Source organism: Vigna angularis, chromosome 1 (assembly GCF_016808095.1).
Source record: "Vigna angularis cultivar LongXiaoDou No.4 chromosome 1, ASM1680809v1, whole genome shotgun sequence".
NCBI lineage: Eukaryota > Viridiplantae > Streptophyta > Magnoliopsida > Fabales > Fabaceae > Vigna > Vigna angularis.
The window spans coordinates 58,338,339-58,464,615 of NC_068970.1; the positions used below are offsets into that span (position 1 = coordinate 58,338,339).

Genomic DNA, 126,277 nt, shown 5'->3' on the forward strand with positions numbered 1-126,277 from the left:
TCAGCCCCTCAAACTTTCCGCTCCAAGGAAATTTCCAAGAGCAATGTTGTTGACGACATGGTCAACAGCAACGCCATCCTCTATGAACCTGGCGAACATCCTGACCATGTTGTTGTTATTAAGGTAACTTTTTGTTTCACATTTTAATATTGCTCACTCTAATTGGTTGTTTATCTGATTCTTTTGTTTACTGGTTATTGAATTTGCAGTACGTGCCTTACGTTGCGGATAGCAAGAGGGCGATGGATGAGTACACTTCAGAGATATTCATGGGTGGAAAGAACACAATAGTGTTACACAACACCTGTGAGGATTCACTGTTAGCTGCTCCTATTATCTTGGACCTGGTTCTTCTTGCTGAGCTTAGCACTCGAATCCAATTTAAAGCTGAAAATGAGGTATGCATATTATGTTTCTGAATCTTCCAATTTCCAACTTCTGTAATTTTCAGCTTTCCAAGACTAAATTATGGCGTTAACAGGGCAAGTTTCACTCATTCCACCCCGTTGCCACCATCCTCAGTTACTTGACCAAGGCCCCTCTTGTAAGTTTAAATTCTCTATCTATACATAATATGAAATTTTGGAAGGTTGCAAAACTAATTATTGTGGTGGCAACAACACAGGTTCCACCTGGTACCCCAGTGGTGAATGCATTATCAAAGCAGAGAGCTATGCTGGAAAATATCATGAGGGCTTGTGTTGGATTAGCTCCCGAGAACAACATGATCCTGGAGTACAAGTGAAGTAGGAATGAGAGAGCTACGATTTGGGGATAGTTTGGTTAAATGTGCCTATAACTGAACTTATATCCCATACCCTCTTTTTCTGATATCTATTGCAAAATGTGAATTTAAAGATCGTACATCTCTGTGTCTTTGTTCCTGTGTCTTTGTTCCTGCGACTCATTTGAGAGCAGGCTATCTATGCATGTAAAATAATACAAGTTATTCAAGTGTCTCGTGCTTAATTCACTTTTCTATTACCTTTTTCTATTATCTGTGTTTGGAAGCGTTGGCACAGAACCTCTCTTGGAACTGATAACTTAGTGTTAACTTCTAGGACTGGTTAGGACCACACATCACATGAACAAACATATTCTAAGAATCACTCACAGTTCTTCATAAAAGGTAATGGCAATTATTGAGTATATTTGGAATACAAACATTTAAACCAGAGATACTTGATCCATCTGCATCTGGACCTGATATTGAAAGTTGTGAATCAGTAACATGATTCTTATATTTGTATTACTGTTTCAAAGGAACTGAATGAATAATGAAATATACAACGAATAATGGTTAACATTATTGATTGTTGTTTAGAAGGAAACTAACTTCATAGTGTAGAATAATATAAATCAATGTTCCCCATTATTAAGGCAGAGGTTCTATCAGTGCAGTGTTACATTGTAATCATTTATTCAGGAAATAGACTTAGTTGCTTCAAATCATAATATTTAGTATTACTCTGCTAAATTTGCAAGATATAATAATTTGAGTGTAATGTTTGCAAAACCCATAATTAAAAAAAAAAAAGAGAGATAAGCAATAATGGATGGAGACATGAGACAGCATGGCATCATGATGGCGTAATGGGTGGTTTCAACATCATAAACGCGTGAAGAGAATGGAATGGATCCATTATTGTACGATCCAGTCTCTGCAATTGGACCACTTGGCCCAATCTATACTCATCACATGAACATCCCTTCAGTCACATGCCCATCAACACTGACATTCTCCACATTTTAATCACTATAATGTCTCTCACATAAGCCCACAACATCAATTTTTTTTTCCACTTCATCAAATCAGTTATTTTCTCATATATAATAATTTTAAACTAAATCATGGTGTATTCTTTATTTGCATTATTAATATACTCTAATAATTTGTTCTTAATATCTGATTTCACTGTATGAAATTAATTTCAGAAGAGATACAACAACATTTTAAATATTCTCAGATTTTTATTTGTTCATATTTTTTCCTTTTTTTTTTCCTATTTTCATCAAAGCACTCATTGATCATCACCTTTTAAAAAACTTTTTTCTCTGTTTCTTTAGTGGGATGAGTGTACTTTAAATTTTTCAATGTTGTTATTATGTGTGAAGGAACATTTTGTTCATCTCGCCATTATTTCTTCCTCCCAACAAGTAAAATATGGTAGAATTTATTTTTAATATTTCATTTATCGTATTTATTAATTTTTATGTGAATTTATATTGTCATGTGACGCATCCATAATTTATGCACGTGTCTTCTTCATCACATGCTGTTTTTTTTTTCTATTGGACCAAAAAATTTATTGTCAATCCATAATAATTCCACAGAATCTGTCTAGATTCTAGTAACAAAGCATCGGGGGCATGGTTGAAAGTCATATATGTGCTAATGAAATAGGTATCTTGTTGTGGCAAAAAAAAAAGTGAATTATTGTCGAAAGATGCATGAAGTATTGGCTCATTATTATGCTTTCCAAGCTCACAATAGTAGCAGTAAATTTATTTCAATTTCTAGGACCCCACTATATGCTTTTATCTTGAAAATCAGTAAATTATTTATTTCATCATTAAAAATGGCACTTAATTCTATAATTTTAATGAGATTTAAATACTGTCTTTAGAATTTAAATTCATCTTTCTCAGTTGTCTTCGTGAGATGTCCTCTCACATAAATTAAGTAGTTAATCAACCAATGATCTAATTTAGCTGGTTAAATCAATGGGATGAGTGTAAAGGTAAAATCTTTTAAAGAGTATTACATCAACAAAAAAGAAAGAAAAATACACATTCTAAAATTGATTTCAAAAGCCAAATGTTTTTTAAATTCAAAGTTTTTTCAGCGAAGATTAAAAAAAAAACACCACTGTGCATAGTACGTAATTGGCTTGCACAAATAACATGTTAAAAAAGATAAAGCAATTTGAAAACCCCATTCGTTTAGTAGTTCTTTATTCCGATCAAGATATATCATATTGATATGTACTCTTAGAGATAAAAAGGAGACTTTTTTTAAATACGTTCTCGTCTAAAAGTGTTACCATTAGAAAGACTAAAGATTATGATTTTTACACACATAATTCACTATCTCTGAAAAAAATTTCATGTTGTTTATTATTAGATAGATCATAATATTACAATTTGTACTATATTCTAAATATTTATGTCTTCAAATCTAATTATAGGTTTCGTGTGTTTTTAAACCTGTCAGTATAATTAGCAAGTGACACCTTACCACTAGTCTAATTATAATAGTTCTATTAGGCTTGAAATGCATGATTAATTACTAGTCTAAACCCTAGTTACAAGTAAACAATAGATATGATATTAATTGAACAATTACGTGGCACAAAGGACATAAGTTATATCTCCATCTCTTTTAACAAGTTCAACAAGTTTGGGATTTGATTTGGTGAAAATCTTATATGGGGGAGGTATTAGAAGATTAACAAAATGAATTAGTTATTTATTTTATTTATATATTAGTCATTTTTATTTAATGTGAAATTTTCAATTTATCTTAAATTTTTAACAATTTCATTTTTAGGTGAGTCTCTTTATATTAGAATATTTTTTTCTCAAATATGAGTATCTTCATAGTAATCAATTTTTAAATTTTAGAGTTTTTCACCTATTTTATATCATACTCATCTAAATCGTCTTAGGATGAATTATCAGTTATGATATCACTATAAGATCTTCTCAAGAAGAGATATTGAAAAAATTTGATACCAATATCACTCATGGATAACTGTTCAAGATTTAAATAATGTTTGGATTCAAAATATACATTGAAGACTTAAGAATTTAGTGGTTGAAGTATTGCAATTTGTATATTTTATTTAAGTTAGTAGATTAAAAGTCAATGGATTCAAAATATACATTGAAGACTTAAGAATTTAGTGGTTGAAGTATTGTAATTTGTATATTTTACTTAAGTTAGTAAATTAAAAGTCAATAGGCAGAACCTAAGCAATAAAGCACTTAGAAAAGGTTTTATTTTTTATAAAAGCTTTTGTGCTAATCGATTATCACTATTGATAATCGATTGTCTAATTAAAATCAAGTTTTTCAAAATAATCTACCTGATAATTGATTACACTTGAGATAATCAATTATTACAATGAGAAAATAATTTTTGAAATAGTTTCTAAAATAATCGTTTACCATTTATGATAATCGATTATTAGTGACAGTTACAAATAAATTCTTTAATTTTCTGACCTAATTTTAAAACAAAAGTCTATATATATTTTACCTAAACCTAACTTCAAAATAATTTTTCACTCAGAGGTTTAAGAGTTGTGTACTAAATAAATTCTTATTGTTTGTGAAAAGGGGCTTTGAAAAATCTAGTATGGATATAACGAGAACTTTCACTAAGTGCGTCTAAGTGATTGAGTGTTGTTATTGTTGCTAGAAAAGTTGTTCATCCTTTGTGTGTCAAAGGGGGTGTTGTTCATCTCTTGTGTCTTCAAAAAGTATTTTCTAACCTTAACTCAATTCTATGTTATTGTAAGTTTTGTTATTTCTTAATAATTAGTTAATCATTCTTTAGAAATATTAACAACTAAACGTTGAATCTTTTGATTCGAACTAATATAAAACTACTTATGTAATTATCCATTTTCCTACGCTCTTTACCTTATTGTCTTTAAAAACACAACTTGTATTAAGTAAATCAATTAATTTGTTTTTTGTTTTTTTATACATGAACATTTCGTTGTGTGATTATAATAGAATAAATTGTAAATAAATCTCATAAAAGATTGAGATATGACTTCATTTACTTATTTTCATAACTCTTGATTGAATATAATGTTTGAATTTTCATATTTAATTTTGTAATATCTCACATGATGATTCATTTTATTTATTCAAAAATAGTACTTCTTAGCTTGTGAAATGTGACATAATAGTAGTTAATTAGTACAAGGAAGTAGAGAGGGTTAAATTTTAATGTTTTTTATCTTGTGAGTTAGATTTCAAGTAACAATTATTTATATTTTTTTTATGAATACAAGATTTATTCTAATTCTTATCATTATCTTGAATTGTATATATTTTTTTTCATGGCTTCCATACGATTAAAATCATGTTTTATCGAATGATCTTTTCATCTAAAGGTTATTCCTTAAAAGCTTGAGTGGGAAGATGCACAACCCAAGCAAGTCAAGTTCAGGGTTTGTATTATATCCTCGACAATGCTTTTATGGAAATTTATTTTCAAGCCCAAGACATTTTCATAAGATTGCTATTACCATACTCATTCCTTATAAAACAGGATCAAGATCAATGTATAAAAATTCAAGATTTGAAGGAAGCAACATTATGCATACAATTAAGTACTAGGATGTGAGGTTTTGAAGTGACTAAGTATTTGACGAACTTCCTATATTGTTGTGTTTTTCTTTATTTTTGTAAATTACAGTTTCATTTGGATACCCAATACTCTTTTTTGAGCATAGGCCACACTAACTAAACTTAACATAATCGTTTTGTATCATCCACTTGATGCTCCAGGAGTTAGAGTCACACTTGTATGCCCAATAAGCACTTCCAAATTTGGCACCAGAGTATACCTCCAACTGGGCTTTCATAAATTTTTGCTGACTTTCCTTTGATGCTCCCTGAACTTTCCAATCACCACTCCACTCCCCTGCAGATTCCACCAACACGTTATCATATACTATATAGTTTTCTTAAGACACAAGGTTTTAAAAGAATCCAAGAATATGATAAAGCATTTATGTCACTTTCTTACCTACAAAAATGAGGGGTCCATCAGATGTGGTGAGAGAACTAAGATCCGAAGCTCTTTGTTTTCTGATATAATCGATGTTCTGCTGCACATTCATATTGGAGAACCTATCCGAAAAGAGATTGTAGTAGTGCACGTCAATGGCCACTTTACTGAAAGCCCCAGCAAAGGACAAAAGCACTTTTGATTCTCTATCCAGAGGGTTAGACATTATCACATAGGCACTCGACGTGTGTTTTCGAACCGTGTCATAACCTGCTTGATAATACCTTTTAAGGCTTTCCAAATTTACACCTTGAGGCTCATTCATCAGCTCAATTGCTACCAGACCTGATCTGTTTGCATATCTGAAACCCAATTAACACAAATAGTTTATATTACATTGTATGATGTATTTATAAATATAAGACTCAGGATGGTGACACATTTTAGAAAATTATCAAAAGGGACGTTAACTAAAGATTAAAAGTAAAACCTTTCGGCTAGGAAGTCTATGGCAGCCACAGTTTCAGATATGTATGAATCACCCCATTCTAGATATCCATCTCTAGAGGCACTGTGAGGTTTTCCGTTCTGTGAGCCTGGAGCAGCATGCAGGTCCACAATTACCTTAATTCCATACTTTCTGCAACGTCATTGAAAAGTGACATTTAATGAGACAAACTGGTTTTTCCAATTTTACATGGTAACGAAATTGACAGGACACTATCCCTTAAATGGTCTTACTCTGCCCATGTGAAGGCATTGTCCAGCTTTTCCAAGGATCCCCCTACAAACGGCTTTGGTGGTTTTGGGTCTTGAGCTATCCACCACCCCACGGGAATTCTGACACCATTTAAGCCATTTTCTGACATGAACTTGAAATCATCTTCGGTGATATACGTGTTCCAATGATCCTGCATGTGCATGCCCCACATAACAGCTTTATCATTGATAAATTAAAATTTGATCTAAAGTTCTCTTTAAAGCTGATGTTTACCTGCATGATTTTGGGAGCTTTGTCTGGACCATAACCATTTGTAATTTGGTATTCCCCTCTTATAATGCTTCCTGTCAAAACATTCATCTTGAATACCGAAGGGTCATTATCATCCCAACTGGATCCTTCGTAATCTGCAAGTACCACAGTCTCTGATATGGCCTGAAAAACAATATCAAGAGCATAGAAACATTACAAACCACAAAATCTATATTTAAGATTTAGTTAAACAGTAACACCAATAAGACCAAAGTACCTGTAAAAACAGACCGTTTGGTGATCTGATGCGAACCCTGTTTGGTTCATCATCATTCCTCACAATCTCAAACGTTTCCCTGTCGCTCGGTGAATCAGAATCAGCCACTAGACTGTTTCCTTCATCTTGATTTGTCAATCTCACAAATTGCTTACTGGAAACTCTAAAATTGAAGGCCGTTTCATTGATTCTCCACAACTGCGTTGTCGATTGTTACAAAAGAAAAAATGGCACTAATGAAATGCATAAGACTCTTGAAAGTGTATTTATATATATAAATATGTATGTATGAATAGAGGAACCAACCCTGAAGGTTTCCCAACCCGAAGCTCTGGTGCGGTTGGCAACAACAATACTTCCTCCCCCGTTTTCTGCACAGAGATATTTCTGTAACTTGGTGGACATTAACTGCACTTGAGTTCCATCCTGCACTTGACACAATTTTCTATGATAGAAACGATAAAAGAAAAAAGAGGGCATTGGCAAAAGATCAAAATTATGATAAACAGCAACATACCAAAAGATCTTTATTGGGTATTCCATCAAAGAGAGAAGGTTTCATCCACCCCTCAATAACGAGCCAATTTCCAAGATTCACAGCTTTGAGTGGCAAATTGAAATTTTCAGTTTGAGCAAGAGCATAGTAACACGAGAGGTAGAAAGCTAGCACAAGGTTCGCATACAATAATCGGTTGCTCATCTTACTACACTTTTTCTTGTGTGGAGTAGTGAGTACGCTAGAGGATAGTGTGTATAACATATATAGAGTTCAAACTCTACAAATATTTTCGCTTAAATTTTACTTAGATTATATATCATTTTCTGTCTCCATCTGAAGATTGGAACCCAAGTTTTAGATTTAGCAACCCTAAAAATTAGCAAAAAAAGCATATAGAAAAAAGTTCAATCATATGCCTTTAAATATCAATACGAGTAGTATGTTTCACGCAAATTTTTACATCAAATGCCTCGCCATTGGCATATACAAGTAGGTGGAGAATATCATCTCAATTTCATTTGTGCATTTACATCACCTTTTTATTATTTCTTTATTTAAAAAATGACACTTTAACAAAAAATGTTTTTTTATATTTATAATTTCCCTCTCAGTTATTATTTCTTCTTGTTGAAGCATCCTTTTTCTGTTGTTCACACAGCACTTTCGCATAAATAGTATCATTTTTAGTTTTTAAAATATAATGGTGTATGTTATTTATTTTCTTTATTATATTTATATTTGTCTCTATGAGAATATGAGTAAACTTGGAATCCATGAACACTGACACCAATGCTCTGTCCCTCCTCTTTGATCCAAAATATGAGCAGTTTTTCTTCCTTCCCGTGTTAAACCAAACATTCAAACAAAGGGACCTCTCTTTTTGCTACCATATATTAAAATTATTGAGAAATATTTGTAAAATTTTCTTACGTAACTTCTAAAAAAACTTAGTCAGAAGGTTTTTTTATGTGTTGTAGGAAACGTTTGATTCGTTCATTTCTTCTTTTTTTTCTTGTTAACTTTGGTTTGTACTTGTTATAAAAAATTATCCAAATTCCTACGCACAGAAGAAGCAGCCAAAAAGGTTTGTTGAAAAGTTGAATGACTGTTTATGATGATTGTTTGTTTGGCTTAGAACTTGCAATCCCTATAGAGTAGAGTAGAGGCATTGATTCTACAGACGATTTTCTTGGCTCTCAACATCTATACTTTATCTTTCTCACATTTCAAGTGGTGCTTGTTGGTTCAATCATACCAAAAATTATTGAAACATACACACACCCTCTATAAATTTATACTATTTTTTGGCCAATAAGTTCTTAGTCAACATGACACCTTGCTCATTCTCTTTAAGTAACTTCAATTAAAACCCTAGTAGTTTTTTAACAATTTAAAAATAATATTGATTTTAAACAAAATTTGTTGAATCATAGTAGAAGATGTATTATATATAAATTTATTTATTGCAATAGTGTAATTATTTAATTGTATATGAATCGGATTTTATTAGAAGAAAAATTGAGAAGATAGCAAGTTACACTTATTATAATTGAATAAAATACTAAGTAAATTTTAATTTTCTTCTAAATTTTGATATATTTAATTGATTTTTATAAAAAATAATTTTTTTATTGAATATTCAAAATATTTATATTTTTTAACTGAGTCTATGTTGTTTAATTGTTTTCAACTTAATTATTTTACTGTCATCTTACTTAGTTGTTTAAAAGTATTGAGAGATATGAGATTTTGTGGTTAAGATAAAATGATATTGTGATTAATGTAAAACGATAAGTATTTTTTTTTTCAATTGAAAACAAGTTGAATAATAAGATATTATGCTTGTCACTTACATCTATGGCACAAGACAATGCATAATCAAGTAAGTGATTATGTGGAAGTCATGAGATCTTCACATTGATTATATATAGGTAACCATAATACCTGTTTATATTTATAAAAAATAATCATACTTTTTATTATGGGGAGACAAGTACTTAAAATAATGATATAAGATAAAAGTTGTTTGACCCAGTTAATGAAAAAACTAATAAAAAAAAATTAATTAAAAACTACAATATTTTTTAGTATTCAATAAATAAAAAAATTAATAGAAATTTAATTAAAAGTACTCAAATTTACTAACTTATTTAAACTCGAAGTCTATATTTCTAATTTTAACATGCACTTTGATAGCGCCATATAAGTGTTGTTGGTTCAATCATATAAAAAATTAAAATTGAAAGAAACACACACCATCCAAAAATTCGTTCTATTTGTGGGCAATAAGTTGTTAGTTAACATGACACCTTGCTCATTCTCTTTAAGTAACTTGAATTACAACCTTACTATAATGAAGGGGCATTCTTTAATAATTTTAAATTAATATTGATTTTAAATACAAATTGTTGAGTCATAGTAGAAGTGTATTTACATTAGTGTAACTATTTAATTTGATGTGAACGACATTTTATTTGAAGAAAATTAGAGAACATAGCAATGCAATCATAGTGATCCGATGTATTTGGAAAAGTAAAAATTAGAGCTAAGTGGTTTTAATAATCAGTGACAGACAATATAGTTCCATTGATGGCATACATGTTATGTCTTATAAAAGCAAATATAAAAAGAGGTATTCATGTGAAATGGGCATAGAGTCAGAGTCATAAATTAGAAAGTTTTCCCTTTTGGTAAATTGCAGATGGAAGAGTAGCAGTTGAATATATTGCTTTGAAATGAATTAAAAGAAGAAATAGTTAGGCGCGGATAAGTACCACTCACTTACCAAAAAAGACTCATATAATTTTCAATCTCTTTCACCGACAACCTACGTCATACAAGGCTGTTAAAAGGTTACCAAAGAGTCAACAAGACCTGATGTACTATTTCAACAAATCAAACTTACTAATAATTTTGTGTCGATGACTTGTAAAAAATTTATTATTAAAAATTTTACATCGATTAAAAATAAAATTAATTAAAAATATATAAATAAATATAAATTTTTAATTTTATAAAATTAAATTAGATTTAAAATTTATTTTGTCTAAACCCTTCAATTCAAACCATCAACACTATTCAATACTCGTAATCAATCTCAACTTTTGACTACAAACTCTACACTGTGCCTTCTTAAACACAATTTCCAAAAGTAATTAATTGGTAGAGCTGTGCTTACATAATCTTACGAATATAAATGAATCCAGATATTTAAACTCTGTTTTCTAAATTTTTTTACTTTTAATATTTAATAAATCGAACAAATTTTAATCACTGCTTACGCATTTTCTTCTTCTTCCTTTTTTTTATTGTCCGATTTTTGCTTTACTAAATGCGAGTTGCTGTTTGGGCCTGCGCGTATTCAAACGCCCCCAAACAGTAGTACGTAGTCACGCATTTGATTTTGCAGTGAATGGGCCAACCAGAAAAAAGACCCAAAAATGAAAAACACAAGGCCGAGCATAGAGCATAACAAAACCAAGCCTAAGCCTAAATAACACAACAGAACACATGTTAGGTACTGCGTTTCAAAACCAATGACCTGCGTAAAGTATTACTAGCTTCTTAGTAATTGATGTCAAAATGTGTTTAAATATATGAACTATATATTTGAGTTCTTTATTTTTTATTAAAAAACAAATATATTAAATAAAGACAATTGGATTTCTTCAACCCATACATAAAATAATATATACAGACCAAAAAAAGGTTTGCATTCATCTCTATATATGATGCTCCAAAAATCATTGTCATTGACAATAATCCCATTAAAGACTAAAAATAACATATTATAGTTAATATTCTATAACAAAATCCCATAATAAAAAAATCACAATGTCATATAAAACAAAATGCATAGAGACACCTATTGATGACACTCACTTATTACACTTTTCAAACGCGCCTAAAAGAGCAAGGGAGTTTTAAATGTTAAGATTAGAGTCGTATTGAGTTTAGACACGTAGTTGGGTTAAGTTGACTTTTTTTAATATAGGTGAAAATAAACTTGGTTTATTTGATCTAAAAGGTTTGAAATAAGTTGAATTGAGTTTATTCATAACCAATTTTTATAACTTTTGGATTCCTTTCTTCAACTTAAATAATTTTTAGTGAAAATATATAAATAAGTTGAACTTTTTATTAAACGTGTTTTCATCTCTAATTTATAATTATACAAAACTAACTTAATTGATGTTGTAAGCATATTTGTATATTATATAATCTCCAACTTCATTTTTAATTGACGTGTGATATTCAATAAAACTCACTTTATTGTGATAAATAATCTAAAAAATAAACAATATTTTAATCAAAAGTTATGTTATAAGATTCATGTATGAATCTAGGCCTCACATGGTATAAAAGTAAGAAAGTTGGATCAAGATTCATAAACTCGTTATCTTATTTTGGATTGAAAATTGCATGAATATATCTTATATGGGCTGCACTCATGTTTTATTATTGTTGTATTTCCTTAATGGTCCTTCCTCAAAAAGAATCATAAGTAGTATTAGGAAGAATCATAAGTAGTATTAAAGTTGATAATTAATGTTAATGATCAATTTAAAACAATAGATGAGACAAGTATGTTCTGTTATATATAATGAACAACCGTACCAATAACTTAAGTTGTTTGTTATAAATTTAATTAGAAATCATGAAAATAAAACTATATTATATAATAAATAAATAGGAACCGTCTCTATGTTTAAATTGATTTTATAAAAATTGATTACGATTCCAACTCAACTCAATTTATTTATATCCTATGGATCAAATAAACCAAGTTTATTTGTCTACATCGAAAAAAAAAATCAACTTAACCCTTCTCAAATTTACGGTGAACTACAGTTCACTTATTTTAACTCTTTTGACATCTTTTGTGATGACGAGTTGATATCTTTTGTTATTATTACTAGTTTAACGAGATTTTATTTTAAATATATGAAAAAGGACAACGATCGAGAACTCAACTTGTCATGTTTTTATGAGCCTTTTACATGACGTAGAGCACTGTTTTGGCTAAATCATTTTATAAAGTGGCATTGTAAAACTGTTGTTTGTGAGAAAAATTCCAAACTTGGCTTGAAACAAAGCAATATTTCATCATGCAAAATTGATCTTCATCTACATGGCAACAAGTTACAGTCAGTTGTGACCGTTATAAGTGTAGAAGAAATTACCGTTGTCGAGTGAACATTATTTGTTTTTTCTGAGGTATATATATTTTTAAGTAAAATAGTAAATGTATTTATTGACGTTGTAGGGGAAAAAGTGAGCACTATGATTATGTGAGAATATAAAGAAGATTATAGATAATAAAGTATTTAGAAATTTGAAATTGATAGATTTAGAAATGCGCGTAGAAAAGAAAGAGAGGCGTAGTGGGGGGCAGGATCTATCTGGTAGACGAAGCAAAGAGGCAGAAAAGGGTGTTTATGTTCTGACGAGAACTGTTTCACGTGGTGTAGCGATGATGCATGCATGGATCCAATAGAATCCAGCACAGCCACAGCAACAGGCACAGGAGCTTCCAGGACCCAACATGCAATACATATCAAATATCTCTTTCTACCCGAACCAACCTTCTGAAACTCTCTGCACTGTCTTTCGCTTTTCCTCCTCCTCCTCCATTCATTAATGCACCCGCCTGCAACCAACCTCTCCACTATCATAATATTTTTTCTTTCTCCTTTTCACCTTTAACTAAATATTAACACAAACTTTCTCTCTGATCTTATTACAAATTAAAAAACATACCAAACATTCTTCTTTTTTCTTCCATCTGTAATCTTCTGTTGATCACAACTGTTTTTTCTCTATCGATGTCACGGGATGGAAGGACGATTTTGGCACTTGCTTCGTCGGCTTCACCTAAACTGTTTGCAACTGCGAAGCTGCAACTCATCTCCTGGAGCCATCCGTTACTCATAATGTGTTTTGTATATGTTAGTTGTGATCGTTGCAGGTCGATTCAATTAGGGTTTTTTCATTCTGTTGAATGAAATAATGATTTCCATTTTAAAATGTCATGTTTTAGGATTTTTTTATTTGTTTTTAAATATAGTGTGTTCATCAATGTTTCAATGGAAGATGAACTATAGGCATCTAGAATAAAGATAATTCCCTTTTTAAGCACTTAATGCTAAGTTTTTTTTACTTATTACTGAATTAAATAGCCATCAAGGTATTAAAGACTCCAAAAATTTGTAGAATACATGTAATTAGGGTTTGCGGATTTAAGATTTAAAAAAGAAAAGGATGTTTCCATTCGTAAGATTTATGTAAAAGAAAGTTTACAATAATTTAAATGATTCAGTTAATGACAATATTTAATTGGTTTTGAATTTATGATAATCTTGAATAAAATTTTAGGTTGAATTTATGAAAATTTTGAATAAATGTTTAGGGGAAGAGTGACAATGAAACGGAATGCCTGGTCCAAGACAATAAAGTCCTGGTTCTTTGCTTCCTTTAGAAAAGAAAGGAGAAGGAAAGAAAAACAGAAAAGTTTTGGATTTCTGGTTGGTAAGAAAAAACATATTAATTTGAAATGGGTAAAATATATACTTAAATGGTATTAATACCCGTAAATTTAGAGAGTTTAGATCGAAGAGAGGATGTTGTTTTACCTATCATTTTATAATAATTGTTTTTCTAATTTGAAAAGAACAAAAAATTTATGATGGGTGCCACCAAAATGTTTCTTTTCATTTTCATGTGAACCAAACAAAAGGAAGGAATATAATATTAAACTTATTTATCTTCTCGCATTTTAGTTTAGCTTCAACTAAACAAGGAATATGTTTCAAGAATAATAACAAATAAACCATATGAATATTTTTTTCCCATTATAAGTATTGACACATTTTAAATAAATAGTTATTTATTGCTTAATTCGAGTTGATAAAAGGACACTTTTTAAAGCCTATCATGATGCAATTATGAAACGGAAAGTGAAAAAAAAATTAAGCATATACCTATTCTAGTCATACACAATCCAGAGCATTTCATATTAAATTTGCATTTTACAATGACTAGTCATCTATAAAAACTTTGAAGTTCAACGAGTTCCGAAAGTTGACAAGTCAAAATCTATTGCTGTTATTTATGTTTAATCGGTCATTTTTTAAACATTCTTCGTAACAATTATAAGTAATACTCCAAATGTTCAAATTTAGTCTAATTATGCTTACCCTGAATGTTGTATAAGATTCTAAACTTTCCAAAATCATTGTTTAAACCAAAGTGTATAGGAAATAGCTTTGACAAATAAACATGTTTTAATGGATATTGGTGGATTTTGTTTTAGAAATTTTTGAATTGATTGTGTACGGATATATGTATAAGCATTATTCAATTTTTTTATTTAGATATGGAGATAAGATACTCTAATAGTAATCTTAATCAGTTTAAATTATTAAAATATTCAATTTATTAGGTAATATAAGGAATGTTAACCTTTCTTTATCTTTACCTACACATATTTTTTTTCTTTCTTTACTAATTATTTAATTTGTTTTATATTCATAAAGTTCATGTACATCTTTTAAGGTATTTTCTTTCTTGTTATAATAAAAATATTTGACTCTCAATTTCAAATATTTAATTGCACAAACCGTTAGGTAGTATAAATTTTTTTTTTTGTTTTATTAAAATAATTTTTATTATCTTTTAATCGTTCGACTAGTTGTGAATTTTTTTTTCTTTATATTTTCAGGGTACTTTAGATCTTATTGTGTCGTTAACTATACACTTGGTTTTCTTTGTGCAATTTCGTCAAATAACATATCAAATTATTACCAAATTTAATCATTTTAACTTCCTTTTACTATTTTTATTTGTTGTTTATCTTATGTTTTAGAATATTATTTTGATGATTTTTTATATAATTATTCTTATTTCTAACTCGTTATCATAAGTTAATTTTATCACTGCAAATATTGTATAAAACCATTTTATTTACTATAATACAATAACTTAATGTAGTTATCATGAATATTGTTTATCACTATCCAACATATTGAAATTAAAATAATTATGCTAACTTTCAATTACTATTATTAGTTCAATATTTTTTGTGTATGATTTCGTTCAAGGGTGTATTATAATATTTATTGGTGCATAAAAAAGATTTCATTAGAATATAGAGAAAAGAAGTAAAGATAAATTTAAAATATTTTAAAACTTGGATAGTTGTTTTATTTTATAATTTTTTTTAAATTTATCAACTTTATTTTATTTATGTTTATAAATTTAATAAATGTTTTGATTCTCATCAAATCTTATTTGATATTCTAATTTGAAATTTATACAATTATAATTTTTTTTATAAAATATTTGATATTAAAAAAACAATAATATGTTCATTTGATATTAAATATTTAATAATATCATATTTTATTTGTAAGTGGTTTTTTATATCTTTTTATAAAACTTAATTAATCAATATTGAAATAATAAGAAAGCGAATACGAATATACTTGTTACCGGGTGGAAACGAAGGTGTGATGAATATATTATACTCTTTATGTATAGATACGAAGATGGGGATGAATTCTTTTTCTTTGAAAATGAGTATGGTTAATGAAACTCATCCCTTGTCATCTTTGGTAAGAAAGATATTATCAAAAGGTGACACATGCTTAAAAAAAGCTATTAAAATAATAATATCATAAATCATTATTATAATAATGAGAAGAAGGATTAAATATATTTTTAGTTACTTTGACGCAAAATTTGAATTTATCATTATATAAAACTTTAATACAGGTTAGTTCTCAAAATTTTAAAAATAAACAAATGTCTTTTTAATCTAATTATATTGAAATTTTGTCAAACGCATTTTAATATAAAGTATTAGTTGTTTATACCATTTTGGTACATTAAAAAAAATTATATCTATTATTTTTAAAGTTTATAACTATAGTATATTAAAGTTTGGAACAATAATAAATTCTAACTTCATGATATATAAATACTTGAAACATATTTAATCTTGTAATTAAGCAAATTACGTATACCCATATTTTTCAGACTTCGTACAATATTTCTATAATTTCTATTTTTGCACTAGAACAGAATTCTTTGAAATACTATTTATTATTTTGTGATTTAAACTGTTTTTATCTCCCTAACTTGAGACAATTCTTATTGTCAGCTTTAAAAAACAATATAAATTATTTTTCTAAATCATTTTTAGAATTTAAAAAGTTTCAGAAATTAATTCTAAAAATAACGGTTTGAGCTTTTCTTTTATCAACTTTATTAATATTATTGTTTATGTGACACATAGAAGATATGTTGTCTATTTTTATGTTAGATTATTGAATTCGATATAAAAAAACATTTAATAGTAGACATGGTAGTGTTTTTACATAAACAGTTATTAAATCAATACTATTTACCAAAAAAATATTATTTCTATAGACAATAAAGCTGGTTAGGGAGTAAGAAAATGTCAATATATTCTGAACTTCTATCTGTCCAAAGGATCATGGATTTTATTAAGAGGGTGACAATGATGTTCTCAAATTCCATTTCACCTGCTAATCTCTTTATTTTTCTTCCAAAACCAAACAAAACATTACTTATTATAATAGTAATAATAAAAAAGATACGGTCTACTGCATAAAAAATTGGCTATATTAATGTAATTGACTCTAATGATTGTGATATAAATATGTATCACTTCAAAATCATTCCACGTATTCATCAATTCCATGATTCGTTTCTTGTTAATAATCATCAACCCAAAAATTCGAAAAGCATCCGTGCGAGACCAAAATTCTTCTTGCTTTCTCCCAAAAATTGCATGCAAAGCTGTGCAAAGCGCAGACTGCAGTAACTGCGTTTCTACGGCTGCAAGAGTTGAAAAAAAAAATGAAGAAAGGAGAGGTATGACAAATATAAGTTTGCTGTACTTATAAATATATATAAGTCTGAATCTAAAAGATTTTCCTTTGAAAGTACAGAGGCATGTAAAGTAGTTTTTTTGAAACCATGTTTTCATAAAGTGCGAACAGTTTAGAGAAGGGAACAACTGTGAGCGGTGAGTGTTTGATAAAATGCATGTGAGAGAAAATTTGTATATATATATATTTAATTGTGGTATTTTTCTTGTCTTGGCTGTGGTGTCCCCTCCCTACCAGTGGGGGAAGCAATGGAGAGTGGAAAGTGGAGGTAGATAAAAAGACGAGAGAAAGTGATAAAAGTAAAAATGCGTCAACGAAAGGATGTGTGAAGTGAAAATGGGAAAAAGTTGTCCTTACTAGGCAATGCCTGGCAAAGGTGACTGTTGTCTCAAATCAGGAACAGAGAGAGGGTAAAGTCAAAATTAAATTCATTTATTATAGGAAGTTGATTGAGACCATCACCTTGTCCTTCACCCTTTCCCTTCCCTTCTACCCTCTTTTGTTTTCTTTTCACCCACTCCTCCTTCTCCCTTTGTGTCTTTCTTTCTTTCCATTTAACGCTCCTTTTTTAAGGGAATCTTTCTCTGCATCCACATGTACCATCCTGATTTCACGCTTTTTTTAAGGTCTATGCACTATATAGACTGCCTCATCCCCAATGCTATGATATATGTAAACTAATATTAAATGCCATGCTGCTACCCAGCCATAACAATTCATCTTTTATTTTATCAACCAAAAACATAAAATGCTTAATTTCTACTTTGTAAATTCGACGTCGCATTATAATTGTCGCATTATTAAAAACTGGTACGAACTTTGCAAATGAGTTTTTCTTATCCATGCAATGCAACATTAATAACCCACTCCCACTCACTCTCTTTCGCTGGCCCTTTGTCGTTCAGTTTCATTCTGGTGCGAGCATAAAGAGTTTCTGGGGCCTGCTGGGTACCTTCATTCCTCCGCTAGCCACCCTTATCAAAAGCAACTTGGAGCATGGACGTTAATGTTAATGTTCGTTCACAAAGAGGTGGCAACAGAGAGACCAGCCCAGACCGTGCCAAAATATGCAGGTTGAAGCATAAAGTGAAACCATCCAGAAAAGTTCAAGTCGTGTACTACCTCTCCCGAAACGGCCTTTTGGAGCACCCCCATTTCATGGAGGTCACCCTTTTGCCTAATCAACCTCTCCGTTTAAAAGGTACACGCATGCATCAACACAAAAAAGGAAAACTTCCTGGTTAACTTTTTTTTTCTTATATGGCTACACTGTTCTTTATTTTCTTGCACTACCATAACTTGATTCGCTCGTTTGGTTGTTTACATTTGTTTCTATAAAGATGTCTTCGATCGGCTCATGGCTCTCCGTGGGAGTGGCATGCCTTTGCAATATTCATGGTCTAGTAAAAGGTATAGCCTTGCATTGAATCGATTTGATTCTCGTTCTACAAACACACGTTCCGATAAAAAGGTTACTTTTTAATTTGGCAAATTCAGAAACTACAAGAGCGGTTATGTGTGGTACGACTTGGCTCTGAAGGATATAATACATCCCGCAGAAGGAGGCGAATATGTGCTCAAAGGATCTGAGCTCGTCGAAGGATGCTCTGGTAATTAATAGTCTCTTTTTTTTCATTTAATTTGGCTGTGTTGAAGATTGATTATAACAGTTTTGACTGGATATTTATTGACGGTTCAGAGAGGTTCAATGTGAGCAACAAACAGGGAATCCATCAGCAGGGAGATGGAAACTACAGCTATAGTTACGATTCAAGGAGCAAGGCGTTGGGTGTGTGCAACAAGCCGCAGCAGAAGGAGCGTGAGGAGTACGAGGATTACGAGGAGGGAGAGAAAACAAGCTACACGAGTTCCACCACTACCCCACACTCGCGTTGCTCCAGAGGCGTGTCCACGGAGGAACTGGTTTACGAAGAGGAGAATAACAACGGGAACACAACGAAGGTGGGTGTTGGTGCGAAAACAAAGAACGACAATGATAAGAATTTGGCAGGCGGTGAGGGTGACGCGCGGAGTGAGAAGGTGAAGCGGAGGGAGGATGGGGATGGGTCTGTATCGAGCCGTTACTCCGTTCTGCTGCAACTGATAGCGTGTGGGAGCGCAGGGACGGAGTTGAAGGGGAAGCAGGGGCCGCGGCTGAGCGATGTGGGGACCAAAGAGAGGGAAAGGGAGAAGAAGAGTTTGTTTTGGGAAGAGGGTGATAGTGAGATAGTGAATTGCGTGTCGGAGAATCCGAGGATGTTGGGGAATTTGCAGGCAGATGAGAAGGAGTACTTCAGTGGAAGCTTGGTAGAGTCAATGAAAGCGAGCCGAGTAGCGTTCCAGGATGAGCCTGTGCTGAAGAAGTCCAATTCCTACAACGAAGAAAGGTTTGGTTTTTACTTTGCTTTAGTTTTGTTTAATTTTAATTAATGAACTTATTTAGTCATTGTTGTTGTTTGCAGGAGAAGTAGGCTTGGGATGGAAGAGGTGAAGGCGAAAGTGGTGGTGGAGGAGGAGGAGAAGAGGGTGGTGAAGGGTGGAGGAGTGAAAGAGAAATGCATCCCTCTGATGAAATCTCCGAAACAGAATAGTGGTAGGAAATGATGTGGTGACATGAATCTATATTGTTAAGTAGAGCATTTAATTAGGAATTAAGGGCTGATTGCCTGCATCATTAATTTGTTTTCACTTTTTAATTCCCTCTAATCACTGTTCTTCTGCTACCAACTGTTGCTGCATATTATTAGGCTCACACATAAAATAATAATGTCGTAGAAAGTAGAAACCATAAACACGTTGGTCTTTCACCTCGTATCACCCACACCATCACCCTGACATCAACTTTTATGCTTTCTTCGATAAGGAAAGGGAAAGAAATAGGATTTTTAAAATCCAGCTTTTATTATTTATATATAGATAGATATAATATTGGAGTGTGGATGAAACTCGACTTTCCATTATTAAACTCTTTTCCTTTATATTTTGTTGACGTCTTTGAAACTTGTAAGAGTGACGTTGCAGTGTAAAAGTGGTAATTGTGAATATGCTATACAGAAGTTTTTCCTTTTTTTTTCCTCAAGAAACCATTTGCCAAAAGATTATGAAACCAAACAATTTTCAAATTTAATTACAGAAACGTACTTTTTCTTAAAATTGTCAAAATTCAACTTTTACGCAAACGAATTCTGATTTTAAAAGAGTAAATTCTGTAAAAAAGAAACTATTTTTATTTATATAAAATTGATAGTTTATTTATGATTAAATTTCAATTAATTGGTTTTAAAAGTGTGATACTCTATGCTTTAATTCATTAGAAAATCATTAATGATTTATTAGTAAATTAGTACGTTGAATGTCGGTTTGTGTGTCTTTATTTTTCAGTTTTTCTTTTTTGTAAATTCAACAGTCTTAATTTTTAAATTATAATATATAGGAATGCAAAAATAGGAAACGTAACATGAAATGAAAATTGAAACACTGTGATGATTAATTTAATAACTTGTACTTTTTACATATTTTTTTTTGAAAAAAAACTTAATTTTAGTTTTATTAAAGTAATTGGTTAAAAGAATTTCTTAAATAAGCTTTTTTCTTGTGATGGGTAGAGTGTATTTTATTTTGTTGTACATTTGATTTTAAATTGAAGTATTCGTATCATTAAACTTAGATATATGAAAACTTGTTCTGCTTTGTAATCTTAATTAACTTACAAAGTCAAATTTTTGGAACTTTGCATTTGTTTATATTTTATTTAGTTTAATTGTGATTTTTTTATAAATTACACCTTTTTTAATTTAAATTTTTTTTATTGAAATTTATATTGTTTTGTTGGAAGTCTCACATTAATTAAAAATAAAATCAGTTTAAAATATATAAATTAATGTAAATTGTATCTTATAAACTAATTCTGTATAATTGAATTAAGTTTAAAGTTCAGATATGTATCACTATCAAAATCAAATAATAATGTGTGATTATTAGTTTAGATGCAAAATAAAAAAAGGTGTAGTTAATTTTAATCTACACGAGCATCTTCAAATTATTAAGGAGGATTTCAAACTGGCTTACAAGCTAAAAATATTAATTTATCTAGCTTAATAGTGGTAGATTGTCCTGACCCGGGTTGACACATATTTTTTTGTAATGTATAAGATGAAAAATAATTTTGTGTAGTTGTAATGAGTTTTAATGTAATTAATTTATTGGGAGAGGGTGTCTCATATCAAAAGTGAGTTTGTAGGATTGAAGAATAGTGTATGATGATTGTAGTGGTTCTAATTTGATGGTTTAAAAGTATCAAAGTGAGTTGGAAGTGTTGAAGACACCACCTATGTTTTCTTCTTTTCATAATTATGTTGTCATGTAATTAAGTACCTTATGACAAAACACAGCTGGAGAATGATAGATTAATTGTGTTATTGAATTTTTACATTTGTCTTTTGTATCTTCTAATGATGGTTCTTTTCAATGAAACATCATCTCTTGATTAAAAGAGTTGGTGATCTCCTTGTCATGGTGAATGATGACATATACAGAAGAAGTTATAATTTTGGTACATTTAGAAGATATAAGGTAAAAGTAATTTCAAAAGACTTTAATGTGTAAGGAAAATAGAGTATACTTGTAGCAATTAATAGTTGACAGGGATTTTAAAGTTTGATCCAATTTTTTATGGAGTTAAAAATATGCGAGGTGGGTACATAAATGTTAAATAATAAAATAATAATTGAAATAAGTGAAAAAGATATTTCTCAATATTAATATATAGAGTAATTTATATACATAAAAGAGAAGTTAAAATAATAAAAAAAAGAAAGTAACATGTTTTGGGTGTAGTGTTTCTTTCAAGTTGTCTTTTTTAATTTTTTTTTATTTAATTGATATGGTATTTTTGATGTTTAAGTTAATTCAATATCTAAATAATTTAATAATGAATGATGTGATAAATGTGCCTTAAATTTTTTAATAAATATATATTTGACTTGTATTTATAAGTTTATAAGTTTCTTTATAAACTTTTGATTATAATAGATCTAATTACGATCAAGTTTTTGTATTTACACGTTACCATACTCTTTTGCTATATTATTACCCAGTTAATTCTGTTTCTATAAAATTAATGGAATAAATTTAATTGATGTTCATTGAGTAAAATGTAAATGAAGTTAACACTATTTTAAAAGTGGAGGCCGAATAAATACGCTACACAGGGATCAATTAAATAATTAAACTTAAAAGAATAAACAATTAAACTTAAAAAAATAAATAAACTAAATATTATTTAAAAAATTTAGAAATAAATGGTAAAAGTAAGGAAGGGAATTCATTGTCCATTCTTAATCATGAAAAAAAAAAATTGTGAAAGAAAATTTAAATGCAAAATTAAATCCGGAATATCGAGTGTATGATTAATTGTCGTTCCTAACTGAAAGAGAAAAAAAGGACTAAAATTTAAAGAATTAAAAATATATTATTTAATTTTAAATATTACACTTTTGAAAATAATTAACTAAAATGTTATCATAAATGTATTAGTAATTTAATTTTTATTTATCAAATGTTATTCAAAAAGAGTCCGTATTCCGTTATCAAGAACCGAATTTTGACCTGCTTCACAAACTCTTCCTGGTTCTTTAATTAAATTTCAGAGAGTTTTGTGTTTGTAAATTTTTAGCAGATGGTTTTCTGGGAAAAGTTTCCATTTTTTCATCTGTAATTTACTTATCGATAAATTATTTAAATGTTTAAATAGCTTCATAATATTTTAATTATTTTGATAAAGAATCAATTTAACATAATAAATTTTTACGATTACTGATTTTATTCAATGATATAGTACATGAATGACAAATACTCATCATGGTAAAGTATCTTACATACACAAGACAAGACGAATTATACATATAATTCTTGCCTCCACGATTTAAATTTAAAGATTTATTTTGCTGAAATTTTTTTTAAACTATATATGTTTCCTACGGTCTCCCTGCTCTCTCATGCACCGACACTGTTCGGTCTCCATGCTTTATCGCTTATCGAACACTGGACTAGGCAGTCCTCAGACAAGGCCGACCGAACGCTCATTATTAGGCCGACCGTTCATAAGCCGCCCACCTACCAGGGCGATCGGCCACCTAGGCCGAGCCGACCACATAATTAGATTATAAACGATAATGACTCATTAAGTCCCTAATGAAGGTTAAGGTGCGATTGGACCGTCATTAGACCGGTAAAAGGTAAAAGCACATCACAACTAGTATAAATAAAGGTCTCAGGTATGACTTTAGGGGTACGATGCACTATATACATGCATTACTTATCGCTCGGTTACATTACTAACTTGAGCGTCGTAGTGCCTTTGACAGGTGCCCGCCCGCCCGGCTTGGAGAAAGAGGAGGACGACCACCTGGAGTGCATGGAGAAACGTCCGATCGGTCTTCAACCTAGTGCATGGATCAGCGTCCGTCCGCCCTGAGCCCCGCCCGTTCGATCTTCAATAATGTTTGGTCCGTTCGGTATGTAAGGTTCGCCTAGTCTTCAAGGTCCGTCCGACCATCCACACAATCTTGAGTGCTTTGAGTATAGGACGTCAACCCTATATCCGAAACATTTTGGCGCCCACTGTGGGGTTGAGCAAGTATTCCCCATTGTAGACATAAGGAACCAATGAGTGGTGCTTTAAAGAACCTCAAATGCTCAGCGTTCGGCCTCGACCTCCCGGCCATCCGACCTCGACCTCGACCTCCCGGCCATCCGACCTCAACCCTTCGCCATTTGACCTCCATTACTCGGCCATTCAGTCTCACAAGAACTCGACCATCCGACCTCACAGGTATTCGGCCAATCGGCCTCAACTACTCGGCCGTCCATGGCCTCACATGTACTTAACCAAAATTTGGCATCAAACATTCGGCCCTTCGGCCTCAACTGCTCGGCCGTCCATGGTCTCACAAGTACTTAGCCAAAATTTGGCATCAACCATTCGGCCCTTCAGCCTCAGCTGTTCGGTCGTCCATGACCTCACAAGTACTTATCCAAAATTTGGCATCAACCATTCGGCCCTTCGGCCTCAACCATTCGACCGTCCATGGCCTCACAGGTACTTAGCCAAAATTTGGCATCAAACATTCGGTCATTCGGCCTCAACTGCTCGATCGTCCATGTCCTCACAAGTACTTAGCCAAAATTTGGCATCAACCATTCAGTCTTCCATGGCCTCACAAATACTTAGCCAAAATTTGGCATCAAACATTCGGCCATTCGGCCTCAATTGCTCGGTCATCCATGACCTCACAGGAGCGAGTTCTTTAGTGAACCGTCAACTTAACCGGCCGGTGAACGGCGAGTTCATAAAGAACCACAACCACCCGGAGCCAAAGGAGCGAGTTCTTTAGTGAACCGTCAACTTAACTGGGCGGTGAACGACGAGTTCATAAAGAACCATTGTCGCTCGGAGCCAAAGGAGCGAGTTCTTTAGTGAACCGTCAACTTAACCGCGCGGTGAACAACGAGTTCAGAAAGAACCACTGCTGCCTGACTCCAAATAAAACCCACATTGATGGACGGCGAGTTCCTAAAGGATCCACTGTCAATTTGGCCAGGCGGTGAACGATGAGTTCATTACAGAACCACTGCCACCCGATTCTAGATAAAACCCAAGTTGGGGAACAACACGTTCAGCAGATGAACCAGCGTCACCATTCGGCTCACATAGGCCTCAACTTTTCGGTCTCAGATGACCTAACTCGTTCGACCTTTCAGTAGCCTCAATTTCTCGGCCTCCCGAGGCCCTAATCGTTCGACCTTGCATTGGCCTCAACTCCTCGGCCTCATGTGGCCTCAACCGTTCGGCCATACCTCAGTCTTGGGTACTACTCAAACCATGTTTCACAGGTAGCCTATCCCGACTCGATCGGCAAAGGGCACGACCCGCTTCGGTCTTCCGGCCAGTCATCTTAATCAAGAACAAAGAAGACAGACAAAAGCCAACCAAAGAACCCGCCCTTTCCGGGAAGGCCATGTACAGAACCCCTTCGCAGATTAACATCATGCTCGGGCTTGGGGGCTGGTGTTCCGTACAGTCTCCCTGCTCCCTCATGCACCGACCGACACCATTTGGTCTCCATGCTCCATCGCTTACTGATCGATCTCCCCACACCACCGGACTAGGCAGTCCTTAGATAAGGTCGACCGAGCGGCTGATTATTAGGCCGACCACCCAAATAAGATATTTGAATTTGAATCAAAACTAAATAAGATATTTGAATTTGAAAATTTTAAATAACGAATTTAAGAATAATGAATTTATTAATTTTTTTATTATATATTGTTTCTTTTTTTCTTTTTTTAATGTATAACTTAAATTTATATTTAAATTCTATTAATTATTTATTTTTCTTTAATAATTAATATATATAGTAATTATAAAAAAATTAGTATAAATTTTATTAGAATTAATCTAATTTAGACTTTATACTTTTTCATCGTGTTTGACACTTTATTATAATGTATGTACTATGTATTGTTTTATTATATGATATAAGTTTTCTTTAAAAAATTGATAAAATTAATAAATAGATTATAGTCAATAACCATATTAAATTATATATTATATATTTTATTTAATAACATAATAATAAGTATGATATAAAAATATTGATTTAAATATAATAAAATTACAATCTATTAGATTATCTAATAAAATATATAATTATATATATATATATAAATTATATTTTTTTAAGAGTTAATTAAAGTCTTGTAATAAGACTAAACTTATCTTAACTTTAACCCTAACCCATTTCAGAGGAGACTTTGAAGGTTGAGGCTTTTTTTTGTCCCCACATAATAGGGCTTCCTAAAATGTTGTTTTTTCAAGGATGAGCTAGGACTGACCCATGGACCATGGGTCAAGTTGACAAGTATTCCTCTTAGGATAATGACTTTGTGATGAGGCCTCTGGCTGTTATTATTAATCATATCCACTATACATAACCACTTTTTTTTTTAATTTGATTGTTATTATTAATTACATTTTTACATGTTTTTATATCTTATATAAGCTTCATCACAATTTTGTTTTTAAAAAATGTCTTGGAAGGTAGAAGGAGGAAAGAGTATTTATATTACATTAAGTCTCGACTCCTAAGTCATGTAAAACTATTGAGTGTGATAGGAACATTTATTGTTTCGGAGTGCAGGGTCGTGCTTAACTCTCACAAGTAATGTCACGATCCAAAGTTTCCAAGCGTTGTCTTTCACTCTGAGTCTTTTATAGTCATTCGTCTAACACCGCTTGGAGAGCATCTACAGAAGATGTTCTGATGCTAAAGTCAGTTCAAGCTCGATGGTTCAAATAATTAATCTGTGTTAAGTGTGATCACTTATCTATTTACCTCAAACCTGCATTTATAGATTTAGAGCAAATTTTTTTATTAATGTTAGCCTAATGGCGACTCATTTAATGATAATTACATTTTGTCTTAATTTGATCAATATTAAAAATAATGTCCATGTAGACAGACCGTTCTGTAGTCATAGTTGCAAGATCACGAAAATAATTTACAATCATATTTGTCGTGTGATCAACTGAAAAAATCATTCGATTAAGAGATGGCCGACCAGTCATACAATATATTTGCCATTCACAAAAATATTTATGATACAAATAATAAAGTCTCCTATACGCTATACTATTCAAGTACCATTCAAATAATAACAAATTACGTGCACACGTAAGCAAGTGGAAAAATACCCAGAATATGTTACATGGACCAAAGAGTTGTTGATCCTCTTCTGTTCAAACCGATGATTTTGTCCAAGCCCAAAAAAAGAATTCAATCGTCCTATTATCCGCGATCTACTCTAATAAGTAGGATATTCAATGCTGATTTAAATTTTGTTTATGGCCCAATATAGTTGAGAAACTCCAAATATAACCTAACCTATTCGAACTGCAACAATCTCTCCAAGCTCAAAATAAATGCTCTATTAATATATATGACCTAAATTTATATTTTCCATATTTTTAAATGAAAATGGTTCCCATTCAGTGACAATACGAACTTAAAATGCATCTAGAAAGTTCACCAACTGTGGAATAAAAATTAAACAGTAAGATGGTCTTTATTAGTAAAATTAATTTGGTGAACCTGAATACAACCTTGTGCTTATCGAAATAATCATTCGCTAACATCATCTATCTTGAGCTTTTTGTTCGTTTCATTGTTTTTTAGTACACTTATCAAGCCTTCAAAAGTAGTGCACAAGACTGCTCCCACTTCCAAATATCATTATCTCACTTGAACCAATCAACATGTGACACCACATTGTTTAACACTAATGATCAAGATTAAGTTTTCCTTTACTTTATGACACTTTTCACTTAATTAAAAATTCTAGCGAACTTTTCTGTTCTTTAAAAAGGTGTCTGATGGGTGTCCTTGGAAACACTGCTAGCAAAAACAATTCAACATCAGAGTCTGGAAAGACGTTGTTCATGGCAAGCTTTCTGCTACAAAAGATTGGTTAGGCTTTCATGCAGAGAACAGAGTTCTCCCAAACACTTCAATCAAGCATGGCTTTCTCACCTGTTGAAACCCCAAAGGTAGAAGAGAAGGTAACTTCAGAACACTATGAACGGTCACAGTGGGTTCTCAATGCCCCTGATCCCCCAACTACGTGGCACAAGCTCAGGGGTTCTGTGAGCACCACAATCTCACAGTACCGAGAAATGTGTTTTGCTCTAAGAACCCAAAATGGACCTAAAATTTTACTTTCTTTCTTGGGAGCCATTTTTCCTATTCTTCATTGGGCTCCAAATTATTCACCAACCAAGTTCAGAAACGACTTGCTTGCTGGTCTAACCATAGCAAGTCTCTGCATTCCTCAGGTACACTGATAAAATCATGAGATTTATTCAAATATATAGAACATGATGAAGCACTGTTTCTGTTTCTGTGCAGAGCATTGGGTATGCCACTTTAGCAAAGCTTGATCCTGAATATGGACTCTGTAGGTTTCTTTCCCCTCTATATGTGAAATATAAAGTCAACTTACATTTTGAATGGTGAATTTGAATTTGAATGAACAAATTAGATACTAGTGTGGTGCCACCTCTTATGTATGCTTTGATGGGAACTTCAAGAGAGATAGCGATTGGACCAGTGGCGGTGGTGTCTCTTCTTTTGTCATCAATGGTTGAGAAATTAATAGACCCTGCCATTGATCCAAATGGGTATAGAAAGCTTGTGTTCACTGCCACTTTCTTTGCTGGTATATTTCAAGCTGCTTTTGGACTGTTCAGGTTGGTATATGAGTATGATTTAATATAATTTTCAGTGTTAATTAATTAACTAAACTTGGCATTGACAATGGATATTGTATAGGTTGGGTTTCCTTGTGGATTTTGTGTCTCATGCAGCCATTGTTGGATTCATGGGAGGAGCAGCAATAATAATTGGTCTTCAACAGCTGAAGGGACTGTTTGGAATAAATCATTTTACAAACAAAACAGACATAATCTCTGTCATGAAATCCGTTCGGGAATCGCTTCATCATACCGTATGTTGTTCTTCTTTTACCTTATTGGTTTGTTTACTTCTTTTTTTATCTTTACCTGCGGATATATTTAAGGTCAAGTTAATTTGTCAAAATATACCATTACATTCTTTTGATAATTCCTTAAGAATCCACAAGGTATTGGTTAGCATTTTTCATATTTTATTTGATTTTTATAAAATTGTAAGAGGAAATAATCTTATTTTGCATTTTACAAGAAAATACTTTTAATATAATATATTTTAAATAAATTATTTCATTTATTGTTTGAAATTCATGAATAATGTACTGAGAAAATATTAATTCGTACGTTCACAGTGTAAAAATTAAACTCTAAATGATATAAGTAATATGTTATTCAATATAAGTAATATTTTTTTAGTACTTATCTAAACCTATACAAACTTTCTTATTTTGGGGGACCTTTGTATGATGATTTGTGGGTTTTTAGCAAGTGGGAATCGGGGTAACATTTGAAGGTGGATATGTTTGACAACACTCATATGCTTACATCAATTATTCAAATATGTTATTATTGAACCAACTTTAATAACTTCAAAGGTGGATATATAAGAGAGTTTTTTTTTTTCTTACTATAATAACAAATAAGAAAATCAATTGTGTCATTTAGGGCTTAACAATTTGTTGATTCGAGATCAATTTTTATCATTGTGTTCTAGAAATTAATTTTGTTATAATATAACAATCTTTAAATGGAAAACTGCTATACTTACTTTTCTTAACATTCAGTGTTTCTTAATTTTTTTAGAAATTAACTGTGTGGCGCGTATATATATTTCTTTAATTTTATATATAGATAGTAAAATTATTTATTATTAGCTATATAAAAGGACACCCACGTTATATTTTGATTTAAAAATTGTTGATAACAAGAATATTCAAATTTCTTTTAAGTAAAGTTAGATATTTTATAGTATATATCATAATTAAAATAATATTTCACTAAATAAATTCTTTTTAATAGATTCAATCACACGCTAGATTGCAAATCGCGACATAAAGATACTCCCAAAATTTTCATGGTGTCGCTTCACAACCTATTCAAGCACACTATAGTTTAAAATATCAATAAATCTTACTTGTCATATTCTAACATGTTATTCAACTTAGTACCTACTTTAAAAAAAAGTTGTATAAAGATTCTAAGAAACTGTATATAAGAGGATCCATGTCCCTCTTGGGTAAAAATCTTACATACATTAAAACTCAATTACATATTTGCAATTTTGGAAAAGAACATGATGTTTCTAAGACAGGAAAAATCTTCAAAATCGAAGAATAATACTAATGAAACGAATTAGTAATATTTATCTGATTCAAAAAGGAGTAGTGAGAGTTAAACTTCTGAGTTATGTGAAACTTGTCTTGCTTCACTTGAACAATATTTTAGATCAACACTTGCATATGCTGTCTCAGAATCTTAAACAAAATCCTTGTAATTGTTCAACTGCAGTGGAATCCGCTCAACTTTGTGCTGGGATGTTCGTTCTTCATTTTCATCCTGGTTACCAGATTTCTGGTGAGTGATCTATATACAGATCAAGAAATAGTTATCTAGTTCTTTCTTTGCACTATTTCTAACATATTTAGTAACCTAACATGGGCCAACTTACCATGGCAGGGTAAAAGGAATAAGAAACTGTTTTGGCTGCCAGCTATATCTCCTCTTTTATCAGTTCTGTTATCAACTCTTATAGTTTTCCTGACTAGAGCTGACAAAAGTGGTGTTAACATTGTGAGACATATAAAAGGAGGATTGAATCCAAGCTCTATCAATCAAATAGAGTTGAATTCCCCACATATTGGAGCATTGGCCAAAACTGGACTATTTGCTGCTGCTGTTGCACTCACTGTCAGCATCCAATTTATACTTCATCACGCAATAATCCTTCCAATTATATATACATACACTTACACACATACATCTATATTCTAACGAGACTAATTTTGTTTCTCATAGGAATCAGTTGCTGTTGGACGATCTTTTGCATCCATGAAAGGATATCACCTTGACGGAAACAAGGAAATGGTATCATTAGGCTTCATGAACATCATAGGATGCATCTCCTCTTGCTATGTTGCAACTGGTAAGTTTGATGGAATCAGTTGAATAATTTCTCTTTACATGTAAATTAGTTTTCATACCTTCCTAGTCGAATCAGTTGATGCTACGTTACTTAACAGCTACATCAATTAGCTAAGATTTTGGCTGATAAAGTTGGCATAGAATTATCGAAGTTGTTTCATTTAGAATTAATATAGTAAGTCCACCAGCTAGTGGAAAAAAAAGGCATATATATGCATGATCCAATGCCACGGGCAAGGTACTACAAAACACAATACTATATTAAACTAGTTAGTGGGAATCTTGTTTTTATTGGAAAAGGTGAATTATTAATACAGCAAGAGCCAAATTTGTATCATATAATGCTCCTAAGTGTCACCTTTTTCTTATAATTGACCTCATGCAGAACAAACATTAACTCAGAAGCAATTATTGGGCTAAATAATGATTTCTTAATTATTCTGCACAGGTTCTTTCTCCCGCACAGTGGTTAATTTCACCGCGGGTTGTGAAACATTAGCGTCAAACATTGTGATGTCCATTGTAGTGATCATATCACTGCAATGTTTGACGAAGCTATTGTATTTTACACCAACTGCTATTCTGGCTTCGATAATCCTTTCAGCTCTGCCGGGACTCATAGACATCAACGAAGCTTACAAAATATGGAAAGTTGATAAGCTTGATTTTCTTGCTTGTGTTGGAGCCTTCTTCGGTGTGATCTTTGCGTCAGTGGAACTTGGTCTGCTAGTGGCCGTAAGTGCACCACTTTTCAACATATATCTCTACCTCTTCCATCACATATATTAACAGTTATATATATATATATATATATATATATATATATATATATATATATTACTTGTCTTTTTCTTATTTTGGATTAATATGATTAATGCCGACACACATCCAACATTTTCTGCTAAACAAATGTACCTATGTGTGAACACAGAACTACATCAACCTTCTGATCAATATAAATATATTCAAACAATGCATGGCAGATGGTGTTGAATTCGATCTCCTTAAATAAAACTATCAAATAGTGGATGAAGAAAATGATAGAAAGAGAACGTACTAAAATGATTTGGAATTTAAGTCAATTTTTTATCGGACGGATATTAGTAAATAAGTATCGATTAACTTTGTTGATTAATCTCTCCTGAAACACTGAACTCAATTTTGTTGAAATTACCGACTAGTTGATCCTTTTCAATTAGTTTTTATCATATTCCATATCATCTTATCATGATGTTAACTGTTACTGATATATGTTGGAGTTCCGAATCGACTGTTTTAATGGGAACGTAGTTGCAAAGTGGAGCACTAAAATATGAACTGTGCCACAAATTTCATTCACAGTATAGTCGCCCTCGCGGGCCTCTCCAACCAATGAATATTCTTTGAGAATCACCATTAATTTATGCCATGGAATTTGCGCTAGAAAACGTACGCTTCAGTATAAATTAAAAATTAGGTCAGTAATAGTACTGTTGCCAACTAAAACTTGAGCCAAACCAAAGATTGTTATGAAGCAATCGAAAGATGCAAGAAATCTTCCAACAGTATCTGCTGCATAATTTTGTGGCCGAGATGAGAGTATCTAACAAGTGCAATTTCGTCTGCTTTTCCACTATCTTAATAGAATAACAGCAAAACTGATTTTTGTTAAAGTAATGAATGTTACTCCAATGCGTACCGTTCAAAGTGGATGCTTTTGGAAACTCCAATGCCTCGGGATATCAGTGACATGAAAAGATTGTTATGATATCCGTAGAAAAATTATTTTTGAAGAGAACAATAGATATACTATGTGCATCTATTAAAAATAATTTATTTAGTGAAATAAATTCAGAAGATAAAAAACAAAGGAATAAGTAAAAAATCAAACAGGACTTTGGTGCATGTTTGGTTTGATGTTTGAAATCTTATATTGTTCCGAAGGTGGCAATATCTTTGACAAAGATAATTTGGATCTCGATCGGAGCAGGCACAGAAACGCTGGGAAGACTTCCAGGCACAGATCTGTTCTGCGATGTACAACAGTATCCTATGGCTGTTAAGACTCCTGGGGTTGCAATAATACGCGTCAAGTCTGCATTGCTTTGCTTTTCTAATGCCAATTCAGTCAGAGAGAGGTATTGTGGTAGCACTAGACTGTTGCTACAAGCACATGTTAAGCATTTGATATTACATAAAATTTAACCCAGTTTGAACTGTAAATAATTACGCAACTTAATTTTGATTGTTTTCAAGGATCCTGAAATGGATCACTCGGGAAGATGCAAAGGGGAAAATAGAAGGCACCACCGGAAGCATAGTTCAGCTCGTAATCCTTGATACCTCTAGTAAGTTGTTTTTTGCTTGTCTAGCTATATGATATTTTTGTTTCTAAACTAAAAGTTAAGTGCAACACTTATATATTGTAAGCAAGTTATGAACAGTTAATTTCATTATATTGTTACGGTAGATTTGGTGAGCATTGACACCTCAGGAATTGCTTCGCTAGAGGAACTGCATGAGAGTTTGGTTTCAAGTGGAAAGCAGGTAAGGTACACAGTACGGTTTGATGTTTTACAATACTGGTTTTCAAATCTGCATTTTGTGTCTGTTTACTTACTGTTAATTTTGCTCAGCTAGCAATTGCCAATCCTGGGTGGCAAGTGATTTACAAGCTAAAGGCAACCAACTTTGTTGCAAGAATTGGAGGAAGGGTCTTCTTGACTATTGGAGAAGCTATTGACTGCAATCTGGATTTCTAAATTGCTACTGACAGAACCCTGTGGTGTACCTCTCTTTGTTTACAAGTTGTGTTTGGTTTGAGTTTGAATGTTGCAAAATTATACTCATGCATGATGTTTGTTTTGTGTGTTTAATGTAGAATATGGTGGGACAGAAGAATAATCTTCCCAATCCTTTTAGGACAACACGAAGTGGTATTGGGCTATGTATTGTGGTTTTCTACCTATCTATCATGTAATAAAAGAATTATCCTTTTTTAGTTTGTACCCACAATGCATTTTAATTTTGGTTTACTTTCCTCCCAATGTACCGGTTAAGTTAGTATCCGAAACTCATTGTTGGGAAAACATAGATGTTAATTAATATTCATTTTGGATTTCATTTACAGATATACTGTTTTGTTAATTGTTATATTTCATTTTAGAACTATGCTTGATATATGAATCAGAATGACTGAATTATACACAACTCTAACAATTAATTGAATTCTACACAAATGTATTACGGCTTCCCCTTGGTTTCTTCAGAATCCTGAAAAACATTCTGGCATCTTGTTCATGCACATTGCTTCCTTCCAATATACGCCAGCTCAACAAAACCCTTCTTCTCTTCCATGATGCCACTTTCTTCACCGTAGTAATGAATGAGAATGCTTGAGAAGTTGTTGAAGTGGTGGTTGCCCTTGTGCTTTACACAACAAGCCCTTCACTCTTTCAGTCACCTACGTTTGAAGAAATTCCACTGTCATTGTTAGAGGGTACAAGTATTTGAGATTATACGTCTATTTCCAAAAATAATAATGCACTTGAAAAACAAATAAGTATTCTGCCAAAAATGTATAAAATAAAACCTTTCCCAAACTTCCCCTAGCATAGGGGACAGTCCTCCGATTCCCTAATGTAGTAGGGGGAGATTTTCTACTAGTCTCTTCCTTGCAGGGTGATTTCCCGTTGCTTCTGCTTCGCGTCATAATGCTGGGTGATTCATACCATTTGCTTTCAAACATGTTTGGTAGACTAGATTCCTAGCATCACCCATAAGCCATAACAAATGTGTGAGATTCATGCTACTAGCTCGAATATTTGTTTTCAAAGGTAGAATTGAAAATGAAGATTAATTGCACACCAGAAACAACACCGTTGCACAATGCTTAACCACCTCCAAGTTCATGCGAACATCATCCAGGCTCCTGCGTATTAAAGTTTAAGTCTTATGGTATAATATAGCCACTATTAGTACTAGAGTTAAAAATGTATACCTGTGCTTTTGTTGGCCAATACCAAAATAAGAAGCCAATGATGCCATCTGCTCATAAATAACAGTGAATAAGAACACTTTAAATAATTACGAGGATTGTGTTTGTTGTGAGAAGAATTAATCACTGACTGCTATACCTTCATATTACCAGCTCTTCTTCCAAACTTCTCAGTTAGGACCCTCAAAGAATCAATGATTCCAACAGGTAAGGGTGGTGGCCTATTGATATAATCAAAGGCCTCTTTGATCCGGGGACAGTCAAATCTCTGGATGTTATGCCCCGCCCACACCCTTCCATTCAAGATACCGAATATTCTGTCTGCAACATCTTCAAAAGATGGTGCATTTTCAACAGCTTTACGTGTTATTCCATCACTTCTGCTAGATTTCACAGCGACTACAGACAAGTCTTTGGGTTTTATGAGGGTGGTGTAGCTCTCAACCTCGTTGAGTTTGTGAGGAGTAACTACAATAGCACCAAACTCCAGCACCCAGAAACGATCTCCAACTCTTTTGGGCACTGTAGTTTCCAAATCAAAGAAAACAATCTCGGGTGCGTGGTCGTTGCATGAATAAGAGAAATCCATGATGACAAGGGTCTTGTGTTACTTTTGCCTTCCTTATAGCTGGGTTCATGTGTTTAGTATATATAGATGAAGCTAAGGTGGGAAAAGTGGATGTAGAGGAAACCCAATTGTTGTGTGTGAAGGTTGATTATCTCCAGGTTGAAGTCACTATGCTCCTTAGCTTCTTCAGAATGTTTAACTTTGTTGTAGATGAGAATATTGAAGAGAGAGAGAGAGTTAAGATTGCGTTTCCTTCTTACCTTCCTTCCCTCCCACGCTGTATGTTTTGAATGTGTTGTATTTCCTTTCCAACAGGAAACTTCTAATGAGACCTTAACCTTACAGATCACAAAACTTGTGGTTCTGGGGCAGGGAATTGATTCTATTCTATGCCAAAACAAACATATATGTTAGGTTGCAAATGCTTCAATTAACAAATCCCTGTCTTTGTTCCAACGGGTTAACTACCACTTTGCTTTTCCAAATATGTTATGGTATGAAAAAAGTTGCTAATACTATTATTTCACAACCACTTTGCTACTACTAAATTGTACAATCCAAAAAATATATTTTCTTAAAAAATATTTCTAAATTATGCAATCCAAAAGTTAAATGATTTTTGGATTATTCAATTTACAGGTCATCATTTTCTTAATCTTTCTTACTTTTGAAAGTTATTTTTAATTTTCAAATTGTAAAATCTAAAAGTCATTACCAAATACTTTTTAGATTATACAATGACATGGCCGGCCCACAAAGGTTATCCAGGTTATGTTTCACAACCACTAAGAAGTCAGTTTAAATATTTTATTATTAGCTGATATATAAATATTTCGTAAGTGTTTTTGAAGCATGGTATTTTCATTATTTTAATTACCTTTTAGGCTCTTTATACCCTACATTTTTTATTCAACCACGAAAAAAAAATGAAAAATAACTTTTCATTTCTTTCTAAATTTTCAAATTTTGATTAGTGAGAATAATTCTTAGATTATCACACGGTTTGACAAAGCAATTTTGCTTTGGTTGTAAATTTCTTTACGATCTATTGTAAGACTAACTGGCCATATTGTTGTATTCATTTTAGGATATTGACATAGTTTTTAAAACTTTATTAGTGTCATGTAAAACTTCAGAATTTTCAGTACCTTTTACTTCAATGACAAAATTTAATGACTCTTTTACTATTTTTAATGGGTCTCAATATGTTTTCTTTTGTAAAAGAACTGATTTTACATGTAAACTCATCCTTTCCCCTGCACGAATTAAATAACTAAATGTAACTCAAAAAACTCAATAAAAAGAGACTTTATTCAAGAGGCCTGTGCTTAAGATGCAAACCTTCCAATTAAGAAAAGATGTAGTAGCTTACAATTTCCAACCAAATGAACAATGCTTGATAAACCAATATATTTATCCAGAGTCTGAAAACTAGTTTATAATCTCTTCCCTGCTCTAAAAAGATTATTGTTTATAGATTATCACAATAATCTATTGTTGTTTAAATCTCTTTTATTTAGGTAAATTACGGAATATGATTTAAAATAATTAATTTTATTTTTACAAAAAAAACATATATATATATATATATATATATATATATATATATATATATATAAACATTTATTTTAGCTATTATCAAATACAACTGAAATTTCAAACAATTTATTTATCTAAAAGACCAACTAAAACTTCTGAATTAAATAATATATTGATAGTGCTGATACGAAGCCAATTTTTAATTCTGACCAGATTGATAAATGAAGAGATCCCTTGTTTCTCTAGTATGAAGAGATCCCTTGTTTCTCTAGTGTGTTACGTAACATAAAAGGGGAAAAAATAATTTTAAACCATTAATAAGACAGTTGCTCAGTTTATTTGTGGGAAAATAACCATAGCCTATTATTTTCGGACAGATTAGATATTGGCAGCATTAAAATAAAAATAAAATACACCAATTACACTAAACATCGATATTAAACAAGCGCAGCAGAGCTTAGAGGGATGAGTGCCTTCTTAATTCTTTCTACAGCTGCCTGTAGGGTAGTAAGGGATTCTGCATAAGAGATGCGGATGCAAGTATCATCTCCAAATGCACTCCCTGGAACCAAGGCTACCTGTGCCAAAATGGCAAAACACAGTTATGATACTATCAGTTGTTTTCTCATACTTTACAACAACATTTTCTGGCCTTTTGCTAAGAACAGTTGTTCTTTAGTTCTTCCCCACTATTTTACAGGGGAGACAGTAAAATAAAAGATTATTAGAAAATTTCCTACTCATAATAATCATCAAATCTTTGAATCAATTACATGAGAATACCTGGCCAACATCCAGTAAGTATCGACAGAGGGACTCAGAATCCTCAATTTTACCGAATCCTTCAGCTTCTCTTCCATAATAGAAGCTGAAATCAATGAATAAGTAGAATGCTCCCTGCGAGTGAAAAAGAGAAGAATCGTGTTTAAGTAGAAAAACAGACAAGAAAAGGATGAGACAAAAAAAGAGGTGGATAATTAATAAGAAAATAAATTGCACCTGGGGTTCGGATATCTTGACACCATCTATTTCTCTAAAACTTTTTACCAAGAAATCCCTTCGCTCCCTAAATGCTTTAACCATGGTAGAAACTGCTTCCCCACCAGCATAACCTAGTCCTAACGCAGCAACTGCAGCTTTCTGGGCAATACTACTGGCCCCTGAAGTGAACTAAATTCAATTTGACGCATCAGCCACTACATCTCGCATATAATATGGTATAGAAACAATAGTCCAGCTGATTCCAAATGAATGCTAAAAGCTTAATGAAATGCTAAATCTCGCTAAACCTAAGTATCCTTTTGATGTATTGTAGGCTGTATCAAAGGGAAATCAAGAGAAGTATAGCATTGGATGAGGCTTATGAAAATGGCCAAAAATAATAAAGCATACCTGACTTTGGATCTTTCCACATGCAGCAATAAAATGTTTTGGACCAGCAATATATCCAAGCCGCCAACCCGTCATTGCAAAGGCCTATATGAAAATAGCTCAAAAACATCATAATCAAGTTTATAGGCCTCCATGTCAAATCATTAATTGCAACCACACTGTGAAATAGACCATAAGCATTGGAATATAAAATAAGAATGAATGAACAACACACCATTCAACTCTAAAAAAAAATTACATACTGACCTTAGAAAATCCATTTACAGTTAGAGTTCTGTCCCACATTCCCGGTAAAGATGCAAAGCTAGTGTGAATTGTTGGGGCATAAATTATGTGTTCATAAATTTCATCCGAGAGAACCTGCATAAAACAACCATTAAGATCTCGAAAGAAAATATCATTTAGGTTGAACACATTGAAGCACTAGTGATCTTCTTGTGGATGTAAATTGTATGACAATACCAGAAGCCTAGGGTGCTTTGCAACAATCTGGGCTATCTTTTCAAGTAATCCCTTAGGGTAGACAGATCCAGTTGGGTTAGATGGCGAGCAAAGAATGAGCAGTCTCGATCTTTCAGTTATTTTGGATTCCAGAAGTTTGGGATCTAAGAGGAAATTATCAGATATTGATGTTGGAAGAATCACAGGTGTTGCATCAGCCAACCTTGCCATTTCTGGGTAACTAACCCAGAATGGAGCTGGAATAATGACCTGAAAATTCTCACCACAAATGAAAGCCAACAAAGTGAGCAAAAGTAAAAATTACATATGAAGTATGTGATAAGTTGTCCATAAACAAATCAGACATAAATATACATATGAAATAAGTTGTACACAGTGTAGTGCCTTTTTTGTTTGACTTTTCCAAGAGCAAACATATTACTTTGATCAGGGAAACATCGTCCATTTATGTAAATAGGGAAATTCTGTTCTCTTTCTGTTAGTTGTATATGTAGATTGATTCTAACTCTTGATTTTAATCCCTAAATTTATGGGATTGATTCTCTTAGCCTTGTATATAACAGACTACACAACTAGAGACATAAAACAAACATAGAGAAAAAAGTTTAGAGGCTGAAAGACAATAGGATCTATTGAATAAGAAAAATGCAAGTCAATATTCAGACTTGAGACTAATTGCATTATTATAGTACCCTCTTTAGACTCAAACATAAGCAAAAAAGAATGGGTCATGTCCAGTGGACTTAAATATAACAAAAGTTCAACTACTTTAGCTCTACTTAATGCTATGTTTTAAAAGTATCCTCATCTTTAAACCTAGGCATCATCTCCAATATATATGAATACGAGTAATCTGGCAAAGCTACCTATGAAATCAAAAACCTTAAATGAACGTATCTATCATTCTTAATCAATACGAAATGAGTCAATTTTGCTAATATTTAAGTCCAAAGCCAGTAGAAGTCTGGCACCAATGTCAGACATAGAAATTTCACGCTCTGCAACGGGCAGAATAAACAAATATGACTAGTTCTAACAACAAAGTTCAAATCAACCATCCATTTTCAGACATAAACAAATGACTATGTAACATAAGTAGTTACTTTCTCTAATGTTTACTGAGCATAAACCAAACCCTTTACTTACCTCATCTCCAGGGGAGCAAACTGCAAGCACTGCCTGAGCAAGACTCTGTTTGGCTCCATTACTAACCACAACCTGATCAGGAGTATAATTGATCCCATTCTCCTCTGCAACACCGATTCAACAACTAAAAACTCAAAACACCTTTTCTTACAATAATCCAAATGAAACATAAAAGAAAATTCAAATTCAAATAAAAAAACAACCTTTTAGCTTATGACAAATCGCTTGACGCAGTTCCATGGTTCCGGCATTGGGCGTGTACCTCGTATAACCTTCGCGAATTGCATTGATCCCAGCCTACGAAGAGAATTACACTATCAAAAAAAGAACAAGTGGTTGTGAACGAAAAGGGGAATGCAGAGAGGAAACCTCGGCTATGGGAGCGGGTGTGTCGAAATCAGGCTCACCAGCGGCGAGTCGAATGACGGGAACGCCGGCTTGGACGAGGGAGGTGGCGAGGTCGCTGATGGCGACTGTTTTGGAAGGCTTGACGGCATTGACACGTGGACTGATGGAAGGGTCAACGGGGAAGTCAGCTTGCGAAGCCTTGACGGAGGAGGTGTTTGATTGTTTTCCGTGACGTGTTCTGCGAAGGTGAGATGAGAAAGGTGAGAAGGAGAAATTAGTGTGAAATGAAATTGGAGGGAAGAAGAGAAGACTCACTTGGGAAGGAAAGAGAGGGATCTGGAAACGTGTCGAGAGAAGGTCAGGGATTGGTTCCGCAAAGGGATTCTGCATTTGGCACCGTTGTGTAGAGTGTTGGCCATTGACAATCAGAACAGAACAGAACAGAACAGAGAGGAGATGGAGAAAGAGAGAGATTTTGAGAGATGGTTACCAAAAGGGAAAGTTGGTGTGGTTGTGTTTGGTTGATGAGGACAAAGCTTTTGAAAGCACAAGAGTGAAGGGTGGTAGGTAGAGGGAGGTTGTTTGGTAGGATAGGTTTGCGGGTGAAAGAGTTGGTGACACTCTCAACACTTAAATTTTCTCAAACAACTTTTAATATACACATCATTCTTCTATTCTTAGTGTAGGTACATGTAAAATAAAAGCACAAAAATGAACCATGTCTTAATGAGCCTTAAATATTAATATTAATTAAGTTAACATACAATAACAAACAATATGGACCTATAATTTGACTTATAATTAAAAGATTTAATCTCACTGTCCACAATGTAAATTTATATATATAATATAAACATAAAAAAATATTTTATAAACTATTAGGTAGGTGAATATTTTTTATTAAAATCATTGATATTATTATAATTATTTTTCTAAAAAGTGTAAGTCATTTATCAACTTACAAAAGAAATATATAGTCATTAGTTACCCAATCTTGACAATGTTAAATAGGTATCAAATAGTTTTAAGTAAGACTTATAAATATTTTAGTACAAGAGGTTAAACTATTTTGATATACACTTATTTGGTATGATATTTCATTAGGGTCTATCATAGTCTCTATCTTTCATCCAATAATGTATCAAATAGTGTTTCAACTCATTGTAAGAAACTTATGAGCTTTTCTCAATTGACATACTTTTTGACATAATCACATAATGTGATTGTTAAGAAATGGACTTTAAACCTAACTCAAGCCAATAACATTAGCTTGTAAAATAAGATTTGCACTCATTTATATACCCTAAAGTGACTTTATCTTTAGTTAATGTGAAACTTTCGACACCTCCTTACACCGAAGTATATACATCTCATGTGTGCAACTAGAACAAACATAAATCTCGTTAGTAACTCATGATTCTTATACCATGTTAAGAAGTGAATTTTAAGTTTAACTCAACTCCAAAAAATTGACTTGTAAGGTAAGTTTTGCATCCACTTATATACTCTCTAAAGTGGTTTTATCTTTAGTTGATGTGAAACTTTCAACAATAACAATTATTAATATACTTCATGTTTGTCTTAATCAATAATATATACACATAATCCAAACAAATATTAAAAGAATGCATGAAAAGGTAAAATAATAATAGACTTAATTAAGTTTTAAGTCTATTGTGAATTTAAATATTTTCAATTGAGTTTTTGTTGTTAAATCTTATTGTTAATTAGGATTGTTACTTTGCATGGTATCTATTATTGTCACCGTAAAAAATCAAATAATGAATTAAAGTAAATTTTAATTTTTTAATCAATTTAAGTTTTAATATATATATATATATATATATATGAGTATTTTTAATTAAATTCGTACTAATAAAATCATTCTATTAACTATCTACAGCTTTTATATTTTTGAATTGAATTTTTTTTTATTGACAATTCACTTTACGTCAACATTTGATTTTGTAATCTCAAGTAAAATACCATAAATTTAGAAAAAAAATGGAACCTTATTTATCTTTACAAAACATCATTATTTTATATTTACATATGATGATTTAATTTTTATTTTAGCATTTAATTTATAAAATAAAATGTTTTTTTACTATCATCTTAAGCATAGATCTTCGAATAAGTGACAAAATATAAGTAGATTGAAGAACCCTGATGTGTACTCATGAAGGTTGAAACACAAGGAAGATCCATTTGTAAAACACTCATCGACGCTCAAGTCACTAAGAGAGTTTATATTTTTTGAGTAAGAGAGAATGAGTATAAGTGAATGTGTATTTTCTAGTAAAATACTATGTATATTTATAAGATTTATGAACCTTGTGAATCATGTGATAAAAATAGTATTATCAAGAGAATACAAAGTAATATTGACAAATATAATGAATTATTGTATATATGATAATTAGCGAAATAATTGTGATAATATGACACCTTACCTGATTTACCAAATATTCTGTAAATATATGATATTAAGAAATATTACGATGTAATCAAACTATCAAGACCTGGCCACATATACTATTAATATATGAATATTTGCACCAACAAATATATCTCAAAATATTCTCTAACCATTTTAGATTAGCAAAGATGGATGAACCTCGTTAGGCCATATGACTTAGAATATTTGTTAGGTCGAGTATGCACATAAGTCTCCTAGTCTTGGAAGTTTGATTATCATGTGAGAGGTGCTCGTTGTGATTATGATTGGTCCTTTAGCCGAGTTGTGGCCAACTTTTAGGGTTTTACAGGTGGGTTGGTCGTTAGGTCAAGTCGTAAGTGGTCATCTTTGATCATAAGGTGGATTAGGTAGACTTTGTTGCCACCTTATCTTAGTTGTCTCTACCATATGAGTACTGTCAACTTAGGCAGACTTTGCTTGGTGTTGTTGACTTAGGTAGGCTTCACTTCGTGCTGACAGGCTCTAGTATCGGCCTAAGCAGTATACTCAATGTTTCTAGCTTAGGAAGGCTTTGTTGGGTGTTGCCAACTTAAGCAGGCTTCGTTTTGCGCTACCAACTTAGGCAGGCTTTGGTGCTTGTCTTGCCACCTTAATGATAACTTTATTGGTGACTATAGAGCATTAATGAAGGGTTGTTCTGAAACGTCGTAATGATTGCCTTGAGGTGTGAAACATCACTTCACATTAAATGGTTATGATCAAGGTTGATGTGGCTGCATCTAAGTGGTTGAACTCGGAGAATGAAACATCAAGAGTTACGAGTAGTTGGGAGGGAAATGACGCCTAACTAACAATCATTTTGTTTTGAATTCCTTGCTTTTATACCTTGCTTCTTCGCATTTCTTTTTCAAGTTTGACATTTCTTTCCTACACATGGTATGTCTTCTTTGTTTGCTTCTACGAGTTGCCCTTATTTTCTCTGAGTCTTCCCTTTCGTTCTTGCATTTGCTCTAATATTAGGTATGTCTTCTTTTTCCTCCTTTGATATTGGTCGTGGTAGTCGTCACTCCATGTTATAGAGAGACATTACTCCTATAAGTTAGGGTTCCTCTCCCAATTCTCCTCCTCCTTCTAATGAGAGGATTTCCTTAGCAGAGTAAAAGAGGCGCACCTTCTGCGACATGGGTTAAGCCACTTGCACCAGCGGCTAACGAGCGTGATCATTCCCTTTATTAGATCCTAGGTATACCTAGATTTAGGACAAGGTGGCATTTTATGCCTCAAAGTTCGTTACAAATGGATACTTTCAACTTTTGTCCTAACGGGCTTACTGTCCTTCCCTATTCTCTTAGTTATAGTGTGTTCTCTTGACTTGGTGAGAATGAGGATAAATTTGTTTACGTTTACGAGTTTTTTAGGGATTTATATATTTCATTCCTTTTGTTTTTCTTTGAGAATGATCGTTTGTTCGTCCTTTTTATGGCCCCTAATCAACTTCACCCTAATAGTTGAAGTTTTGTGAAGTCCTTCGAGATTGTATGTGGTTAACTCGGCCTGACCCCTACTCCTTACATGCTCATGTTCTTTTATCAAATGAAGCATGGGGATAAGGTTGATTGAGTATCTCTAAATGGTGCCCAATGTGATTCCTTGTTCATAGTTTATACCCAGTCTTTCAAAAACATTAAAGATAAATTTTCAAGCTTAAGGCCTCATCTGTCAAGGTTGAACTCAAGTATTTCTTGTTTCCTAGTACTTAGGCATCGAGGTTTCCCTTATATTGATCCTATCTCAAGAAGTTTAACTCGATGTGTGATGATATGATAAACGCTGAGGAGGAGAGACGCCTCCTTCAACAATGTTCCTCATCTCCACCTTTGAACCTTAGGGATCTTCTTGGGCTGTCTTACCGAGGTTTAGGGTTTCCTTTTCGATTAGAGCACTCCTTGGCCACCAAAGTCCATTCTTATAGCATTTAGAGATGCATGAGGAGTTTGTGAAAAGTAATTCTCTTCCCACTCTTTATGACTTAGAGTTGCTAAAGAAAATCAGTCGAGGTTATGATGGCTCGGTGCATGACCATTGTACGATATTGCAACGGTTATATGGTCGAGAGGAAGTGGATGACCATGCTCGTGGGGTCGAAAGAGAGAAAATCAGACTCATGGCTAGCTTGAGAGAGAGTGATAAGAGGATCAAGGAGAAAAATGAGGAGCTTAATACGTTGAGGGTAGAGGTTACCCGCCTAAGGAAGGTAGAGAAGGCCTTGAAGACTTTGTAGTTGGAAGAAATGAAGTTAAGGACCGCGAAAGACAAAGTGGAGAACCTGTATATGGAGGTTTGACACAAGTTGATGAGCAAGGACTTGGAATTGATGTAAAGCTCCAACCAAATTTCCGTTTTGGAAACCAAGCTTGAACAATTAAAGAATGAGAAGGGGAGCTTGGTGACCAAGGTGAATGAGTCCTAATATATGAAGGACCATGTTGGGCTGGTCCAACTGTCCTCGTCCTTGTCCTATGAAGTCGTCACGTCCTTTGCCTTGACCTTATCCTCCCTACCCTCTACCTCGATTGCCGCTTCCTTGTTGGATGAACTGGGCTAAGGCATCAAAGTGGATTGGCTCTTCGATAAGGTTTCTTAGATGTCGACATTTCTCTATGGTGTGTCTTACGCTCAGGTGGTAGGAATATGTTCTTGCAAGGTTGACATCAAGGGGAGGTTGTCTTGGTGTTAGGAGCTATAAGAGATCCAGGTTGCATGCTTCCCTGAGTATGATATTCTTGTTATTATTTAGGAGAGTATACTGGTTGTACTAGTTTAGTCATTGACATTGTTCTTCTTGTTCAAGTACTGGGCTTTTTTGCCTTCTTTAGTTTGTTTTCTTCAATGTTCATGTACTTACAACTCTTTCTCTCAAGTTGTCCATGTTATCTAACATTTCTATAAAGGCTTAATATTCGTCAGGTTTGTTTGAAATGGTCATAGTTTATTTTTATGTTCAATTTAGTCCTTTTTGTAGACGACGTTTAAATTGTTAACGATTCACTGTCCAACTATGCAAAACCCAAATGAGATGACATTTAGAAGCTGTCACGTCACCATCTTCTTCAACCTTCAGCCCAAACAAAAACTGAAACCCTAATTTCTTCTAGTTCGCGCTGCCACCATAGCCTCGCCGCCAGCACCATGTCGTTGTGCCCATCCTCTCCTTCCACCATCAACCTCGCATCAGCCGCTGCGAAGCGCACTTCCACCATCATCAACTGCACCGGAAACCTGCATCAAATTCAATCCAGAAAACCCGCAAAAACCTAGAAACAGCACCGCTGTGATTCGCGATGTCTTCGCGAGTTCGTCCTTCTCCATTGACGCAACCTAGCAGTTCGAAACCCTCAACCTTATCGCGCCTAAGAACCACCATATTTGCGAACCTGCTTCTCCCTCGTGCTTTCATCAACCTGCAACGAAACACAATCAACCCAAAAATTTCCAAATTAGAAACCCACAGAACCCTAATATTGCACATCCTCCTAGTGCAAGACCACTAGCATCCATCACAAGGGCAAGGCTGCAATGTCTTCATCTTCTTCTTCATTGAGCCAGCATCGCCGCGAGAGAGAACAAGAATCGTGACCACCACTGGCGTGCTTTCATCATCACAACAGCGAATGACCCTCCTCGATTAGAACATGTGGCAGCTTCACGTGGGCAGTTAAATGTCATCTCATTTGGGTATTGCACAGTTGGACAATTGGTCGTTAACGATTTAAACGTCGTTTACAAAAAGGACTAAATTGAACATAAATTACATTCTTTAGGACAACATTGAACAGAAAAAAAAACTAAGACTATTTCGAACAAACCTAATAAAAATAGGGACCATCAGTGCTATTAAGCCTTCTATAAAAAAAATCAGAGAAAGGTTGGGTTGGAAACCACATATCAAGAAATGCATGATCGTAGATGGAACGAGGTTGGGAATTGTAGTTGTTGCAACATTGAACCTCTACATGAAGTATATGAAATTCTCGTTTTCTTTAATAAAAAAAAGATCTTAACAAAGAAATCCACTGGATATATGTACACTAATCCTTAGTTAAAATTTTAGATTCTTTTTATATAGTATTTTAATTTAAGATTAGGATTTGATATAGTATTTTTAGTTTGCTATAATCAAACAAATTTGTGAAATCGTGTACATCATCATTCTTTTTAAATTATTTATTGCACCATTATTTATCTTTTTAGTAAATGAGTTTATCTCAAATAAGACATAAATCTAGTTAAAATTAATGTAATTAAAAAGTGAAACATTATCCAATTAAAAATTAATGTAATTAAATTTTATAATTTTTTTCAGCAACACTTGTTAGTTTTTTGATGAAGGACATTTTAATTAAAACAAAACTGAAACCTAATTAAGTGTATGTGTGTGCGTCCTCTCATCCTCCTTCAAAGTCAATGTATCTTGGTGTTTGTAAATTCGAGTACTGTTTTTAAGTTAATCGCAAAAATCTTTGATCAAGAAAGATACAAAACCTCAAGTTAACAATAGATTATGAACCATAAATATGTAATAATTGAATCACATTATATATATTATAAATTATAATATATATGTATGGATGTTTGTTTTTTATGGACTTAGAATTTCTAGAAATATATAGTCTTATGTTTTTTTTTACCTATGATTAGCCACCTTAATCCTTTATTAATTCTCTTAAATTTTGTTTCTTAGACTAACACTGACATATAAGGTCATTTCGTCTCTTATTAATATGTTGACCGATATCTTATCCTCATACTCTCTCTATATATTTTAATAAAAAAAGAACTTACTATCTATCTATATTATAATTTTATAATTTATTACTTTATAAGCACCATCTTATTCTTTTTTTCTGGTAAATATTTCATAAACTAATTATTTTCCTCTTTCAATTGCTTTTACCTCCCCAAGAAAAGTTTCTTTCTGATGATTATCTCAACTTCCTCTTTTCACGTTGGCTCCCTTGACTCAATTTTCCAGACTATGATTAAGTCTAATTGTGTAAAATAATATTTTATATTAAGATTTAGTTGCAAGTTAAATAATATAAATATAAAAGATCAGTGCATGTCTCAGAAAAATAAAAACACGTATCTTCAACATTCCTTCCATATGAGAGATTATGTGGATTGCGGATCGCGTCCATTCTGAAAGGAGATCTTATTTGTAATTTATATAAAAGTACAGTACAAGACTTGCATAAGGGCATTTGAAATGTTTTATATTATATGCTTACGATTTTGTCTTTTGGAATGTGTATTTCGTTAAGTCTGAAATCGACTCTTAATAATTTATAATAAAGAGAAAAATAGAAAGAAAAGAAAGAAGGATAAAAACATGGTAAAAATGTCAATGAAAACATGTTGAAGTAGTAGTATTTCGAAATCCGCGAAGAGACGGTCAAAAAGCCAAACGGAATGACATAGAAACTTCGGGGGCAGAGTGGTTAATGGTCAACAACACGGTTGCGAAAAATCAAAATTTTATTACTCAAGCTTAGTTTGAAATGGCGGAAAAAATAATACAAAAATATAATAATCTAATTCCATACATTGAGTTCATCCATTATATAAAGACAATCCTCGCAACACCTCTAAACTATATCTCAATTAGCTTTATCTCTTTCTTAGGCATATTTTACTTGCTAGGCATGGTTGAGCTTCGGTTCAGCTCAAAGGCTATTCCAACAACGTTGTTGCTTCTGTGTTTCTTCCTCATTTTGGGGAATTTCCGCAATGCAGAGGCCAGAAATAGACATTACAAATGGAATGTGAAGTATGAGTTTAGGTCCCCAGATTGCTTTAAGAAGCTGGTTATCACAATCAATGGAAACACTCCAGGGCCCACCATCCAGGCTGAGGAGGGTGACACGGTTGTTGTTCAAGTTAACAACACTTTGCTCACAGAAAACCTTTCCATCCACTGGCATGGCATCAGACAGGTTCGCCTTAATTTTGTACGACAAAACATCATCAAAATATAACTTTAAAATTGACTATTTATATGGTTTGTATATGGCAGATTGGAACTCCTTGGTTTGATGGAACAGAAGGAGTAACTCAATGTCCGATATTGCCTGGCGACACATTTGTTTATCGGTTTGTTGTAGACAGGGTAAGTTATCATGTTAATTCCTTATCTTGTGTCATGTGTTCAATTCTTTCATGGTTCTTAAAATCTGATTTGCTCGAATCTGTTATGTTACAGCCTGGTACATATCTTTACCATGCTCACTACGGAATGCAAAGGGAAGCGGGGCTATATGGACTGATTCGTGTGGCAGCCCGTGACCCTGAACCCTTTACCTATGACTTTGACAGAAGCATTATTCTGAACGATTGGTACCACAAGAGCACTTACGAACAAGCTGCTGGACTGTCTTCAATTCCATTCCAATGGGTGGGAGAACCTGAGGTAAAAATTGATTCTTTAATGCAAAATCTACTTTCTTTTTTCTTTGTTCTTCACCATTGGTTTTATTCTTATTCTTTGTATGTATTTGTTTTCCCCAGTCACTTCTGATTCATGGAAAAGGAAGATTCAACTGCTCCCAATCTCCAAGCTTGAGAACAGATGTTTGTGACATGTCAAAATGTTCTCCCTTTGTACAAACGGTGATCCCAGGGAAAACATACCGACTCAGAATTGGCAGCTTGACTGCTTTATCTGCACTTAGTTTCCAAATAGAGGTAATCAAAGGTTTTCATACATATTCTTAAAATCAGCAGCTTAAATTGAAGTATAAGTTGTGCTGATGAAAGTTTACTTTATTTATTTTGTATTGCAGGGCCATAATATGACGGTGGTTGAAGCAGATGGTCACTATGTCGAACCATTTGTGGTGAAAAACCTCTTCATATACTCTGGTGAGACATACTCAGTTCTGGTGAAAACGGATCAAGACCCATCAAGGAACTATTGGATCACTTCAAACGTGGTAAGCAGAAACAGAACCACCCCACCAGGGTTGGGCATTTTCAACTACTACCCCAACCACCCAAAACGGTCCCCTCCAACGGTTCCACCTTCCCCTCCTGCATGGGACGACGTTGAGCCAAGGCTGGCACAGAGCCTCGCCATCAAGGCACGCCAAGGGTACATTCAAAAGCCACCCACAACCTCGGATAGAGTCATACTGCTCCTCAACACACAGAACAACATAAGCGAGTACAGACACTGGTCTGTCAACAATGTCTCTTTCACACTCCCTCACACCCCTTATCTCATTGCCCTCAAAGAGAACATAACCAACGCATTTGACCCCACTCCTCCCCCTGACGGCCATGAATTTGCCAACTACGACATTTTCAATGTGTCCCCAAACGCGAATGCCACTTCTAGCAACGGCATTTACAGGCTGAAGTTCAACACGACGGTGGATCTCATACTTCAAAATGCCAACACCATGAACAAAAACAACAGCGAGACGCATCCGTGGCACCTTCACGGGCACGACTTTTGGGTTCTTGGGTATGGGAAGGGAAAATTTGACGCGAACAACGATACGAAAAAGTATAATTTGGAGAATCCCATAATGAAGAATACGGTTCCGGTTCACCCCTTTGGTTGGACAGCGCTGAGGTTTAGGTCGGATAACCCTGGCGTGTGGGCTTTCCATTGCCATATAGAGTCTCACTTCTACATGGGAATGGGAGTGGTTTTTGAAGAAGGAATCGAAAGGGTTGGGAAGCTCCCTTCATCCATCATGGGTTGTGGTCAAACCAAAGGTTTTCATAGGCCATAGTTACCATGTACTTTTCCTTTCATTGAATTCTTTTCCAAAACCATTATCATACCACAGATGTGTCTGGCTGGATTATACAAACTACACCTTTGTTAGGCTGTAAATTGTACTTCTACTGCTTCCTTGGTTATAGCAGTTGATAAATTGAAAACATTTTTGATGCACAAGTTTCAGTTTATAATATCAAAGATATTTAAATACTCACTATTAATATTAATATTAGAATTAGAATTAGAGTAATAGTATACAAATTCTTACATTTATTTGATACATAATAAAAAGGTAAAATGATCCTAAACTTTTAGAGTAAGGTACGATTTTTACATTTATTTAACACAGTATAATTTGACACAGTAAAATAGTTATAAAAGTGTAAAATTTTATATTTTTTAGAAGATAAGAGAGTAAAAAATAAGAAAAAATAATATCAAATGAATATAAAAAACTTATGTATCAAAATATAATTTTTCAGACTTTTAAATTTAAAAAAAAAAATAGTGTCAACGTAAAAATATTTTTCTTAATATTAATATGAGTGAGTATGCTTATATATACTCTAAATCCCTTTGTATATATTTGACTAAGAAGGCAATTGTATCTTAGTTTATATCATTTTCAGTATATATGGTTACCCACCGCAATCTTGGCATATATAAGTGTTGCTTGGTCATAAATCACGCTTCTCTGACAAACTCATCAGTCGTCACCAAACTAATAGTCAATACTAGTTAGACAAAAATATATATACATAATATTTAAAACTCATCATAGAAATGGTATCTTAAAGAAGTAAAATTGTTACTTTAAAGGTTGTTATCACTCTATGGCTTGTGATGATTATCTTAACTCTTTCATTTTTAGTTAATTAATTGAGAAGCTTTCAAGACTCTAATCTCTACTCAATGTGCAAATTGTAATATTAATTACGAAAGAATTGCAGATTGTCTCTTAGAAACTAACAACATTATTACAAGTGCTTTAAACAATACTTTATATATTCACCTTCAAAATACGCGTTGAGTTAATCATACATAAGACGTATTATCACGTCGAAAGTGCGTTCATCCCGAAAGGGAAAATTTAATAGTTTATGTATATATGTCACGCATTGTAATTTCTCTGAAGGCGGTCTAATCTATTTTTAATAGTTCTGAAGATAAGGATATAGCAAAAATAATAATAATTGAAGACTAGTGCGTTTTAAGAATTTAATTTTATACAGTATTATTTTAATCCAGGTTGTTAATTTTTTTCAATATGACTTTTGGTTAATTCATGATAATTTACAGCTTGTACTTTTTCTAAGTCAAGACCATATACAAAGTCATTTGTTAATTGCAAAGGAAATTACGAGGCAAGTAACATCAATTTTTGCTCCACACGAAGAAGAAACAAAATGTCAAATTTCAAAATTTGAATTTTCTATCACCAACTTAGTTTGAAAACTTAAATATTTGTTTTCACAATTTAAAATAAAATGAAAAACAAAAACACATTTATTTCATGAAGTGTTTTCTTAGACTAAATCATTTAGAAAAATCTTCTTTCCCATTTGACAATTCATCTATATCAACTTTCTTCCATGAATATTCATACATAGTAGACATCCTATCATTAATTTCTTTTTTCTGTAGTTGACTTATTTTCCTTTGAGCTTATCTTCTATATATCATTTTCAATAACAAATTATGATTTCTTAATATAATATAAGAACACGATGATGTTTTTCTTTCAAGAAAAATTTATAAAAAAAATTAGTTAAGTACTTCACAAATATAAAACTAAAATTTATATTTAAAAAAATGATTAATCATTTTTTATTTTTATGTAAAAAAGAAATAAAATTATTTAGTTTATGTACGTTGGATACGTTTACAAATCAGATGAATAAAACTTACATAGTTGCATTTTGTTTAAACGCAACTCAGTATCGAACTTAAAAATATCATTTATATTTTTTATATTTGCAAGAATAATTAAATGTTTTTTCTATTTATATAATTTATATGTTTTTTTAAAAAAATATTTAATTAATTTTTTTGTTATTGTTTAGAGGGTGAACTATAATTTGTTATTACAATTTAATGTGTTTATTATCTAATCTTAGGAAAAAAAAATAGAAATACAATCATTCATTCTTTTTAAATGTTTATTGTCTAATTTTAAAAACAAAATTGGAAAAATGATATTAAGGATCATCTTATGAAATTTTTTTTTAAAAAACATAACCACCACATTAAATAAAAATTATAATGTGAGATGAAAAAAATCTTAATATGAATGAAGAAAGTTGGTCAACCAAAAAGTTGAATAATAATAAAATATTAAAGTAAGTCTTTAAAGAACCAAGAAAGGACCAGTTTGACATTGTTATTAGTTGACATTCACTTTATTTTTTTTACTTTCATTTTACAATCTATTTTAACAATAATACTATATTTATTAAAAATAAATATAAATAAAATTTTAAACCTGTTTAATTCACATTGCAAAACGGAAGATCTGGTTCTGAGTATGGGATGGGCAAATATGAGGACTGTGGAAATAAATTATGGAAGTGGAGGAAGCAACAGACTCTAGTTGGTACACGACAGAAGGCCCTAGTCCAAATCAATATTGTGCTTACAGTAATGAGCAGTTAAATAAGTTTTTTTTTTCAAACTATTTTTAAAATATTATATTTAGTCTTTAAAGTAAATTATCTATTTTTTTTATTTTTTTATTTTGTGAAAATTTAACTAAAATATTTTCTTTAATAAATGACATATAAAAGTTATATTATAGTTTACTTTAAATTTTCATTTATCATATAGAAAACACTTCTTATTAAGAAAAATCTTTTATATAACTTTGATAAAATGATCTACAAAATACATTGTCTTTAATACTGTATCTAAAGACCACGGGAGAAAAGTCTATACGTAAGAAGAATGACTAATGAGCAAATATTCAAATATTAGGATAAATACATATTATAAGTCACTAAAATTCAAAAAATAAAAAAAAATATCCAAAAGGATGGAAGATGAAGATAAAAATAATCAAAATTATAAAAACCTATAAGATCATAGATCATAGATAAGAGTATAATGATATTGATAGTTTACTTTTATATAAATTATATATATATATATATATATATATATATATATATATATATATATATATATATATATATGTGTGTGTATATATACACACACACTTTTATATCCATATAAATAACATAAAAATTAACTAAAAAATCAGGTATAGTGTTACACTTTAAATTGATAGTAACATCCCTAATAAAGAAAATATGTTAATCAAGTCGTAGTTTAAGAGTGATAAACATTTAATGCATTAAATTATTGAATACTAATTATAAAATTCAAGACAAATAAAACTTATGTCTACATAAAACTAAAATTGATAATAAAAATATTCGACAAATTCAAATAAAATAAACATGTTAATAAAACCAAGAAAAAAAGCATTGAAAAAAACTTCTCCATTCTTTAAATCATTAAAATAATTGTCAAGATAAATAAAATAATGAAAAACATAACCAAAATCACATGCAAATCAAGTCATATCCAAACTTGCTAACACCACGTATACGAAATATTCATTAATTAATGTATATAATAAATCTTGAACGAAGTTAGAGGGTGTGGAGGAGTTATTGTCGCCAATACAGAAGAGTTATCACCGATGATGGAGAAAGGAAAACTCGTATGCTACTTGGTTCAAAACATAATCACTATACAAAAATAATCGGTGAAAACAAAACAAAATAATCCCAAGGCATTTAAATAACATGCATTTGTGTTAAATGAAAGAAAACTTACCTTTGGAAGTGATCACACAAGTCGTCGCAATTGTTGGGGGAGGCTTAGGAAGAAAGTGCGTGAAGAAACAAAAATGCTCTCGCGTTGATTTTTTAATTTTTTAAACAACATTTGTTGTCCAAAGCTGGTCACTACTATGCTCTCGCGTTGATTTTAATTATAAAATAATTCTAAAATTGAAGAAAGAAATTAAATTGATTTAATGAAATATATGGTAAAGACTTTACTAAAGTTGGATTTGATGATCTAATTCCATGCAACAACACCAAACAATATACTTCTAATTCTTTCTCGAGCATTCACATCATATGTAACAAGTTCTAATGTCTTAGTGATAAGTCTAAACTTTAATAATAAAGGTCCTATGTCTTAGCAATTTTTACTATAAGTTTACATTAAGTTCAACATTTTGATGTGATGAATGACTAATTGTTTTCACATGTATGTCTAGCATGTGAAATCTATTAGTTGTCTTATCCGAACCAGATTTCCCAAACTATTTTTCAATCACTCGATACTACCAAATATGCAAACAATAATCATGTCATTAAAAGCAAGAATAGAACACAAAAATGGTAGAAAAGAAATATATTAAATAGTAAAAATCACAAAGAGTTAAGATACATTAGATCCAACCCTTGTGAATAGGGGAGTTATAATTAATCCTATACATTTTCTGAACAATGTCTCTAGTCTCAAGAACGAGCTTTTGTCATATATCTCTTAGAGTTAGCTAGATTCCTATACTTTAAGCATATGTTTTTTTAACTCTCTCAAGCCTCTCTATTTATATATAAGATTTAGGCGAGTTTTATGGGTAATATTTTCACAAAATAAGTATCAAATATTTTTATTTTCCAATTTTTTAAATAAAAACCTCAATTATTTTAAAAAATAATTATAAAAATACTAATAAAAGATAAAATAAAATAGAAACAATAATAATGTTAATTATCAAAGATAAAAATAAAGATTAAATAAATTAAAAGCTAAAGAATAGTTGATGTTTTTAATATAAGCTAACTAATGATTAAAATTAACATTATAATAAATAAATTAAGTATATTATTAAGGGTTTACAACTTGTTTTTATGTCAGGTTGTTAAATGATGTGGGGCCACTATGAAGTATTGGATTTATTGAGGTGACCCAATGAATGGCTTGAAAAATAAAGGATTTAGAGATTTGAAATTTGATTCCAAACTACTGAAGAAATGTATTAATTTATTTGTTAATAAATGGTCTACCTTTATAATCACACGTTGTAATCCATGTTGATAAAGAACATGTTTCCTAAAGAATTTATAAAATTGGTGGACAATCCTTATACTTAAAGGTTTGGTCTCTATTTATTAATTAGTGAACAATGATTAGAAAATTGAACCTTTTACCCTGTCTATTTCCCAAATGGTGAAAAGTAATGTGTGTAACTCTTTTTTTAGTGTAGTAAGAAATAACTACCAAAGTATTGCAACACTTTTGGTGTAGAGGTTCATTACATTTCGTCTAGGAACCTTGTTATTTGACTAGCACTTGACTTTGCTTATGTGGCAGAAGTAATATTTGTTTATTTAGTTGTGGGCCTTTACTTATGAAAGAGTAAATAAAATGTTTAGAGGTTTCCATTGTAGAAGGATAATGTCATCTATGACGGGACAATGAGATTCTTCGTCTTATGGGCCATAGTGGAAGTTTACTCCATGTGATTGCAAACCTGTAGGCCGAGAAGACATTTGAGGCTTAATGACTACTTCTTATCAATCTAGTATTTGTGGTCTTTTAAAATGGGGTTGAAGATTGGTTTGGTATTATTGAGACTTAGCTTTAGGTTGAGAATGTGCATCGTCACGACTTAGTTATGCTTCTTTCATCTCCCTATGGTTTTTTATTAATCAATCTTTTGATCTTAACTCGTAGGCTTTTGACCTCAGTTTAATCTTCCTGCAAGGAAATGAATCGACACTAATTGACCTAAAAACCGATTACTATATATTGTCAAAACCTCTTCATATATAGGATATATTACCCATTCATACGTTCGATGAATAAGACACATCTAAAATCAAGTATTAGATGATCACAAAAGAATGATAGAAAGATATATTATATTCAGTGGAATTTCATCTTGAACTTAGGTTGAAGGTTAACCTCCAAAACACCTACTATGGTATGGAAAATCTATTATTTCATCTTCCATTATTATTTCCCAATATAGATATATATTTTGGGTTAAAATGTAAAAATAAAAAAATCTGATCAAAATATTAATATTTGAATTATAAACCAAAATTTCCCAAGTATGCATGCAACAGACTTAAACGTTTGTGAAGGTTTTATTGAAGAACAAAATCAACAAATTGACTGACTATGACTATACACAGGTTATCCTCAAACCAAAGGAAGATAACACAAGCTAATGAGAGCGATAACAGAGTGAACTAACTACAAACTGCACTCAGAGATCACTCATCGTGAATCTGAGGATGGAATTATTCACAGGCCATGGTGGTCTTCAATCTCCACCATTGCCTTGACGTGAGGCAATGGAGGCACACCAGTGACGCAACTTCCACGTCCATCAAGAGCTGAACAAGTTCCATGTGGCATCTGTTCTGCAGAATCTGAAACATCACTCTCTCCTTCTGAGGCTCCTTCACCGCCTACGATAGTATCATAAACAGCAGCCACAGGATTGATATGGGGAAACGGTAAATACACACTGTGCACCACGATCTTCACGTTGCGGATCAAATCCGCAACCTTAAGCCTCACGTAGTTAATCCTCATTGGTGCCGACATCTCTCCTCCGCCGGAGGTCGTGATGATGAGCGGCTGACCTCGTTCCAGCGTTGGCAGAGCAGTTCCGACTGGAAGCTTCTCGAGATCCGCAATCGACAGGTAATGGTTCGGCACGATGTGGAACCTGACGTTACTGATGTAAGCGTGCGAACCGGAGAAGATGGAGATGTCGTCGACGGCGAACACAGTCATGTTGTTAAGCGTCACGAGCTCCGCGTACTTAACCTTCATCGCCAGGGCGAGGATGCTGAAGCCGTTGTTGCGGAGTCTGAGCATCGCGTCTCGGAGCATCAAGCGCATCATAGAAGGTTGCGCGGCCGCGTTGTTAGAGTGGAGATGATGCTGACCGTGACCGGAACGGTGATCCGGATGGAACGGAAATGAGAGCGACGTCATCCTCTCCACCTCGCAAGAGAACGGGGATAGAGGGGAGACGAAACCTTGAAGGCCGTGAACAACTACCATGCCGTTGTTGAAGAGATCCGGTTGCGTGATCTCCACACCGCCTATGAAAACCTTCGCGAAAGAGGAAACAAATACATAGTGATTAAACTGAACAAAAAATAAAAATAGATTCCGGCTGAAAATTAATCTATAAGTTAACATGAGAGGAAGACCTTTGCGGCGGCCATGGTGTTGTTGGTGTTGGTATTGGTATTGGTGTTCCGATGATGCGTCTCGGAGGTAACAGTGATGCAACGTCCTGCACTCAAGGTCTCAATCTTTGTGCCGAAAGCAAGTTTCCGGAGATAATCGATGGTGAAGAGGCCGGGAACGATGTGCTCGCGGAGGAGGTTCGGGACGGAGCAAGAAACGCAGGTGCGGAGAGAAGCATCGGAGGGAGCGAAGATTGTGGAAGGACCGTTCCAGGCTGAGGAAGCGGTGGTTGCTGCGTCGGACAGTGAGGGTGCTGCCGTTGCCAGCTCGTGGAAGCCGAGGTGAGATAAGATCGGAGGGAGGAGCGCGGTGTGAGAAAAGAACGAGTGTTCTTGGATATTGTGCGGAGTTGGTGGAGGATTGGATGGCGGGAAGGGAGCTTCGAAACCTTGGTTGGTGGCGGTGGTGGCAGGGGTGGCGGTTGTGGCCGTGACCTTGGTGCCGTAGAGTATGGCAAGGAAAGACGCGGCGCATAGAAGCGCGAATCGCAGGGAGAAGGAATTTTCCATAGCGGACAGAGTATTCAAGAAGCAAAGATTGGAGTTGGGAGTAAGTGCAAGCGGGAAATGAAGCCAGTGAGATGGTTATATGAGCGCGCGCGAGTGAACGGCTTTGAGAAGTTAGTTAGGGAATATTGGGAAACGTACTTGTTAGTTACGCTTACGTGGCCGTTTGAGGTGAGAGGGTTTTTGAGTTTCTTTATTTTATTTTTCTGATTATTTGTGTTCAGACCTTGGTTTTCTTGATCTGGCCCAATTAAGTATTGAAGGCCCAATATTTGCCATTTTGTAGCCCAAAATAAATGTAGAGTTTATATTTTTCTTTTATAAAATCTTTAGAGGGAAGATATTTAAGTTTTTTGCTAAAAAAACAAAATGAAGAATATAGGAATGGAAAAGCTAACCGTTAATATCGGGAGTGAGGCATAGAAAGAATTGAGTAAAGATATAGATAACGTGGAACAGAAAGGAAAATGGCACTCTCACTGTGTTCCGGTGTTCGCGTTCCTTATTGCTCTCCTTCGTGTTTTTGGAAACCAAATGGTAAGAATTGCGAAGCGCCTACTAAGTTGCCATGTGCAGTTCACAGTAAGAAAAATCCATTGGTTGGAATGGGTATTGGGTTGGTAACAGCGTGGGTGATGGGTTTAACGGCATTGGACGCGGACGCCACGAGAATCGAATACTACGCTACCGTTGGAGAGCCTTTGTGTGAGTACAAGTATGTGAAGTCTGGCCTCGGTTACTGTGATATTGTTGAGGGCTTCGGTGTAGAAGCTCCACTCGGTGAGCTTATCAATGTTAGTTACTCACTCAATTTCTGCACGTCGGCAAACATTTTAGTTTGTTAGTTAGTTATAGGTTCTTTTTCTGATTATGAATATTAATAGTATGCGCAACACAGGTTCACTATACTGCGAGATTTGCCGATGGAATAGTGTTTGATAGCAGCTACAAACGTGGTAGATCTCTCACCATGCGCATTGGTGTTGGCAAGGTACAGAGTTTATTTTTTATCCTAAAGTATTTTTAGTAACAGTTTTTGCTATGTTGTGACATATGAGAGTGTATTGTGTCCAGGTAATCAAGGGACTGGATCAGGGAATTTTAGGGGGTGAAGGAGTACCTCCAATGCGGATAGGTATTAATTTAATTATTAGATCATGACACGTGTCACTTGCTTGTCTCTTTACAGACTTGCTAATTTACCATTTTAACCCAGGTGGGAAACGCAAACTGCAGATTCCTCCACAGTTAGCATATGGCCCTGAACCTGCGGGGTGCTTCTCAGGTTACGTTTCATCGCATATGGAAAATTTAACTGTACCTGCAACACCAATAAAGTAGTAGAATAACACTACAGAACAGGGAAACTTTTATGCATATGTGTGTGTGTAAAAGATCATTTAGTAAAATTCTTGTCTACTTGTTTAGGATTTCTTGAACTATTACATGGAACATGCGTTTTTTTAGTTCATTACTTTTGTTCTAGAAAAGGCTGTAGATATTAAGTGTATTATTTATTATCAGAATATGACTTGATTCGTTAAATTTGTTTGATTTTGACAAGTTTGTCACTGATTCAATAAATAGGTGACTGCAACATACCCGCCAATGCCACTCTTCTGTATGATGTTAACTTTGTTGAGCTTTATTCGGGGAACAGATCAAAGTGAACGAACTCGAAACTGATCAGATACATATATGCATATGAACCACGCATGGATTGGGTGAGTTTCCACAACTCAGAATTTTTATGTTCTTAAAACATATAGTTGAAATGGTAGCCAAACACTATTGTTGTGTTCAAATTTCGATTCTTGTGTGAAACAGAGTTCTTTGTGAATTTTACATTATGTTGTTTAAATGGCAGGTAGAAGCAGACCTGCGGTAAATAAATTTAATATATCTTCCTGTAGTATAACGTGAAAACCTCTACTTAAAGCTATTATTGCTAAAGAGATAATGGTGATATTTACTGGTATGCTTTCTTTTCTTCTCTGGGCTAGTTTATCTAAAATAGGTACAATTTTAATTTCTTATTGTTTTTGGAGCAATGAAATAGAGGAGAATGTGGATCAACTTGTTTGGCAGAATCTCCTTCCTGATTCCAGCTACCATAAATTATTGTTCCTGTTTAGTGGAGTGGTACATAATTGACCTGGATATCCCCTTTGAGTATGATGACCAGTTCTTCCTGGGATACGTATTAGATAATTCACGTGTATCTCTGCACAGGACACGCGAGTAACTTGTGTATCTTTAGTTTAAATGTAATTTTCAATACTGCTCTCTGAATGGTAAAAATTTATTAATTCTTCATATGATAGATGTTACTTCTAATACATGGCATGCTTTACCCTTGTGATCTTCCAATTTGAAATAGGCATGACTATATTTGCTTAAGCAGTGAAATGCAAAGGGAGAGCCGTAATTTGAAAGTTAAACAGGATTAGTAATTAAAAAGGTTCAAATATGATTTCTATGCTGATTTGATTAATCATCCATTTGGGGTTATTAATCTAACTAAAGATATCCTAAATTTTAATTCTCTCAAATGCAAGTTGTGCTTCTGTGTCTGGTTCGACTTGTGAGGCAAATTAGCCCAGGCATACTAGCTAACATCTGACTAGCTTTTATGTCAGTATACGTTTTTTGCACCATTGAATATTTTCTTACAACGTGACAACGTTAGGTGTGGTTATCATAATAATAATGAGAATAGTAATCTGCATAATTATGTTGAATCCTCTATATTATCCCGAGGTTGCATATGCCTTTACACTTTGTGAGGATCAGGTAAAGGGAGAGGGAAATAGAAAAGGCCAAAGCAGAAAAAGTAAAGCTGATTCCTGCCTCACGTTGATTGAGAGAAAAGGGATATGCCTTCCTTGAACATTATGTTCCTGTTTTCTTCACCTTCTTCTGGGAACCAAGCGTATTGGAATTGGTTTAAATTTTGTATGCTTTTTCAAAAATAGCTCCAATGCAGACTGTCAAATTTTCCCTTTTGGTGATAAGAGGGGCCTAGTGTTCCGTAACTCGGCAGCTAGCAACGTTCGGGGTCGGCAAAGCCAAAATGCAATGCCATCGTGAATGTATATAGAACAGGAAAAATAATCAATGCCTCTAATTGAAGGCAATTTGGACTCCTTTCAACGATATTCTTCTTTCCTTGGTTAAGAATATTGACAAAAATACCAAATCTTATAAGTAATAAAGTGATAAATAAAAGTTTTTTCCACATATGCTTGTCCTTGGGCAATAAAGTATAGATTCTTATAATATGACAATTTGAACGAATAAAATAAACATATAGACCATAGCATATAAAATAAATGAAAAATAATAAGATATTTGAATTTTAGAATTTTGTGCCATAAAATGAGTTTAATTTGGATGTGTGAAATCTTTGGATTTAAAGTCAGTTAGGCTTCTTAAAATGTAATTAACGTATTTCTCATCCAAGATCTAATTATCACCAACCCACACAATTTTTCTAACCTTAATATCTCAAGTGCTAGAATATTTTTATTTCATTATAAATCCCATAAATTGGTGTAATTAAGTTACTAGTTTTAAGAAAAAGGATTCTAACTATGCCTGTCCTTTCTCACTCTATCCCTAAGCATATAAAATCTTAATTATTTTATCCATATCACAATTCAGTGTAATTTTCCAATTACATTGAGAAATAAAAATCATGTAATTAGATGGACACACCAAAAACAAACATTAAGCATAAAAGAGTAGAAAAATAATAGTAATCTATAATTGAATAACAAAAAAATGTAATTACTTTATAGTAGATCGAATTAGTTTAATCTCCAATTATTAGAGATTTTAGCTATGAATAGCCATTGGAGAATATGTCACCCTAGAGCTTCCATTTATATAACTTCAAAATAATAAGTTTTCCAAGACATTTAATGTGAGATGGAAGTATATTAAGTTCTAACCTAGGTTTCTCTTCATATAAATTCTTATGTAGTTCTTCTCATATTATGTGGAATCTTCTTCAACACTTCCAAGCTTGCAAACTTTTCTACATCTTTCTTCTTCTCCTTTTGTGAGTTCTTGAAAAGAAGTGGGTAAAACTCTATCCAAAGAAGAATACACATGTAATTGACACTAGAATACACCATTATATGTAGTAAGCACCTCATCTTGAACTTCAAGCTTGAATTTCCCCTTTCTAACATCACTAATGGTTTGAGATATCTTTATAAATATTTTCGCTGAAATTATAGAAGGGATTGACGTCAATCTCTATCCAAAATCTTAAGACAATAGATTAATAGATTTTCATCCTTATATAGTGTTTCACTTCTCACGTGAAACTTAGATTCACACTTGAATTTTTAACCGATCATAACCCTATTACTGCTTTCATATAATTTATCTCTTTCTCGTGTTAATTAGAATTATAATTATGAGGTTGCGTAAAATTCTCATCTCAATATTATCTGAAATTCAACCCTTAATGGTAACTTAAGAAGAAATCTTAATCAAATATTTTGAAAACGTAACAAACATTTCACATCTTGTTTAATGAAAAATCTTAATATGGTATGTTATTGTAACTAGTTTAATCTTTCACATCAAGAAAAAACTATTCTTATTACTTAATATAAATCACATTTGTGATTTATCTTTTTTTCTAGAAACTTATCCGTTATTCTAGTCCAAGGTCTATTATTGTTGTTCCAATATATATGATATTATCCATAGTGGAAATGCATAACCTTGTTTAAAATAGTAACATTAGAATATGAGACTGAAAAGCTTAATCAATGAAAATAATTCCTCAATTTAGAAATTAAGGTTAATAAAATTTTTGAGAAAAAATAATTGTGTAGATACAATTGAAAGAAAACCTGTGAAATTATAAATCAAAAGTGAAAAGAAAAATTTCCTCTCTTTACATTTTAACGTTTATGAAAACTCCTAATCTATTTAAATTTAATTCCTCAACCAAACTAGACAAAATTATATGCAAGATCTACTAAAAATTGGAAATAAACTTTTAGAAACAATCAAAACTAAACTACCAATAAGTACCATTAAGGATTAAAAATATATCTCTGGTACATTTAGACAATTGCATCAAAACTATTTCAAAATATATACAGAAAGAGAATAGATAGATTGACAGATAAGAATTAGTATTCTTCCGTAATGTGCAACTAAATAATTTATATCACTGCTTTGTGTTTTTATCCGTGCAAGCAATAAGAAAAACATCAAACTCAAATTACAAGCAGACATTGTTTGTTATGCACCATGATCACAGCAACGTTGTTCTCATCTTTTTATGTAATAACCAAAAAAGAAGTCAACATCCAGGAAAGCAAGAACTTGAAAATGAACCAGATTAAAAAAAAACGCAGAAGACAAAAACACTGCATTAAAATTTTGAAATTTTACAATGCTGTGCGAAAAGACAGACATATGTTTTGTCTACACGATAGAGCAGGCATTTGGGTTTTCATCACTGAACATGGTGACGTAAGGGTCTTCATATCTTGTGATTGTTCCAGTGTTAGCAGGAACCTCCACTCTCCTCACATAACCAGGAGGAGCCTTCTTATCATAAGCTGCAACTGCATATGGATGTGCCACCAAGTTGTATGGCACATACGGCCAAATCTCAGCCTTTTTCCCTGTTGACTTCGCCTTCTTCAACACCTTGTTTGCTTCAACATACCCACTTACTGTCACTTTCTGCTGTTTACGGTTTATCTCTACAGATTTCACTCCTGCAGTAACCATTTCATCTTCAATAACTAACACTGCTCAACATAAAATGATGACAAGAATTTACGTAACTCACCGCTGAGCGAAGAGAGGGCGTTCTTGACCTTAAGCTCACACCCATCACAATCCATCCTCACCTTCAACTCCACCGTCTGAAACTGCTTCTTCTTTTTCTTCCTCTGCTGGTACCCACTACCCATTAGATCAGACAAGTACTCCAGTGTGCCTCCAACTCCCATTTCTCTCTGTTCAAACAAAAGATCAAAGCTTATTCAAAAAGAAGGTGTTTGATGAGATCGTGAGACTCAAACTGGAAACCATACATTACACACATACACACAAATATATACCACACACCGTTACAACTCCATACAATGTCTTTTTTTTTCTTTCACTTTAATTATCTTATCACAGACTCTTTCCTTTCTTATTCCAGTCTGTGTATTTGCTAACACGGTTTGTACAGAACTTTTTATATTAGTACAACAGATTGATTGATATTGAAAACAAAGGGAAGCCAGCAGCTCTGAAACAAAAGAAGATGCAAGGAACTTTCTTTGTTAAAAATAAAAAACGGATTCCTTCCTTCCTTCTTTACCTTGAAATAATGATAAGAAAAGAAGAAAAAAAAAAACAGTGCTCTCTGCTATGCGCTGTGAAGAACTTGTATGGTACGTTTGAGTCGTTTCAGTGACAGAGGGAGAGTCACATAGTTTATATACAGAGACGTTTAATCAGATTCAAACAGAGGAAAGAAAGGTCGTGGTCCCCATAACACCACAAAACAATACCCTTTTTCTTGCCCCCACATTTTCCCTTGCAAATGCTATTACCATGTTGTCTAAATTAATAACTCCACATTCATTTCACACATTAAAAAAAAAAATAGTTATAAAAAAAATATCTTTTAAAATTTTTTTAAAAAATAAAAAGGATAGTATTAAATAAATATAAAAAATAATATATATCTCGATCATTTAAAAATTGAGTTAACGCAGTTAAATATACTATACTCCTTCAAATTTTTGAAATATTATTTTAAAGTTCAATACCGTGATAAAAGTTTAAAATTTTAAAATGAAAACTTAGAATTTCGAAATGAAAAATACTTGGAATAAGAAATATGTTAACTCATCTCAATCCCGTCAGTCATCTATATCACTTATATATATTTTTAATAATTTAAGCAACTTAATAATCTAATAATTTAAAAAATCTCTAATTTTGTAACATAAAAAAATTCTTAAAGGAGAAATGATATGCAAGAAAAGGGACCATTGAAGAAAAGAAACACTAAAAAATTGTTAGTAAATGGGTTGTTAGGTACGTATAAGTTTAAATTTAAATATATTACATGTCTCGATCAGTCTTATCTTACATGCAAAAGCATGATATTCTTCATTAATTTATAAATAACAATATAATGAGATATATTGTAGTGAAAATAGATCTTCAAATAAATAAATAAACTTGACTAATCAATTATCATCAATTATAATGTTATTTAAGATTATATGTATCATTCATATAAGACCATGTTCTACTTGGGTATACAACAATAGGATCAGTTGAGTCTCCCGAATATTTAAGACAATTGTAAATTTAATTTTTATACAGTTTGTTCAAAGTTTATTTTTTAAAATGATTATTAATAAAAGTTAAAATAAATTCATAGGATGAAATCTAATTAAGTATGATGATTATATCCTAAAGAAACTTAACAATGATGCTCATGAAACAGAGCTTTATGCTATTTCATTATGGTAATTTCATCTTTAATGTTCTTGCATTCAAATTGCATACAACATAAACAATTCTCGACTATTGTTCTGATTGATGAAATAATTTCCTAAAAAGATAAAAAAAAGAACTTTGATGATTTGGGACAGAAGTAGAGGATATATAGTTGAGTAAAGATAGCATAACATAATTCACATTCATTTGACACATTTAATAAAGATAAATTATTTGGAAAAGTGAATTTTTGTTGCACTTTAAAAAAGAAAGTAAAAAAAAATAGTGTCAAATAAATATAAAAAAATTATGTTTATGAAAATATTATTTTCCCTTTAGTTAGAAGTTTTGTGGGTATATGATTGCAAAAACACAGCTTTTGTTAAGATGGATTCCTTGTACTCTTATTCTCCGTTCTTATATTTATATAAATCATTTTATTGGCTGATAAAAAAGGTCACAGTGCCCCTTTTTTAAAGAAAAATATTCTGTCACAAAAGTAAAACTCCGAACCTTCCATGCTCTTGCCCTTCTTAAAAAGCCTTCTGATTATCTTCTTTACATTTCATAAAACAAAATAAATAGTTACTGGTTGAAAATAAATACAGTTTAAAATTAAATTTTCAATAATTTATTTTATATATTGTTAAGAAGTGAATTTTAAACTTAATTTAATTTTTGATTTATATTCATTTATATATTATAAATTAATTTTATTTTTAGTTAATATAGAAAGTTTAAAAATAAAAACTTATGAAATCATGTTTTTGTGATGAATTCTACTAAATTAAAAGATTCATATCATGTTGATGAATTGAATGTAAGAAAAATGTTACCGTTTTACAGTATAGATTGATATTATATGTTATTGGTAATCCATAAAAAAATAAGACTTATTGACAGATTATGCATTATGGCAGTCGGTAATAAGAGATTAGTTGTCTTAAGATTTAATTAGTATAATTAGCAATGAGGATAAGAGTTATTAATTTTAGGATTAGCTTGTTAGAGGCAGTGGACTTTGAAATTAGTTTATTTAAGAAAGTGGTGAAATGACAAAAGCCAGGAACGCGTTTGGTTGGGAACATTTCACACACCACAGCTGTTGGGAGGAGTTGGTGCACAATTAAACACAAATTCCAAAACCAGTGCTATTTTAATACTACAATCTCATCAACTCTACGATGTTTGGATGTTTAATTTAGAAAAATTGTATCTTATTTATATATTATAATTTTATTTATATATTAAAAAGTATTTTGTAATGTATCCTTTAATTTTTGTTTTGGCTTCCAATAATTGGTTGATATATAGAACCTTTTATCTATTTATTTATTTATTCATGTCGCTGAACTCATACCAAGTTCTGATGTCTGTCTCTTGAAACTTTCCAACAGATAACATCGATATAATATATATAATATGTGTATGCATGTCGTTTTCTCTGTTTGGTTTTGTCCTATACAGCTATATGAGGATGGCCTCTATATATAGAATAGATGTCCATTTGAATGAATGCATGTGATTTAACAAAGTCTCATTCTTTTGACCAATCCCATTATATCATGCCTTTCTATTTTATCATACACTCCCATGCATATATTATTTGATGGATCAATAAAACTAAAAAAAAAATCATTCTATCATATCGATCAATTTGTTCTTATTAGAAATTCTCACATTAACTAAATATAAAACAAATTTAAAATTTATATATAAATATAAATTTCATCTTTTATAAAATTAAATAAGATTTTCATTTCTTAACGATTGCCTCTACTAATGACTGTATATGGACAAAACTTATCAATTTCATCACTTTGGAGTTAATTTAGAATTAATACTAATTAAATGCTAATCTAATTAACGGTCAGTGTTAATTCTAGTTTCTTTTTAAACAAAAAATTGGAACATAGTTTATTAGTAACTAGATCATGATCACTCCTAGTGTTCTTTCTCCTATCTAAATGGTTCATACTACCTGTTCCAATAAATTTATTCATTAACATACTAAAGAAACATACTTTTTTTTTACAATTTTCTATAACTTAAAAGTAATTCATATACAATTTTAAAAATTATATAGCTGCAAGTTAGCTTATGCATAAATTTATTTTATGTTTATCTTTTTAAAGCATTTTAAAGAAATTTATCTAATTAAGTTATTGGAGAAATTTATGTAATATATAATAAAATTTCTTCTTATGTATGACAAATCTTTCATAATTTTCGTAAGCAAGGTACTTAATCAAGAGTTTCTTCACGTTGAAAACCAAAATAAAAATTAATCATTTTATTATTTTGTAAAGTTCATATTTCTTCTGATTAACGGCAAAGTTTCTTCCTCTTTTTTTAATAATAGATCAAATTATTTTTTAAAATTAAGAAGACGGGTCATTTATTCTTTAAAATTATTACAAGTGTTAGTGTAATCGTGGACATTATTAAGCAATAATTAAACCAAACTGCATGAAGACCTTTTTCTCTTCAAAGCAACTCTGAACAGAAAGCTCCTCCTTTTGGGAAAAGTGATGCAAAGAGAAAAAAAACTAAAGCAATGTGCTAAACTTATAGGTATGGTTAGTAGGTGAGAAAATATACAGCAAAATATCAGTGCAAGCTTTTAGTGACGGAAACAAAACAATATAGCCACGTACTAGCAGTCATCATGCATACGTTAAAGCATTTAGTATAAATGATTTTAAAATCACGATAGCAAACATAGATATGAAAAACTTTTAGGTGGGAATGAACTGTTCAATCTAATAACATAAACCAAAACAAGGAAATCAAACTAAGGCTTATCTTAAAATTATTATAATTACATAATTAAAACTGGTAGTACTTATATCTTAAATATCATGTCCCTGTAAAGTGGCTATCCACTGCATATGGAAACTTGTCAAAACAATATTAATAATTATAATGATTACTACTTCATTTAAAGTTAATCAGATCTTTTTTAAGTTATTTTCTATACTTATAGGAATGAGCAATTACTTGATCATATATATTCTGCTTTAGTATAAGAAAATGTGTCTGTCCTCTCATGACATACATTTTGATGCTCATGTTTGAAGGAAAAGAGTGGGAAAGCTGCATTTTCTGTGTTTTTTTTTCCTTTTCGGATTCTGTATTCCTATTATGAGAAAAAGAACCACTTTAGGAAATGGGGATGGAAGGTGCAGGCAGCTAAAGGCTGCATCAATCTTTCTGTTTTATCTCTTTATTTACGATTCTAAGTCTTTTATATATATATACTTCTTGAAATCAAGTATATTAGGAAAAAAGTATTGAAATGTATACGTTTTTCTTTTTCATTGCATTTTATTTTTCCCAGCCTTTGTAAGAATTTTTCTTTGTTGTCTGGTCTAACGTGTCATGTTCAATATTTAATATCCACTCGTTTAGTAATTATTTGAGTTTTTATTAAATCATTCAAATTTTTAAATATTATTCAAACATACATAACTTGGAGTCCAAGTTTGCATTTATTATATATTGTAATTCTATTATTGTAGACAATGAGTACAATAAATATGTTAAGTTATATGAGTTTACAAGCTTAATTAAGTTTTGTTAATCTAAAATAATTAGAAAATATTTTGATATATATTTTTTAGTGTAAATATTCATATATTAATCGTATATGTGATCAAATCTCGATAGTCTAATTATATCGTAATATTTTTTAATATCTTATCGCTATTATTTCACTAATTATTATATATATGATAAGTCATTATATCTATCAATATTACTTTATATTTTCTTGATATTATTAGTTTTATCGCATAAGTCACAAGACCTATAAACTCTGTAGATATACATAGTATTTTATCAGAAAATACACACTCACTCATACTTATTTTCATTTACTCAAAGGTTTTTATTGACTTGCCTTGGAGAGTCTTTTACCTAAGTTCCAACTCTAAGAAGTACATATCAAGGTTCTTAAATTCACTCATATGTTATCACCTGATAAAAATTCACAGTCAAGATTCCGACGAGAATAAATATATTTTTAGTAAATATGATATCTTTACCCTTTAGAATAGATAATTGTATTTAATAATATTTGTGATATAATAACACATGGACGTCATAGAGTGAAATAAACTTAAGATGTTTTGTTCACGTTGACAATCCACTTTTAGGAATATTTTGATTATTAAAAAAAGAAAACTTTTTTGTATTTGTAAAAAATAAAGATTGAAAGGTAAAACAATGAATGTGAAATGTATGTAAAAATTTCTTTGGTGTTGAGAATAATAATAGTGTAGACTTATAACTAGGGTGAAAAAAATGGAATAACAAGTCAACATCACAATGTATTCATGTGAAAGTGTGACCTCGATCAATCTCAAGTCGTCATCATACTGCGCAAGGAATTCGAGTTGGTTCAATGGATTTCTTTTCTCCTAAGTCTTGTGAACCAGTTGTCGAATGAATCATTTTGTTATTGAAGAAACATAATAAAATAGACGTAAACTTCAGCTGGCACGCAATATTAAACAGAATTAGGTGAGAGAACAACAATGCAATGTTCATGGATTTGCCATTGGTCCACATCACATATATATGGCCTCACTTAAATAGGCTTTTCCTTGCCATGCTACCACCATAATGCACTTCTCAATTTGTCACATTTTATGCTTTTCTTAGAAACTACAACATGGCTACCTACCGAGAAGAATATGTGATATTTTCAAACTATATCTAATAATGTTGGAACTTCTTGTTAAAGAGTCCATGTCAATCATAGAAATTATCAAAATTTAGAAGCAAATCTCATCTTTTTTTAAATACTATACAAATACATGTTGAAAAAATAGATGTTGAGCGCACAATCAAAAACAAAATCATCCATGAATAATTGTATACTCAAAATTAACTATTTTTTACCTCAGAAAACTGAACATGCTTACATGTACACGTATAAAACAAAAAGTAAAACTAAAACATGAAACAGTCACAAAATGTGAAGGTAAGCACAAGCTCCATTACGTGTAAAATTCCACTTCAGTGCTAGAGACTCCAAAAACAAAAAGAAACACTGATGAGGTACGTGACACCCATGTGTATGAGGATTCTACACACACCATAAGTTTTTCTCTCTTCTACTAGATTCCTCCAGAGATTGAAGAGACTCCTTACGGATGAGTAAGAAGCAGATCCACACTCCAAGTACAACAGTTTTTGTCATTTATATTTTACATTCAATTTACTGTCAAATAACTATACTATGTCGACTTATTACAATACAAGCCCCAATACAAAAAATGATGATAAAACAGACTCGCTATTTAACTTTAAATTGACAACACTCAAAGAATCATACAAGAAAAGCGAAGCTGGCCTGATCTTCGTGCCCCTAGTGTTTTATACTAGGAATGAAAGACCAAGTTACAAAAGAATATTATGACAGAAGAGTCTGTTTTAACTATGCAATTTGAAAGCTGGATGGTATCACTTGTTAGACCACTGAAATTCTATTTCTAGATTCCGTGGCGGCCCACTTTTACTTTGAGGCAACAAAGCGTACTCTCCGGCCACTGATCCAAGCATTACCACTCGATCAATCTGGATTGTTACTTTCCCGAATTTACTCTGTGAACAAATCACATTAGAGGGGTTAAACAAAGACTAACCAAACAAGTCTTAAAAACACTGGTTAAGGAAACAGATAAAAAGTATTTAATTAAAAATGTTTATGTTAAAAATATAAAATCCATTTAATAATGAGACCGAGAAACAAAATATTTGAAGATGAATACACTGCTGTGTTTACTAGACGTTTTTCTACATTTACCTTTCCCACTTTGCTCTTATTTTTGCAAGAAATATGAAGCTTCTGGCCTTTGGGAGGACTCTCAAAGGTCCATGAAAAGCTCTCATCCCACTCTGGATTAGGGCCAGTTGAAACCACCTGATCAACCAATTATCAAGGATATTAGTAATACAGTATATTCACTTTTCAGGAAAAAGAGTATACAGAATACACTATGATGTCATAATAAAAAATCAACAGTTTTTATATACATTCAGCCAAAACCACAATGCTCTTTGCCTTTATGATTTTCAACAAGCTTAAGCTCTTACATGACATCTTGAAACTCAAGAAGGTCAAAATAGTTTGCAACTTCAAAGTGGCATTAGATAGACTTGAATATTTAGAGAGAAAGAGATTAAAACAAAACCTCTATTATTTCTTTTTTCTTTCCTAATACATCACTAATCATACTTATACAAACATAATCAACAGTGAAAGTAGGAACAGTGAAAACAAAGGAAAAACATAGAAGACTCCTAAAGAGTCTATATCTAAAACATATTACATTTCAACACTCCCCCTCAAGCTGGAGCATATAAATCATATGCACCAAGCTTGGAACATATGAATTGAATTCTAGGCCCCCTTAGAGATTTGGTCAGAATGTCTCCAAGTTGTTCATTAGAATTGACAAATTCAGTAACTAGTTCCTTGGATAATAACTTCTCCCTAATAAAATGACAGTCAATTTCTATGTGTTTCGTTCTCTCATGAAACACAGGATTGGAAGAAATGTGAAGAGCTGCTTGATTGTCACAGTACAGTTTCATTTGCTCATTTTCACAAAATTTCAATTCTTGAAGAAGTTGTCTAATCCACACAAGTTCGCATGTAGTTAGAGCCATAGATCGGTATTCAGCTTCAGCACTAGATCGGGCAACAACATTTTGTTTCTTACTTTTCCAAGATACAAGGTTCCCACCGAGTAAAACACAATATCCTGTAGTCGATCTTCGATCAATTGGACTACCAGCCCAATCTGCATCACAATATCCTTCGATTCGAGTGTTTCCCTTGTTCTCATACAATAGTCCCTGTCCTGGGCTTCCTTTTATGTATCTGAGAATGCGAAGCACTGCATTCCAATGATCAACATGTGGATTTTGCATAAATTGACTCACAATTCCAACTGAATAAGAAAGATCGGGTCTTGTTATGGTGAGATAGATGAGTTTTCCAACTAGCCTTCTATATCTCTCTGGGTCTGAGAAGAGTTCACCCTGATCTCTCATTAACTTTTGATTTGGATCCATAGGACTATCAATGGGCTTGCAATTTGTTAGACCTGTTTCTTCTAAAATGTCAAGAGCATATTTCCTTTGTGAAATGATGACACCATCTTTTGACTGTGCCACTTCAATACCAAGAAAATATTTTAGACGACCCAGATCTTTAGTTTGAAAGTGGTTGAACAGATGATTCTTTAACTGAGTAATTCTGGATATGTCATTTCCTGTAATAACAATATCATCAACATACACCATGAGATAAACACATTTGTCAGGAGAAGAGTGACCATAAAACACTGAATGATCTGCCTCACATCGTTTCAATCCAAACCTTTGCACTACCTGACTAAATTTACCAAACCAAGCTCGAGGTGATTGCTTCAAGCCATAGAGAGAACGACGTAACTTACAAACCAAGCCAAACTCCCCCTGAGCAATAAATCCAGGAGGTTGCTCCATGTATATTTCCTCTTCCAGATCACCATGAAGAAAGGCATTTTTAATGTCTAACTGATAAAGAGGCCATTGACGAATAGCAGCCATAGCAAGCAAAATACGAACTGTACTGGTTTTAGCCACAGGAGAGAAAGTATCACTATAGTCAAGGCCATAAACTTGAGTATAGCCCTTAGCTACTAGCCGAGCTTTAAGACGATCAATTTTACCAGTAGGACCAACTTTAATAGTATATATCCATCTACAACCAACAGCCTTCTTATCAGGAGGAAGAGGGACAAGATCCCAAGTGCTATTGTGTTCAAGAGCCATCATTTCATCAACCATGGCTTGTCGCCAACCAGAATGACCAAATGCCTCATGAATATTATTAGGAACTTTAGTGGAAGATAACGAGGAAACAAAAGAGAAATATGAAGGAGACAATTGATGATAACTCACAAAATTATAAATAGGATATGGATTACGAGTAGACCGAATACCTTTCCGAAGGGCAATGGGCCAGTTATCATCTGAATCAGTAGAAGGTGAAGAGGATGAAGGATCCATGGTATGGTGATCTGATGGAGGAGGAACTGAGTCTCGAGGATCTTCAGTGTTTGGAGTTGAAGATTGTGTCCGACGCTGATATGTGATAAGAGGTGGAGGAACAATGTCATTTGGATTTTGAGTTTGAGGTACAGAATCAGGAATAACTAAAGGATCAAATGTTGGCAAAGGAAACATTTGTTGAACATAAGAACGATCCTCCATGGAGGAAGAAAAAAATGGTTTATCCTCAAAGAATGTGACATCTGCTGACATATAATATCTCCCGGTGGAGGGAGAATAACATTTATACCCTTTCTGAAGACGAGAGTATCCTAAGAAAACACACTTGATAGCTTTTGCTGAGAGTTTATCAAGACCTGGAGAGACATTATGAACAAAACACGTACACCCAAATACTCGTGGGGAAACATGATACAAAGTGTCATTGGGAAAAATGACAGAGTGAGGAATTTTATTGTTAAGAGAGGAAGAAGGCATCCTATTGATAAGAAAACAGGCAGTAAGGACTGCATCGCCCCAATGATGTACAGGAACATTAGTATTCAACATCAAGGAACGTGCAGTTTCAATGAGATGTCTATTCTTTCTCTCTGCAATGCCATTTTGTTGTGGAGTATGAGGACATGTTGACTGGTGTAAAATTCCTTGGGAAGATAAGAGAGAAGAAAATGCTGCAGAGAAATATTCCTTAGCATTATCACTTCGAAGAATTTTAATTGTCTTCCCAAATTGGTTCTTAATTTCATTAAGAAAAGACTTAAAAATAGACAAAAGTTCAGATCTCTCTTTCATTAAATAAACCCAAGTACACCGAGAGAATTCATCAATGAAAGTTACAAAATAATTAAAACCAAATGACGTAACACGACTAGGTCCCCAAATGTCTGAGTGAATAATTGAAAAAGGAGAATTACAATGTGTCTCAGATCTTTTAGGATAGGAAGATCTAACATGTTTTCCTAATTGACAAGACTCACAATCTAAGACTTGAATATTTCTGAGACTTGGAACCATCATCTTCAACTTGAGCAAACTTGGATGGCCTAAACGATCATGCAAAAGTTTTGGGGATGAAGAAGTAAAGCAGGAAACTGAAGAACAAGATTTTAAGAAATAAAGTCCTTGAGACTCATGTCCTTCTCCAATCAGACGACCTGTCCCATGTTCCTGTATAACAAAGGAATTAGCAGTAAAGGTTATGGAACAATTTAAGGAACGAGTCAGCTGACTCAAGGAGATTAAATTGTATGGACAATGGGGAACATATAAAACTGAATTTAAATTTAGTGAAGGAGATAAGGAAACTTTGCCAATTCCTTGAGATGTCACTTTCGATCCATCGGCAACAGTAATAAGATGGGGAATTTTTGGAGAAGACATAGAAGAAAATGAAGAAATGTTACCAGAGATATGGTCAGAGGCACCGGAGTCAAGAATCCATGGATTATGACCTTCCACAGATTTAGATAGATTGGTTGTAGGCACACTGGTCATGGCAGAAGATTGACCAGGATTAAATGATTTTCCAGACTTGTATCTGAGAAATTCTTCATATTCTTCATTTGAAATTCTGGATTCTAGATCACCAGCTTTAGAAACATGAGCAACTTTGTCTGGATATCCATGTAAAATATAACATTTGTCCCGAGTATGACCTATTTTGTTGCAATATGTGCATTGAGGACGTATACTACGACCACCACGTCCTCGGTTGCTTCTGCTTCCTCCTCTCCCTTGTGGCACTCCTCTTCCTTGGGGTATTGTCATGGCTGATGTTTCAATAACCTCAATTGGATTCTCATTTTTCACTGATGTAGGTACTCGAAGAAGTCGAGTAACTAAGCCATCCATTGATGGGATTTGATCACCAGCTAAAATCTGATCACGTACATGATCATAATCTGAGTGTAAACTTCTCAGAATTAGGACCATGTAAAACTTGTCAAGCTTCTTATTGATCCCTTCTAATGAATCAGCTATAAAGAAGTTCTTTAATTCTTCTACAGCAGCCCTAGCCTTTGCTATATGAGAAACCATGTCATGATTGACTTGCTTTAGAGATGCTGCTCTTTGAGTTGCATCAAAGAGACGTTGTACATCATTAGCAAATATGTCTTGTGCCCTTTTCCAAAAGGATGAACAAGTCTTATAGGGTCTTAATATATCTAGAACTTCTTGCTCAACTGACTGCCACAAAATTGCACATAACTGAAAATCCAATTTTTGCCATTGGGATTTTTCGTCGTCTTGAATCATAGAAATGTCTTGTTCAAGATGATCATGGTGTCCTTGACCAAGAAACCACAATTCCACAGCAGAAGACCATGATAAATAATTTCTCCAATTGAGCTTTGCAGAAGTGATGATCGGAGTAGCAGATAGAGAGGAATTAATTCCAATAGAAGATGCCATGACAGATCTGTAAGAAGAATCTGGAGTCCAGAATCAGAAATGAGATCTGGAAACAGTAAAAGATAAGAGCCAACTTGAGGGGGAAACCCTAGGTATCAATTACAGCCCCTGAAACAGTAAAATAAGAGCCAAAAGAAGCTCTGGAAAGTCAGACGAACAGGACGACAGTGGTCCGATGATCGTCCGGCAAGGATAAGGCGGCGCGTGAACAGTACGCGCTTGACGTCTGACGGAGGAAGGAGGCGCGTGGCGGCGCGTGCAGCGGAAACAGGGAAAGCGACCACCAGGGATGGGTCGCGCTCGAGCAGGCGCACAAAACCCCTAACTTCGCCTGAGAAAATGAGTCACCGGCGACGGCGGCGGCGGCGGCGGCGGGGCGGCGGCGGATATCGGTAGTCAGACAGAGAGCCCCGGTGGTTGGCTCTGATGCCAACTTGAATATTTAGAGAGAAAGAGATTAAAACAAAACCTCTATTATTTCTTTTTTCTTTCCTAATACATCACTAATCATACTTATACAAACATAATCAACAGTGAAAGTAGGAACAGTGAAAACAAAGGAAAAACATAGAAGACTCCTAAAGAGTCTATATCTAAAACATATTACATTTCAACAGATAGAATGCCCAAGATCAAGGGACAAGTAAAATTGCAAAACCATCAATTAAGAAAAACCTATACTAACAGGGAAGATTTTTTCTTTTTTTTGACAAAAAGGGGCATGCAAAAAGTGACAAAAAAGTATTTTGGTTACGTGAATAAATTATTCAGCCAATACAATACGTAGCAAAACCTCAGCAGAATAGGTAGATGATCAAGAGGTGTTCTTCCAGGAAACAGCTCTAAAAATGTAAATCCTAATTGAGTATTTTTGGTCTAGGTATGATTTGCAGTGAGAAAAGGCGGGTAATATTAAGTGATTCAAGGGTTAAATTTGTAGATAACTGGCATGGAGGACAAAACCCGAATTTTCTTTTACACCCAATCTGACTGGATCCTGGTGCATACTCAGACAAAGCAAAATAGCCCTCTCTTCCCCCGTAACAACACACAAAATATCCAAGTTAACAAGAAAATAAGAAATCATAAATATAAAAAAATGACCTGGGTTTGCCTTGGAGGAGTGTTGCCGAGTGTAAGCTTGCAGTAAACACTTGGGTTTCCAACGGATTGTTTCATATTGTTACCACGTTTGATGATCACTACCAATGTCCCCGGCAAACACTGCAACAAAAATTCTGCTTTCTCCTGAAACCGAGGTGGCCCAGACTGTATTAAGTACTGCAGCAGTGGAATAGCATCTGCAGCTGCAATTGACTGAGCTCTAGAAACTTCAGCTGGGCATGCTGACCAAGCTTGTCTGAGCAGGAAAAGTGCATCTAATGCTGCTTCCTGACACGCTTCTGAACCTGTCTTTAAGGCTGTAACCAGATGGGGAATGCTAAGTGTAGATGGTTCAGTTGCTCTAAGTCTTGGGAAGTTGCTAAATAGAGAATTTAAGGCTTTCAGATACTCGTCATTCACAGTTCCAGAAGCCCATAAATCTTTTTCAATAGCAGCTATATGAACAAAAGACCTTAGTTAGAGATAAAAAGTGAGGAGGGGGAGATGTGTTTCTGCTTAAATGAATCACCATTGTTCATCAATCAATTCTGTGGAAAAACTGCAATCTATAATTGTTAAAGTAACATTAATTGAATACTTAATCAAGCAAAAAAGTGCCTAGTTTTGCTACAAGACTACATGAGCACAGCTACAGTATGTTGTCAAATTTAATGATAGGTTGAAGTTCAAAGGACACAGGTTCCTTAATTTATATGCTTCCTACCATAAATTTAGGTGCACGATCATTTAAAATTAGCTCTTCTATTGCTCATAAGATTTGTCCACTTCTTTGCATGTAATTTATTTGATGAACTTCACTTGTTTTATTGAAAAGCTTTTAGAAATCAAGCTATGACTCGGCTTGTGAAAGTGAGTAAAAAATCATATATCAAGTTCAATGTATCATAACGTAAAAAAAACACCAATTTTTATATCAATTTGTTTGACAAGGGTCGTGTTTCCTTTGGTGTATCTTTAGCTTTCCCAAAATATTTAATATAATGTTTTAAATATAACTAAACCAACATAAATTTATGGCCAGAATTGCACACAAACACTCATCACCTGCATCCACTCCTACGGTTAAAGAACTTATTATTATTGTTTAAAAATAATTATTTTTCAGTTTCTAAAATATTCATTATTCAAATTTACTCCAGCACCAAGGCTACCTCTTCTAGAAAGTAAAATGAGGGCATGCTATCATGCAGCTTTTTTCAGGAATTTTGAAAGAAAAAAAATAATCTCAGAACAGCCAGGCAGTAAAAACTGCAGGATAAGCAAAGAGAATCGTACCAGTTATCGCTCTGACTGTTTCACTGGAAGCATACTCTTGAATAGTATTATTTGAGAATAAAAGTTTAACAAACATCGCAGCCTGAACTGATGTTTCTGGATTACTTGAACCTATCAGATCCAGTACAACCTGAACACCACCAGCCTCTGCAACTGCTCTTCTATTTGATCGACTATACATCACAAGATTCTGCAAAGCACATATGGCTACAACTTTCATTTCTTCTGTTGGTTGGTCTTCAAGCACGTTTACTAAAGCACGACAAGCTGAAACTGCATCACTTGTTCGAGCAAGGCCCTCATTCTGAAACAGATCCCCGAGAGCCAAAGTTGCCAATAACCTTGCCTGCTGTGCTTGAGTTTGTGGGTCCAAAAGGTACTGCGATAGTGGTACGATAGCTGATTTTGTTACTTTTGTTTCTCGAATCTTTACATTGTTCAGCAATACTTCTAAAAGTCTTGCGGCAGTTTCCTCACACTGATGAGATCGCAGGAGCTCCAAGAGAGCCTCTATAGCTCCACTTTCCGACATAGCTTCTGCACTAGTTCCATCATCGTTTTCTAGCACCAAAAGAGCATTTAAAGCACCAACAACCGTGCTCTCTGAGCCAGATCGAAGCAACCTTACCAATACAGCAATAGGCACTTCCAAGTAGAATTCAGAGCTAAACTGCAGAATACTAGACAAAACGGAGGCAGCAGACTCCCATAAAGCGTGAGGAAGGGAAGGATCAGCTTGCAATATCACTTTGGAAATTTCAATGACACCACCCTCTTTAGCAATTTCGTTTGGCCATGTTAGTGCAATACTAACAAGGGCTTTTACAGCTCTCTGCTGCAGTATGTGTATACCAGAACCAAGAACTCGAATGAGAGGGCCAATTGCTTGCTGTGTCACAGGATCCTTCTGAAGGCGTTCTTCGAGAAGTAGATGTGAAAGAAGCTCAGCAGCCAACTGTTGCACTGCTGAAATTGAAGAATCGAGCAAAGGGATAAGTGGTTCAATAACTTGGCGAGAAGTTAATGAATGGTCAGCACGACACTTTGGATGTTCTAAGATATTAACCAAAACCTGCAATGCACTGTGCTGTCCATCAGGCCCAAATTCCTGCCTTGTCAGTAACAAAAACAATGGTTCAACCACTTTACCAGCAGATGGTCCTTTAGCTATACTAGCATTATTAGTCAATATACGCAACAATTCTGCAAAAGCTGCACATAGATAATCGGGTGCTTCATGTAAGATGTCAAGTACGCTTTCAATAACTCCAGCTTTAACCATCTCCATTTTACAAGCAGGCCTGTCTTTTCCCAACTTGACTAGAGCTCTGGAAATGGCCTCATGTAGTATATAATTTGTACCCGACAGTAGGCCAACAAGAGGAACAACTGCACCATGTGCAGCAACTAATTCCGCCAGTTGCTCATCATCAACAAGCCTATCCAGTGCCCTGACAACTGAAAGCTGAGCTGGACTGAACTCAGATACAAGGAGAGAGACAAGAGGTTCAACACAACTTGCAGCAGCTGCTGTGGAGCGAATCCTTGTATTTCCAAAAAGAGCACAACATAATTCAGCAGCATCCCCTTTCAGGTCCATTGAACAACTTGATGAAAGGATCCTACAAAGAACTTCCACTGCATTCTTCTCAACATCTGCAACAGCAAGAGCTCTTGATGGATTTTCACTCAGTAACCCCACCAATGCAGCAATGGCAGCATGCTGCTCCTTTTCTGAACCAGTACTGAGAATCTCCACCAATGGTTGAACAGCCTGCCGAGCAATCTCTGCATTTCTGATGTGATCAGCAGAAAACAAACTTTCCAAGGCTTTTGCAGCACTATACCTTGCACCTCTTCCTCCTAACCGTAGCACAGCTATAAGTTGAGCAACAGCGCCAAATGCTGATTCGTGTCTTCTTATTTCAGCACTGCTAAACAGAATTCCTAGCAGATCTGTAGCAGCTTCTTCAGTTGCATCTTGCGGACTGAGTGAAAGATACTTCGTAAGTGCTTCTAAGGCCCCAGACTCCACCATTACACTCATATTTGAAGGGCAATCTTTACCGAGCTGAGTCAAAAGTACAAGTGCCAAAAAGGGTGCCCCTGGACGATCTGGAATTGGTTTGAGCAGATCAACTAAGGCTGGTATAGCCTTCCGAGAACTGGCTCCAACTCTTATATCTTCAACTCGAAACAACCTCTCAAGAGCCACTTGATCAGGATAACGCACCAAAGAAAATTCCTCTGACAATTCCAGAAGATCCTGTATATCAGTATCAGCACAGCCAAGCAAAGAGATAAGTCCACCTGCTGCCCCAGAATTTGCCACAGACAGGAGTGTTCCCCTGCTACCATTACAGACAAGGCTAGCTATAGATTGTGCAGCAAAATATTTGTTTGCTGATGGCTCTGATTTCATTAAACTGGTAAGTGCTGGTACAGATTTCATAGTTGGATGTGCCCGTATGATATCTCTATTTTGAAACAATATCGCCAACAACAAAGCATGAATCCACATGACGCTATCTTCTTTGTAGTCAATCTGCATGTTCACCATATTGAGCTAACCAGGTTTATATACAGAAATAAGTCTCATAACATTGTTTAAGTTTTACAGCAAAGGACGCCTTGAAGTACAAGGTAAACATTTACTACAGAAAATTACAGTTTAATAACATGAAATTTTGGTGTAATTCAAGTTTAAAAACATTAACCTCCTTATCTCCCCTTCTCCCGTCTCCCTAGCCGTGAAATACTAGAAGAAACATAACACTGTAGTGGATAACGATTAAGTTAAAACTGTGATAATTTTTCTTGACACTGATTTGCCAAATAAAGTACATACACTATCCTAACACTTTGTTTTCTACTTTTCATTCAAAATTCACTTTGTCTTGAACAGTTTTTCATTCTATAAAGATCTCAGTGCCTCTCCAACCATTATGTACAATTTCATACAACTGAGAATCTAGAAAATTATCACAGGTAATGTTTCTATCAAGGGGATAATGTGGGAGACTTTGAAACTTTGCATGAACTATAGGATTTTAATTTGCTTCTGGAAAAGCTTTGGGGTGGGAGCAGCAGAGAGTTAAAGCATGATTTTCTATTTCAAGTACTACCTACCTATGATCAGAATAACATGAACTATCCATTTCTTTGGATTGACAGAAAAGCTACTTAAATACCTGAGAATATTGCGAGAAACAATTCGAGATTCTGTCGATGAGAACATCAATTGCTCCAGCCTCCATTATTGCAATTTTATTTTTTTCATCATTACAAGCAAGAATAGACAGTAGCCATAGCGCCAAGTCAACACCACAGATAAAGCTAGTGCTAGTGTTGGATTCAGAATTGTTGGCCTCTTCTGTTATGTGCCTGCATATGCTAATGAGCTCCTGGTTGTCACCATCCAGGTAACCCGAAGAAGGCACTGCAGAAACAAGAATATCAACAAGAGATCGAATAAGATCAAAACACAAATTCGATGAACTCAGATCCTCCACCAGTCTCTGATGATTTGCTTTAGAAGTACAAATAAGGAGCGCTGCTCCCCCAATTTTGACCTTTACATTTGTGGAACTAATTATCCTCTTAGCTATTGAAGATATACATCCAGGTGCTGACACAATAGTCTCTCCTAAAACAACAGGCTGATCCTTACATAATCGAGATGAAATCTCAATAGTTTTATCCTGCAACATTGGCTCCGAATCAACAATACACAAGACTATTGGGCTTATGCTTTTAGGGAATTCAGCCAAAACAGCACAAGCAGATTTAATATTTTCTCTGGTCTCTACCGACCTGGACAGTATGGCAAGTGCTTCTAGAGCCTCCGATGTAGCAACAGATCCATTGACAGCAGAATCTAAGAAAGAAACTAATGCAAGAACAGTTCCAGCACGATTCACACAATCAGTTACAGCATAATCTACAGCCCGAGAATGTAAGAGGCGAGCAATTGCTGCTGCAGCATGAGTTTTTCCCGAAATTGTGCCTTCACATAATATTCTAGTGGCAGGTAAGATAACTTCTTCTGCAATAGCTTTCTCTGCAACTTCACCATCCAAAATAAGGTTTGCCAGAGCACATGTGGCCATCTCTGCAACTTCCAAAACTGAAGAATTTGCTAGTGAAACTAGAGGGGATAATGTGTCTCTGGCGATAGTAGCTACATCCCTGTTCTCTTTGATGGAAAGAAATATTGCAGCCAGGCAGTGGGAGGACTCAATCAGGATACTTTCAGATTCAGCATTGAGCAATTTCTTGGCTGACAAAAGAGTTTTGACGGCAATGCTACTTTCACGCACATCTTTCCTTGTTTCAAAAACTCCTGCCAGAGCCGATGCAGACTTTGCCTGAGTTTCTTCTTTGGCAGAGCCCAATAATATTATCATAGTATCAAATGCATCGCTGGCAGCACTACCTTCACGTAAAATGTCACTAAGGGGAGCAACAGAAAGCATACTTCTTAAAGCGTCCAAAACATAAACCTTAGAATCAGGAAGATCACTAGTCAATAAAGCTGTAAGCTGACTAATGGTTGTAGTATCCGATTTATGAATTAAATGATTTAAAGTTTTTGCAGCAATATCCTTCCCATTTGGGCTTCCATTTTTCAATAGCCACAATAATGCAGGAACAGCATCGGCACTTTCAACACAAGCGCGTATATCTTCGCTATGATTGCACAGGTTCTTAAGGATTGTTGCTGAATCTTCCTTTGCTTTTGCTGATCCTGTCTCCAAAATTTGAACGAGTGGAGGTATGCCACCAGCTGCAGTAATCGCCCATTTACTTTCATCATTTTCAAATGATAGAAGGCAAAGCAGGGCAACTGCGCACTCTTGTTGCTGTTCTGATGAAAGCCCCAAAAGAGATATCAATAGCTGAACTCCTTCACGGCCCTGAAGTGCACGCCATAGACTGCCTTCACTTTTGCACACTGTCAACAGAGCTTTTATAAGCTCGTCTTGCACTTCATTTGCAGCCATTGTTATCAAACCAACTAGCAGATGTTTTGCATCCGCATTTGCAAGTTTATTTGAAAGTACGGAATTTCCATACAAACTGGCAAGCGCTTCAATGGTCCGTTCCTTCACAAGGAAGGGCAAGCGAGGTTCAAATTGTTTGAGTAATGTCTGCTCGACAACCAAAGGATCTGATGCTCTGGTTGATTCGGCCTTGGTATCATAAATCATGAGAGCTGATGCCAAAGCTCCTAATGTGTCAGCAATTTGGGTAGGTGAGGTGCATGATTCAAGACTTTGACCAAGGCTAGATATGACATAAGACAAACCACCAGAGATGTTTGCTAGAGCACTCATAGCATTCTCTTGTAATGCTTGAGCACACTCACCCTGCATGAATTCTTTGGAAGGAGCTATGGTAGCATTGATCAGAGAAGGAATACCATTAGCATTGGCTATCTCTCGCCTTGCTTCTTTGCACTGAGCAGAAAGAGATTTAAGAGCACCAGCTGCTTCAGCTCTAACAGAGTCATCATTACCAGGGCCTAATAGTTTCAGAAGTTGTTTTGTCACCTCCGCTGTCAACACCTTTGAACAAACAGATGCATCCTCCATCATTACAGAAGCAAGTAAATTGCACACATTTGCTAAACTGCTGGGCTGTCCTTTTGCCAGTAACTTCACTAATATGTCCACTCCTCCAGCTCGTATAGTTGCATTCCAGAATCCCTCAGTGTTGCTGGAGAGATTTTTCAATGCACCAGTCAATAAACCTTCAACTACATTTCCTGCCTTTAGACCAGTTTTAAGCTGCTCCCAGAGCACTGGTACAACTCCTTCAGTTGAAAATATTTTTGAACCAACATGATCCTTTACACCACCTTGAGAAACAGCATAAATAGTCTTTGCAGCAGCAATTTGTCCTTCGGTAGAACTGGACTTTAATAGACTAAGCAATGGAGGAATGCATCCTCCAAGCAAGACCTTCACCTTTAGTTCATTTTCTTTACAAAGGGAGCCCAAGACAGTTGCTGCCTGTATCTTTACATTCAATGAACCAGACCTGAGAAGGGAAACAAGTACTGGAACTGCCTGAGAGTGAGATCCAACAGCACTAAAAGCATTTTCCCGCATATCTATAAGCTCCAATAGCTGTCTTAAGGAATACTCTTTCTCCTGCACAGAATAAGAGCTCTGACGCAACTGCTCAATGCATTGGGCAACACTAGCTAATGTTCCATCTGGATCCTCCATGCTGCTGTTACGCTCTCTGCAATAGCAACCAGTTAAACATGTAAGAAGCCAAAATTTAGTGAGCTCCTATTTGAATGTCCCTATCACATAGTTCATAAACAAAGTGACCAATTCACAAGGTTCTTAGTTCAGTCCCATAGGTTAGACTGTTAGCTTACTTAGCTGCGAGCAGAATAGAGACTAACAAACAAATGTATTAAAAAATGGTGTTACAATCATTGATTGTAGCAGCTTTGTAAACAATTAATCAATAATTTTAATAGGTTCTTAAGTATTCCTGTGTGACAAACCGACCTAAATCCCATCTTCAGAACAGAATGTGGAGTTGCGGGCTCTGAATCTTGAGTATTCCTATCACCATTTCTTTCCTGCAATCAAAAGATGTTAAGGTATGTTCCATATCTCTGAAAACATCAAATAAGAGATGGGTTGTAACAAAAATAAACACAGAAAAGGAATCGCATAAAAAGAATCAGCCTGTGAGATTTGTTGTTTCTTTCTCTTTTTCCAGGCATAAAGCCAGTAACGGATGGATAACTAAGTAATTCAATATAAAAGAAAGAGATGTAACGGGAAATCAAGCTCTAATGGAAGAGATATGAACCAATTCAGTTTGATTACATTCCTCAAAAAGAACTGTTGTTTTCTTTTCACTACAGATTATTCATTTATTATCTTTTAGGATTGCATCTTATTGAGCTAACCCGGTGGAGACCTGAGGAAGTGAAAATAGTTCTTCGGCAATATAAAACATCAGCAAAGAACCATGCATCTAAACAAACCCCTGAACAGACAAGTAAAATACGCGAACAGACACAAACCATTTTACAACCGCCATTCACTTCTTTCCATTTTCTACTTTTGCCCTGCATCCCAGAAGATCTATTGCATTTGCATAGTTAATCATACGACAAAAATCATCCCTCACCAAATTCATAATATCCATGAAACCGGACACACTGTGAAGAACCGTCAGAGACTGTATTCTAGTTATCAATTAACATACGCATCACGCATCAACAAAAAGAAAAGTAAACCCCCCACATCTGCACAATGAAATCACACAGTTCCTTTAAACATCCATGAATGAATGATCCCCAATGACACGTCCCAGAATCGCGAAACGTCTAGCACAAAACTGCAAAACATTGACTGAGCAAAGCAATGGACAGCAAGCATAATGAACCCAAACGGGAACGAACAAGATCCATAAATAAACTTCCCGCCATGCAAAGACTGACCACGGCAAAACACTTCTCACTCATTCTGGCACAAGAGAAAAAAAGATCAAATTGTTGTAAAGAAGAAGGTACCAGATCATTTGCATTGTTGCCAGCGTGTCTCCAAGCAAGTGTAGTGGCCATGGTGGCTTGTGGTTGAGTCGAAGGAGTTCAGATCTGGAAGAGTGAAAGCATCAGTGAACTGACTGATTGAGATCCAAAATAGGAAGTAGTAAAGACATGAGAGGAAGTGAAGAATGGTAGTGGGAATCGGAGGGAATGAGAAGGAGTAAGTACAATAGAAGAAGAAGAAGAAGAAGAAGATTATGATGATGATGAAGAAGAAGATGGTATGGGTTGGGTTGGGTAGAGGATAAGAAGACGAGAGAAGGAAGATGAGGAACAAATGTAGTTGGTTGCACCTTTTTCTTTTATTTTATTAATTTTCACTTTCTGCCTCTGTTTGATTGTGTCTTACGTTTTCAACTTTTTGTTAGGAAGTGTCTGTAAGGTGTTTTTCACGATCTCGCCGTCGTCACCGGAGCACCGACAGTGGCAACTTCAGCTCCACCTCAAAGCTGACTCACCTAGACGTCGCAGTCAAAATTTTGAGACCAGGGGTTTCATCACATATAATTTTATCCTTTTTTTTCCTATTTTTACGAATAATTATAATATATTTAAAAATCACCGTTTTGAACAAATTTAATATACCAATTTTAGTCAATTCTACCAGTTCTTACTGGTTCAGACAATATTCTGATTTATTTTAACGACCAACCAATTATCATATTGATTTCTAATTTGATTGATTGAAAGGATTGGTCTAACTATTATGATTTTTTTAATAAAACTCCACTTAATTATAATTCTTTATATACATTTACTTTTATTATAGTATTGGAATTTAATTCATCATGATAAAAGTGAGATTGAGTTGAACGTATGAATTATAAAACCAACCAAAAAGACAAGACAATTAAAACATTAAAGAGTTGTCTCTATTTTCAAGTATCTTCTTCCTTGCTTTTCAATATTGGTTATATGTAATCTTCACCATTCCAATTATATTTGTGATTTTATGAACATTAACACCGTCAGAACCATTAAATTTCCCACTTTAGTGAGAAGCATGTGTTTGCAAGAGGAGAATGAAACTCAGAAAGTGGAAGACAGGTGGTTGTAGGAGAGTGGACCGAAATAATCTGAAATTTTGAAATTTGGTCCCACTTTTTGAATGCAATCTTCTCCTCCAAACTTTCTGAACTCATTTTCTCCTCATTCTCTCTAAAAATACCATGTTTTCCTCCACTGATTTCACGTTTTCCTTCATATGATCATTCATCAGAGGGTGTTTGAGGTTTGCTGGTGGCAAAGGTTCTCTTTTCAATCGGTCAAGTGGTGCTTTTAACTGGTAGGTTTTTCTACTTCTAAAAAAGTTTAGTCTTGGGCACATGCAAACCAAGTTTCTGTTTGCATGTGTTTATCTTCTTCTTCTTCGTCATCTCTGATCATGTTTCTGATCTTGTGGGTGGTTCGTTTTCTTCAAAACAATGAATCTTAGCTTTTGAGGGTTTGGTGTTGGGCAAAGAAATTTTGTGTTGTGAGCGTTTCTTCTGTTACGAGGTAAGGGAAGCTAGAAATTTAATTATGTTTTTCTGTGGTTGTGGTTGGAATCTCTGTTTAAATGTGTGCATGTATGAATAATTGTATGTTTGATGGAATTGTATGCAATATTATGTGTTTGGACGAAACCTGTGAGGTGGTTGAGAGGTTCTGTAAGTTTTGTAGAAAATCGAGCGATCGGTCTAGTCTTGTAATCCGGTTTAAACGGTATTCGGTTTCGTAGTGATAATCTGGTTAAGTGTCGCTCGGTTTAATATTGACAGTCTCAGGATGGGTATTATCGTTTGTTATTAGTCGTAATAGGTTTAGCGTTCGTTATTAATAGTACTATGTGTTAGCACTCATTTTTGGTAGTACTCGGTAGGTATTGGTGCTCGATCTTAACTGAGTTCTACTTTTGTGGATCCTTAGTTAATGATCGATCGGTTTTGTATTGATATTCATGTGAATATAGCGTTCGGTCTATCACAGGTTTTAACTGTTATTGACCGTTCAATCATGTACTGTCTTGGTAGTGCTCGGTCTTGTACTAGCGCTCGTTTTTGGTAAGTGTTCGGTCTTGGACCAACGCTCGTTCTATATAGTGCTCAATTTTGTAATAGCATTTATGATAGTGTTAGCGATCGGTATTATTGGTTTGTGTGGTCTCTTATGAGCGCTCATTCTTATACTAGGGCTCAATATCTTATTTGTACTAAGTTAATAGTGTTCGGCCTAAGTTATTAGTGTTCGGCCTAAGCCAATAGTGTTTGGTTTAAGCCAATATTGTTCGACTCTTGTTCGGGTCTTACTCTTTAAATGACCGTTCGGTCATGTTCACATGTGGGGAGTGTTTTCCCGTCCGTTCTTGTTCATTGGTTAAGTTTATATTTTCGTTCGGTCGTACTAAGAGTTTGTGTTGGTGACGTTTGGTTTTCTTTATGAATGAATTATTTGGTCTTTAAATGTTAAGTTTTCACTAGTTGATTCTGATTTATTTAAATGGTTGTATTGATCAATTGAGTATGAAAATTATGTTGATATTCAACTAAGGTATGTGTTTCAAGTAATGTGGAAGAGAATTCCAAGGAGGAATGTCTCAGTGAAAGGGTATTGAAGTGGTGTTATAGTATGAATATGGATAGTGAAATCCACGGAGTTCATCCTAATATTCTAATGATTACCAATTCTCAAGTAGAGATGGGTAATGCATTGTGTGAGAATGACAGGAGGTCCTAGCCCATAGGTTCTTGGGTGAGTTATAACGGACTAACCTCGGGTGGCAGCTGATGGTTTTCTAGTTACTACACCACCCGAGTGCATGAACGGCCTCAAGCTACATATTCATACAATCCAGATGGTCAAGTCAGGTGTTCGGTTTATGCATGTATTATAGGGTTAAATTTGTATATGTCTATTTGCATTGATTTTGGTATGCTATAGTATTCGGCTTTGTATTGTTTGTAATTGAATGAATACTACGTATGCATGCCAATTAAATTGTAGTAGCTTACCCTTATTTCCTGTTTTGTCCATGTTACCGTTCGATTTTCTATTGCGATGATCATCTTTTTTGGATGTGAGCAGAAGGGGAAGAGTTTACTTTGGAACAAGAGCTGGACGGCGAGACTCCTGCTGAATAGGTCATGACCGTTCGGTCATATTAGTGTAGATAGTTTTGGTGATACCGTTCGGTCATTATTTTGTTCTATAAATATAACCGTTCGGTTATATGCATCCATTTTGGTAGTAGTATAGGAAGCTTATGTAAAGTTTTAAATTTTATAGTTATTTTGTAATAACTGTAAGTTTAACTTTATTAATACAAACTGTTTTATTATATTGTTAAATGATGACACATATATATAGTTTTATGCTATATTTTTGGGATATTACAAACACGCCGTCAACATGCATTGGTGGGACAATGCTTTTATTTTTACCACTCAATTCGTTTTCAAAGAAATATAATTTTTAAAATAATAAAAGTTACATTACAAGTCGTGTCAACTAAACTTAATTTTATTATAAAAAAATAATTTTAATTACTTACAATTAATAACTTGGTGTAGAAACATGAGAGGACTTCTTCACAGTAAAGAAACACATGTAGGATCGTGACGACTTCATTATATATTTAATTAGATTAAATGTGTTTTTAGTTTATGAATTTTTAACGCAGATAAATGATACAATTATTTTAATCTAATTATATTAATTTGTTTACATGTCAAATGTGTTTTTAGTTAATATTGAAACGGGGACTTGCCAAACTGAAGTCCTTGTATATAAACACAATTCCTGAAAAATTAAAAATATAATGAAGTGGTTAGCACCCTACATAACTTTAGTGTTTCAATATTTTGTAAAAGTCACATTATGCATTTACTACTTTAGATTAAACACATTTTTGAAATTGTATAAGTCTTGCACGGTCTTGGTTAACTATAATTAATTAAAATTTAAAGTCGTTATTGACCTTCAAGACTTCATAATTAATACAAAAGTCGTGTAATTAGTAAGCTATTTCACTTTTACATATAAAAAAAACCATCTAATATGACGATGAGTTATTTGCAATGAAATCATATCTATTTTGCTGTTAACATTCCCTGAATTAAATAATAGTATATTATTAATCTCAGAAGTTGAAATGTCACCACTGAGTACCAGTGACTGAGATAGTGGACTCATTACTCTATCTTCATTTGGAGATCATAAAATAATAAGAAACTAAACATTTGAGGGTTGTTCAGTGACAAAATGATTGAAAATACAACCACAGTTTCCATTTTATATTGAAAACATCTTCCTTAGCCATGTGCAGTTGTTCTTATTCCTCTTTGTCATTTTCTTCTTAATTAACTAGAATAACATAATTTAGATTCGTCTATCACACAATCAAAATTGAAAAGTAATTCAAATAATGATATGGAATCAGGCAATATCTTGGTACTTAAAAGAACTTGGTTGATAATTACAAAAATAATGATTGTTGAGGATCTCATTAAGAAATGAATTAACAATACAAATATTTGTTATGTCTGGTTGTTATGGTGAGGAGAGGGTACCATAATTTTCTTTTATTTAACGAGTGTTTTTGTCTAATTCTAAATTCGTTTATAACATTTTATTAATTTTATTAATTTGCCTACTACCAAAATAATGTTAACTAGGAGATAATTTTCATATTTGACGGGAGATAATTTCTCTTCTTTTTCTATTTTGTATGTAGATATTCATACGGCAAAAGATGATAATTTGCATTTTCAAGTATTTCAATCAAATACACAACTTTGTTTATCTTATCCTGTAAACTCATTCAGACAACAACCATCACAATATCACAATCAAATTTAACTCAATTTCTATTTTGTGCGTAACAATTTCATTCGATAAAAGATCATAATTTGCATTTGCATGTACTTTAACCAAATACACAACTTTTTCTATCTTGCCATCGTGAAAAGTCATTAAGACAACACTCAGAATACCACAAGCAAAATTAGTTTTCAACTTAATGACTTTGGAAATTTTGTAATGAAAAAATCATCAACAAATTAATTCAATAATCTTGAAAAGCATCAATTAGTTGTTCAATTATGTTGGCATGAATTAAACCAAATACATACACGTCAAGTCAAGGCCAATGTTAGTTTAGTAGGTTTAAAGTCTTTTTCTTATCCTATTTTTTTAGGATCAAACTAGAAATTTAGAAACAATAAAAAAAATGTTGGTAAAAATTCAATAACTTTCTAACTACATATTAAAAAAATAGCTTAGTGGTAAGAAGTTTAAAAATTAGCATTATACCTCAAATTAAATGTTAGTGATCTTTTTTATAAAAAATAAAGCATCAAAACAAGATACTAAGAGAGGCAAAAAAAAAATAGTATTCACATGCACTAAACATTACACCACCCATTAAATATGTAAATTTGATTTAGTCTACAAGATTTGGCCTTGACCTACATTAAGGTCAAAAAGACACATAGGATTAGAAAGTTCATATAATAAAAATTCACAAAACCAAAATAACAATAAAAGTCCTATGGATTAGGATTAACCTAAGTATATATGAGTTAGATTCAAGTTAAGATAGATAGGGTTAGCACAAGCTCAAGTCAAGTAAGTCGTTTGAGTTAGGCTTATATATAACATCGTCTAAGTCAAGCCAAGATGGATAGGATTCACATTGCGCTTAGTGGAATCAAGCTCACCTTAGACTGAATCATGTCAAGCCAATGTTTGACCAAGTTGAATTGATCCACAAAAGTACGAGTCGAGTTGGATCCACATAGGTCAAGTCGAGTTGGGCACACCATAGGTTGAGGCAAGTGGAACATACCTAGATCGAGTTGAGTAGGGTCCAGTTGAGCCTAATCAATTCAAGTCAAGTTCGATCCATGTCGAGCTCAGTCGAATTGGTTTCACACCAGACCAAGTAGAGTCAAGCCCACCGCAGGTTGAAGTTGAGTCAAGTTTACATTTAGCTAAAGATTCAGGCTCACATTGGGCTCAATTGAGTTTGGTCCCACCCTTGGCTCAATTGAGTCGAGCACACCTTAAGCAAAGTCAAGTCAAACACACCTTGAGTTGAGGCAAGTCAGGTGATACTGACATCTGACAAAGTTGTGACAAGCCCACATCATCAAGTTATGTAGAGTCAAGCCCATGTTAAGTCAAACACACCTCAAGTCAAGTTGAGTCAAGCCCACCTTAACACGAGTTAATTCAGGTTGACTTCATCCTAAGTTAGGTTAGGCCCAATGTGGGTTGAGTTGATTCGAGCCTACCTTGAACCGAGTCGAATCAAACCCAATTGGGTCGAGATAGGTTGAACATACATTGGGTTGAGATAGGTCGAACCCACCTATAACTGAGTCATATTAACCCACCTTAACCAAAGTTGAATTGGTCGACCGTCAGGCCAGATTAAGCCAGACCCACTTTTAATTGAGTTGGGTAGGGTCCTCCTCAAGCTAAGTTGAATCAAGTCCACTTCGGACCAAGTTGAGTCAAGTCCACTTCATGCTAAGTTGAGTCAAGCTCACTTGTACCTGAGTTAAGTCGAACCCACCTACAATCGAGTCAAGTCGAGCTCACCTCAAGCCTAGTCGAGTCCCACATTGAATCAAGTAAAGTTGTGTCCATGTTAGACCAACTAATGTATGGTTAGGTCAGATCAAGTCTAGTGAAGTTGATGTTGGGTTGAGTCTATTTAGACCCATATTAAATTGAATCGATTTGGTTCACTTCAAAAGTTGAATCGAGCTCATTTTTAGTTGACCGAGTCAAACTCCAATTTGATCGAGTCAAATTGGACTTATATGGAGTCAGGTTGACAATAGAACGAGTTGAGTCAAATCTATGTCAAGTCGATATCGAACTAAGTTCAATCATACTAATTGATGCTAAGACATGATCAACTATGTTTAAATGTCATATTAAGTCAAATAAGTTAAGTCAACTCAACCAAATTAGATCCTATTAAATTGCAAATAACAAAAATTAAATAAAAATCACCTTAAAATAACAAAAATTAATATAAAATATCTGGAGATCAATTTGTAATTTAAAATATTTAGAAATTAATTAAAGTCTCAAACCTAATTTCATCTTGACCATAACCTACTATATTTAGCATCCATGAAAACAAAAAGTGTTTGGATACTAGCTTTTGTAAACATCCTGAACGTATCAGCTGCATTGAAAAAAACATGTTTATATTACTAAAAAATATCATTATATTATAACACTTATTAATATTTAAATTACAATACCTAAATAATAACCAGAAAGGTTCGTGTGCAAAAACTCATTAATCGAACGAGAAATAGAGTATCATAAGCGAAATTTGTCTCTGAACTTAAACTCAATACAGGACAAAGAAAATATGATCAGTCAACACATACACAAAAAGGAAAACTATTCTTTGAATTGAAAGCCCCTGGTATATTATTGAGATCTCAAAAAGGTTGCAATGCAACGATTTTGTTGTTTTGAGGAAAATAAAAGGAAAAATTGTACAGAGCCTGATATCAGTTGAGTCAAAACTCCAAAACCATTGGAGTTGCATAGAAATCACAGGATCAACGAATTTCAGCTGCTTTGATAGAAAAACGTTAACTTTTATCCTTGTTGGTCACTAATTCCGTTGGCATAATCGGCCAAAGATAATCTCTGCAACCTTAGGTGTTGAATCAACATGGTTTTGTAAATATTTAAAATTGAGAATCATGTAAGGCTAAGGGAACTGGCATAGGATTGAAGAAGTAGCACAGCTTGCTCAGAAATGGCCCTGTTTCTTGCTTGCCTCGCCCAACCTGCAACAATTTCTGCAGCTTCTGTGTCTCGCACACTTTCTTCTAGACAATCTGCTGCTTCAGCAAGTTTTCCTTCGGCCAAATAACTCTCTACTTTATTGATGACAGATTCAATTCCGTCACCCGATTGGTCGTCTTCCCTAACCTGAGCACGGGCGAAAGTCAGACATAGGATGAGGTCAATAGAAGCAAGAATGGGAGGAGTTAGGGTAAGGGGGAAGAAATAAACAAAGTTAATATTATATTTTCACATCAAGCACGGCATGTTGGTCAGTTATTCATATACCTTCAACCAGGATGCTACATGTGCCAAAGAATGTGCCAGTATACCTCCCCCTCCTGGTGGGAAAAAGCTGAAGTGTCGCACACTATCTTTTAAGGCCTCAAACTGCAACAGAATATGCCCAAATGCAAAAACTTTATGATTGAAATCCAAAAGTAAATTATTCATTCTAGAATTGATGCAGTTACATAAAATCAGAAATTGCTTCATTAGATTAATACTAATTGTTTCGTATAAATTCGTCACTGTGGAAGGTTAACATGATAGGAGCATTAACATAACCAATGTGATTGATCAGTAATGGAAATTAAGGAAATCAAATGAAAGTTTTACGGGGTCAAAGTAACAACATTTTGCAGAAGAAACTTGGGAATTTTATTTTATATAGAACAAGTAATCCAAAACTCCATGCAAAGTTAACAGACGGCGTACCTTATGCTTTAATTGCAGTTGCGTGTCTGTGCCATTACTTCGTGTTTCTTCAGGAAGGGATGCTAGCACCAAATCCAAAACTGAATCTTTATCTATGCCTCCAAGATTAGCCTGCAAAGATGCTATTTCTTTCTCAATTGGCAATCCTTTAGATAATGCATCTTCCAATGCAAGTGCTCTCTGCAGGATCCAAGCACAAAAAAAGAAACTGGTAAGCAGGGCTGGAAAAATCAATAAAATAATATAAACCCATATTTTTCCACTAAGCCCTTTGAACGAAAGATGGATAAAAACAGCATAAAGAAACAGGTAAATAGAAACATTACCAAAGCAAAATTTTGTGTAGCATGACTTTGACGGGCTTCTTCAGATCTAGCATAAAATGCCATGCATAGGGCATTTATCTACAGAAATTGAAGGAAATTTTTTTTGTAATCAAAGTTAAATTTTAACTCCGACTGAAACAAAGTCAAGAAGTTTGTTAGTTAATAAATATTTTAAGTCAAGCCTTACTAGCTAAAACATGTAGTCAATTAATAATAATTTACTCAGTGTTTTGTCCTTGTCAACATGAATGTTACTTGGACAATTCTTAGAAGGTTATCACATCTAAACTTACTATAGCTGTATGGCTCATCCTTTGATGGAGTAACACAGGTCCGTAGAAAAAAATATTTGAAATGAAATTCAGTTATATACATTTCACATTTCTGTTCAAGGTCATACGCAGCTGTACTGAAAGCTCTCTGCAAATAATTTAAAACCATTTTGCTTTGGATGTACAGAACAGTCTCCCGAATCATAGAAGACTCAAATAGTAGGTGATGTTATTTGGGTTCTCAGCATGTAAACATTTAAGACAGTTCCCTAATATAAAAAATACATAAAGGAACACCATTTCTTTGCTGTCTGCACTTACATTTGGATCCGAACACTGCACTAAAAATTCCTCCATAATGAGCCTACTACATAATGAACAAGCAGAATTCATATGCTAAAAATGATGGAATGTGGAATGCATACTGTATCAAAAAATCTACACTGGCAAACAAACTTTGTCTCTGTTCAGAATCTTTCTGATGACTAGAATGCAGTTGCTACTAGCAGAGTTATAATTGATTATAATCTGATAAAAATTGCTGGAGACAGCTAACAACATAATTAGATTAGACATTGTTTTTGCACGCCATGAGCTAATTTCCAAGACCTTGTTTAAAAAGTCTTAGTATAATAGCTATGGAAACTTTTTATACTCGTATAAAACTATTCTGGCTATTTTAGTCTTCTAGATGACACCTATCCAAATTATACCCTTTTCTATAAATTAATTGAAATCAAGATATGAAAATTTAAAAGTGATCTACACATGCTTGATTTTAGCAGAAATCTCACATTAACTTCTGCTTCAGCCATTTTTTCAATTTGGGCTGCCTTCTCATTTGCTATGGCTGCATTTAACTCTGCCTTTGCTAATTCCTGAACTTGTTTCAACTTCAATTCAGCTTCAATTTCCTGCCACCAAAGATACATTATGTTAACAAATACTCCTTCCTTCCCATGATGGTATCATGTAAGAAAACAAAAAGTCCTAAAATACACGTTTTTTAGTTTTATATGTGATATTTCCACTTATACTCCTAGTAAGTGTCATTTTATCTTTTCAATGTAATATTGATAATAAGGTTAGCTTAATAAAATTACTATTCTCTTTCATTTATTTATTACATTTTTATTAATGTCCAAAAAACTGGGGTGACACTTATTATGGATAGAGGAGTATTATATAATAACAGATAAGAATAACAGCAGCCATGCAGAGAAAGTGAGAAAACAGTATTTGTAAAACAAACAAAAAACTAAATATGTGCCTTTTGTTCAAGTTCTGTCTTCAATTTCTCTTCCATCTTTTCTTGAAGTGACTTGATAGCAAGGGCTGCTTTTGCTCTCTCTCTCTTTAGCTCCTGAAAAGTATTAAAAGGGAAAAAAAAGGAGGAAAGATAGAGTTAATAACTTAATGGAATTGGATTCTGTTAGTCTGGAGAGGAATTGACAAGGAAAGGCAAACAACACATAAAAGAAATTGTTCAACTTGATCAGACTTCAAATTGGATTCTGATTACAAAAACAAGCTTCACAATTATATAGTAGTATAGCTTCAATTTTAGTATGAACTATTTTGCTGAATCAAGAGTAATTATGATTGAGTTAAATGTATAACAGAATCAACCTCTCTCAAAGTCTTTCTTACTCATGTTATTCCAACCCAATTATTCAAGACAAAACCTCGCTCAAGGTCTTTATACCAAGACAACTATTTGACACAAAAGCCAGCAATAAAAACTATGTTAAATTGAATACAAATTGAAAAGAGAATGCCAAAAGGCCTTTTACCTTGTCCAACATTGCAGCCTCCTCGGCGAGCATAAGTTCCATGGCAGCTGCATCTTTCAACTGCTTTTCATATTTTTCCTAATTAAACAAAGATTTCAAAGCTGATCAAAAAACAAAAATGCTACAAATAGTAAACACACTTGCATGGATTTAGAGAATGAGTTACAAAGAATAGTATGTCATAGGCCAAACCTTCAACAATTTCTTCTCTTCATTAAAAACATGTGCATCTAAGTCCGCCTGTCTTTTCTCAGCAGCATGAATGGCTTGCAAAAAATCAAAAACCAGTTTCCCATCCTCAGACATATAACCACCTCTCAACTCATCCATTGCACCACTAAGTACCTAGTGTTTGAACATGTTAGACTTCAAGTATGTTTAAGATCATAAATAAATGGACCAGAAAAAAAATATATAAGACTCCGAAGTACCTCTTCTCCTTCAGGGAAATGGCTATTTTCACTAAAGCCATGACTATATATATAGGCAGCAGGGCTTCTTTCTGACTTATTCCTCAAGTGATACTCCTCAAGGAGGGTGGGCTGTTGCTCTATATATTTGCCTAATGCACTCTGTGATGGACAAAAAGAAATAAATGTTAAAATCTATTTTAGAAAAAGAAAAATTAACAGGAAAAAATGGTGAATGAGATAGGGAACCCTGATATTAAGCTATTAACCTCTATATCAAGCTTATACCAACTCATAAGTACCTCTTTTTTCTCCTCTGAATCTTGTATTCCTAGTTGCACTGATGGAATATTTTCTGTCCCATTTTCATCTGGAACTGAACTGATCTGTGTAGATGTGAATGTATTTTGAACTCCCTTTTCTGGTCTTGGGGTATTGTCTGCCTCAATTCTTTTTATTCCAATAATCCCATCAGATTGCACAACAGATTCTTTACTTGGATCATCAGATGTTAGACTGCTTTGAGAATATTCAGGCAATTGGTTTTCTTCTGGAGCAGCAATACCATCTTCGGCAATATTAAATTTGTCTTGCACAGGACTTAGCTTATCCACTTGATCTTCTATTACATCTTCTGGCTGTGAAAAATGGGTATCAATTTTCCCCTCTGCAAGCTGTACTGTGGGATTTTCGTTGTTTAATTTCTCGTTAGGTGAAATTAACTGGTCCGTTGAATGTTGTACAGTCTTCAATTCTTCAATGGTTGCATTGACATGAGCTTCCTGTGGAGCACTATGATGCTCTTTCTTAAGATATTGATCCAAATAACCAGTTTGATACGCTGACAGAAAAGCAGCACCTAAGGCTACACTTCCAATGAAAAACTTTGATAGAGTCCCATTAGACTCAGGTGGATTGCCCGGAGACCCAGAAGCTGAGGCACCCCCTGGTTTTGATGTACTTGAGAAATTCCTTTGTGAAGATAGATGTAAAGGTATCTGCTGAATTATGTAATAAAGAAAATAAGGTAATCGTTAAACTCTAGGAAAGAGAGAAACATTGAACTAAAACCATGTATTTCTGAGACAGCACAATTGTTTTATTTATATTGAGAAAAAAGAATCAAAAAAATAAATACAGGAAATTTTATAAATACTGGAATAAGAAAAAACATCTCAATTATATATATATATATATATATATATATATATATATATATATATATTCTTGGTTATATAATATAATATTAATATCCTTATTTCTATAATTACAACAGTAATAAATTAGAAAAGGCCAACATATGAACCTGATTGAAATTTGATAGGAACCCAATTCGATATAGATAGAATGCTCATATACAATGCTAATTAGGGCAGACACACTATTTTTTTTTCAGAAGTTGGAAAATAAAAAAATTGTTGACATTGTATTGATAGGTTTTTTTAGACCTATAATGAGATGTTTTACAAACTGCAGATCTTTATTCCAACAACATACTAAGTTTCCTCCAATGTGGAGAAACCCAACACATACAATTTCTGGTTATTCGAGAGAACCAGACTCTCCACTCTTCCTATTCTTTTCAGAATGTACAAAAACAATGAAAAAACTACAAAAAAAACTGTCTACACAGACTTTATAAAAGTCCGAGACAATAAAACCTACCTACAGCCAGTTAACTGTCTGTCCCTTTTATTTCTCCTAATATAAACATTTTCCTTGAACCTATCAATACCCCCTCCATGAAATTTCACCTTATCCTCAAGGTGAAAAGCAAGAAACTCCTTATTGATGGTAGTAGCATCTTCCTAGCGGTTTTCAATGGGTGAGAGGTGTTTTCAACTGGACGAACTACCTTCCTTTTTCTTTATTTTGTAAACTGTATCAAACCTATCAACACCCCCTCCATGAAGGTGAACCTTATCCTCAAGGTGAAATTCTGGAAATTCTTTATGAATGCAAGCAGCAGATTCCACTAACTCCTGCATTTCCTCTTCCGAAATAAGTAACATATGGAGCTGTTTATTTTTGCAAGTATGATTAGGCCCAAACTTTTCATCACACCTGAAGCATAAGCTCTTTTTTATCTTATCTTGCAATTCTTCTTGGGACAATTTTCTAAATGGTGTCCCTCCTTGTTGAGTCCCAGCAGGATAACTATTGATGGTGCTCACACAGCCACTGCTCTCTCCACTTCCTCTGTTGGAGTTGGTAAAACCCACTGGATTTCTCCCTTCCTTTGAGTAACTGGAAGTAGATGGCAATTGTCTATAGGTGTTACTTTGAAGTTGCACAGTGAGAGAGTCCCCCTTGGTGGTGACTCTAACCTTTTCCTCCACCATTTGAGCCTTCATCATTAACTCAGCAAGATTCTGGGGTTCATAAAGTTTAACCTCCGCCTTTATGTCTTCCTTCAGCCCATTCAAGAAAATGCCCACCAAGTAATCTTGTTGCATTCCTTTCATGAACCCTGCATATTGTTCAAACTGCTCAATATATTCCCCCATAGGTCCAGTTTGACGCAAGCCAAGCAAAACTTCAAATGGGTTCTGCAACATTGTTGGCTGAAATCTTCTAACCACCGCATCTTTGAAGGCTTCCCATGTTGGATGTGGATGGCAGGTTTCCCACCATTGAAACCAATTCAAAGCTTTCCCCTCCAATGCAACCATAACAGCCTTCATTCGCTCCTCCTCACTAACCCCTTTCAAACGGAAATACCGTTCTAATCTATTGGTCCACCCATAAGCCTCGTCCCCTGCAAACACAGGAATGTCCAACTTCCTCCATGTGGCAGAAATCCCAGTAGAACTTCCTCCTTCATTACCCCTATTATCCTCACGGCCATCCATGGTAATAAAATCTTGGCCCTCTTGATGCTTAGTAGAGGATGTTAGGCGTTCAACCACCCTTGTCAGACCTTGAAACATCTCTTCTAACCGCTGGAAGCGACGGTTATTCTCGTTTTCTTGTTCATGGACGATCTTCTCCAACCCATCCCATTGTGCCTCCATTCTTGTGTTGACCATAACTTGCAGTATGCCCCCACTTCACCAGGAATGAGGCTCTGATACCAATGATAGGTTTTTTTAGACCTATAATGAGATGTTTTAGAGACTGCAGATCTTTATTCCAACAACATACTAAGTTTCCTCCAATGTGGAGAAACCCAACACATACAATTTCTGGTTACTCGAGAGAACCAGACTCTCCACTCTTCCTATTCTTTTCAGAATGTACAAAAACAATGAAAAAACTGCTAAAAACAACTTCCTACACAGACTTTATAAAAGTCTGAGACAATAAAACCTACCCATAGACAGTTATAACTGTCTGTCCCTTTTATTTCTCCTAATATAAACATTTTCCTTGAACCTATCATGTATCTATCCTAAAAACTTATCAAACAATCACAACAACTTAATCACCTAAGATGTACATTTTTTTTTCTACAATATATGCTACCCTAACTTTCTTTTGAATGCACTTGCTCCTAATCTTGTCTACTTGTCTACTTGTCTAGTATGTTCACTGAAAATTGCAACATTATCATTTCAGCTAGTTAAGTTCATTCTATTGTTGATATATTATCAATCAATATTCAATGGCATCTATTGTTGTTATAGAGTTATTACTACATGCTTATTTAGAATCAAATTAAAAACAAGGACTAGCAAATCAACAACCTAAGCAGTTCTTAGCACATATATAACACAATAAATTGTACCTTTATAGCAAGAAGAATGTATTTTACTTCCAGTACACTTTCTTGTCCTACATATCTATAATTAAATTAACACAATAGCAACAGCAGCTGGTAAAAATAGCACCAATTTTACAATACATACATTGGTATATGAATTCATAGATAATTGTGCTATAAAAATATCAACCAAGCTTCATAACAGTAAGTGGGGTTGGCTAAATGGATTAAATGGTGGAATAATAAGGTCAAGAGACAAACCGTTGGTCTTTATTTTGCAACATAAGGTCAAGAGACCAACCACAGTGGTCTATAAATATTTCTTAATTGTTTTGCCTATAATTCTTCTTGATCCTCCCTTGCCTTTAGTAATTAAGCTATCCTCTGTCCAATCTACTAGTTTAATTGGGGATTCAACTGATCTTTTCACACAAACCCTAATTACCTAAAGCGAGATTCTACTATTCTTTCAACAAAAAGTGCCCTATCTTACTTTCATGCATTTGTTCCAAAGTTTACTTTGTCTACTTGTGTAATATGTCCACTCAACCATTTGTAACATTCTCGTCTGTAGTAGTTAAGTTCATTATCATGTTGATATTTCATCAACCAACATTCAGTGCTGCAGATTGTAGTTACAGAATTATTACTGCAAGTTAGTTCAAATCAAACTGAACGTATGATATAAAAATAAAGATACTAAATATGAAGACAGCTTAGATTTTTCATTTGAGGGCATAATGCGTCGACTCGTGATTCAACATAGCAACAAGGGACATATATGCAGGCAAAAGTGACAATCCAATCCCAAAATGACAAAAAGTACTCTTCCTTCTTAAAATATCCTAAGATCCTCAAGGTTATTATGCTATTTGAACTAAGCAATTCTTTCTTTAGCAACTACAAAAGTACTACATTTTCCAGGTAATATACTCTTCCTACTTTGCTTGTAGCACAACTATGAACTATCTACATTTGAGCTTACAACTTCTGAAATCCAACCATCTATTGAGTATTTTACACCAAGTAAAACAATCCTATACCCATCCTATGCATCAGTTAGTAGCCAGAGGTCTCCATCACCATTATAGTTTTGTTTTTAATTTGTAATCATTTCCAATAGATTGTTAGATATACATATATATGTATCTTTTTTTTATGTAGAGAGATATATCCATAAATATGATCATGAGTGAATATGGAGCAAAATCTAATAGAAACCAATTGTGTGTGCGCTATATGGAAAATGTAGAAGAAAATAATACGAAAATGTATAGTCGGGAGAAAATGAAGTGAGTGCATGATTGAAACCTATTTAGAGTAAAGACTATAATGAACACTCCTGTCAATGCTTTGTCACTCCTAAAAAGTCTAACTCTGTGAGTGACAAAACATTGGTCTTTAAATAGCTCAAACAAAGTCATATTCAGCGGCAAATAGCTTGAAACGTCAGTTTTCTCCAACCAAGGAGGGCAGTCCATGCAGCAGTAAAAATTAGGATTAACCTCGAGACTTGTATACTTATTTATTTAATATTATGTTTTCCATCATAAATACATTTTGGTCATCTGGATAATTTTTGGGGCTTCAGTTTCTTAATTTGTCTCTGTTACTTAAGGCCTCTATGGTCTCTGCCTACTAATGGTAGGCTATTTAGTTTGGGTTTCAACTGTAGGACTACATAATTTCCAATTCTTTCCTAGCTCTTAAAGTTTATTTCGGCCTTCAGTTTTGTGTTTGTTCATGTGACACAACCACAGGTGAGGTTGCTAGATTAATCGTCTTCTTACCTTTAACCTTACCATCCTTTTTCTAATTTCCCAATATACTCATAAAGATCTGAATCCAAAGGTAGATAGCACCCAATGTACGCCTTTCAGTATACCAGAGCCATTTGGAATTAAGAGCAGAGAACAAAATGGTCGAAAAGTAAGAAGCAAAAAAATATGCTTTTGAAAATTATAAAACATATGGGTAGACCATATTCCATCAATTGCATTGAAAATAAAATGTAATAGAACCTGATAAACAAAACGTCTGGGTTTCGTTCTTAGAGCTGGGCGAGAAGATATTTGCAAAATGGACCTAAGAATTGAAGTCACAGAAAAACAAAAAGAGCGGTCAGAACAATCAAATCATTGGAATGTAAAAAAAAATAAAAAATCGATTTAGCAGGAAACCAGAGATGGAAAAGAAAAGAGGAAAAACTGGCGTTGGTTCATATAGGATAGCCGTAGTATACCCACCTGCGCAACATGGCAGTAGGGAAAACGTGAAATTGAGAGTGAAGAAGTTGAATGGATCCAGTGAGTGAGAGTGAAGAGGAAATGTTTCCGCAAGAGTGGTGCAACTCACCCTTAATTTGGCTACACAGATGAACACATCAAATTTTCAGATATGTTCTGTTATGTGATTTTGATCATTTTCTGCGTTTCAGAAACGATGATACGACATATGACCCGTTTGTTTTAACTCGGACCCCAAAATTTGACCCGAAACCAAATTAACTCAATTTATTAATATAGTTGTTGATTATTAATAATAGTTAATACTAGCACAATACGGTTAATTTATGAAACAGGATTAATTTACTTTTTAAATTATTTTAAAGGGGTTGATTCTTTTAATTTTATGAAATAAGGTGAAGTTGGATAGGAGTTGAGATTATTTTATTACCAAATATTTAATAGAGTGGACAAATAAATAATATAAAATATAAAATAAAACATATTTTTTATATGGATAATTTTTCTTTGTTATATTTAAGAAATAAATTTTAAGATTAACTCAATCTTACAAAATTAATTTGAAAGATAAGTTTTACACCCAGTTATATATTCTAATTTGGTGTTATCTCTATTTGACGTGAAATTTTCAATATTTATTATATATTTTATGATCTAGAATAATGATGGAACTCGTATAGATTAACCAATGATCATCATTTTGGATATGATGAAATTTAACTTCGTAAGCTTTGTAAATATTATATGGATGATAAACAAGGTCAACAAATATTTAAAGTTTTAAGTGACAATAAAAACGAACAATAATAACATTAGGACAAGGTAATCTCAAAACTTGAAACTCTTCACTATCTCTTGGACATCAAAAACAAAACATGTGACATTTTTTGGGTATTGATATCATGGTGGTATAGCATTCATGGTGTCTTTATTTCTTTTTCAACCAATGAAGAAATAATTCTTTCAAATGTTGTTTTAACAAAAGAGCAATTGGTAACAAACTTGTTCCCTTTAAAATAGAGTTAATGCTTTTAGCTTTATTAGTTGTCATGTGTATATACCTCTTACCTCCATCAAATGCTTGAATCCACTTTTCTAGTGGCATTTCATCTATCCATGAAATTCCTTGTGAGAACTTTGACCTCTACATTTACACCACTATATGCTTAGAATCCAACTCCACCTGTAAATTATTATCAACCTACAATATTTTTATGACGATATGAAAATGAAAGTGAAGATGATGAAGATGACGATGTTCAAAATGATGATAATATTGAATAACAATTTACCATATCAGTTGCATATATCATCTAAGAGATATTGAGGAAACCAAAGACTTAAAAAATTGTGATAATGATTCACATAGGAAAATATTTATATGTATTTTCATTTCAATTATTTTATTTTAATCTTCCTAAAAATCTTACTAATATCACTACAACTTTTTCTTGTTTTATTATGACATATATTCAATTAATTAAATTAATTTCAAACATCATAACAATTATATAAAAAATAAATAAATTTCGTTAGGAACAAAAACGAAAAGAAAAACTACTTTATTTTAAATAAAATTAAAATTCAATTTGAAATAAAAAATAATTTAAATTGAAGTTTTCATAGATATAACGACTTCACTTTAAAAAAAATAAAAATCATCAAATCTCATACTACTTTAATTATAACAGAAAAAAAAATTAAACAAAAATTCTCATAGGTATGACAACTTCAATTGTTTTTAAAATGAAAAATGAAATCGTCATACATTATACAACTTCATTTTAACTTAACAAAAGTCATGCTAAGACAATTTTACCTTTTAAAATCGTGAGTTCCATTCGACTTCATCCTATTTCGTAACGTTAAAAAATTCAACCCTTTCAAATAAATTTAAAAGTAAATTAACTCTGTTTCCTAAATTAACTAGCAGAATACAGACATTATCATAGTGTTTATCTTTTTTGCATTTTTACCTTAAAATAGAATTGAAATAAAATGACGACATAACATGAAAATAAAAATGTAATGAGGACCTTAAAGGTTGTAATTGAACAATCTGAGATAGAATAAGATGTTTTAATATTTCAATTATTTAATCTTAAAAGTGAATACCTATAGATTTTGCTTATGTTAGGGCAAATATCACATGGGCTACTCGCATTTTGTACATTTTTGTTACAAGTGGTATTTAATAGTAGGCTTAAATGCTTACTTCATCCCCATGAGGTGAATTTTTGTTTAATACTTGATTTTAAAAATGAATTTATTGAGTTTCAAAGTTGTAAAAATTGTATAAATGAAGTCCCCTCCGTTAAATTAGCATAAACAAAGTTAACTCTGTGCTCACCTGGCTATACTTTTTTTCTTTTTTCTCTGTTGTTGCTGTCATCTTTTTCTCTCTCTTTTTTTCTCTTCTTCTCTCTCTCTTCTTCTCTCCCCAATACCTATTCCCAACCAACCCTTCTGCAAGCCACCATGCCAGAACCAAGCAACCACTTCCAGCCAACCCTTTTCAGCCTTGGGCACACCCAATTCCCTCCACCCATTTCTCAATGAAGGCGGTGATCCCTTTTGGTGGTCTGGAGCACAAGGTGATGCGGTGGGGAAAATGGGGGATCACGAAGGGGCCGGCGTCGAAAACAAGTTCGGGATTCGATCTCACGGACTCCATTGGGCCACGGTGAAGAGGGAGAAGCCGTTGAAGGCGAGTTTGGGGATGCAAAGATTGTTCGCCACGTCGTGAACCCAGGGGCAGAGGAAGTCGGCGACGACACAATCGGGTGGGTGTTGCAACTTGTAAATAAAAAAAATCACCATTGTTAATATCGAGCGGTTACATGCAGTGGGACCGAGCGGTCACAAGCAGTGGGAGCAGTAGGGACCGAACGGTCACATGCAGTGGGAGCAGAAGGGACCAAACGATCACATGCAATGGACAGGGACCGAACGGTCACAGGCAGTGAGACCATGAGGAGAAAACCAAACGATTGGATGAACCAGACTACTACTTTGAATAATGAGTGAATCTGTGTTCGAAAAGATAAACTTTGGAGGAAGAGAGAGAAATATATATATTTAATAAATATATAAAAAAGAGAAAAAAAGTTGGGACATTGCACGAAAAGCAGAGGAGAGAGAAGAAAAAGTGTAGATTCCTTTGCCATGTCAGTTGGGAGTTAACTCCATTTATGCCAATTTAACGGAAGAGATCTAATTGATACAATTTATACTACTTTGGATAAAGTAGAGCCATTTTTAAAACCGAGTACTAAATAGAAATTCACCTCTTAACATGGGGACAAAGTAAGCATTTAAACCTTAATAGTATTAAAACATGCAACCTCTCTAAGTGTAAATCATACCAACTTAAGATAAAAAAAGAATTATATACATTCAAATCACTTTTAAAATCATTTACCATGTTCACTTTAGTTTAGGTGTCTTTGAATTACTTAAAAATAAATCATATTTTTGTTTGTGTTTGTCTATTTTTTCTTCTTCTTTACAAATAAATAAACTTTTACTTATTTTAATATGAAAATTCTTATCTAAATAAGTGATTATTTTAAAATCTATTTTTAAAAATATTTGAATTATACGTTTATTTGATCTATTAATCGTTGACATCAACGATTAAATGCACTACATACTTACCTGGTTTATTTGTGTTCATGCACGAGTTACCAAAGGTATCACATGTTTATATGTTCTTATTTGACTCTCATCTCTCAACATGAGTGACGACCCTTAAGTGTTTTCTTGACCTTTCAAACTCTCGTCGACAGTAATCCAACTGGGTAATTGAGAGAGAAGACAATGCAAGGTTAGCACTTGGATATGAATAAACAATGAACTAAGATAAAAATACACTCTAAATCATGATTGAGTTATATTTGGATTAAAATTATGTGATAAGTCATGTACAAATGCAATGGATGTGATGTGATATTAAACTTAATTTGAAAGCAAAATTAATGTTTGTATTTGAAAAAGCAAGCAAATAAGAATAAAATTGTGTATAAAGAAGTTAAGCGAAAACAATACATGGTATTAGAATCATGGGTTAGAGTCTAGAATATCGAAAATTGATGTTTGTTGGGTTTATTGTTTCATTTGCTATCGAGTCGCTATTGGACTACCTATTAATGTTTACTCACACGCTGAAGATGTATATACATCAACGTGAATAAGTGTGTTAGAAGTTTCGCATCGAGTAGAGGTAAAGTCAATTTAGAGTATATAAATAAGTGAAAATTTCACCTTACAAATCAATTTTGTAAGGTTGACTTAGGTTTAAAGTCTACTTCTTAACATGGTATTAAAAACATTGTTAGAGCATATCCTGACGAAATTTGTTGTTTGTTGGACATATTGTTTCACTTGTTATCGGACCACTAATTAATATCAAGTTTCACGCTCGAGATGTATATACCTCGATAGAAGTGTTGAAAGTCTCACATCGACTAAGGATAAAAACCAATTTTGAATATATAAGTGGGTGCAAATTTTTCCTTACAAACTAATTTTGTGAGGTTCGTTAGGCTTAAAGTTTACTTCTTAATAGTCTTAACATAATTCATTTTCATGATAAGTAAAGGTAGAACATGTATCTTTAGAAAACAAAAGGGAAGAAAGAAATAAGATATAAGGGAGAAAATCCAGCATGAGCGAAGGAGAAGAGAATAAAACTACTATTTTTTATTGATAAAAGTAAATCGAGAGTTGCCAAAAGGAAGTTGTCATATATATACAACTAAAGTGATTCACAACTAACATTATATCAGGATGAGTGATGATGAGGTAGATGAGACATCTATAGAAAGAGGAAACATCATCATCGAGTGGTTGGTCAATCACAGATGAAGGACACTTGGGAACCATAGGTGTAGGTGCTGGAGAACAAGTAAGCATATCGACTTCATGAAGAAGATTGATAACGTACTTCAGTTGACTAAGATGCAGACCAACATAATTATGAGCAACATCGAGACCAAGAAAGTATGTAAGGTCACCAAGATTTTTTATTTGAAAATGAGAGTGAAGAAAGTGAGTGATGCATTCAATTTCCTCAACATGCTTACATGTTAACACAATAGAGCAATGGTATGTGTTCAAGAATTGTGCAAAAATAGAGAATGGTCAGCGAAAGAACAAGTATAATGATTATAAATAAAAAAATGATATAATTTGGCATACCATTGGGGTTTAACTTTCTTAAAGCCATAGAGCAAACATTAAAACTTGCAAACTTGATTAAGATGTGAAACACGCAGGCCAGACGAGAGTTTCATATAAACCTCTTCATTAAGATTACCATGTAAGAAGACATTGTTTATTTTGAGTTGTTAAAATATAGTCTTGGTAGGCAGTAAAGGCAAGAATGAGACAAATAATGGTAAGCTTAGCCACTAAAGCAAAGGTATAAAGATAGTCTAAGCCTTCGAGTTGGTTTTATCCTTTGACAACAAGATGTGCTTTGTAGTGGTCGACAATGACATTAGAATCAAATTTGATTTTATATACTCATTGACAGCCAACAACGATTTTGTGAAGAGGGATATCGGTAAGCACACATGTGTTGCTATTACCTAAGGCTGCAAGTTCATCTTCCTAGCATCAACCTACTTGGGATCTTTTGAAGTTTCTGTGTAAGTTTTAGGTTTAACAACAAAGGAAATGGATAACACAACATGTTTAAAATGAGAAAAAAAACATTCATAACACAAATAATTGTTAATAAGTAGGGGTGGGCAAAGTATACTACACTGCACTATACTATAAAAATTTGTAGTTAACTACAAAACAGTTTGCCTCAACTGAACTAAAAAATAGTTCAGGCGAACTGAACTGAACTAGTATTAAGTTTACTTATAGTACAGTACAGTTCAGTAAACTAATTTTTAGTTTACTTATAAAGCAGTGCAGTAAACTAGTTCCACTTTCTTCCAAAACTAAAAAATATTGTTGTAGTTTATAAATGGTTGTCCCACGGAACTGGGAAGCTTCTCACAACTTTTGAAAAATCAAAGAACTTGTAAGAACTAAATTGAAAAGGTAGAGTTATTGAATACACAATTCAAAAGTAAAATCGATAACTCTGAGATTTAAACATGTATGTCAAGGTTTTACTTTAGTTGTGTCATATGATACAACTTTATTTGCTGTCAGATCACTCTTGTTTCCAACTAAAAGTTTGTAAACATTATCACTGGCATAACAATCAATTTCACTGAGCCACTGCTTCACATTATTGAAGTTATCTTCATCTATCACGTCATAAACAATCCGTGAAAGGAACCAGTTAGAGAAGAGTGCAACAAAAGGCAATATCCTTGAATTCAGACAAATCCCAGGGATACAATTTATGAAAAAAATTCAGACAAATTAAGCTCTGAGTATTATAAAATATATGCGTATGATATATCCTTGAATTAGTGACTAATCCTTGAAATAAACCAGACCCTACAAGAACTGGAAAACGAATAACCAAAAGTGATACCTTTTGAACTGGAAGAGAAACTGTTCGTCTACAAGAACCTGCTTCATTTTCCTCATTCACAGGCTTTTCCTCTTTACTCATTTTTTTTTCTGGGTTAGGAAAAAAGGACCAAGTTCGTGTTTAGTATTACACAATTACAGGGTGAAGAGTGAGCTTGTTCCTTACCAAAACAATTGTTGGATAAAAATAGACCACTAGTGCATTTAGAGGTCATTCAAAAAAAAAAAATTAAAAGCTTGAAGGCTTGTCGAGCAGGGGAAGGAACACCCATCTTGAATTTGAAAAAGGGAGGATGCTCCTCCCACAAGAAGAAGAAAAATCAGTAAACATAAAGATTATGAATTTGTTAATAATAAGAGAGAGACCTGGAGGAGTCATTGACGCTGGAGCGAAAAGAGAGTCGATAAGGAAACCCTAGAGGGATAATCGAGGGAGATGGGAGGAGGGATGAGCGACGACGAGATGGGCGACGGCGGGATGGGCGGCGGCAGGAAGGAAGAGGGCAGCGAACCTTGGCAAAATCTGTGAGTTGTAGTGATAGAAAAAGAGATTCTGATGGAGAAAGGATAAAAAAAACTCATGTGTTAACTTGTTAACTAGTTAACTGCTTTAAGTTTCAGTTCTTTTAACCTAAACTATAAAATAATTGAATTAGTTTTTAGTAAAAACAATTCAATTTTTTTAAGTATAAAATAATACCGTTAATTGTAGTTTAAGTTCAAGTTGATGAACTATGCTCACCCCTGTTAATAAGATGTCAAGTAACGTTGTTGGTGTGAAAATCTTGGAGATAGACTACAACTTTACATCGTCATATGGACCGTCGTGGTTCATTGAAAGTATCATCCATAGCTAGAACAAAGTCATCAATAATGTGAGTACTAGTAGTATAAGAAACATTACTATCATAAGGGGTGTTAATGATCACATGCATATATCATTGTTAACGAGGGTCATTTAAAAAGTCATAAAAAGTAGATAAAATATTTTCATATTTATAGACGTGGTATCGAAAGAGATAGAGAATTATGATTGTCATGAACATTATGATATCTTCATTTTTTATATTTTTATTTTCGTCAAATATAATGTTTAAGTATACTCACTAGTTACGTTTAGTTTAAGAATTAAATATATACTTTTCTTTTTTCTTTTCAAAATGTGTATTAAAAATAGACATGTGATAGGATTTTTGAAAACTTAAAAACGACTTCAGATATAGTGACTGAGAATTAAGTTTTTCAAAATTTTAAAGAACTATTTTAAGAAATGCAAATTAATTATAGATCTTATATTTCTCTCAAGATGCATATTGCCTAGTATCAATAAGTTTGAAGAGGGGCTCACACGTGTCTTCATTTTCTTCAACATTTTTTCTTTGCAAATATGTAAATACCTTTAATATAAAACTAACATTAACACACATAAAAGATAAAGATTCAAGAAACTGATAATATAATCCAAAAATAATAATTTTTCTTAAATATAATGCTTTGTTATTAATCCTAAAAATTACGAGTCATTTCCATATTAGAAAAATAACAATGAATACATATCTTAAATTGAATTATACTTCTCAACTGGTTTATATTTAAAAGTAATAATTAAAAAAGTAAATTTAAAAAATAAAAAGTATATATAATTATAGATAAAATAAATTTTAATTATTGAAATAAAAAATTATATATAATATTGTGTAAATAACTTTTTTATTATGAGTAATTATTTAAATTTGAAAAAAATGTTACAAAATGAGAATAAATAATTTTTTATAATGAATAATTATTTAAATTCAAAAAATAGTTATTAATTTATAAAACTAAAAAATAAGTTTTTATTATAAATAATTATTTAAATTGAAAAAATAATAATTAAGAGAATAAAATAATAAAAAAAATATACAAAAGTTTATCAGCTTTATATATATAATTATATATGAATAATTTGAATATGAACTAATTTCATTGGTATAATTCCATTTAATAGATTTATTTATCTATTTTATAATCACAAAAATAGCTATTATCATAATGTCCCATGATTTTAGAAAACAAAAACCATAGTTTACACACATATTTGAATAGATAACAGTGCTTTTACATACGCATGTATTTTAAATATTAAACTATTTTCAAATGAATTATTTATTTACAGAAATAATACAAATTTTCAACCATAAATAAAAATATCAATATTTAATGTCACACACGATTCCTGTAAATTATGAATTTAACAAATTTTACTCTTCATTATATATTCACCAATATTGATAATTTTTACCCTAAAGTGATGAATTTGTTTGAGAGCACCAAACTTGCACCCAAAACAAGAACATACATTAACCTAAACACCAAATCAAGATCAGCCATCAGTGTCACGAGCAAAATACACTGCGTGTGACAAATTTCTGGTTTGCGTTCTTCAGCAGAAATGGGGAATAACAGACAAAGGAGATTCAAAACTCATCGCGGTCAATCAAGTCGACACCAACAGCTCTTAGTGTAAGTTCTTTCCCATTGCTTGTGATTCTTTTTTTTTATTCCTATTTACGCGCCTTTTGCTTATTCATTCACCTAACTCTGCTTCAGAGAGGACGACTGTCAAAGCTCTTTTCCAGGTACTTCTCGATTCCATTTCTTCTTCTTCTAAACATAGCATGGTTTGTGTTCGCTGCGTGATATTTTCTGTAACAGTTGAAAATGATGAGGGTGAGGAAGAGGAGGAGGAACTCACGGAACCCAAAATAAAGCTTGCAATGTGGGTATGCATATAACCGTTTTAGTAATTTTAATTTAGCTGAGATTATTAGCTTTTAATTATTTGTTTATTTTCTAGGTAAGAAAAAGAACAATGGCTACTGCATGGTTTTTATTGTGCTAAATATATATATATATATATATATATATATATATATATATATATATATATATATATATATATATTTTTTTTTTTTTTTTCTTTGTAAACACAAATATACATTAATGATTGTTTGAAGGATGGCATTGGCTTAGTTCGCATTCCAGGGTGATACTGTTACACTGATGGTTTTATGCTTACATTTTATGATAACTAATAAGTTGACATTTGAAATAAATTTAGAAATATTTTTATTGATTTCTGTCCACCCTCAGTTTTGAACGCTAGAAATTATTTTGGTAATGTTCCTTCAATTTTGTTTAGTATTGCTATACTACTATATATGTCGTTACTGCATTCTAATCTTATATTCATACGCCATGTAATACGTCTTTGAATTTTGAATATAATTGGTTTTTTGTGACTCAGGATTTTGGGCAATGCGATGCCAAAAGGTGCACTGGTCGCAAGCTTTCAAGATTTGGCATGCTAAAGGCAAGTATCTGTTATCTTTTTTTGTTCGTTATATGATTAGCATTTATCACATGATTAAGTGTACTCTGTTCATACATATTTGCATTTATAAGCACAAACATGATTATATACATGTCCAAGTATATCTACCTGGATCTTGTATCTGATTTAATTGGATGTTAGATTTCATTGTCAATTAGAGTGGTTACTTCTTTCATATAAAATAAATAGCACTTTATAAAAGGTCAGTTCTCAAATCAAAATACAGAGTGGTGTTGATTTTCAATGCTAGGGTAACAACTAAGTCATTGGTGGAAGTTGCATAATTTTGGAAGATTATATTAGATATCTTGGTATACCTGAAAATTCAAATGGAATATGGTGCAAGAGATTCTTGAACATATCAAAATTATATAAAGGGGAAGAACATACCATGATTGAAATATGAAGAGGCATTTATGAGAAAACAATGTCAGTAAAATGAACTATTCTTTACGAATTCTGATTTTTTTTTAACTGGGAAGATCTTTTGGATGGGAATACAGCTTGAAGGCTTTTTGCTTAAATAAATGAATCAGTAGAGATCTAGAGTTTTTGTGATTTCACAAGCACTTTAATTGAGGTACTCAGTTGACATATAGGTTTACCGAAATATCATAATCTCTGCTGATGAGGGACAAATAGCCTGGTATTCATTATGATTTATTGGGGAACAACCAGTGACATTATATAAATTTGGTTTACCGTTTAATTATTTATACATATATCATATAATACTAAGTTGGATGAGGAAACTACCATGTCCCTCTATGCATGTTGCTAATTACCCTAATATTTATTCTGCCATTGAGATTGTAACTGCTGTCTGCTACAGTAGTGGGTATCCATGCAGCTCGTTTTGTCCAATTAGTTGTTGGTTCCATTGCTCATGGTTCAATCATATAAATATAGTGGAAATAGGCCAGCTGTTTGACATTGAGAATAAACAGTAAATTTTATCACTTTAACTATTGGATTTGAGTTCTAATAAAGTATATTAAAATTTTGTCAAAAATTTCATACAATTCAAAATCTATTTGATATTTTTGTTGTTGTTTTATTGCATGATATATTATTAAAATATAAGTAAATCTTTACTATTTGATTGAATATTTATGGATGTCTAAATGATCTTAAATTTAGTATACATTATCATTAGGGGTGTGTTAGCAGAAGTAATTCACAAATAGTTCCTTGTTATTGTTGATTCAATATTCTATGAAGGTCATTTGCATGATCTAAAGATGCTCAATATGTTAGCAGTACTGATTTTAGTTGACTTTGTACAGGAGTTACGAGTGAGTAATGGTTTTGGAGGCGTTGTTTTAAGGTATCTTGTTGGAACTTATCTTTTTGTCACCATATCATGAAGAATGATACTTTTGCTAGAATGTGGTTTATCTTTATGTAACATGTCAACAAGTTCATGATGTTTATCAACTAGCAGTTTGGCCACTGACTAGAGGTGTAGAAAATGTTATCGGCTTCTACCTTTATTAGTTGTGTTGTGCAGGTGTTAACCTGTCTCCTTTTGGCAATATATTTTATTTTGTTAAAATTGTTGCTATCTAATCAGGTTGGTTGAGCTTTTAGATATTGTGCCTTTTTGAAACAATGGATGGTTGCTTTCAATAATTGAAAATTGTCGGAGATCACACATGGACTAGTGATATGGTTAAATTATAATATGTAAGTAGGGTGTAAGCCTTACCTATCGAAGATGATTTTATGAGATTGAGTTAGGCTTAACTATCCTAGAGTTTATGAAGGACCTATCCTAGCTAGGTTTATGAACACCCCCTTCTATTCCCAACTTGATGTCTCGGCATGAGGTAGTGTGTTGGAGATCCTACATAGTTTAGTAATATGGCCAAATTATAATATATAAGTTGAGTGCAAACAGTGCAAACTTACTTTATTAAATTGATTTTGTGTAGTTGAGTTAGACTTAACATTCACTTTATAAGATAGTATCAAAGCATATTTTAGCGAGATTTGTTGGGCTTATCGTCTTACCTACTATTGGGCTGCTATAAGACTATTTACAAATATCTAGTCTCATGCCTAAGATAGCTAATACTCGGCTTGAGAGAGTGTGTGAGAAATCTCACATCGATTGGTTATATGATTAAATTATAATACATAAGTGGGATGTAAATCTTACCTTACTAAATTGGTTTTCTTAGGTTGAATTTGGTTTCTAAGAGGATATTGTAGTCTATCCTAGAGGGATGTGTTGTGGCTTTCGTGCTGTGCATCATTGGATCACTTACAAATATCCAGTCATATGCATGAGATGTCTATTCTTTGGTGTGAGAGGGTTTGTTGGAGAACTCATGTCAAGTAGTGGTTTAGTCAAATTATAATATATTACTGGTGTGCAAACTTCACCTTATTAAGTCATTTTTGTTAGGTTGAATTAGACATAAAGTCCACTTTCATAAGAAAAGAAGTAACTTATTTTGGCTTTGATTGGCAGAGGAGGTTAATTAGTGTTGTTCAACAATAAGAACATGTTCAACATGCTATGAAATTGACAAAGCTACTTTTTAGTTTGAAAGGCACATATTTGATGTTCCTTAGGTGTTTAACCACAGTACAAGACTAAATGACAGCAGAGGCAAAAGTTTTCTTCTAAAGAGGACCTAACAAATAGAAAGCATAAGAGGAAGAAATCAAATAAGTTCACTTAAAGTTGTTTCTATATAATACTATTATTGAAGCGTTTTTAAAGGAAACAATTCTTCAAAAAGCAAAAATTTCTCAAAAAGATGAAGTTGGCTTTATGGTGTCCAACTTCTAAACCAATGCATTCTCTTTTGACTGTTTAGTAGTGATATATATTGCTAGTTCCTGTGTTCTCTGATTTGTGATTACTGATTTACTGTGATTCTGTTTTTGACAGTCCTGCTGGAAATCAATGTGTCTCAAGAGAAGATTACTCTATAATCCAGACGAAAGGTTTGGCTGTTGTAGATTGTTCATGGGCCCGTTTAGATGATGTGCCTTTTGTTAGGCTACGGTGTGCTGCTCCTCGCCTCTGTAAGGACTTAACTGCCAAAAGGAATATATTCAAAATTTGTTTTCTATACTTCATGTTACATGTATATTTGCGTGTACACCTTGTGAATGAAAATATCCATGCTAGACTCGGGTACTATTGTAGTTAACTGTGATGCTTAAATATTCCTTCTATAGTGGCATTGTATTTAAGCTTTTTTGTCATGTTTAAGGTTGACTATATTGACATGGAATGTAATAATACTCTCATATTTTCATTCAATTTCAGTGCCATGGCTTGTAGCAGCAAATCCAGTAAATTATGGTCGTCCATGCCAACTATCCTGTGTGGAGGCCTTATCTGCTGCTTTGACAATATGGTACCACGATGGCTTTGTCTCTGGCTTCTGACTAGATGATATTTTTTTTCTTTTTGCTGATGTGCTCTATAATTTGTTCACTCCACTCCCCCTTCCCCCTAACAAAAAAAGTGTAACTGAATAGTTTGGTCTTAGGAAGGGCTAATTTGCTACCATACTAGACTATCATTGTAGAAACGTGCGGGGATCATTCTATCCCAACTGTTTCACTACTTGTAAAATTATGAACATTCAGATAAAAGATTTAGGTCTGAACTTTGAAGTTTGCAGATAAAAAATGTAACTTGCATTATAGTTTATTTTAATTTGGATTAATATTTACTAGTGAAGATTATCCATTTCTCTATTCTATACGGTTGAAGTTCTTTACTGTGGTCTTGCAGTGGGGAAGAAAAGACAGCAAATTTATTGCTCGGGAAGTTCAAATGGGGTCATGCTTTTATGTCTCTGAATGGGTATGAATATGATCTAATTCGTTGATATAACTTTGTTATTCATATTTTTCTCACTTCTGATACATTTGACTGCTCAAGTTGAAACATTGGCATGGTACTTATTTATGCCTGCCTGTTAAATGAACAAAGTAACCGGGCACTCTGAGCCCCTCTTGGAATTTATGATTATAAAAAAATAACTTAATTTGCAATGTTATCTTTTTGTCCTTTCTGATGTTGATTAGATCCTTTCAGTTGAGTGTATCACTTAAGTAAGCATGACTAGCGAATGAATACTGCTGTAAAACCTGTCTTTGTACGTAACCATGGACAATTTTTTTTTTAAATATTAATTTGGGATATCTGTGTTGTCAATTCTTTCAACAATGTAAAATGCTAGAATTGATTAGGCATGTGTAAATAACTAGGTACTTGTTAAGAGTTTGGAGAGAAGGGAAGTTTAGCTCGCAACTCTTACAGCAGTTAGTTAGAGGGGTTAATTTAGCATAAATAGGGAGGATATGAAAAAGGGGGTTTTCTGATTTGCATCAATTGTCAATTTTAAGAGTGATCATGGATTGGATTTTTCAAAATCCCAATCAGAACCAATAAATAAATTGGATTTATAATTGAGATCCATTTTAATTAGATCAACTTGATTTGGATTTTTTTCAATTCAATTTAAATTGGATTAAATCTAAATTAAATCAACTTTGTCAGTTAGATTAAATCCTGTGTGAGATGGATCTAATAGACTTGATGTGGGATCAACCATACTTAGCTTGACATGGTGCCGATTCAATCTAACATCATTGGCCAAGCACATATCCAATCTAGCATGATTATTAGGCTGCAATCTAGCATGCCATTAGCTTCTAAATTGCCTCTAATTAGTCCTTTAATTTTTCTTATGATTGATTGTATTCAGGCTATAATTAGGAGATCAAGTGTGTACTAACCAATTCAATTCATCTAGTTGTATATAATGCTACGGTGAATTCAAGGATTTGTAAGGAAATACAAATTCAATCTAATTGTTTTATTTCTACCTACATTACTAACGCAATCGACTAATTTCTCAATTGCACGTTATTTCATAGACTCTTCTGCTTTGACAATTTTATGCAAATTAATGCAGGGAATTACTGAGGGCCTACTCCAAATGCCAAAATAGTGCTGAAATTATTTCTGTTCAAAATGCTTGGCTGTCACAAGAGAGACAAGTTCCAAGAGCTCCTACTGATGGTCAAGGTATGTATTGGTTGTAAATGTAATCTTTTTTGCAAAATGGTGTCCATAACTAAGTAATCTTCAAGAGAGAGTAAACCTCGATGCACAGTATTCTTGCTGCCTGATGACCTTGTCAAGGTCATGGGGGCAAGTGGAAACATTTTCTCCACTGAATGGAGATAAGGCTGTATACATGTAATTCTCCATACCATATCATAACAGGAGCCTTGTGCAGCAATTGGGTGTCTCTCATTGGGGCTCAACTTCAATATTAATATTTTTGTTTTTCTGGCTATTCTATCTTCTACATTGTTTGCTGCTTTGGTGCAATAGTAAGGTTACTGGCTTGTGACCTGGTTTGCCTTTTTGGAAACACCTTCCCTGGTTGAGGGGATAACCTTGGATTCCATCACGAAGCCTTGGCACTGGGTTACTCTTTTTCCTCTTCCTTTTGGTAGTTTTATTTAGCTTTTTACACCTATCTGTTTGAACATACTCTCTAGTTTCTGTATGTTCTGCATAGAAGGTATTTCTTGATTCTGGCTATGTTGATCTAAATGCAATAAATTTATTTTTTCTGAATTTGTTCTGCCTGTGCATTGCATTACATCAACTTTTTAAAGGCAGATTGAGCAGAAAGCTATTCGTCATTTGCGAGTGATTTTTATACTGGTTCTTGAAAAGTGGTACATGAACCCTTGAATGTGCTTTTAATGCTCTTAAAGAAAGTTTTTAGGAGCTGTTATTTTACTGTCACGAAAGAAAAGAATTATGTGTAGATACCTTAAATATGTTATTTGGGAATTTCATCCTAATTTTGTTTTGTGTATTTGTGCTGTTACGTGCATAGTTGCGACACTAGAAGGTGAGGATAAAAGTCAGAACTCTTCTGATTCTGAAGATGGGCTTCCACCTCTTGAAAAGAACATGAATCATTTGAGTATAGTCAATAGCGATGAAGAGAGCGAGTAGATGCATGCATCTTATATCTCTTTTCAGAACCATGTTGCAATGTTGGATGTAATTTGAAGATATATTCGATGCAGAAGCAGAATCGTGTAGTTGCAAAACACTGGTTACACAAATAGATGTGTATTATTGTCATGGGGTGGCAAAACTCTGGTTACACAAATAGATGTGTATTCTTGTCATGGGGTGGTGCATGCGGATTTTTACTAATAATTTTGGATATTTAAAATAATATTATATTATTATTCTTAATAATACATAAATTAATATAATTGTAACTGTAAAAACAAATAACACAAGTAAATTAATAAATGAGTCATGCTTAAAACTGATTATAAAAAGATATGTAACAATTAAGATTTGATTTTATGTTCTTAAAAAGAATTTGTACACTGAAGTATAAGACCACTTAAACTATAACATCCCAAAAATACAGTCCAAAATTATATAATAGAATAATCACATTTAATAATAATTCAGATCAGTCTTACACTATATAAGAACGTACGGTCATGGCTGAACAGTCTTACAGAAAGAGTTACAATATTTAAACTGTACAGAAGTACAAGTCTGATCCGCACGGTTTATAAAAGTCAAATACCGAACGGTCCAAAAAATCAAAAGGGGAAAGGTGATCGAACGACCACCTTACTATAAAACTAAACTTTTGACCGAACGTTCTACTGTTCGGTCTTAACTTCAACCTCGACCAAATTTTCTTCTTCTAGCGCATCTTTCAACAGCTCGTCCCCTTCTGCTCACATCCACAACGGATGATCATTGTAATGACAAAGACGGACGTACAAAACAAGACAAGACAGGAAATCACAGGATAAGCTTATGTAATTTAATTCATGCATAAACATACAATTCAAACAATCCAACACACAAGATAATTTTCAACATACGTATCATACAAAACCTATTACTAGACTGACTGTCCGGACTGTATGAAATCTGCATAGCTACAGGCGTTCGTGCACCCGGGTGATGTAGTAACTGGGATGCCCTCAACAGCTGCCACCCGAGGTTAGTCCTATCTGTTCAAAGTACCCCTAAGGACTAAGACCTCCTGCCGTTCCCACACATGACCTACCCTCCTCTACGTGAAGACGAGTACTCACGGAACATCAGGATGAACGGCCAGCTTAGCATGCTTACAATCATACTTTACAAATTCCAATAATTCATTCATGAGTCGTTCCTCCCCGGAACGCTTGTCCACAATCCACAACATTTTCATATCACATTTTCTTCATCTTTCATTAATAAGTATCTCATTTAACCACCTCGTACAAAGATTCATAAGAATTCTAAATAACGAACGTTCAACCCGAACTCAGAACGAGACCGAACACGTAGAGCTAGACCGAGGTCTCCAGTTCCAGAATGGATTTAGACCAAGAGGTTTACTATCGGTTTGAGAAAGAAACCGAGTACAATCATACATCACGAGAAACGAGTAGAACGAACGTAATTTACAAAACGAGCCAATTAGATGAACTGACTCTTACGAACTCCAACTGAACATCAAAAAGACCATACTCAGCACTAAGGCTCTAGGTCGGAACCAATGGACACAGACACTCCAAGATATTCAAAGAATAATACGTAGAGGAATTCCCATGAAGAAACCAAACGCTTATGAAAACTTAGATTATTTAGATTTAGTATCAAGAAATACGAATGCCAATTAAAGACTGAACACTATAGTGAGCGAACCCTAGTGGGTTTGAACGAACGCTCTTATTATGAAGTTTAACTTAAGGAGCTAGAACGAGTACCTGGTGTAAGATCAAACACTTGCTTAGGACGAACACTTGGTATAATACCTAGTGCTACTAAACCTTAAAGAGAGGGGGCTTGATAAATATACCAAAATACTATTAAAGTAGTGTTTAAGAATGACTAAACTATACAATACATATATACATATATATACTTAAGCTTATCACGGAATATCAAGACACAACTATGCTTTGGCCGAACGCTCAAACATAGTATTACAACACGAAGACACTCGCCCTCAACTAGGATTCTTCCCAAATGAAAGAATCCAATTCTAACCAATTTCATTCAGAAAACCGAACGGTCAAAGACTGTTCAATAACGAACATACACTATCTTAGGGGAATTTCATATTCAGAATTCATACATATTCAAACTCATTTCTTAACATATAACTTCATAACTTTACACATTCATATCATAATCAATTTTCATACTTCATACAATCCAAACATATCAACCATCATATATTAATTCATTCAATGCAACGAACGTTCATGAAACATACATAATTATACAAATTAAATTAATAAGTTTCCCTTACCTCTAGCGTGACCGGACGTTCACATATGAAGAATACAGTTCACCCCTATCGGTTCTTCTACCCTCAATGTTCGACAATTTTCCAACTAAACCAAGTAAAACCAAAACACTCTCAGAACCACTCATTTGAAGATTGGTGATCAACACATGAAACCAGAACTGGATTTGCATGTCTAGGAAAACGAACGATTGGGTGAAGAGAAAGGCTTACCAGCTCAGCTTCACAAACCGAACGGTTTATCTGGAAGCTCTTGACGCCGAAAGTACTTCTATGGTGCCTGAATGATGATCAGAGAAGAGAAATGATGAGATTTCTTAGAGAGAAGATGAAGGAGATGTAGTGAGAAGGAGGAGAAAATGTGATTTTTCAGAATCTGGAAAGAAGGGTGCATGCAGAAGAGAGTGATGTGAATTTCTGAAAATCAGTTTTGCTTCCCACGTCAAAACGAGCGTCCGCTCATCTGTCAACACCTGCCTTCCACTATCTGATTTCTGACTCCCCTCAGCTTGACACCTGGCGTCCGTTCAGAGGGGTTTTGGGTGCGTTTTTAATGGTTCTGACATAAACTAATAATGGTAATAACCTGAAAAAGATAGTAATATGTAATTTAAATTCTTATATTTCAAACAATATTATTTAAAAATTTTCCATGAAAAAAAACTCATGTACCATAAAAATATACTATAAAAACTCATGTACCATAAATAATATATTATAAAAATTAATATTTTATTGTCAAATGGGGTAATAAAGTGTTACTTTAAAAATATATAAATAATAAGTGAGACACAAGTAAAAATAATAAATTTGTATTTTACTTTCTTTTTTCCTTCCTAAATAATATAATATGTAAGAGTTTAATAGAAACAATAAGTTCTATGTTTTAAAGTTGGAATGGAACTGCATATATTAAAAAAATATCTGAACTTTCCTCCTCAATACATTTTATTTGTTTTTATTATTTATTATATTTAATTTTATAATTATTAAAATTAAAATTATATAACACACGTTATAAAATAAATTTTAAATTCTTCTAATTTAGTCTATGAACTGAATTCTAGAAAACTTGAAGAGGGCATATTTTGCCACTGCTCAAGAAGCTATGAATCTGATTAATTCTTTGTGGTGCAATAATTATAGGGAGAAATATTATCTTTACTTCTGTGGAGAGGAGTGTAGAGAAAGTAAGGTGTCCAACTAAATTTTTAGAAATTTAATAATAATAAAATTTGAAACAATATATATTTTAAAGTTTTTTATGTTTTTTAGGAAGAAAATTATTGTGTTTGATAACTTAGTTAATTTAATTTGGTTTATAAAGAATATTTTACCTCCATATATTTATTTAAATTTTTTTCTTTATACTTTGTTAAGTATGATTTTTATAATGAATTTGTTGTGGTTTTTCCCTGCTTTTTATTTTTTTTGCTATGATGATAATGATTGATAAATTTTGGAATACCAGCATAGCAGAAATGTTAAAATTCATAATAATATTTAATATGATCTTTTTTCGAATAATAAAATTTTGAAATAACAATAATAAAATTAAAATTAATAATAATAAAATAAATTTATAAAATAATAATAGTAATAATTATAAAATCATAAATAATAATAAAAATATAATTTTAACTTAACTTAAACTAACTATATTTTATTTTAAATTCATTTTGACTATAAGAGTAAAATTATAATTTTATAACTTTATCCATTAAGACATTTTTTTTATTTATCACCTCAATCATAAATTTTTAAATTTTCTATTATTTTTTCTTACTTTTCACCCTTTTTTTCCCTTAATCTAAACAATCTCATTTTTCACTTTTTTTCCTTAATTTTATCCTTTTTCACTTTATTACAAACAACAACTCATACACAAGGATAATAGATTCTCCATGATAGCAGATTCAATTCTCTTTACAAACATGAAACCAAAATTAGTTCTTTCTATAACCTTGAAATAATTAGAATCCATTCTACATGCACCAAAATCAGTTGTATCAGTAGGCATGATCGATTCTTTTTACTTAACAATGACTTCCACACAATTGTGCCCAAATTTGATTCTTATGCAAGCATAATCAATTCCATTTTTACCTCACTAACACACCCCATGATTCCAAAAACACTAATAAATTCATAATAGAGAGGCATACCACTTTCCTTCCAATAACCACACAAACCATAACTTTTATAACATAAACACACCAACCCAACCACTCTATTAACAAAGTCTTTAATGTGGTTCAATTACTTCCATGATAAAAAAATAGCACATAATCTTCTTCAATGTGCATGGAATGTATGTGAAGAAATCTTTGCTAGAATCTTCATCGTGCAACTCTGCCATACACATTGTAGATACCACTCAAGCACAATGTCTTGTTAAAAAAAAGAATGCAAATTTATAATTACATGAGAGGTGATTTGTCTTTCACGCCCCATCTCCTTACATTAGCAAAGATGTTCCATCCACTCTCTCCCTTAAATTCACGTTCCTAAATTAACTAAAACTTGTGAAAACAAATAGAAATAGACTAAACTTTTCCATCTACAACCATAGTAAATCATTTAAAGTAAACATAACATAAATGATAGTAAGTGATCAGTCCATGACTTCTCATGAAAGCATAGAGGATCTTCCTAAAATGACTAGTAGGAGCATGTCGAGAAAGAGGGCATCTAATCCATCTTCTCTTTCTTTATTAGCATTTGTTTATGTTGACTTGTGTTTAGGCTAACTTGTTGACGTCTTATGTTTATGTTATAGGTTGACTAAGACCATATTGGAGGAAGACAACACTACTTGGAGGGGAAGAGAGACTTTGACTTGCATCCACACACATGTGGTGCCTTTTATAGAGCATGGAGAGCTTTGAGTTGACCTTCCTTTTTAAAAGGTTAAAGGTGTCTGGGAGAGACTTGGTGGGCAAGCTGGGTTACATCCTACACCTAGATGTCTTTTTGAAATGATCTAGTTTTTAGAAGCATTTTCCTTGTATTTGCTTTAGTGTCCTTAGGTTTGTGCTTTTTCAAAGAGACCTTTTTCATCACCTATAAAAGGAGGATTCTTATACTTGTAAAGGGTTGAGTATTTTGAGCTTATACATTTATATTTGATCACCTTTATGAGAGCTCTCTTAAGAGTGTTTTATTCTCTTAGTCTTATCTTGAGTCTAGGACTCAAGTGGTGCAACATCAACTTATCTTGAACTTGGTGAGTCTTGTGCCCCGTCAAGTGGTGTTCCAATACCATGAGCCCCTCTCCTTTCTAGTCTTTCATCTTTTACTTCGTTTTTGCTTCTCTTTTAGTTTATATAATGTTTTTTTTATTATGCTATTATGTTTCTTTTATGTTCGTTAGTTTTGCAAACCTTTCTTCTTTTTGAATATTTAAGAGTGAACTTTCACATTTAGATAATCTATTGGTTTTCTTACTATCCAATAAGAATTTTTCTTAAATTTTCTTCACCATAAATACTTAAAATAAGTCTTCATTAATTAGAATACAATTTTAAATCATGAAAAATCTAGCTTTAATGGGTCTAACTCCAGTTAATGTTAAAGTTAGTAAGTTGAATGTCTTATGGTTTTGTTTATAGATTTTGGAGATAATATTATAGTATAATATGAATGTATTATCAATTTAACAGTGTCAATTAATCAACTATGATTTATTTTACAAACAAAATAATGTTTTAATTTATGAAAAGACATAGTACACACAATATGTTATGTTTGAAAAAACGTGTTACCAGTTATGAAATACCAACAATAGAGAACTATGCTTAAAAATATATGAAATAAAATAAGATTTTATATTATAACTTTCTCATTGGAGATGATTTAATTTAATTTATTAGTCTAATTGGTTAAACTCAATTTTCTTATTGATCTTGATAGATTAAGATAAGTTGGTTTAAAACTAATTTGTGTATGTATTTTTCTAGGTTTTAATACTCTTCAATTTTTTTTGGTGTTAGTTTATTTAAAAAAAGTCAAATCCTTTACCATTAATAGAAGAATTTATATTCAAATTTAGGATAAGATATTAACATATTTTAGTTTCTTCAACTAAATTTGTTAATTTTATGAATAAGATTTTTATTTTTTATTTTTTTGGGTCAACTTATAAAGTCAATAAAAAAAGGAGGACTATCCACGACTTTAAGTCCATCATTAACTTGTAGATAAACTCATTTCACTAATTTTTATATGTTAATAGTAAAGTGAGCAAAATAAGTCAATTCATGTGACATTTATCTATCTATTATTTTTTCCCATCATTATTATAAATTGCATTGAGGCATACTTCTATTATGTATA

At 33.3% G+C, this 126,277-nt stretch overlaps 13 protein-coding genes across 20 annotated transcripts in view; 6 read left to right on the top strand and 7 right to left on the bottom strand.

The window, feature by feature from the left end:
• LOC108321504 (inositol-3-phosphate synthase) overlaps positions 1 to 969 on the top strand; it is a 3,708-nt gene extending 2,739 nt beyond the window's left edge. Inside the window, exons 7-10 of the mRNA XM_017553278.2 lie at positions 1 to 123; positions 210 to 398; positions 482 to 544; positions 626 to 969. The exon at positions 1 to 123 is cut by the window's left edge and continues 54 nt beyond it. Coding sequence (XP_017408767.1) covers positions 1 to 123; positions 210 to 398; positions 482 to 544; positions 626 to 745 — 495 coding nt within the window. The 3' untranslated portion in view covers positions 746 to 969. The remainder of the gene's footprint in view (positions 124 to 209; positions 399 to 481; positions 545 to 625) is intronic.
• Positions 970 to 5,301: 4,332 nt separating this feature from the next.
• On the bottom strand, positions 5,302 to 7,870 carry LOC108332310 (probable glucan 1,3-beta-glucosidase A). The gene is made up of 8 exons (XM_017567498.2): positions 7,517 to 7,870; positions 7,306 to 7,425; positions 7,000 to 7,197; positions 6,744 to 6,905; positions 6,491 to 6,660; positions 6,240 to 6,389; positions 5,768 to 6,111; positions 5,302 to 5,662 (listed from the first exon to the last, which is right to left on the bottom strand). The coding sequence occupies exons 1-8, from the start codon at positions 7,757 to 7,759 to the stop codon at positions 5,478 to 5,480; spliced, it is 1,572 nt and encodes a 523-aa protein (XP_017422987.1). The 5' UTR covers positions 7,760 to 7,870; the 3' UTR covers positions 5,302 to 5,477.
• Positions 7,871 to 17,224: 9,354 nt separating this feature from the next.
• Positions 17,225 to 20,302, top strand: LOC108340317 (protein SOSEKI 2). 2 transcript variants are annotated; one of them, XM_052868073.1, is made up of 6 exons: positions 17,225 to 17,395; positions 18,318 to 18,613; positions 18,753 to 18,822; positions 18,910 to 19,022; positions 19,112 to 19,799; positions 19,875 to 20,302. In XM_052868073.1, the coding sequence occupies exons 2-6, from the start codon at positions 18,409 to 18,411 to the stop codon at positions 20,014 to 20,016; spliced, it is 1,218 nt and encodes a 405-aa protein (XP_052724033.1). In that variant the 5' UTR covers positions 17,225 to 17,395; positions 18,318 to 18,408; the 3' UTR covers positions 20,017 to 20,302. The 2 variants fall into 2 exon arrangements, with proteins under 2 accessions (XP_052724033.1, XP_017433098.2); XM_017577609.2 differs by lacking the exon at positions 17,225 to 17,395 and having other exon boundaries at positions 18,220 to 18,613.
• A 7,566-nt stretch (positions 20,303 to 27,868) lies between these two features.
• Positions 27,869 to 34,065, top strand: LOC108332546 (sulfate transporter 2.1). Of its 2 annotated transcripts, XM_017567866.2 has the most exons (12): positions 27,869 to 28,303; positions 28,377 to 28,425; positions 28,510 to 28,717; positions 28,800 to 28,974; positions 30,446 to 30,511; positions 30,614 to 30,844; positions 30,953 to 31,079; positions 31,527 to 31,813; positions 33,002 to 33,195; positions 33,314 to 33,405; positions 33,528 to 33,604; positions 33,694 to 34,065. In XM_017567866.2, exons 1-12 carry the CDS (start codon positions 27,950 to 27,952, stop codon positions 33,817 to 33,819), a joined length of 1,986 nt encoding a protein of 661 aa, XP_017423355.1. In that variant the 5' UTR covers positions 27,869 to 27,949; the 3' UTR covers positions 33,820 to 34,065. The 2 variants fall into 2 exon arrangements, 1 of the variants encoding a protein (XP_017423355.1); XR_008246593.1 differs by lacking the exons at positions 33,528 to 33,604; positions 33,694 to 34,065 and having other exon boundaries at positions 33,048 to 33,195.
• Positions 34,066 to 34,180: 115 nt separating this feature from the next.
• Positions 34,181 to 36,115, bottom strand: LOC108340014 (protein NEN4). The gene is made up of 5 exons (XM_017577246.2): positions 35,194 to 36,115; positions 35,058 to 35,104; positions 34,925 to 34,988; positions 34,650 to 34,823; positions 34,181 to 34,520 (listed from the first exon to the last, which is right to left on the bottom strand). Exons 1-5 carry the CDS (start codon positions 35,641 to 35,643, stop codon positions 34,428 to 34,430), a joined length of 828 nt encoding a protein of 275 aa, XP_017432735.1. The 5' UTR covers positions 35,644 to 36,115; the 3' UTR covers positions 34,181 to 34,427.
• Positions 36,116 to 37,447: 1,332 nt separating this feature from the next.
• Positions 37,448 to 41,139, bottom strand: LOC108323878 (bifunctional aspartate aminotransferase and glutamate/aspartate-prephenate aminotransferase). Its single transcript, XM_017556682.2, has 10 exons — positions 40,825 to 41,139; positions 40,531 to 40,747; positions 40,365 to 40,458; positions 40,162 to 40,265; positions 39,016 to 39,264; positions 38,800 to 38,913; positions 38,554 to 38,637; positions 38,161 to 38,331; positions 37,945 to 38,058; positions 37,448 to 37,739 (listed from the first exon to the last, which is right to left on the bottom strand). Exons 1-10 carry the CDS (start codon positions 40,926 to 40,928, stop codon positions 37,599 to 37,601), a joined length of 1,392 nt encoding a protein of 463 aa, XP_017412171.1. The 5' UTR covers positions 40,929 to 41,139; the 3' UTR covers positions 37,448 to 37,598.
• Positions 41,140 to 48,486: 7,347 nt separating this feature from the next.
• Positions 48,487 to 50,891, top strand: LOC108339161 (L-ascorbate oxidase). Its single transcript, XM_017576306.2, has 5 exons — positions 48,487 to 48,921; positions 49,002 to 49,094; positions 49,188 to 49,394; positions 49,493 to 49,669; positions 49,768 to 50,891. The coding sequence occupies exons 1-5, from the start codon at positions 48,487 to 48,489 to the stop codon at positions 50,722 to 50,724; spliced, it is 1,869 nt and encodes a 622-aa protein (XP_017431795.2). The 3' UTR covers positions 50,725 to 50,891.
• Positions 50,892 to 56,887: 5,996 nt separating this feature from the next.
• Positions 56,888 to 58,527, bottom strand: LOC108325646 (fasciclin-like arabinogalactan protein 21). Its single transcript, XM_017558744.2, has 2 exons — positions 57,968 to 58,527; positions 56,888 to 57,866 (listed from the first exon to the last, which is right to left on the bottom strand). The coding sequence occupies exons 1-2, from the start codon at positions 58,514 to 58,516 to the stop codon at positions 57,045 to 57,047; spliced, it is 1,371 nt and encodes a 456-aa protein (XP_017414233.1). The 5' UTR covers positions 58,517 to 58,527; the 3' UTR covers positions 56,888 to 57,044.
• Positions 58,528 to 58,900: 373 nt separating this feature from the next.
• On the top strand, positions 58,901 to 60,829 carry LOC108338171 (photosynthetic NDH subunit of lumenal location 4, chloroplastic). Of its 2 annotated transcripts, XM_017574923.2 has the most exons (7): positions 58,901 to 59,307; positions 59,412 to 59,504; positions 59,588 to 59,648; positions 59,730 to 59,798; positions 60,101 to 60,237; positions 60,381 to 60,488; positions 60,573 to 60,829. In XM_017574923.2, exons 1-5 carry the CDS (start codon positions 58,981 to 58,983, stop codon positions 60,181 to 60,183), a joined length of 633 nt encoding a protein of 210 aa, XP_017430412.1. In that variant the 5' UTR covers positions 58,901 to 58,980; the 3' UTR covers positions 60,184 to 60,237; positions 60,381 to 60,488; positions 60,573 to 60,829. The 2 variants fall into 2 exon arrangements, with proteins under 2 accessions (XP_017430412.1, XP_017430403.1); XM_017574914.2 differs by having other exon boundaries at positions 60,381 to 60,829.
• Positions 60,830 to 63,881: 3,052 nt separating this feature from the next.
• Positions 63,882 to 64,970, bottom strand: LOC108338494 (heavy metal-associated isoprenylated plant protein 23). 2 transcript variants are annotated; one of them, XM_017575406.2, is made up of 3 exons: positions 64,863 to 64,970; positions 64,341 to 64,509; positions 63,882 to 64,266 (listed from the first exon to the last, which is right to left on the bottom strand). In XM_017575406.2, exons 2-3 carry the CDS (start codon positions 64,501 to 64,503, stop codon positions 63,968 to 63,970), a joined length of 462 nt encoding a protein of 153 aa, XP_017430895.1. In that variant the 5' UTR covers positions 64,504 to 64,509; positions 64,863 to 64,970; the 3' UTR covers positions 63,882 to 63,967. The 2 variants fall into 2 exon arrangements, with proteins under 2 accessions (XP_017430895.1, XP_052722923.1); XM_052866963.1 differs by lacking the exon at positions 64,863 to 64,970 and adding an exon at positions 64,622 to 64,794.
• A 6,005-nt stretch (positions 64,971 to 70,975) lies between these two features.
• LOC108342871 (protein CELLULOSE SYNTHASE INTERACTIVE 1) lies at positions 70,976 to 86,935 on the bottom strand. 3 transcript variants are annotated; one of them, XM_017580760.2, is made up of 8 exons: positions 86,812 to 86,935; positions 86,427 to 86,510; positions 85,408 to 85,481; positions 82,072 to 85,129; positions 78,881 to 81,425; positions 77,585 to 78,039; positions 71,811 to 71,927; positions 70,976 to 71,608 (listed from the first exon to the last, which is right to left on the bottom strand). In XM_017580760.2, exons 2-8 carry the CDS (start codon positions 86,475 to 86,477, stop codon positions 71,468 to 71,470), a joined length of 6,441 nt encoding a protein of 2,146 aa, XP_017436249.1. In that variant the 5' UTR covers positions 86,478 to 86,510; positions 86,812 to 86,935; the 3' UTR covers positions 70,976 to 71,467. The 3 variants fall into 3 exon arrangements, with proteins under 3 accessions (XP_017436249.1, XP_017436242.1, XP_052728031.1); XM_017580753.2 differs by having other exon boundaries at positions 86,756 to 86,935; XM_052872071.1 differs by lacking the exon at positions 86,812 to 86,935 and having other exon boundaries at positions 86,427 to 86,749.
• Positions 86,936 to 93,872: 6,937 nt separating this feature from the next.
• On the bottom strand, positions 93,873 to 103,923 carry LOC108347069 (uncharacterized). Of its 2 annotated transcripts, none has more exons than XM_017586197.2 (12): positions 103,730 to 103,923; positions 103,505 to 103,568; positions 98,083 to 98,778; positions 97,802 to 97,942; positions 97,563 to 97,715; positions 97,371 to 97,448; positions 96,848 to 96,940; positions 96,372 to 96,491; positions 95,306 to 95,383; positions 94,980 to 95,159; positions 94,551 to 94,652; positions 93,873 to 94,409 (listed from the first exon to the last, which is right to left on the bottom strand). In XM_017586197.2, exons 1-12 carry the CDS (start codon positions 103,738 to 103,740, stop codon positions 94,176 to 94,178), a joined length of 1,950 nt encoding a protein of 649 aa, XP_017441686.1. In that variant the 5' UTR covers positions 103,741 to 103,923; the 3' UTR covers positions 93,873 to 94,175. The 2 variants fall into 2 exon arrangements, with proteins under 2 accessions (XP_017441686.1, XP_017441678.1); XM_017586189.2 differs by having other exon boundaries at positions 98,083 to 98,781.
• An 8,591-nt stretch (positions 103,924 to 112,514) lies between these two features.
• On the top strand, positions 112,515 to 119,795 carry LOC108333213 (uncharacterized). Its single transcript, XM_017568596.2, has 10 exons — positions 112,515 to 112,732; positions 112,820 to 112,848; positions 112,925 to 112,992; positions 113,517 to 113,582; positions 114,890 to 114,930; positions 116,506 to 116,642; positions 116,890 to 116,980; positions 117,364 to 117,435; positions 118,553 to 118,665; positions 119,495 to 119,795. The coding sequence occupies exons 1-10, from the start codon at positions 112,662 to 112,664 to the stop codon at positions 119,614 to 119,616; spliced, it is 810 nt and encodes a 269-aa protein (XP_017424085.1). The 5' UTR covers positions 112,515 to 112,661; the 3' UTR covers positions 119,617 to 119,795.
• The last annotated feature ends 6,482 nt before the right edge of the window (positions 119,796 to 126,277 follow it).

Coding starts and splice junctions, on each gene's coding strand:
- LOC108338171 (XM_017574914.2), top strand. CDS start 58,981: ATGGCACTCTCACTGTGTTCCGGTGTTCGCGTTCCTTATTGCTCTCCT. Junction 59,649..59,729: donor AGTACCTCCAATGCGGATAG/GTATTAATTTAA, acceptor ATTTTAACCCAG/GTGGGAAACGCAAACTGCAG. Junction 59,799..60,100: donor ACCTGCGGGGTGCTTCTCAG/GTTACGTTTCAT, acceptor TTCAATAAATAG/GTGACTGCAACATACCCGCC.
- LOC108340014 (XM_017577246.2), bottom strand. CDS start 35,643: ATGGATTTCTCTTATTCATGCAACGACCACGCACCCGAGATTGTTTTC. Junction 34,989..35,057: donor ATTGGCCAACAAAAGCACAG/GTATACATTTTT, acceptor TTTAATACGCAG/GAGCCTGGATGATGTTCGCA. Junction 34,824..34,924: donor GTGCAACGGTGTTGTTTCTG/GTGTGCAATTAA, acceptor GGGTGATGCTAG/GAATCTAGTCTACCAAACAT.
- LOC108332310 (XM_017567498.2), bottom strand. CDS start 7,759: ATGTTATACACACTATCCTCTAGCGTACTCACTACTCCACACAAGAAA. Junction 6,661..6,743: donor AAGCTCCCAAAATCATGCAG/GTAAACATCAGC, acceptor ATGCACATGCAG/GATCATTGGAACACGTATAT. Junction 6,390..6,490: donor AATGCCTTCACATGGGCAGA/GTAAGACCATTT, acceptor ATGACGTTGCAG/AAAGTATGGAATTAAGGTAA.
- LOC108347069 (XM_017586189.2), bottom strand. Junction 97,943..98,082: donor ATTCAGAGGAGAAAAAAGAG/GTACTTATGAGT, acceptor TGTCCATCACAG/AGTGCATTAGGCAAATATAT. Junction 96,492..96,847: donor AGACAGAACTTGAACAAAAG/GCACATATTTAG, acceptor CTTTGGTGGCAG/GAAATTGAAGCTGAATTGAA.
- LOC108325646 (XM_017558744.2), bottom strand. CDS start 58,516: ATGGAAAATTCCTTCTCCCTGCGATTCGCGCTTCTATGCGCCGCGTCT. Junction 57,867..57,967: donor ACACCATGGCCGCCGCAAAG/GTCTTCCTCTCA, acceptor TCTTTCGCGAAG/GTTTTCATAGGCGGTGTGGA.
- LOC108333213 (XM_017568596.2), top strand. CDS start 112,662: ATGGGGAATAACAGACAAAGGAGATTCAAAACTCATCGCGGTCAATCA. Junction 116,981..117,363: donor TCTGCTGCTTTGACAATATG/GTACCACGATGG, acceptor GTGGTCTTGCAG/TGGGGAAGAAAAGACAGCAA. Junction 118,666..119,494: donor AGCTCCTACTGATGGTCAAG/GTATGTATTGGT, acceptor TTACGTGCATAG/TTGCGACACTAGAAGGTGAG.
- LOC108340317 (XM_052868073.1), top strand. CDS start 18,409: ATGGACGTTAATGTTAATGTTCGTTCACAAAGAGGTGGCAACAGAGAG. Junction 18,614..18,752: donor TCAACCTCTCCGTTTAAAAG/GTACACGCATGC, acceptor GTTTCTATAAAG/ATGTCTTCGATCGGCTCATG. Junction 19,023..19,111: donor GCTCGTCGAAGGATGCTCTG/GTAATTAATAGT, acceptor TTGACGGTTCAG/AGAGGTTCAATGTGAGCAAC.
- LOC108323878 (XM_017556682.2), bottom strand. CDS start 40,928: ATGGCCAACACTCTACACAACGGTGCCAAATGCAGAATCCCTTTGCGG. Junction 40,266..40,364: donor GATTTGTCATAAGCTAAAAG/GTTGTTTTTTTA, acceptor TCGGTGTTGCAG/AGGAGAATGGGATCAATTAT. Junction 38,914..39,015: donor CAAAGCACCCTAGGCTTCTG/GTATTGTCATAC, acceptor TGTTTTATGCAG/GTTCTCTCGGATGAAATTTA.
- LOC108332546 (XM_017567866.2), top strand. CDS start 27,950: ATGCAGAGAACAGAGTTCTCCCAAACACTTCAATCAAGCATGGCTTTC. Junction 28,304..28,376: donor CAAGTCTCTGCATTCCTCAG/GTACACTGATAA, acceptor GTTTCTGTGCAG/AGCATTGGGTATGCCACTTT. Junction 28,426..28,509: donor TGATCCTGAATATGGACTCT/GTAGGTTTCTTT, acceptor TGAACAAATTAG/ATACTAGTGTGGTGCCACCT.
- LOC108338494 (XM_017575406.2), bottom strand. CDS start 64,503: ATGGGAGTTGGAGGCACACTGGAGTACTTGTCTGATCTAATGGGTAGT. Junction 64,267..64,340: donor CGCCCTCTCTTCGCTCAGCG/GTGAGTTACGTA, acceptor TGGTTACTGCAG/GAGTGAAATCTGTAGAGATA.
- LOC108342871 (XM_017580760.2), bottom strand. CDS start 86,477: ATGGCCACTACACTTGCTTGGAGACACGCTGGCAACAATGCAAATGAT. Junction 85,482..86,426: donor GCAACAATGCAAATGATCTG/GTACCTTCTTCT, acceptor TTTTGATTGCAG/GAAAGAAATGGTGATAGGAA. Junction 78,040..78,880: donor AACAGTCAGAGCGATAACTG/GTACGATTCTCT, acceptor TTGTTCATATAG/CTGCTATTGAAAAAGATTTA.
- LOC108339161 (XM_017576306.2), top strand. CDS start 48,487: ATGGCGGAAAAAATAATACAAAAATATAATAATCTAATTCCATACATT. Junction 49,095..49,187: donor ATCGGTTTGTTGTAGACAGG/GTAAGTTATCAT, acceptor GTTATGTTACAG/CCTGGTACATATCTTTACCA. Junction 49,395..49,492: donor AATGGGTGGGAGAACCTGAG/GTAAAAATTGAT, acceptor TGTTTTCCCCAG/TCACTTCTGATTCATGGAAA.